The sequence below is a fragment of the Schistocerca piceifrons genome, chromosome 2 (assembly GCF_021461385.2).
Source record: "Schistocerca piceifrons isolate TAMUIC-IGC-003096 chromosome 2, iqSchPice1.1, whole genome shotgun sequence".
Lineage (NCBI taxonomy): Eukaryota > Metazoa > Arthropoda > Insecta > Orthoptera > Acrididae > Schistocerca > Schistocerca piceifrons.
Window position 1 is genome coordinate 275,932,476 of NC_060139.1, and position 144,179 is coordinate 276,076,654.

Here is a 144,179-nt window from a genome sequence, read left to right on the forward strand (position 1 = left end):
CCACAGACGCACCTCCCAGACATCCACACACAGTGCAACCACCTATTAGTACACCACCAGCGCCCACGTTCAGAGATCGGAGGCAACTACAACCACAGCCGCAGCTGCAGTCGTGGACGCGCTTGTGTGCCAGAGTGCACCACTCTCGTCCATGGAGGGCATCCGGGGAGGATTGGAGTGGTAGGAATTCGGATGTTATCTCCCAGCGCAGACATCCACCATTTTGAATCTTCTCTCATGCTACACACACACATCCACCTCTGTCATTCTCACCCAGCACACTGGTCACATCGCCAGCCCTTGCTGCCGTGAGCAAGATCAGATAAGTCAGTGCATTCTTTTTATCTGGTCCAGGCTGAGCTAATCCGTTACTTCTGGTTACTAACTCCTCGTGACCTCCGCTGCATCCAGCCATGGTGCACTGCAAAACAAGCAGCTGCAGCTTGGATGGATATAGTAGTTCTAAACAATTCTATCCTGATATAGAGCCACCAGTTTAAAAAATCTGCTATACCCAATCTGAGGCAGCGACTGTCTCACGCGAAATGTAGATTTCTCCATTTTAGATGGGTTAATTTCGAAGATGGAAGAAATCTGACCACACACCCGTTTTCACATTGCTAAAGTATCGATACTTGTTGTGAACATCCTGTACAGGCCCACGGCATAGACTATACCCCCTCTAAGTATTCTCTCATTGGGTAGAAAAATATATTTTCTTATCTGTCATGTCCTGCATTACAGGTAGAATATTAACCTCATTTTTGATTCATGTTAGAGTGTCAAGTTCTACCACTGTCACAGGATGCCTCCTAACTTTCACTCTCTCTCTTAAGATAACAGCCGGCCTTTGTGGCCGACCGGTTCTAGGCGCTTCAGTCCGGAACTGCGCAGCTGCTATGGCCGCAGGTTCGAATCCTGCCTCGGGCATGGATGTGTGTGATGTCCTTGGGTTAGTTAGGTTTAAGTAGTTCTAAGTCTAGGGGACTGATGACCTCAGGTGTTAAGTCCAACAGTGCTTAGAGCCATTTGAACCATTTTTAAGATAACAGCACAGAGAAGTTGTAAATATAAGGTTCACGCTACATATTACTTCATAATCTCGGTAATTCATCTGATTTTATTACGATGGTCGTCTCTCCATGTGTAGGCGAGAGATTCAAATCCCATTAAAAGATATCGTCCCAATGAAAAACCGCCAAGTCAAGAATCATATCTGTAGTGCCCTAGATATCACCTTCAAATGCAATACTATATCATCCGACCAGAAAAATAGTGCATTTGCACTAGGTGTTGGCAACTGCACTACATTTACAAGGAATTTTAGAATATGGAACTGATACGTCCCCTTTTGTATGAAAAGAATGATTGTGTGCTGGTAAAACTTCTGCGTTACTTGATTTTCACACTCCAGAGTGAAACTGAACGTACTGAGACTCTTTTCTCTTTACTTATTCTGATCATTTCTGATCTAACACAAAATATTTCAGCGTAACGCAATCTAATTTTCAATAATCCCTACAAAAGAATAGCCCTGACTGACAATAACCTAAGCCCTTCATGAATCACTTACCTCACCAAAATCTTCGTTACTCGAACTACTGTAATACAGCGAGCGCCAATACAGCCAGCTAAATAAAAGATGGTAACTACTGGAGGACTAATTAATGATAGACATATAGTTAGCAAATGAAAGATTTTGGTAGAGAATAAACAATGCATTTACCTTAGTAATGTTCAAAAGTTATGACATCTAGTTCAACAGATTTCCTTTTTCTGACGGACACACGCCCAGATCATCCCCTCATATTAACATCTCAGGATTCTGGCATCTCTCTCTCCACATCCATCACTGCTGGCAGCTCACCTCCAACTGCCCAACCCTACAGGCTGTTCACATCCAGCTATCCAACACTACACTGATAAATAACTTCCAATAACGAGTCCAACCAGCCACAGACTGCACACAGCGCAGTCAGAGATTTTAATGCAGAGCGTTACGTGGCGTTACCATCACAAAAACCTAAACAGCCTGCTTACAGAACGAGAAGTGGTGTCATGATCGCATTGGTAGAAGTGACATAAAAATCGAAAAAATTACGAAAAATACGTATAAATTGAGGGAAACGACGCCAAAATGTGTGCATATTGAGGGAGTACTTGCATGTCTTCGGCTTGGTGCATGATGATTCTTGTGTATGGGAATCAGTATGTGACAGCAAGAGGTATACGAGAAAACCTTGACGTAGAATCACCGGGAACCAGGGAAACAGTCATTCTTCATCGACAGCGATAAGATGGTTGGAACAGAATTCTTAACGTGGGGGCAGCCAAATGTAAAGCAATAAATTTAGATACGTCAGATCACAAGCACAGGTGTGATCCCAAAGTTATCTGCAATCGCCTTATTAATTTTTGTAAACGGGTCCTTAGCTAAAGAGTGTTGTATTACTCGCTGGGGTGCCGTATACAGCTACAGAATGGATCACATGTTTGACCCTGTGCATGTCTATTTAGGCCTTTTAAAACCTGACAAATAGTATTTATAATGTGCTTCTCTGTATTCTCTGCCAAGCACAACCTTGCGGCGTCAGCTTATCTATTTTATCATTATACTGTATGTCTATTGTGGTAATAGTGAGACATGCAAGATGATTCCTGACTTTGATGCTCTCCTGCCGCTAAACTTACATGGATCTTCGTTAAGGGAAGTTAGCAAGTAGATGGTATGATCGGTTAAGAGGGAGATGTTGCTGCTGGTCATTTATCCCACACTTAACCTGTTTTTTACGTTGTTCTCTCGGGGTGCATCAGTTGTGTGGTATAAACTGCAGTTGATTCGTATACAATTGTGTGTTGTGTATGCGACTTGGAGCGCTGTCTACCTGCGATAGTTAACAGCAAACCTCTCTGAACCACAGTCATCAGAGGACTTCCAACTCATGTGTGATGAAACATGTCCATCGATGGAAAACCTGTTTTAGTACCTTCCACTAGACGAACGAAGATGTATGTGAAGTAGTGCATTTCTCTGCCACATCTTGGGTGTAAATCGAAACGACTGTTACTACACTTTTCTTATTCGTTCTATCCTAAAGTGGATCATCAGGGAGAGGGCAAGTCATGCACCTCTGGAAACCTATATAGTGTTTGTGTTACAAAGAATCGATGTTTTCTTTGGCGTGCAAGGTAGTAGTTTTATCACTTCACAGTTTGCCGCCATAGTTTATACATGGATAACATATGTCATTCGCTGGGGGTATATTTCTTACATTGAAGTACTAACAGCATTGCATTCTGCATGACTAATAGGTCGGAAGCCACATCGCTCTAGCGTTGTAGCATAAGTTCAAATGTGTGTGAATTTCTAAGGGATCAAACTGCTGAGGCCACCGGTCCCTAGGCTTACACACTACTTAAACTAACTTACGCTAAGAACAACACACACACACACACACACACACACACACACACACACACACACACACACACATGCCCGTGGGAGGACCTGAACCTCCAGCAGGAGGGGCCACCCCCTCCGTGACATGGTGCTGCTAACCGCATGGCCGCTCGGTACAGGCATGTTTTAAGTGCAGAAGCATTTAGCCTTAGGTATGCATGTATTTATGTTCTCTCTTGCCAATACCTTCCCGGTACTGACATTTTTGGTACTGACTTCAGACACAAGAACAATATTTCTGAATTGATAGTGCACTAGATTCACATAAAATGGTTCAAACTACTTCCATCTGGAGCTCCATCACGCACAAACCACATATTTCTTGTTCATAACCACCTGTATATCATCACAACACTTTCATACCTACTACTTGCTAATCAGGGTTGCTAACCTCCTCGACATGCATGCATCTGGAGAAATATTGTACACTTGGATGGGTGCTATGAATAAGATTGGTGCGGAGAACTAGTTACAGAATTCGGCTTGCTCTGCTCCTTTACAGGACATGGAACATAGCGGCCTACTTCTGGTCAACTACAAATTAAATTGGCGATTATGCTAAGAATGCGAGAATGTACCATAACTCCCATTCGCATAGGGAAAGATGGGCAATCGTAGTCGTAAATTATAGTCTATTATCGAGGTGCTAGAAATATGTAGAATGGTCTCTGGTATACTTTGGTGTGTGTGTGTGTGTGTGTGTGTGTGTGTGTGTGTGTGTGTGTGTGTGTGTGTGTGTGTGTGTTTTCCAGAATTAACAATTAATGGGTGTACTGCACAATCATCTGTGTACATTCACAATCTAGTATATGGTACTCGCAAAGTAATGGAGGGGTGCTTTAGTGATGATACAGAAACTGGGAAGCATGCCACTGTCTCACTGGTTGGCATTGAAAAACTGGTAACATTGTTAAAATTGATCGCACTATCAACTGTGATGCTTATTACAGTACATTGACAGTGTCATTTCCATCCCACTGGTATGCTGTTGATTACCAGATAATTATTGACTGACATCACTTGTTTGAAATGGAGAAAGAGTCTTGGCGAAGGAGCAAAACCTTCCAGGGATGGCTAGCACTGAAACAGTGATTATGTACATGACTGCAGTTTGAGCAGTCAGTCGAAATAGAATACCCCACAGTGTGTGTTGTGGGAGCAGCAGAAACTTGATTTAGACCATGCAATGTATGGCTGTGTACAGAGCTGTAGTAATACAGTGCTTGGATGTGTTACAGCAGAAAAAAACAGTGTATCAGATAACAAAAACAGGGGTTCTCTCTTGTGACTGATAATCTGTGGGATATGGTCCTCCTGCAATAAAGGCGACGAAACTTTACTCTGGTCCCTGCAAGCGACTTCAACCACTTGCCACCTGCCCCAATGGATCAATACCTGTACATTGAGCAGGAGCACTATGTATGCATGATGACACCACACAGACCGTATTTGTTTTAGATACATACATACATACATACATATATAGTGGAAGATAGGGATGAGGACAAATCTTATGGAGTTCTCTGGCGGACGACATTAGTGGAGCTTTTATAATATGTAGTTTCTCTTGGATGGTAAAAAAAAAATGACAGAATGTTTGGGTGACAGACGTGAATGCACCCTCAGGAATGTAGATCTCCTTTGGATTGCAGTACCTGTACATAGTTTGGAGATGCACAGCAATGCAGCAGCAAAACCCTCATCATTCTTCCAGTTCCCACACTGTCTTTAATACTACCTTGTGTTGCAGGAGAAAGCTTCATTTTGGCGCTGAGCTTACACATCGTACACCGTTGACAGAGCTATGGCAAAATGTCCCCATTTCCACTGAGTGGTCTGGAAAGGCGGTCCTGTCGCATTAACTCAACTCAATCTATTTCTCCATGGGATGCAGGAGGTGGCAGATAAAGTGTTCTCCAACTTCTGCTCAGTTCTGACTTAAATTGGGACGATCACATTGACTAAGCTGCAGGAAAGGAGGGTCAGAGACTAAGGAGCAGTTACAAGATACAGAGGGATTGTCTAAAGCCACATTGGAGTTTTGCTGTGGCAGACAGATTCGAAAGAGATGACTCATCTTGGGATATGACAGTGACATGAAAATGATTCACCAGTGCTTGTAATCATTAAAAGACATCTCCATAGGATCCAATGCAGCTGTGGTTGAATGGAGCAACTTGATTCCAATGGAGCAACTTGATTCCAGATTGCAGACAATTGCAATAAATGTGCAAAATGATGTCCGTCAACCTCAATGCATTTGGCAATACGTGTAATGACATTCCTTTCAACAGCAAGTAGTTCGCCTTCCGTAATGTTTGCACATGCATTGACAATGCACTGACGCATGTTGTCAGGCATTGTCGGTGGATCACAATAGCAAATATCCTTCAACTTTCCCCACAGAAGGAAATCCGGGGACGTTGGGTCTGGTGAACGACCAATCCACCTGTCATGAAATATGCTATTCAATACCGCTTCAACCGCACATGAGCTATGTGCCGGACATCCATCATGTTGGAAGTATATCGCCATTCTGTCACACAGTGAAACATCTTGTAGTAACATCAGTAGAACATCACATAGGAAATCAGCATACATTGCACCATTTAGATAGCCTTCGATAAAATGGGGGCCAATTATCCTTCCTTTCATAATGCTGCACCATACATTAACCCGCCAAGGTCGCTGATGTTCCACTTGTCGCAGCCACCGTGGATTTTCCGTTGCCCAGTAGTGCATATTATGCCTGTTTACGTTACCGCTGTTGGTGAGTGACGCTTTGTCACTAAATAGAACGCATGCAAAAAAATCTGTCATTGTCCCGTAATTTCTCTTGTGCCCAGTGGCAGAACTGTACACGACATTCAAAGTCGTCGCCATGGAATTCCAGGTGCATAGAAATATGGTACAGGTGCAATCAATGTTGATGTAGCATTCTTATCACTGACATTTTTGATATTCCCGATTCTCGCGCAATTTGTCTGCTACTGATGTGCGGATTAGCCACGACAACAGCTAAAACACCTACTTGGCCATCACCATTTGTTGCAGGTTGTGGTTGACGTTTCACATGTAGCTGAACACAACGCAACTATCCGGCGAACAGTCTGGACACTTGGATGATGTCGTGCAGGATACCCAGCAGCATACATAGCATACACCCATTCGGAAGAATTTTGATCACAATAGCCATACATCAACACGATATCGACCTTTTCCGCAATTGGTAAACATTCCATTTTAACACAGGTAATGTGTCACGAAGCAAATACCGTCCGCAGTGGCAGACCGTTAGCTCATACCACGTACTTATACGAATGTGACTATTACAGCGCCATCTATCACAAAGCGAAAAAAGTGGTCCAACTAAAACATTCATATTTCTTTACGTACTACACGAATATGTAATAAAAAATGGGAGTTCCTATTTAAAGAAACGCAGTTGACATCCGTTTGACCTATGGCAGCGCCATCTAGCGGTCCAACCGTAGCGCCATCTGGTTTCCCCCTTCAAGCTGGACGAGTTTCGTTCTTTGCAGTTATTTCGTTTGATGCTTATTTCATGAGATATTTGGCTCTGTCACTATCAATGGACCACCCTGTATAGCACTACCATCTATTTGTGACCCAAATTTCGCTACTTTATTTCCTTAATGTTTGCATGTGACAGTCAAATGTTGAAAATATGTTTTATTATGAAGAAGAATCATCGTAAAATGGAAGTGAGTGTTTTAAGCGACCTATCTGACTCCTGTAAATTGTTAAATAATGAAATTGACAGGGTAGTGCAAAATGATTATTTCACTCTATTTTTGATACCGTAATTGCGTCAGCTTTCGCTTTGTCAGAATTAGCCAATAGGAATACAGTAGTCTAAGGAAAGACAGAGACAGGAAGGAAGTCTGGAATTTTCCGACCAGCAGAATGGCTTTGTCTGGAGGTCATGAGGTCAAAGGAGGCCGTTATCTGGTCCATGATCATTGATCTTTAGTAATGTGTTCTGTAATTAGAACATTGGGTTGTTTTGACCTTCATTATGGTGCCTTGACGATGGACACACATACGGGAGACTCCAAACAGTGACTACTATGCCGCACTCCATTCCATAACCTGGTGATTACAGTTATTATGTCACTAGGAGCAAGGATGGGAGGTGTAGTCATGATGTCCACCCAAATGGGGGAACCCTGTCTCCCACAAACTGAGTGAATAAAGAATATGAATAAATAGATTATTGACTTTGATTTGAATTTCGTGTCATGGAGTCATTCCTCTCCAGTACAGAGTGAGTCTTTTCCTACTACCGTTTTCTGGGATGGGTAGGGGGTTGGGACATCCCGTGGTGGTGGCACTGTGTACGAGCTCAGTCAGTCCCTGCATGTCAAGGCGAGTGCACACGTAGTATATTCCAATAAGATGACACCTCTAATCTGCAACAGTTAGTTACATAATTAGGACATGTAGTTGTGGATAAATAATGACTCAAAAGTGAGATCCAACCCTAGTGAATTGAATTTTATAAATAAACAGTATATCCTATGCTACAGAGCTGAATTTCCTGTCGTGAGATCCTTCCTCTCCAGCACAGATGGCAGCTTAGCGTCTATGATGGAATCCATTCTCAGCCAGGTATTTACATTGTAAGGAGTTCTCACATCAGTTGGTGCTCTGCAGGGGTTTATCAGGTAAATGCTGCCTTGTTTGCAGCTCAGTCTAATGTGAACGATGGCGCCTCTAGGCCTGGCAGTGGCATGCTACAAGAGGGTAGGGGGAGGGGGGGGGGGCGAGAGAGAGAGAGAGAGAGGCATGCGTTCTGAAGGGGAATTTCTGAGGTAGCAAGTATCAAAGGGTTACCACCAAATGAGGCTTTTGTTTGGGGATTAGCGGATTAGTGTGACATTCCGTCTGTCAGTCTCAGTGCCCAAGTGGACACACTTGGAACCGGTGCAAAGTGTGATATTCCTGGCTGTGGCCGCCAGTATTTTATTTTGTTAGAAGCTCGCCTTGATGCAGCTTGATATGCGTGAAGTAGCATATGGTAGAAAAGTGGCGTGAGGTACAAGGGACAGATGGTACAATATGTACCAATTGTACTGAACTTGCTTCTGATTGGTTGACACATGCGGGTGCTAGGTGCCAAAATGCCTAAGTTCTCTTATTTATTGTTTATATACAGGTCATTGTATTTAATACAGTTCCATTATGACAATCTATCATGGTTACCTTACAAGTCTACTGTTGTTGTTTATTAAATTTCACTAGTTTTGAGAAACATGAGAGTAACTATATTGCAACCGAAGTGCTTCAGACACCTCTGGGTCACTTTGGTGCATCTGGGAGATAAGTACTTCGACTGCACTAGTCAGACTGTTTCGGGCGTTCTGAAGGTCCGGTCATCCAACTCTGTTTCACTCGTTCGGAGGGCCGAACGTGTAAGACTGTTCCGACCATTCTTCAGAGCTGGACATGTATCACGGTTTCAGGGCGGACATGTCATACTCTACATCGGAACCTGAATGGGAGACTTACCATACAACTAAGAAAGCTATGTCAAGTGTTCTAAAAGACAGTGTAAAAAGTGTGATTATTTAAGTATAACAAAACAGAATATGTAATGAGAAGTGTCGCCTACGATCATTGTCAGTATTACAGATCTTGCCCTCTGGAGATACAGAGTCTAACCCAGGCAAGTGCATTCCATAAAAAAGCACAATCACAGGTTCGAGATGACGGCATAGCAGCCACCACTAAAGAAGATCCCACGACTGACGAGCTGTCTTCTTTGCTGGGGACTCAACTTTATAAGACGACAGGTTGGTGGAAAGAACGGTTAGTGACTCTTATTCAGTCTCCTCAGCTTCAAGATATGACTTCCAAACAATACGCATAATTTATAATGGTGCGGCCACTGATGTAGACTTTCACTTTGCAAGTCCCTGAGCAATCCTGCATGTGTAGTATCGCGAGCTGGCACTGGATGTGGGATGATGGACAGTTTGTGCTTCGCGATTTTTAAGGGTGTGATGCATGTTTCATGAGGGTATTCCTTGTGCAATAAGAATGAAAAAGCATCGCAATTCTTTAAATATTCCATATATCACCTTCTATCCCCATAAATTGTTTAAATAAACAATATTCCACACATTGTCTAAATTGTTTAAACAATACTCCATACAGTGCACCAAATTCTTTAAGAGAATAAATAAAATTTATTGTCTAAATAGTTTAAATAATATTCCATATGCTTCAATCAATTTCCCTGCAAATGAACAATCAACTGAGTCTTTTTCCCGCCAATTTCCAGGTGGAGGAGGGAAGTGTGAGGGCTGGTAGCATTCCCAGAGCAGGAGTGGTTAATTAATTGATTGATTTAGTTAATTAGTCAATCAAATTGATATCAGTGCTTGTATTGGTGAGGAAAGTTCCAGAGGGATGGGGGAAGTGGGGGAGGGAGAGGAGGAGAGGGATGGGGATGGGGTGGAACAATAGGTTAACGACCTGTCAATTGAAAGGAAGGATTATCACTAGTGGATCATAATCTTAGCAGAACAATAGGTTAAGGATCTACCAACCAAAAGAAGACAATAGTTTTGCCCTTGAATGTGTGCTTCCCTCTTGCAATGAGGGGTGATGGAAGATAATGTCAAAAATTTTGCAAAATGAAGGAGCCCATAAGGAGGCAGTATTCCCTATGAATCTTATTAAATCTTCTGGTCAGTTGTTAAAAAGGAATTCATGGAAGTAGCGAGATAGAAACAAGAATACAGACACCTATATACCAAAAAAGAATAAAAATCTCATACTCATTCCTAAGTATCAGATCCCTCAAAGAATAATGGATTTCAGGCCAATAATGTTGTTGTGCACAGACTCGAAGACAGTTTCTCATGCTATAGCGGCAAGATTAAAGCAAACCCTTCCAGACAGTACTGGACGAAAACAAACATGTAGCATACCTAATGAACGTATTGTAGATAGAATCTACTCCTGGAAAGATATGACCTTCTACTCATGGGAGCATCAGGAACTAACACTATGGCTATTGAACATGGATTTAGAGAAAGCCTTCGATAAAGTCAGTCATCAGAAATGTTTACCAAGGTGCAAATCAATGGATATTTCATGAAGGCATTCCCAGTCCAATATTCTGTCTGGCACGTTTGTCCCGTATCAGTGACACTGTTTGTCACCATTAACCCATACAATCACCATTTCAATAAAAGGTGCACAGTGATTCACTGTAAATGCCTGTGCTGATGATGTTACCATTATAATTATAGAACCCCAAGACACCACAAAAGTGGGCCAATGACGAATATAGCCGTGAAGCCACACCACACACTGACACTTTCACCATACAGAGGAACATCGTGCACAGTGACTGGACATAAAGAAGCCCACACTCGGCAATTCTGTGTGTTCACCTCACCCGTCTAGAGACAAATGAGCTTTGTCTGTCCATAGGATGGTCCAGGGCCAGCCCTCGTCAACTTCAATCCCTGCGAGAAAGTGGAGAGTTAAATCAACACGTCATTGTGCATATTGTGGTGCAAGCTGCTGTATAGATACCATTTGAGAATAGTTTTAGACATCTTCCATACAGTGGACCACAGGATGTTCAACTGTCGTGACACAGCATACGCACTGCTTGATGATCGGAAATTGCACGGAGCGTTGTCTGCCATAGCAACAACAATTTAATCAACTGCTTGTGGTGCAACCAGTCGTCGCTTCTTCCCAGAGCAATGCCCTGTTCTCCAGTTGATTCGGACTTCCATAATCCTTTCAGCTGGCGATATTCTCGAAGTGCAGATGCAGCATTACTGTTGTTTTGATAACAGAGCTTCACTGATAATGTCCTGCTCCTTCTGTCCAAGCTCTTGCTGACACATCAACAAGTGCACTGCGACTGTTCAGGTGTTATGAATCAACAATAACTGATAACTGCACCTGGTGGCCATAGTTGGAACTGGATGGTGGCACTGTGACACATGGAAATCATTCACCCTGTACTCTGAATATTAATGCTACCACGTTTGGTTCTTGTACAGTAATTATTTTCCATGTTACGACATGTTATAACGTGTTAAATAGGGAAAGTTAAATTATAACCACCCAGTACTATGAAGCCCTCTATAGAGTTCAGAATGGAATTTTATATTCTGGTGAAAAAGTTGCCATAGACTTCAGGCAGGGAACTGAAAATCTCGACTCAGACACAAACTGAACTATATAGCTCACTGGCCATGTATATAACTTCTAAGAATATACTATGCCTCAAACACATTTAAAACTGTAAAAATATGGCCTGTAACTTGTCAGAATCGAGGCACAGTATTTTAATTGCCTTCATGAAATCATCCTTCAGGACAGCTTAAATAGCTCATGCGTGTTGGTTATGATTTCACTCAATACTTGTTTTGAAATTGCAATAACAAATTCTAGATTCTTGTAGCTCCAGTTGACAGGAATCTTAAGTTAGTTAGTTACGTGTTCCATTGATCAGTCTCATGGAAACCGTTATGATGTGGAACGTGTCAAGTGCATAAGAAACGCACACTTGACTCAAGGGCTTTTTTTTTTTAACTTAAAATTTTTTTAGTTATGCCATCCTCTTAAATGACACAAAATGCATGTATTATACCTATAGATTTATTTATTCCTATTCAAGAATTCATCTATGGTATAGAAGGACTTGTCAAGGAGACATGATTTCAATTTATTTTTGAAACTATTACTGCTGTCTGTCAGACATTTTATTTCATCTGGTAATTTATCGAAAATCTTTACAGCAGCCCATTTTACTCTATTCTCTGCCAAAGATAGTTAAGCAGAGGATAGTGCAAGTCTTTTTTTCTTCTGGCATTATAATCGCGAATGTCATTGTTGTTTTTAAACTGGTCCATGCCTTGTTGAGAACAAATTTCATTAATGAGTGAAGGTACTGTGAGGCTTCTGTAAGAATTCCTAGCCTTTTAAACAGATGCCTACAAGATGTGCAACTATGAGCTCCACACATTATTTTAACCACTTTCTTTTAAGCAGTGAATACTTTTTTCCTAAGTGTTGAGCTACCCCAACATATTATTCCATATGACATCAGAGAATCAAAGTATACAAAGTATGATAGCTTGCTAATTTCTATATCCTCAGAATTAGCAGTTATTCTGATTGCAAAAGTTGTGAACCTAGTCACTTTAGGAGATCTAAAATATGAATTTTCCAATTAAGATTGTCATCTATATGTACACCCAGAAACTTAGTATGCTCAAACACAGCTACTGACTTCTGTTGATGTGTTATATGTAATGAAGGAACTGTACTCCTTGCAGCAGAAAATTGGGTGTACTGTGTTTTTCAAAGTTCAGAGCAAGCCCATTTCCAGAAAACCAATCAATAACTTTCCAAAGACATTTTTTGTATCATTTTCTATTGGAGTGTCTTTTACTGGATTAATAATGAAGCTTGTGTCATGAGCAAACAGTGTCAATTTAGTTTCTTGTTTCCGATAAGAAAGGAGGTGAGAAAGTAGGTCATTCACATATATCAAGATCAGAAGGGGACCCATGATCGAGCTGTGTGGAACATATAATGTAATTTCACCCCAGTTGGATGAAGTAGGAAACTTCCTTAAATCACTTAATCCATATAAAGAAACTTTTTGCTTCCTGTTCTGTAGATATGACTTAAACCACTCATATTCTGTTCCATCTATACTCTAGAATTGTAATTTCTGTAACAATGTCTTGGTTCAAACAAATGCTTTGGATAAGTCACAGAAAAATCCTATTGGTGACATTCTACTATTTAAAGACTATTACGTGGGCAGTGAAATTGTTTCAGTACAACTGCATTTTTGAAATCCAAACTGTGATTTACTAAGTATCCCATTACTTGAGATTTTTGAAAATGCTGTAAGCAAAGATACTGGCTGGTAATTATTGACATATGGGGTGTCCCCCTTTCTGTAGAGAGGCTTGACAATGATATATTTGAACCTATCCCAGAAAATACCTTGAGTTAGGGCAATGCATTACAGATGTGATTCAGAACATTGGTTGTAACTGCTCCACATTGTTTTAATATCTAAATATCAGAGGTATTAGGAATGCTTTTTTTAGAGTAAATAGTAGCATAGACCAACAGCCAAGCACCCCTGAACAAGAAAAAACTGGCTTAACAGCTATGGTCTTATGCAAATTAATTTATGTAATGTAGCTGATACTTCTAGTAGCTTAAGCTTAAGCAATGCATTAGTGTCTAGTGGTAACCATTCAGTGTATCAAAAACAAAGTGCAGCAGCTTGAAATAAAGCTGCAAACCCTAAATAGCTCTGTTATATGCATAACTGAGCACTGGTGCAAGGAAAGTGAAATTACCTATGTAACTTTACCCTCATATACAGGGTGTCGCATTTATTTTGACCACCCTAAATAACTCTTTGTCCAGATGCAAATTACAAAATATCTCAAGCAAATGTTTTTTAGCCGTCAGGTGGACATCCATCAGCATGATTGCCTTTGTTGTAGCTTTGTTTTTAACAAAGATATGAATAGCGGTATGACTTTTTTAAATGGCACCCTGTATTTTTTATTTGGTAGTTCATTTCCTCTCCTAAAGACCTATTCGAAAATGTATCACAGTATACCATTCACTGAAACACAACATTATTAATTACATAACACAACATTGATGTTGACGGTCCCAGCACTTATTGCAGGTACTCGGCATAATGGAATACATCCACATGCTGACATTGACATAGGACAAATGTAAACATAAGTAGAATGCACACCTGTCATTCCATCAACCATCGTCAGTTGAAGAATTGTGTAAGTAGAATGTACACCAATGAAGAGAAGGTAGAAATGCTGCTCATCTGTGGGGAATGTAAGTTAGTAGAACAGTAATTGCAACACTGTTTTCTTATGTATGGGTACATTTAGCACAGTAGCTTAGTCGTTTTTAATATTTGTGTGTAGAGTAGGCATACAGTAAAGGCTGTCCTTCCTACAAACTGCATCGACATAACATTTCTTTTATTGTTGTTGTTGAAGGTAGGCGAAATGCTACACAGGTAGCGGAACTGTACAGAGACCAATATCCTGACAAGAACCACCTTCCTGACAGATGTTTCTTGTCTTCTTGTGATGCTTCAGGAAATGGGAAGTTTCAACCCACGACAATGCAATCGCAATAGCACTCGCACAGATGAAGCTGCCGAAGTTACTGTGCTCGCTTCCGTTGCTATGAATCCTCATATGAGCACATGACAAAAGCTTGAACACAAGATTGGCATTTCTAAAACCAGTGTACATCATATTCTTACATGTCACCGGTTCCATCCTTACCATGCACACCTACATCAAGAATTGTATGGAAATGATTTCCAGAATCGTGTACAGTTCTGTCAGTGGGCACAGCAGCGAATCCTCGCCAACCCGAATTTCTTCTCCAATGTTCAATTTACCAATGAGTGTTCCTTCTCAAACAAAGGACAGATAGATAACAAGGAACAAGCATTATTGGTCCAGCAACAACCCACGATGGCTTAGACAGGTGGAACATCAACGTCAATGGAGAGTTAATGTCTGGTGTTGGATGCTTGGTACTACAATTATTAGCCCTTATTTCATCAGTGGTAGTCTAAATGGTACAGTGTATACCAACTTCCTGAGATGAATTCTTCCTTCTCTTCTGGATGAAGTGCCGCTAAGAACCAGAATGCTTATGTGGTTTCAACACAATGGATGTCCAGCACATAATGCCTTGTGTGCTCATCGTGTTCTGAACTGAAGGTATCCTGCCAGATGGATTGGTCGAGGAGTTGCAGTTACTTGCCCTGCTAGGTCTCCTGATTTAGATCCTCTGGATTTTTTTCTTTGGTGATGCATTAAAGATGTTGTCTATCACAATATTCCAACTACTCCAGAGGACATGCAGGAATGTATCGTGCTTGCTTGTAATTCTCTTCAGCAGGCAACACTGGAAGCAGTAAATAATTTTTTCATTCAACGAGTGCACCAGTGAATCGGTGTCCAGGGTCACCACTTTGCATATATCTACATCTACATCCACACTCCGCAAGCCACCTGACGGTGTGTGGCGGAGTTGTTCTACTCCTGGGCAATGGTACACGAGAGTCAAAGTCAATTTTTTGTTATGTTTTTACTTGGTTTTCATTTGTTTTCTGACAACTCCAGCAAGTGGATGAGTTTGCGATCCCAGGCTCAAAGTCAATGTTGTGTTATGTAATTAATAACGTGGTGTTTCAGTGAATGGTACACTGTGATACATGAAATGAATAACCAAACAAAAAATACAGGGTGCTATTTAAAAGAGTCATACTGCTGCTCCTATCTTTGTAAAAACCAAAGCCACAATGAAGGCAATCATACTGATTGATGTCCCCCTGACAGCTAAAAAACATTTGCTTGAAACAATTTGTAATTTGCATCTGGACAAACAGATATTTAGGGTGGTCAAGATAAATGGGAGGCACTGTGTACTAGCATCTTCTTACTGTAGAGTTTCAATTAAAGGAGGAGGGTCATGTATTTATATTAAGAATGAACTCCAATATAAGGTAAGAAGTGAAATTGTCCCTCTTGGTAAAGAAAAACACTTTCAAGTGTCAGCAATAGAGCTATCATCTCAAAAGGTTTGTCATATTATGTGTATATCATTCTCCTAGTGGTGATTTTGACATATTCTGTGCAAAACTAATACAGAGTCTAGAACAGGCTTCAAACACTGAAAGTAGCATACTGCTATGTGGAGATCTTAACATTAACACAGCAAAAATAGACAGTGTTACTAATGCTTTTCTGAACATTGACAGCCAACTAAAATGGAATGAACATGTCGTGATTATCGCTAAGAGGGTCTCCACAGCATGCTGAGCACTTAGAGTTCTTGCATCAGTAATCAGTGAAATCTGTGTAAGGTCAGTTTACTTTGGACATGTGCATACCATCCTTAGCTATGGAGTAATCTTTTGGGGAAATAGTACCCAGAATCTACAAACAGTTTTCAGATTCCAAAGGAGAGATGTAAGAATAATGACAAAATGTAATAAATGGGCTCACTGCAAAAAATTATTTAAAAACCTGGGCATTTTGACAGTTCCTTGTGAGTTTATTTTTCAGACCATAATGTAGATCAGAAAAAATCTTGACAATTATAGCTTGAATAACATTATCCATGATGATAACACAAGGCTGAGTCATTGCCTCCAAATGAAAACCAAAGAATTGTTGGTAACACCTAGCTTAAGTTGCACCTGACATCATTTTTCTTCATTCATGTGTTATGTATTTATGCCTATGTATTTATGTCTGCTAGTTCCATATCAACACACCTAGTATATTTATTTAAACAATATAAATTATGTTTTTTTCATTTATGTAATATGTATGCAGGGCTTTGTATGTATGTATTTTAGTTCTACATCAATAAACAATGTAAATGGCATTTGTTAAGAAAATATTTAGACTTCATACCATAATTTGTACATTCACTGATGACATACATACAATGTATATTGTTTAAGGATGGATCAATAAATAAATACATTTATTTTAAAAATAAATCTTGTTAGAGGTGTCATCTACTCCAACAGAAAATTTATATTTCAAAGATTTAATGATTTCCCATATTTCACAAGAGGTTGTTAGATGAAAATTAATCTGACAAAGATTTCTCAAAACTGACTCTTTCATGTACTGCTTGGCTTTTTCTTTTGAACTGTTCTCACCAGTTTCTTCACCTATGCTTAAGAAATGGCTGTTAAATACATTAGCTACTTGTATACTGTTTGTTAATATAGTCTCATTCTCTTTAATAGTAACACTACCTACCCCAGTGGTTACTTTTCCTATTTCTCTTCTAACAACATTCCATATTGATTTTATTTTATTGACAAGTTGTTAATTTCATCTCTAATATACATAAGCATCATCAGCAACCCTTATGGAGAAATTGCTCTTCTCATACAAGGTTCCCCCGCCCCCCCCCCCCCCCCCCCCCCACATTGTGCTAGGAGTTACGAGTGTCAAAAGATAAATACATGTTTCTAAGTCCAACCTCAAATAATTACACCCATCATCGAGTTCGCACTACAACTCACAAAGTAAATTTTTGTGCAAAAACTACCTTGGCTTAAGAAGGCAGCACGTAAACCATTTTTATTTGTCTTTCTGTTGCTGATGCTTTGTTTGCTTAGCATTTTTTCCATTTCTGAATAAATAACAAAAGCTTTGAGATTACTGTACAAGAGTGTAGTCACTTGCCACTGAAATTCCTTTTCTGCACTGACAGGGCCAAATGGAATTCCTGTCAGACACTGTACTGAATTTGCAGCTGACTTAGCCCCCCTTCTAACTATAATCTAGCATAGATCCCTTGAATGAAAAACTGTGCCCAATTCTTGGGAAAAAGCCCAAGTCACATCTGACTACAAGAAGTGTAGAATAAGTTATCCACAAAACTACCATCCGATAACATTGATTTGTTATATAGAAGGTATTCTGAGCTCAAACGTAGTGAGATATCCAGAATGAGTTGGGTTGGGTTGTTTAGGAAGAGACCAAACAGCAAGGTCATCGGTCTCTTCGGATTGGGGATGGATGGGGAAGGAAGTCGGCCATGCTCTTTCAAAGGAACCATCCCAGCATTTGCCTGGAGTGATTTAGGGAAATCACGGAAAACCTAAATCAGGATGGCCGGACATGGAATTGAACCGTCATACTCCTGAATGCGAGTCCAGTGTGCTAACCACTGTGCCACCTCACTCGGTCTATCCAGAATGAAATTTTCATTCTGCAGTGGAGTGTTCACTGATCTGAAACTTTCCTGACAGATTAAAACTGTGTGCTGGACCAAGATTCGAACTTGTGACCTTTGCTCTACCAACTGAGCTACCCAAGTATGACTCGCGACCCATTCTCAGCTTTAATTCCGCCAATGGCTAACCCATGTCTCCCCAATATCCTTTCTTTCAGAAGTGCTAGTGCTCCAAGGTTTGCAGGAGAGCTTCTGTGAAGTCTGGAAGCTAGGAAGCAAGGTACTGGTGGAATTAAAGCTGTCAGGATGTGTCGCGAGTCATGTTTGGGTAGCTCAGTTAGTACAGCACTTGCCTGCAGAAGGCAAATGTCCCGAGTTCAAGTCTTGGTCCAGGACACAGTTTTACTCTGCCAGGAAAGTTTCATATCAGCGAACACTCCACATACACCAGTCTGACATCCTCAACTCAATGCCACCAGCACAGATTCCTAAAACATTGATCATGTGAATCCTGCCTCGCACTTTTCTCACATGACATACTGAAAGCTTTTAATCAAGGTAGGCATGTAGATGTAAGTAAGTATTGATTTCCAAAAAGGATTTGACTTTGTACCACACCTATGCTTGCTGTCAAAAGTATGATCATATGGGGTATCAAGTGAAATTTCTGACCGAATTACTGTCTTTGTAGATGATATCTTAATAACCAAAAAAACATGGGATGGCCATTTTGAATTATTGAGGGAAGTTTTTCTTACATTAAGGAAGAGGAGAATGACACTGAAATTGGTAAAATGCAAATTTGGAGTAAGTAAATTAAAATTTTGGACAAATTATTATGAAAACATAATTTTACCAGATAGAGACCAAATTGAAGCTACTGTAAAATTTCCAGTTCCAAATAATAATACCCAATTAAAATAATGTTTTAGATTAACAGGATTCTATACAAAATTCAACAGTAACCAAGCTTTATATGCCCCTTGTCTTTGTAACTTATAGAAGAAAAATATGTTTGGGATTGGAATCAAGAATGTCAGGATGCATTTGATCAAATAAAAAAGCAACTGCATCAAAGTCAAATCTTATCTATACCAGATATATGTCTTTCTTTTTGTATTATGACAGACAGCGGTGATACTGGGGTAGCTGCACATTTATTTAAGGAAAACAAAATACAGGGATAAATAGAATATATGTCCATAGTGTCTATAAGCAGGGTATTGCAAAAACATGAAGAATCTTATACAGCAACTGAAAAGGATGTCCTGTCAATACATTGGGCATTTAATAATTTTAAAAAATAGCTTTTTTGTTATAAAGTAATTGCTTATTCTGATTGCAAAGCATTATGTTACTTAGAGAAATATGTTACCACAGTCTAATAGGCCTTATTTCTGCGAAAGTTGATTACAATATTTAATACATTCAAGGGAAGAATAGCGTTAACGCTGATGCTCTTTCAGGATTACCAGAGAAAGGGGAAGGTGGATAGCAGGGAAGGTGAAAGGGACTTCAAAATTATGTATTTAAAAGGAGCAAAAGACGAAGAAATTTTGGGTATTTTCTATGGTATTAAGAGAAACCAAAATCATTATGAGAAATGGAAATTAGTTAATGAGTTATTTAGGGAAAAAGGGGAAAGAAAAGGTTGAGCAATATTACAAGGTACATAAAGGAATTTTGCTTAGAAGACCTAGATCAGATTTGGATGACTGGAAATTATGCTAGTCTGAATAAAACATTGGCAATTTAATTAAATATGTACATTAAAAATTTGAATGTCATGGTACAACAAAGTGTATCCAAGACATACAAAAAAACATATTTTTATAACATCAGTAGAAGAGTAAAAAAGAAACTTCTTACTTCTGATAGATGCCAAAGAGTAAAATCTAGCAATCTGTCTTGCAGAGGGTTAAAGCAGAATATTTTGCCAAATAAAAAAAAAAATACATCTTTCAGCAGTCAGGGTTATTACCAAATACAAAGGGTGAATTTTGTCATATCTTTGCGATAGTTGACATATTTTAAGAATTTATAAAACTACTTCCACTTAAGCAAACAGTTTGTTTATAAAATTACAGGTAATTATTTCACTAATATTGGTATTCCAGAAGTAGTACTTCCTGACAATGGGTCTCAGTTTACATCTGAACTATGTAAAGACTTTATCACCCTTCAAGCAATCCAGCTCAAAGATGTATGGGGACCATGTTAACTGGATAGAGTAAGTTCATAGGCTTCCATAGCCATTATCATTTTGGATAAAATAATTTTGGATGTTGGATCTCATCATTGTAAGTAAGAAAACAGCTAAATTGCTGACATTTTGACAAACTTGCTGTGGTCCTCTTCAGGGCAGTTGACAGTAAACCACCCTGAAGAGGACCACAGCAAATCAGTTGAAATGTCACCTGTTTAGCTGTCTTAGTAGTTACAATGACATAAACATAGTATGTCTACTATTTTGAAAATATAATGAACAGCTTACAACATACCTACCTCTACAGGATTTTCACCATTTGAAATTAAGTAAAAAATAGTTACAATTAAACTTTCATAACTTGAGCTGGTACTAGTACAGTGACATAGGTTTGAAACACAAGCATCACAGTACATTACAGTTACAGACTGTCGGCATGTATCTGGACGAAGTGAACGTGCTTGACCCCTAAAGGTGTTTTATGAAAAGAAAAGTATCTATGCTGCTGTTCTTCATGAATACTGGTGCATAAAGAAATAGAGAAAGGTTCTCTTTCCACACAGGGGTCGAAGAAAATAATTCAGAATTTCAAATTAAATGGAAATTTGGGAACTGCTCCTCAGAGATGCTGGCTGCTAATTGTGCCACAAATTGTAGAAGAAATTACTGTTCCCATGGCTGAGAATGCTGGATGCAATCTGTGATCTTCAAGCACTGCATGAGCTGTGTAATGACAGTTGAACATTCTACCATTCGAAAAGTGTCGCAAATTGGTATCTCCAGTGCAGTTGCAGGCTGTCATGGATGCAGATGATCTTTACATTGAGCAACATTTGTAACCTGGAAAGTAGACAATGGTATGCAGTTAATAATTATTACCCTCTCATGTGGAAATCAAAATGTGTTTCTTTTAATGACTCATTCATTATTTCTCTTCCACATGTTCTTACAAATGTTTCCACAGTTTCACTGTCCTAAGTTCATTTGTTTTTCATTGGTGCCTTCTCAAGCAGTGAAAGTTTTAAAGACCTGCCAATCTCATTTCTGAAAATACAGAATAGCCAGTTTGCACATAGGAATAAGAGGAAATTGTTAGAAATCATGAAAAACAAGCTGAATAAAGAAAAAAAAAAGAGTTTGTGAAAAACATAGAATAACACAGTTTGTTGTGGGAAATTTAGTCTTAGTTAAGACTCACAAAAAATCTAAATTAATGACTTCTGAAATAAATTTTGTGGTATTTACATGGATTCCTTTTAAGTAAAGAAAAATCCGCACCAAAGTGCATACAGACTGATTCACCCTAAATCTAAAAACTATTTGGATTACATAAAGTTACTGAACTAGAGCTCTGTAAACACACTCTTGAATTAAATCATTTGCCATTTGGCCAATCTGGATCCTCACCTCCCCACCAGATTTTCTGAACTGTGCAGTTTTGAGTTATCCTTACAGCACCTTCTCCACTCCCGAAATTATTCCAGTCCCAGGGAATGACAACCTACTGTACCACATCCTCCACCCAAAAGTTTCCACCCTCTCTGTCCTGTAATCTCCATCCATCACCCTCAATGTCGACCACTCCCTGCCAATGCACGGAACAGTCTTTTCCCCTCACCCCCCCCCCTCCCAATTTTCCGCACCGACCCTTCCCCTCCCCACCATGTAGCATTGTCCTCCTACCACCTTCTAGTCCCTGTGCATGCTCCAACAGACAGCACTCTTCTCTTCCCCCACACATACTTTGCTAACCCTCCCCCTTTGCTGCCCCACTTGCAATTGCTGCTTTTGTTCAATGTAAAAGTTGCAGTCTGGTCAGAGATAGTGGTCGTTTGTGTGTGAGATGTACTTGCTTGTGTGAATGTGTGTGTGTGTGTGTGTGTGTGCGCGTGTGTGTGTTTTCTTTTCTGAAGTAGGCACCGCCTGAAAGCTTAATGTGGACTAGTCCTTTTGTTGTGCTTGTCCGCAACTCAATGTGTTATCTTTACAGTGAGCAGCGATCTGTCCTTTTCATAATTACAAATTAACTTCAGATTGCCGAAGTATTTTGGAAGACTTGCTCACTGTGATCAAATACTTTTTACTATGGGCAGGCGTTCTTCTCAGTAGTTTAGAATCACATACAAAAGTGCAAACCACTAAGTGAGCGTTCAGAACTGTGAGTCTGTTCCTCAGGAGGGAAAGAGGTCTTGATTGGGGAAATTTAGAAAGGGAGAGTAGACGTTCACTCAAATCTAACGGTCCTCACTTCAGATCGGTTTCCCTTACCCATATATAATCTCTGTTTCATCTCCGTAAGTAGAACTAATAGCTCCAAAAGATAGAACAGCCATTCTAATTTCAATGAGTCTGTTGGCGGTACTAATAACTTCATTTCCTGAAGGTAAGTACTGATGAGTCATTCTGTCACATAATGTTATATTTTCCCAAAGTGAATTATCCTTTTTATGTGCCTCATGAATATAAGCTGCAAGGACTCACCTTCCTTCTTCCTTTTATATGAGGTTGTGACTTTTGAAAAGGAAACCCGAAGACAAGAAAAGAAAGCTTCTCAATGTATAATTCTCTTTTAGGTGCCTCCAAGATGACCCCTTCTGCCTCAAAGCAGTAAACATCAGGACTCAACAGAACATCAAGTTTTCATATTCTGAGAAAGAGAACGGAAAATTAAGCATATCTCTAGATTGTATTAAATTTAAGAAGGAACATTACATGGCAAGTGGGTGGGTATTAGCATGGGAAAATATGGCATTCCTAAGAAACAACAAAATCTCATAAAGAATTTGATTGATGGTGTAAAGCACTGGAACTGGCCAATCTAAAGTAAGAACATGCCTAGGATGGAATTTATCAAAACACAAGAAGAAATAAGACAAATATGTCCGGTAGATGAATAAAGTACAAATAGTGAGTCACTGAACAGTTCAGTGAAATGATTATTCTCATCAACATCAACATAAAATTGGAACCAACAACAATATTTCATATATACAAGCTGACAACACATGCAGAACATGGAGACTGAGTATATGAAAGCTCTGGAGGGGTAACTCAGTATGTAAAAGGCTGTAAAAATCTAATAAACATAGGGGACTGGAATGCTATACTAGGAGCAGGAATAAAAGGCACAGTTACAGGAGAATACAGGCTCAGTACTAAGGATCAGAGAAGAGGAACATTCTTAGTTGTACAAGAATATCAGCTAGTCATAGCAAATACATTGTCAAGAATCAGAAGAGGAGGAAATGGCCTAGAACATAACAGCCGGCCGTGGTGGTCTAGCGGTTCTAGGTGTTCAGTCCGGAACCGCGTGACTGCTACGGTCGCAGGTTCGAATCCTGCCTCAGGCATGGATGTGTGTGATGTCCTTGGGTTAGTTAGGTTTAAGTAGTTCTAAGTTCTAGGGGACTGATGACCACAGATGTTAAGTCCCATAGTGTTCAGAGCCATTTGAACCATATTTTTAGAACATAACACTAAACCAGCAGGATTACAGGTGGTGAGAGAGATTCTGAAATCAAATATTGTACTGCAAAGCATAGCCAGGTGCACATTTAGACCAAGATCAAAATTACATAATGAAGAAGGATTGGCTGACGTTTAAGAGAATCATTAGGAAGAATCAATGAGTAAAAAAAGTATGATACTAAAGGGCTGAAAAATGATGATGTGCATTTGAAGTTCTTCAAAGCAGTAAATACTATGATATCTAATACCACAGTAAGCAGTTCGGGTGAAGAGGAATAGATATCCCCTAAAGTCCATTTGGAGTAGTTGGAAAACAAATATGAAGGTAACTGAAGAAACCTTGAACAACAGAAAAAAAAAATTCAATTTATTGATGAAAGAAGAAAATACAGAAGTGTTAATGAAAAGAAAGGAAAACAGAAATTAAGCCATGCACGAATCAAATTTCTAAGAATACAAATCTGGAGCACAGCAGTATATGGAAAAGACTTACGCACAGTACAAAAACCCAAAAAGAAGAGAATCAAAGTATTTCAGATGTGTCATACAAGATTGTGAAATTTAGGTCAACTGATAAGGTAACAGAACATATTATGTGCAGAATCAGTGAGTAATAGGTGGAAAACAGTGAATGGAAGAAGGGACACAATGATAGGACACATGTTAAGACATCAGAGAATCTACATCTATACTCTGCAAACATCTGTAAAGTGCATGGCAGAGGATATGTCCCATTGTACCAGTTATTATGGTTTCTTCCCATTCCATACACATATGGAGCTCTGGAAGAATGACTGTTTGAATGCCTTTTTGTGCACTGTAATTATTCTAATCTTATTCTCACAATTTTTATGCGAGTGATACGTAGGGGCATTGCAGTATATTCCTAGGCTCATCATTTAAAGCTGGTTCTTGAAGCTTCATTAATAGACTTTCTCAGGATAGTTTACATCTACGTTCAAAAGTCTGCCAGTTCAGTATCTCTGACACTTTCCTAAAGACACAAACCTGTGACCATTTGTGCTGCCCTTCTTTGTATATGTACAATATCCCCTGTAAGTCCTATTTGGTACAGGTCCCAAACACTTGAGCAATATTCTAGACCCAGCCACACAAGTGATTTGTAAGCAACCTCCTTCATAGACTGAGTGCACTTCCCCAGTATTCTACCAATAAAATAATGACAAGTCTCCTTTTTGATCTCAATGCCTCAATTGTGAGAAAGAAATAAAGATTTATGTACTTCAATGCGTAATTTACAGCCAATACATTGCTGTGACCTGAATTCACCATGTACAGAAGTCGACTGACATTACATACTCCCTCACAATACCTTGAAATGTCATTCTTCATGGCAGCAGAGGGAGCTTTAGAGGGTAAAAAATAAAGGAGAAATCTGTTACTAGAAAATATCCAACAAATAATCAAGGCTTTTGATTAAGTGCTACTCTATTATGAAGAGGTTAACGCAGAAGACAAGATCTTGGTATGCCACAACAAATCAGACACAAGAGGGAGGGGGGAGGGGGGGGGGATCAGATTGTTGGGGTGAAAATGAGATACCATTGTTGTTGTTGTGGTCTTCAGTCCAGAGACTGGTTTGATGCAGCTCTCCATGCTACACTATCCGGTGCAAGCTTCTTCATCTCCCAGTACCTACTGCAACCTACACCCTTCTGAATCAGCTTAGTGTATTCTCTCCCTCTACGATTTTTACCCTCCATACTGCCCTCTAATACTAAATTGGTGATCCCTTGATGCCTCAGAACATGTCCTTCCAACCAATACCTTCTTCTAGTCAAGTAGTGCCACAAATTTCTCTTCTCCCCAATTCTATTCAATACCTCGTCATTAGTTATGTGATCTAGTCTTCAGCATTCTTTTGTAGTACCACATCATAAAAGCTTCTATTCTCTTCTTGTCCAAACTACTTATCGCCCATGTTTCACTTTCATACATGGCTACACTCCATACAAATACTTTCAGAAATGACTTCCTGACACTTAAATCTATACTCAATGTTAACAAATTTCTCTTCTTCAGAAACACGTTCCTTCCCATTGCCATTCTACATTTTATATCCTCTCTACTTCGACCATGATCAGTTATTTTGTTCCCCAAATAGCAAACCTCATCTACTTTAAGTGTCTCATTTCCTAATCTAATTCCCTCAGCATCACTCGACTTAATTCCAACTACATTCCATTATACTCGTTTTGCTTTTGTTGTTGTTCATCTTATATCCTCCTTTCAAGACACTGTCCATTCTGTTCAACTGTTCTTCCAAGTCCTTTGCTGTCTCTGACAGAATTACAATGTCATCGGTGAACCTCAAAGTTTTTATTTCTTCTCCATGGGTTTTAATTCCTACTTCGAATTTTTCTTTTGTTTCCTTTACTGCTTGCCCAATATACAGATTGAATAACATTGGGGATAAGCTACAACCCTGTATCACTCCCTTCCCTTTCATGCCCCTCGACTCTTATAACTGCCATCAGCTTTCTGTACAATTTGTAAATAGCCTTTCGCTCCCTGTATTTTACTCCTGCCACCTTCAGAATTTTAAAGAGAGTGTTCCAGTCAACAAGTTCAAAAGCTTCCTCTAAGTCTGCAAATGATAGAAACGTAGGTTCGCCTTTCCTTAATCTATCTTCTAAGAGTCATAGGGTCAGTATTACCTCACATGTTCCAACATTTCTACGGAATCCAAAGATCTTCTGTGAGGTCGGCTTCTACCAGTTTTTCCATTCGTCTGTAAAGAATTTGCGTTAGTATTTTGCAGCCGTGATTTATTAAACTGATAGTTTTGTAATTTTCACATCTGTCAACACCTGCTTTCTTTGTATTTGAATTATTATACTCTTCTTGAAGTGTATCATATCTCCCATTTCATCCTCATCTGCATCCTCTTCCATTTCCATAATATTGTCCTCAAGTACATCGCCCTTATATTGCCCCTCTATATACTCCTTCCACCTTTCTGCTTTCCCTTCTTTGCTTAAAACTGGGTTTCCATCTGAGCTCTTGATATTCATACAAGTGGTTCTCTTTTCTCCAAAGGTCTCTTTAATTTTCCTGTAGGCAGTATCTATCTTACCCCTAGCGAGATCATCCTAATTGGAACACTACTTGCCACGCCTGATGTTAGATGCCCATGTCTTCTAGGAGTTCCACCAGTTCTCATCCAGCCAGGCAGCAGCCATGTGGACAACTGCCGCCACCTCCCATCTCTCACACAATGTGAAAGCAACAAACTGAAGGACACCAACACTTTGGAGATGTAACACAAGGTAATCAAAATGTGATAAAGTACCTCAGTATTTTGTTCACCTCAAAATAACTAACATCCTGAAACACAACTCAGAGATTAACATTAATACAAGGGGCAGTCAAATGAAAGCAAGACAGATGAAAATGTAAGTAAACTGTTTATTATTTCAAGAGTATCCCCACAACTATCAATACAATTATCCCACTGTGAGACAGGGTGGTCATGCCTTCATGGAAAAATGTTTGCAGTTACCTTTGGAACCATGACAGTACCCACGCATTTACATCTTCATCTGAGCAAATCAGCACCTGCAGATGTCTTTCTTCAAGGCTCCAAAAATACGGAAATCACGTGAGGAGAAATCAGGACTGTATGGAAGGTGTCTAATGGCTTCCCAGCAAAACTTCTGCACCACATCTGAAACTATGCTGACAACATGTGGATGGACACTGCACAAGTTTTGCTCAAAAGTCATTACACATCCTGCATATAGACCCAGCCTCTCCCCAAGCTATTTCCATGTTTTTAGAGTCCTGAACTAAGTCATTCATGGCTGTCAATTTTCTGGGTACAATTGTAACTCCTTATGCAACCAAAAACATTTTTCCATGAAAGCATTGACTGTTTTGTCTCACAGTGCAATAAATGCATTCAGTTGGTGCGTAAATTCATAGCATTTTTGTTTTGTACATTGGTATTCCAATGGCTATGGGTTTATTTATTGATTGTCATTTTTTAAATTTGTAGTTCACTGTTGCCATTTGAGTATACATTTTGTTATTTGGAAATGGTGAATGGAGCTGTGGATGCTTGAAAATTGAATGCCAAGTGGAGAAACTGGAACATTTCTGACATATTCTTCTGTTTGAGTTCAATAGAGGGGCGATAGCAGCGGAGGTAGCCAGAAACATTTGCACCATGTATGGCAATAATACTGTTGAACAGAGCATGGCAATAAATTGGTTCTCTGATTTAAATGAAGCTCCTTTTTACATTAGCAATTCTCCATGTTCACGAAGACATTCGGTGTTTGATGCAAGATTGTCTAAACACATTAAATCAGAAAGATCCACGTCAATGTAATTGCGAACTGACAAATGTGATGAACTGTGATCATTCCTCCATTGTGTGACATTTGCATGCAATGGGGAGGGTTCAAAAGTGAGGTGTATGGGTACCACACACTCTAAGCCAAAGTTACAAAAATCAGCAGGTGGTCATAGGTGCAACTTTGCTTGCTGATTATCAATTGGCTCATGAACAACACTGATGATTCCTATCCTGTATTATTACTGGTGACAGTACATAGTGTATTTATGGTGCCATAAGGAAGCAAGAGCAATGGTTGAGGCCAAACAAAGGAGCAACTCCACATACAAAGATCTGAGCAATGCCACAAAAGATAATGTTATCCACCTGTTGGAACAGCGATGGTGTGGTGTACTACAAATTGCTTCCCCGAGGTGTAACCATCACTGCTGACATTTGCTGTCAACAACTGAGATGTCTTGCAGATGCAAACCAAGAACACCGACCAGCAAAACTGCTGAATTGATGCTACTCCACGATAATGCTTGCCAGCTTTCTGCTAGTGACAAAAAACTCTATACAAGAGTTGGGTTGGAAAGTCATTCCTCACCCACTTGATTCATCTGATCTTGCACCCCCAGATTTTGACCCTTGCCACTCTTTTCGAATAACCTTCAAGGAACTTCCTCTCTGGATAAAAATGTGCTCCAAGCATGGCTCAACAAGTTCTTCACACGATTTCTGTCATCATGAAATTGAAAAATTATCCCAGCTTGGCAAACTGTTTTACATAGTGAAGAAGAATACATTATTGATGACTAAAGTCTCTGTTATGCATATCTTTTTGTGCTTATTAAACTTACCAAAAAACGCTACAAATTTATGTACCAACCCAATATTAACAGTTCTGGCAATTTCTTTTGAAATAATAAACAGTTTACTTAGATTTTTTCCCATCTCTCTTGTTTTGATTTGATTCGTCCTTATACAATGAGCACATTACTGATTCTAGAAGTTACTTTTTAGTGGAAAGATGTTACTTTCTTGCTTCATACAGTTCAAAAAGAAGTTTAAGTCCTTTTGTAAAGACTAAATCGCTATCATTATACACTGATCAGCCAGAACATTATGACCACCTTCCTAATAGGCAGTGTGTCCACCTTTGGCACAGATAACAGCATCAACACATCATAACATGGAAGCATGGAGCCTTGATGGGTCACTGGAGGGAGATGGTACCACATCTGCACACACAAGTCACCTAATTCCCATAAACTCTGGGGAGGGGGAAGATGAGCTCTGATGCCATGTTTAATCACATCCTAGGTGTGTTCAGTCAGGTTCAGATCTGGCACGCTGGGGGAGAGGGGGGGGGGGCAGCACATGAATTGGAACTCACCACTGTGTTCCTCAAACCACTCCATCATACTCCTGGCCTTGTGGCATGGTGTGTTATCTTGTTGAAAAATGCCACTGCTATTGGGAAACTTGATTGTCATGAAGGGGTATGTGGAATCTGCAACCAGTGCACAATACTCCTTGCCTTGCACAAGCTCCACTGGACCCATGGTTGCCCATGTGAACATTCCAAAAGCATAATGAAGCTGCCACCAGCTTGTCTCTGTCTTGCAGTACATGAGTCAAGGAGCTGTTCCCCTGGAAGATGACGGACAGATCATGTCATTCCTCAACAGGTGACACTGCTATCACCTGGACACTCTTATACTGATAGTAGGTCAGTGGTCATAACGTTCTGGCTGATCAGTGCAGTTATGGCCCAAAATGGATACTTTATGTGGCACAAAGCTAGTATGACGTACTTTCACAATGACTCCTTTGAAAATGATACACACTGTTTTCTTCCCAACCCAAGTTTGTGCTTCCTTTATACTGAGTACCTTGTTGAACGAGAAACTGAACTTTAATCTTCCTGTTTTATATTTTAATTTTACTGATTGCAAATCCTGCAATTGAAGACATTACTTTAATTAGTCAGTCTGGCTGTAATATGCCAAATTCATATGCACTAGTGTAAGCAACAAATGTAACTAATGCCCGTTAGCTCCCACACTAGATAACATAGTAAAATCTGCCATGTAAAACACATGCTTAATGTGCACTTGATAAAAGGACATTACACAAAACAGCTTGCCTCTGTGGAGCTAAAATACTGGTCACAGAACCTATTTTTTGTCATAAAATTCCTCTCGTGTCAACTTCCTCATCTCAGAGAAGCACTTGCATTCTACATTCTCAATTATTCATAAATGTATTCCAATCTCTGTCTTCCCCTTCAGTTTTTGCCATCTACAGTTCCATCTAATACCATGGAGGTTATCCTCTCATGCTGTAACACTTAGTTCCTTCTTCTTGTCAGTGTTTTTCACTTATACCTTTCTTCGCTGATTCTGCAAGGAACATCCTTATTCCTTATCAGTCCAACAAATTTTAGTACCAAATTTCAAACACTTCAGTTCTCTTCTTTTCATTGTACCCACAGTCCATGATTCACTACCATATAATTCTGTGATCCAGATGTACATTCTCAGAAGTTTCTTCCTCCAATCGACCCCTATGTTCTGTATTAATACACTTTTTGGCCATGAATGCCATTGTAGGCTCCCTTATATAATTTTCCTTGTTTTGACTTCCAAGAATTATTTTGCTCTTACAGTAGCAGAATTCCTTATCTTTGCCTACTTCATGGTCATCAATTTTGGTTATTAAACTATTGTTAATCTCATTTCTGTTACTCCACATTACTTGCCTCTTTCTTCCATTTATTCTCAATCCATATTTGGTACTCACTAGAACGTCCATTCCATTCAACAGATCCTATAATAGGTCTTCCCCATCACTGAAGACAGCAATGTCATGAGCAAATCCTATCAACAATATCCTTTCATCTCAAATTTTTATCCTACTCTTGGACTTTCTTTTTATTTCCTTCATTGCTTCTTTGACATATGGATTGAACAGTAGGGGTGAAAGACTGCATTTCTGTCTTACATCCTTTTCAATGCGGGCACTACATTTGTCTTCCTTCTAATTATTCTGTCTTGGTCCCTGCACACATTGTATTTTACCTGTTTTCCCGTAGCTCACTCATGTTTTTCTCAAAATTTCCAACATTTTGCATCATTTAACATTGGCAAATGCTTTCTCTAGACAAACAAATCCTATGAACATGTCACAAAATTGTTTTGAAAAAATTGCTAGGACATCCTCTACCAAATACAGAATTTCACAATGGCTGAACGCTGTAATTGTGTGAATCTTTTTGTTGTACCTATCATGACTCAGCATCTCCGCTAAATGGTGAGTAGCAAATTTCCTTCTCTAATATTATTACATTCCATCCTGGAGTTTCCATTGTTTGAATTTTACAATATTATGAGCAGGAAAGTCACTACTCACCATATAGCGGAGATAATGAGTCCCAGATAGACACAACAAAGAGATTATCACAATTAAATCTTTCAGCCATTAAGACCTTCGTCAACACACACACACACACACACACACACACACACACACCTCATGGAAATGCAACTCACAAACAACCACACATGACTGCAGTCTTAGGCAACTGAATCCGCACTGCCTTGACGAAGGCCTTATTAGCAGAAAGCTTTACTTGTGAGAGTCTTTCTGTTGTACCTAACTGCGACTCAGCACCTCCACTATATGGTGAGTAGCAACTTTCCTTCTCATAGTATTGTTACATTCCATCCTGGAATTTCCATTGTCTGAAATACAGAATTCAAACTATTAACATGCTTCAACCCTTCCCACCTGTCACCTGCCAGTCTTTTCTTGACAAGACATCACTGCTGATTAGCAAATTCTTTTGAAGAGTTTTTATTATTATTATTTTTCTTATTATTTCAATTTGTTATGTAATTATTCTACATATAAAGACCAATGGACTCAGAAATGTCGCAGCTGTCCATGAATAAATTTGTTGTTCATTCCTTCCTATAAGGGTCTCCCTTTTTTCTTCGTTATCTTTATGCACCCACCCCCAATTTAATAAGTGCCCTATATCAGTTTAACTGATATTTACTAAATACCTGTTATAAATTTTATACTGAAGGAAAAAGTATACTGGGTTTTTCTTTCAATTGACCCTGTGGCGAGAGTGTGGTAGCATACAATATTGCCAATTTAGTTTTCTTCCAATAATTAAATTACTGCAACATCAATGATGCTATATATGCTTTGATGGTTTAGTCAGGAGCCAAATTTCACTTGTCACACTATCACACCCTGGCTGTGATTGATCTGTGAAGTGGACAACTATGCAGATGGCATTGCATACCAAAGAAATGGTAGTATAAGTCAATGTTGCAAGAGGACACACAAATGTATTAGACCTTTGGGTGTCAAATGGAGCAAGAATGTTTATTATAAGGGCAGCATTTAGCTACATGCTCTTTCTATTCTTGCTCACATTTTATAACAATTCAGCAAGAAAAGAATTACTTGCAATTATCAAACTTGATGCCATCTGCAACCACCACTCTGCATTTTTGAACAACCGCAGAAGTAACTACAGCCCAGAGCACTTTAGAATCACATACAAAAAGCTTGTTCCATTTTGCAGATGTTTTAGTTCCATGCGATACGTACCCAATAAGCCTGTCAAGTACGGCTTGAAGCTGTATGCACTGTCTGATAGTAAGACATTTTACACTTATAGTTCTGAAGTGCACTCTGCAAGAGAGAAACCTGGAAAATATCTTGCATCGAACTAGGAAATTGTGAAGGTATTATCTGAACCCATCAAGGGCACTAACAGATATATAAGTACAGGTATCTGTTATAGTAGTTATTCCTTTAACAAGGCATCTTCTGGGAAACAGGCTAATCTTCATTAGGACACTGGACATAAAAAGACACATGCACAAACAAGAACGAAATATTTGCCGAACAGGTCACAAGAAACTGGAAACTGTCTTTTTGGATTTCATTATGACTACTGTCTTGTTTCATTCCAAACAAAAGGAAACAATGTTGTGTGTTTCTTACCATCAATGCATGAAACTGATGGAATAAACATGACTACATGTAAGTCTGTTAAAAATTTGGACTACAGTGCAATCAAAGGTGAAGTAGACACTGTTAATTACATGTGTACATCCTACTCTGCACAAAGGACAATAAGAAGATGGCTACTGGCCTTGTTTTTCCATTATCTGGGTATTGCTGGTATAAGTTCCCAAGCATTATTCTTTGCAAACAATCCAGAAAAAAACTCAGATGAAGAACATACCTTACAAGCATGGCCTCAGCTCCAATAGAGCGCCTTTTGAAAGAAAAGGCTCAACACACTATTCTACCAAGGGTTATATCAAAGGATTTCTGTCACCTTACAGAGCCGCTCCCAAAAGTAATTAAGAGGTTGTTGAAAGGTGCGAGTGGTGCCATCTTTGTGGCGGTAAATAATAATAATAATAATAATGTAAGTACTACGACCTGCAATGGTTTCAAGAGATTAGTTTGCAAACAACATTGTTACACGTAATGATTTTAAAAAAAGGGGGGGGGGGGGCTAATCTTGTTCTTGATAATGACTATATTGTATTTCTGTTTCAATTGATTATGTATTTTTATAAAACTTGCTTTAATAAAGGCCGATGAGAGCACTATAATCTATGGTTAAAATTTATTTATTATTTGTCATTAGAGTAACATTGAGAAAACTTCCTGGAAATTTCACTGTCAGATCTATGGAAATAATTTTAATTTGTCACTGTACATTTTCATTTATTTTACCATGTGTATTTGTGTTCAGATCCTGTTAAATGCTGACACTACAAACAATCTTTCTTATTGCTTATAACCCCGTCTACTAATTTTACCAGAAAATTACAAAATTTTCTTGGTTCAAATGGCTCTGAGCACTATGCGACTTAACTTCTGAGGTCATGAGTCGCCTAGAACTTAGAACTACTTAAACCTAACTAACCTAAGGACATCATACACATCCATGCCCGAGGCAGGATTCGAACCTGCGACCGTAGCAGTCACCCGGTTCCAGACTGTAGCGGCTAGAACCGCATGGCCACTCCGGCCGGCCAAAATTTTCTTGTTAAATGGTATTTAAAGTTAGCAGAACTGAGTGTTGCATGTGCCCACACTCTTAACTGTCTTCAGCAATGTTCAACAACCATTACTTACCTGTAAACTTACACTTTTCAAATCCTTGTGCATTCATACGACACATCTCAAGGATGAGCCAACTGGGATGGACTGGCAACTAGTGGCTACAGTAGCCACGCAGAAATGCTCTGTACATAGGTAGCAGCTGAATTGCGGTTGCAAGTTACAACTGTTTAATTGACAGGTGACAATGCTCAAGGGATATAGTATTCACACTTGACACAAAACATATTTTTTTAGGACATTAACACATGGAAAAATTTCTATTTCAAATTTTCTCTTTGCTTATTTGCTGTGGTCAACTTTTATCACTGATTTCAACATAAAGATACTAGAAAGAACCATGGTAAACTTTGGAATTAAATCAGTAATGAGTGCTTGAAAATTTATGCATTTATTACATTACAATGTGTTTACACAAAAACTATTTTAATGAAGTTTCTCAGTCATCATAAAATATTTTGGCACAAATTGCCTGAAAAGAAAAATTCCAATATTTATTGCAGCTGTCCAACTTTTAGTAAAAATCAACAGCATCTATTAAAACTTTTTTTTATGTCACCTGAACTGTGACCAAATATTTGCCATTATATTGGAGTAACCCATGGACTCTAAAAAGTTACACATGCAACGCAAGTAATGTAAGTGGAAGAGATTATCACAGCAGTTCTACATACTGTCAAGAGTCTTGTTCATCCAGCATTGGGACCAATAATCATTTAGGAACATTCACAGAGACCATAACAAAACATGTCACATGTCTGCTTCTGATGTCATCTTTTCAAAGTCCCATTTTCTCCCTCAAGCATAGATCATCTCTTCATCCATCCAAATCCCACTGGCCAGCAATGTCTGCAGTTCATACACACTAAACAAAAATATCACCCAATAATATAGCAACATTTAGGAACATGTTACCATCAAACAAAATATTTATAAAATTACTAAACTGGTAATGACAAATGTAAAGCTATGCTCACTTTGAATGTCTTTTACTGCTGTATTATTATATCTTTGTTCTTCCACATTGAAATACGTGTACCATACACGAAAGTACTGGTACCTTCACCAACCGTAAATCAAGAATGCTTATTCATGCTCTGTCTATACATCAGTCACATTAAATAAATCACAATCAGTTTTTGAACTGGCTTCCTGGATGAAATTTTACATAACCTACTATCAATGCCCCTTCCATTTGTAAGACATATGAGCAATGGACATGTGGCACACCAATGAGACCTAACCTCTTCTTAGCTGTGACCAAGCTCTGTGCACTGAATTTTGAAAAGCAGTCAATAAGATGGGCTTTGCCAAGCCATATTATTGTCATACATAAAATTTTGATATATCTGCACAGCTATTGGGAGCCATGTCGCCATCATCACTTCTCAAAGCTGTTGATGTGGGTGTGGGAGAGGAAACTCACACTGGAAACAACCAACATGGCTGCACACACATTCAAGTACACTATGTGATCAACAGTATTCGGATACCCCCAAAAACATATGTTTTTCATATTAGGTGCACTGTGCTGCCATCTATGGCCAGGTACTCCATATCAGTGACCTCAGAAGTCATTATACATTGTGAGAGAGCAGAATGGGGCGCTTCGCGGAACTCACCGACTTCGAACGTGGTCAGGTGATTGGGAGCCACTTGTGTCATATACCTGTAAGCAAAATTTCCACACTCCTAAACATCTCTAGCTCCATTGTTTCTAACGTGATAGTGAAGTGGAAAAGTGAAGAGACACATACAGCACAAAAGCGTAAAGGCCGACCTTGTCTGTTGACTGACAGAGACCACCGACAGTTGTAGAGGGTCATAATATGTAATAGGCAGACATCTATGCAGACCGGCACACAGGAATTCCAAACTGCATCAGGATCCACTACAAGTACTATGACAGTTAGGCGGGAGGTGAGAAAACTTGAATTTCATGGTCGAGCGGCTGCTCACAAGCCACACATCACACTGGTAAATGCTAAACAATGCCTCACTTGGTTACAGAGCGTAAACATTGGAAGACTGAACAGTGGAAAAATGTTGTGTGGAGTGATGAATCATGGTACACAATGCGGTGATCCGATGGCAGGGTGTGGGCATGGCAAATGGCCAGTGAACGTCATCTGCCAGCGTGTGTAGTGCAAACAGTAAAATTCAGAGGTGGTGGTGTTACGGTGTGGTCGTGTTATTCATGGAGGGGGCTTGCACCCCTTGTTGTTTTGTGTGGCACTATCACAGCACAAGCCTACATTGATGTTTTAAGCACCTTCTTGCTTCCCATTGTTGAAGAGCAATTCGGGGATGGTGACTGCATTTTTCAACACGATCGAGCAACTGTTCATAATGCACGGCCTGTGGTGGAGTGGCTACATGACAATAACACCCCTGTAATGGACTGGTCTGAACAGAGTCCTAACCGGAATCCTATAGAACTTCTTTGAGATGGTTTGGAGTGCCAACTTCATGCCAGGCCTCACCAACCGACATTGATACCTCTCCTCAGCGCAGTACTCCATCAAGAACGGGGTGCCATTCCCCAAGAAATCTTCCAGCACCTGATTGAACGTATCCCTGTGAGAGTGGAAGCTGTCATCAAGGTTAAGACTCAGCCAACACAATAATGAATTCCAGAATTACCCACGTAGGACGCCATGAACTTTTAAGTCATTTTCAGCTAGATGTCCTGGTACTTCTGATCACATAGTGTATAATACCTTCCAATACTTGTGTATTATCCTACGTAAATTGAAATTTTATGGGATTGATGGCATTGTCAACCAGTGGTACAAACAGAAACAGAAGAAATGATAAACACAGAATTGTTATAAGGGCAGCATTTAACTACTTGCACTTCCTCCTCTTGCTCCGGCCACTGATGTTTGATGATAAATCAATGAGGAAAGAATGACTTGCAATTATCAAACTTGCTACCAACTGTAACCTCCACTATATATTTTTGAACAACTGAAGAAATAACTGCAGCCCAGGCCAATTTACAACCACAAACATAAAGCTTGTTCCATTTTGCAGATGTTGTGGTTTTGAGCAGTACATTCCCAACAAGTGTACCAAGTATGGTTTGAAGTTGTGTGCATTGTGCAATAGCAAGACATTTTACACTTGTAATTTTGAAGTATACTGTAGGAGAGAGAATCCTGTAATATATCTTGCATCTAACCAGCCAACAGATATTAGGAAGGTATCAGCTGAACCAATCAAGGGCACTCACAGTAATATAACTATTATAGTAGTTATCCTTTAGCAGTGTATCTTCTAGAAAATGGGCTAACCTTCATAGGGACACCGAAAAAGAACATAAAAGAAATTTTTGCTAAATGGATCGCAGGAAAACGGAAACTGTTTTTCAGATTGCAAGATGACTTCTGTCTTCCCTCATGCGAGATGAAAAGAAACAAGGCTGTGCTTTTCCTGCCATCAGTGCAGGAAACTGATGGCACAGATACAACTAAAAACAAGTCTGTTGTAAATATGGACTACAATGCACAACCATAGGTGGAATAAATAGATACCAGTGAAAACAGGCATAGTAATAGCACTTAATTTGTGGTTATAATTTATTTATAATTTGTTACTCAAGTTGTGCTGAGGAAACTTTCTGGAAACTTATCTGTCAGATATTCTGTAACAGTTTAATCAGCTCATGTGCATTTTCATTTATTTCATCTTGTATATTTGTATGCAGATTCTATAAAATAATTAAGAATAATCTTCCTTATAGTGCCATCTAATAATTCTACCATATTTCTGTTAAATGATATTTAAAGTTAGGCACCACTGAATGCTGGACAAACCCACTGATGTAACATCTTCAATGCATTTTTGCAGGGTTAAATGTTCAATGACCATTACTCACCTGTAAAATAAGACTGACATTATATGGATGTGTGGTGCCTGTCCTTTTGGACATGGTCAAAAGAACACGCAGCACGCATTCATATAATTTGACAGATCCAGCTGGGCAGTGGATGCACCATCTTCAGTGCGGGTGCACAAATACATCTGACCTCCTGTGGGAATCTCAGATCGAACATGGAGGAAATAGGCAGGGATTGTGGATAGGAGGTGCTCGATGGGAGTGTGGATCAGGAGTGACATGTGCTGAGACAGTCTATGCAGTTGCGATAACACTGTGTCATGGATGGTGCAGTGGTTACCATACCTGAGTAGTAAGTATGAGATCCCACGTTCTAATCCCGACCCAGTACACATTTTCACTCATCCCCACTGATTCTGCATAATGTCCCAATGCAGCTGACAGCAGTGATCCTCTCCATTTCCTTTCCTTTTTTCTCCTCTCCACCTTCAATTTACATATAAGATTGACAAACAAGGTGCATCTGAAAAGTTCAGTGAATGGTCTCAGAAAATGAAGCAAACAAGAGTTACAAACAAAATACATTTACTGGCGCTTAAAACTACTCACTGCCAGAGACAACACACCTCTAACATTGACTGTGAAGCTTTTGAAACTTTTAGCCAATGCTTCTAGTGCAATCACTCAACCCACTGTCATCACGTGCTGTTGGACATCCACATCATTATAGGAGATGAAACATGGTGCAACCAATAGAATCCATGGACCAAGCAATAGTTAGTGGCATCATTTTCATCCTCTTCCCTGCCTCCCTTGGGTTGAAATTAATGATACAGCAAGTCCTTGCAGTTGAAAAAGTCGATCAACAATGGTTTAATCTTGGATTTTGTCAGCTGACTTTCCTTGGGAAGCAGGTACGATGATGAGCACCATGCCATTGACTGTCATTTGGTCTCTGCATCATATTGGTAGCACCAGGTCTCATCTCCTCTGATGATGATGTCCAACAATGCACAACCATGGTGCTTCTAGTGCTTCCCCAAAAAGGGTTTGCCGACAGTTTGCAACAGCTTTACAACCGATGTTACAAGTGTGTTGTAGCTGATTGTGATTAATTTGAAGGTGAGTAAAGATGTTTTGTTTGTATCTCTTGTTTCGTTTATTTTCTGAGATCATTCACCAAACTTTTCAGATGCACCTTGTATTTCAATTCCTTTTGCATTTCCACAATTTTTGTATGATGACACATCTCAATGATGAGTCAGCTGGGGTGGACAGACTACTGGTTAAGCCACAGTAGCCATGCAGAAATGTTCTGTCCATAAGTAGTAGCTGAATGGCAATCTACCATGATATGTTACCAATGTTTAGTTGACAGGTGACAATGCTCAATGCATGTAATACCCACAGTTTTGACAAAATGTATCTTTTAAAAGACATTGATAAGGAAAACATTTCTATTTTAAATTTTCTCTTTGCTGATTTCTTGTGGGCAAGCATTATCACTGGTTTCAACATGATGATGCTGTAAAAAACTGGGGAAAACTTTGGAATTAAATTTTATTCACAAGTCCTTGAAAATTAATGCATTTACTACACTAAAAAGCATTTATACAAAAACTGTTTAAATGAAGTTCTTCAGTCATTGTAATAATTTTGGCACAACTTAAGTGAAAAGAAAATTTTTCAGCTCCATGTAATCCTATATTTGTCTCAGTAATTTAACTTTTAATAAAGCTGAACAGCAACTAGTTGAACTTAATTTTTATGCCTCTTGAATTGCAATTAATTTTTTGTCTCTGTGTTCTAGTAAAACATGAAATCTTTACATTACACCGTAAGTGTTTAAGAACATGCAATGTTAGTGGAAAAGAGATTATTATGATACTTCTATATACCATCAAGATCCTTGTTTGTTCAATAGTGGGGCCAACAATTGTTTAGGCTACACTCACATAAACCATGACAAAACACATGTGCTTCTGTTGACATATTTACAAAGTCACATTTCCTCCTCTCAAGCAGAAATCTTCTCCTTGTCCACTTGAATCCCATAGCCCATCCACGTCCTCATTTCCTCCATAGAACTGAAAAAAAAATCACATACCACCCATTAGAAACATGTTACCATTAAACAACATATTTATAAAAATTACTAAACTGATACTGTGACAGGTAAACAGCTACTATCATTTTGAAGGGTTCTCACATCTATATTTTTAACTACATTTTATATGTTCAGCATAATGTCCAGCATGCCTCAAAACTGCTTAGTCCCTGGGCAAGTGTGTATTTTAGTCAGGACACTTCCACTAATTAGTAACCCCTTTAAAGTTTGAAAAAATTGTATCAGAACTCAATTTATTGGATCATTCTTTTATTCTGAAATGTGTGTACCATACAAATAAAACTTTTGTGTGTGAGGCTGGCATCTTAAGCAACTGTGAATCAAGAATGTAGTTATGCTCTGTCTATATGTCAGTCGCATTAAATAAATCATTATCAGTTTCTAAACTGGCTTCCTAGATGCATTGTGACAAGCCTCACACAGATGAGAATATTAAGATCCTAGTGGTTAACTGCCAAATTATTCCAACAGAGTGGCAGAGTCTGAAATGCTCCTGAAAAGCAGTGAATCTTGCACAGTACTAGGTACAGAATGCTGGTTGAAACCATAAATTGATAGTAGTGAATTTTTTTGAAAAAATTTTGAATGTTTGTCGAAATAATAGGTTAATGGGAAATGAAGGTGGTGTATTTGTCGCAGTAGACAAGAAACTCAAATCCACTGACACAGAAGTTGAAGCTGCAAGTGAGACTGCTTGGGCAAAACCCAGTATCAGGAGTTGGCATAAAATGATAATTTGATCCTTCTATCATCTGCCAGATGCATCTCCTGATGTAACTGAAAACTTCCGTACACTTGTAGGTAAGTTCCCCAGTCATACTGAAATCAACAGCAGAGACTTTAATCATCAAATAGTTAATTAGGAAAATTACAGTTACGTCAGTGATCGGTGTGATAAGACATTCTGTGAACCTTTACTAAATGCCTTCTGTAAAAACTACCCAGAACAGATAGTTATGAACTCCACTGATGACAAAACTATATTGGATCTAATGGCAACAAATAGACCTGACCTCTTTGACGATGTCCCATCAAACCGGTTTCAGTGACCATGACACAGTTGTCGTAACAATGATTACCAAAGTACAAAAGACAACTAAAGTGAACAGAAAGGTATCTGTGTTCAGTAAACTGGATAAAAAAATCAGTAGTGTTGTACCTCAATGGGGAATTTGAAACTTTCTGCACAGGGCAAAACATTGTAGAGGAACTATGGCTCAAGTTTAAAAGAATAGCTGAGCATCCGCTGGATAGATATTTACCCATTATAAGAGTTCATAATGGGAAGGACCTTCCATGGAATAGTCACTGTAAGGAAACTTCTAAAGAAACAGAGACTACATCATAATAGGTGGTCAAACAAAGCATAGGACTGAAGATAGAGAGAAGCTGAATGAAACATGTTTGGCTGTCAAGAGGGCAATGCGTAAAGCCTTCAGTGACCGTCACAGCATAAGATTGTCAAATGATCTTTCACAAAACCCAAAGAAATTCAGGTCATGTGTTAAGGCTGTTAGTGTCACTGAAGTCCTTACCCAATGAGACAGGAACTGAAATTGATGGTAGCAAAGAAAAAGCTGAAATCCTTAACTCATGTTTCAAATGTCCCTTTTTACAAAGGAAAATTTAGGAGAATTACCCCCATTTTAATCCTCGTACCACTGAAAGATGAATGAAATCAGCATTAGTGTCAGTAATGTCGAGAAACTGAAATTGTTAAAACTGAACAAAGCTTCAGGGTCTGATGGAATCCGTATCAGATTCTATATTGAATTTGTGGCTGAGTTAGCACCTCCTTGAACTATAATCTATTGTAGATCCATTGAAAAAAACAGGACATTCCCAGTAGTTGAAAGAAAGCACAGGCAACAAACATCTATAAGAAGGGTAATATAAGTGATCCAGAAAACTACTGTCCAATATCATTGACATAGATTTGTTATAGAATCTTAGAACATATTCTGGGCTTATACTGAAAACTTTGGATCAAGGTAGTCAGGTAGACACAGTATTTCTTGATCTCCTAAAAGCATTTGACTCAGTACCAAACCTACTCTTACTGTCAAAATTTTGATCAAATGAGGTATCAAGTGAAATTTGTGACTAGATTGAGGACTTTTTGGTACGTAGGATGCAGCATGTTATCTTGGATGGAGAGTCATAAGAGATAGAGGTAATTTCAGGTCTGCCCAGGGAAGTGTGTTGGGACACTTGTTGTTCATGTTGTATATTAATAACCTTGCAGACAATATCAGTAGTAACCTCATACTTTTTGCAGATGATGCAGTTATCTATAATCGTGTACTGTGTGAAAGAAGCTAAATACTCAGCCATAACCTGATAAGATTTCAAAGTGATACAAAGACTGGCAACTAGTATTACATGTTCATAAATGTAAAATTGTGCACTCAGCAAAACAAAACAAAAAATAGTAACCTATGACTTTAACATCAGTGTGTCACAGTTTGATTCAGCCAACTCATACAAACACCTCAGTTTAACAACTGAAAATCGAGGATGGAATGTAACAATATTATGAAAAGGAAAGTTGCTACTCACTATATAGCAGAGATGCCGAGTCGCAGATAGCCACAACAAGACAACTATCACAACTAAGCTTTCACCCAGCAAGGCCTTCACCAAAAATATGGCAAACACACACACAGACACACACACACAAGCATCTCACACACACATGACTGCAATCTCTGCTAACTGAAGCCACACTGCGAGCAGCAGCAGTGTATGATGGGTGATTGGGGTAATGAGGCTCGGGCAAAGAAGGAGAGGGATAGTAGGGCAGGGATGGGGGACAGTGAAGTGCTGCTGTGGAGCGTACAAGAACGAGGTGGAGAGAGGCTAGGGCAGCTAGGCTAAGTGCAGTTGGGAGGTTAGACTGAGGGGGGGGGGGGGGGGGGTGTAGTGTGGAACAGGAGAAAAGTAAAAGGGTGCCACTTGATTTTGTATCTCATCCTACAAACCCCTCCCCACCCGCCACTCTGTCTACTCTGTCTTCATTATATCCCAGTTCTCACCCACTAATTCCACCTCATCCAGTCACATCTGCCGTCCCCCTTCTTCACACTTATCCACCCTCAGACCTGCTGTCCACAGCAATATATTTTTTTTAATTATTGATATCTTTTCCTTGAGCTCATTGTGACTTCACACCAATTTTAGTGAGTTTTTGTCTTTCACTATTGTCGACACCCTCAGATTTCTTCTTGTTTCCAACTTTTAAATCCTTTGCATCTGTCTCATGATTTTTCCCATGTACTTGGGTGTATTTTTGTGAAGTTTCTCAGATGTAATACTACGTTATTTACATAATTTTTCAAATATGTTCCACCACCATAGATCCTTGCTCCTTCCATCTGCATCAATAGAGAAAAGTTTCCTTATCCCCAGCCAAAACCCAGTCCCACATACTGTTCCTGCATTGTTGCCTGGCTCATGGAATCCCCCCCCCCCCCCCCCAAATGCCCTTGCCATCAAATTACCCATCTCTGGATGCCACCCCTCCTTCCAAAACAACCTCCATCTATTCAGATTCCACCAGTACTTAGCTCTCACCAACGTAGTCCCGCAAAACCACATCAACCAAGCCCAAAACTCCTTGCAGTAGCTTCTCTCTTATTCGCAAAATTCTCCTGCTATTGTTGTTGTTGTTGTTGTTGTTGTTGTTGCCTTCAGTCCAGGGATTGGTTTGATGCAGCTCTCCATGCTACTCTATCCTGTGCAAGCTTTTTCATCTCCCAGTACATACTGCAACCTACATCTTTCTGAATCTGCTTAGTGTATTCATCTCTTGGTCTCCCTCTACGATTTTTACCCTCCACACTGCATTCCAATACTAAATTGGTGATCACTTGATACCTCAGAACATGTCCTAGCAACCGATCCCTTCTTTTAGTCAAGTTGTTCCACAAATTTTGTCTTCCCCTCAATTCTATTCAATAACTCCTCGTTAGTTATGTGGTCAACCCATCTAATCTTCAGCATTCTTCTGTAGCACAACATTCTGAAAGCTTCAATTTGCTTCTTGTCTAAACTATTTATCGTCCATGTTTCACTTCCATACATGTCTACACTCCACACAAATAATTTCAGATATGACTTCCTGACATTTAAATCTATACTCAATGTTAACAAATTTCTCTTCTTCTGAAACGCTTTCCTTGCCATTGTCAGTCTACATTTTATATCCCCTCTACTTCGACCATCATCAGTTATTTTGCTCGCCACATAGCAAAACTCCTTTACTACTTTAAGTGTCTCATTTCCTAATCTAATTCCCTCAGCATCACCCAATTTAATTCAACTACATTCCATTATCCTCATTTTGGTTTTGTTGATGTTCATCTTATATCCTCCTTTCAAGACACTGTCCATTCCATTCAACTGCTCTTCCAGGTCCTTTGCTGTCTCTGACAGAATTACAATGTCATCGGCGAACCTCAAAGTTTTTATTTCTTCTCCATGGGTTTTAATTCCTAATCTGAATTTTTCTTTTGTTTCCTTTACTGCTTGCTCAGTATACAGATAGAATAACATTGAGGATAGGCTACAACCCTGTCTCACTCCCTTCCCAACCACTGCTTCCCTTTCATGCCCCTCGACTCTTATAACTGCCACCTGGTTTCTGTACAAGTTACAAATAGCCTTTCGCTCCCTGTATTTTACCCCTGCCACCTTCAGAATTTGAAAGAGAGTATTCCAGTCAACATTGTCAAAAGCTTTCTCTAGGTCTACAAATGCTAGAAATGTAGGTTTGCCTTTCATTAATCTATCTTCTAAGATAAGTCATAGAGTCAGTACTGCCACATGTGTTCCAGCATTTCTAAAGAATCAAACCTGATCTTCCCTGAGGTCGGCTTCTACCAGGTTTTCCATTTGTCTGTAAAGAAATTGTGTTAGTATTTTGCAGCTGTGACTTACTGAACTGATAGTTCGGCAATTTTCAAATCTGTCAACACCTGCTTTCTTTGGAGTTGGAATTATTGTATTACTCTTGAAGTCCGAGGGTATTTCGCCTGCCTCATACATCTTGCTCACCAGATGGAAGGCTATCAGTAATTCTGATGGAATATTGTCTATTCCCGGGGCCCTGTTTCGGCTTAGATCTTTCAGTGCTCTGTCAAACTCTTCATGCAGTATCATATCTCCCATTTCATCTTCATCTACATGCTCTTCCATTTCCATAATACTGTCCTCAAGTACATCATCCTTGTATAGATCCTCCATATACTCCTTCCAACTTTCTGCTTTCACTTCTTTGCTTAGAACTGGGTTTCCATCTGAGCTCTTGATACTCATGCAAGTGGTTCTCCTTTCTCCAAAGGTCTCTTTAATTTTCCTGTAGGCAGTACATCCTTACATTTGTCCTCTAGCCATTGCTATTTAGCCATTTTGCACTTCCCAGTGATCTCATTTTTTAGATGATTGTATTCCTTTTTGCCTTCTTAATTTACTGCCTTTTTATATTTTCTCCTTTCCTCAGTTAAATTCAATTTTTCTTCTGTTACCCAAGGATTTCTACTAAGCCTTGTCTTTTTACCTACTTCACCCTCTGCTGCCTTCACTATTTCATCTTTCAGAGCTACCCATTCTTCATCTACTGTATTTCTTTCCCCCATTCTTGTCAATTGTTCGCTAATGCTCTCTCTGAAACTCTCTACAACCTCTGGTTCTGTCAATTTATCCAGGTCCCATCTCCATAAATTCCCACCTTCTTGCAGTTTCTTCAGTTTTAATCTACAGTTCATATCCAATAGATTGTGGTCAAAGTCCACATCTACCCCTGGAAATGTCTTACAATTTAAAACCTGGAGCCTAAATCTCTGTCTGACCATTATATAATCTATCTGAAACCTTCCAGTATCTCCAGGCCTCTTCCATGTATACAACCTTCGTTCATGATTCTTGAACTGAGTGTTAGCTATGATTAAGTTATGCTCTGCACAAAATTCTACCAGGTGGCTTCCTCTTTCATTGCTTATTTCCATTCCATATTCACCTACTGTGCTTCCTTCTCTTTCTTTTCCTATTATCAAATTCCAGTCACCCATGACTATTAAATTTCCATTTCCCTTCACTATCTGAATAATTTCTTTTATTGATCATACATTTCACCAATCTCTTCATCATCTGTGGAGCTAGTTGGCATATAAACTTGTACTACTGTGGGGGGTTTGCGCTTTATGTCTATCTTGTCCACAATAATGCATTCACTATGCTGTTTGTAGTAGCTTACCTGCTCTCCTATTTTTTTGTTCATTATTAAACCTACTTCTGCATTACCCCTATTTGATTTTGTATTTATAGCCCTGTACTCACCTGACCAAAAGTCTTGTTCCTCCTGCCACCAAACTTCACTAATTCCCACTATATCTAACTTTAACCTATCCATTTCCCTTTTTAAATTTTCTAACCTACCTGCCAGATTAAGGGATCTACCATTCCATGCTCCGATCAGTAGAATGCCAGGTTTCTTCTCCTGATAATGACGTGCTCCTCAGTAGTCCCCGCCCGGAGATCCGAATGGGGGACTATTTTACCTCTGGAATATTTTACCCAAGAGGACATCATCATCATTTAACCATACAGTAAAGCTGCATGCCCTCAGGAACTACGGCTGTAGTTTCCCCTTGCTTTCAGCCGTTCGCAGTACCAGCACAGCAAGGCCGTTTTGGTTAGTGTTACAAGGCCAGATCAGCCAATCATGCACACTGTTGCCCCTGACACTACTGAAAAGGCTGCTGCCCCCTCTTCAGGAACCACACATTTGTCTGGCCTCTCAACAGATACCCCTCCGTTTTAGTTGCACCTACAGTTTGGCTATCTGTATTGCTGAGGCACGCAAGCCTCCCCACCCACGGCAAGGTCCATGGTTCATGGGGGAGGATTCTCCTGCTATGTAATCCCAAATTCCTGGAACCCATAACACACATTGAAACTCTTGCCCTCCAGGAATTAGAGCAACATGTGCAACACCACCTCAAAAAGCTCTCCACCCTACTCACTTCCTACTCCAGACTTAGTGTACCACTGTCCACCACCTCTACAACAACCGACAAACCTCCCCCACATCCCCTCATAGCTGACAACTCCTGTCTCGCAAACCTACTACATTTAATCCACCCTCCAAAACTCCCCCCCAAAAACACCACACACAATCCAGAACCTAAGCAGACCCGAAACAGTCGTAAACCTTTCCTCCAGATGTGTTAGCCCTCGCAGAAATATCAGTCCTTTTCAAATGCATCACCTTTTGCCCCACTTCCAAATTTAATCATGCAGAACTTGTTAAAGATCTTCTCTCTTCCCTACAGTGGAAACACTTTTTGGCCATCAACCCTACCAATCAGACTCAACCCAAGACAAATGTTGAACGCTGCCTGGCTTAGTTCACTCTTCCATCCAACCGTGATATACCCTCACTGACCCCAAATCACCCCCCATTAACTTTCCAGAATTTCTTAACCTTGAACCTTGCCTCACCATCATTCCCCAAATCACTCAACATGCAAACCAACCCTACATCCACAGAAAGAACCACAGTGTACCATCTAAAATCTAATCCTGACCTTACACGCCTACCTGAGAACAAAAGTTCCACCACTGTTGTTTTAAGCTCCAACGATTACCTGGCAGAAGGACTCCACCAGCTGTCAGATACATCCACTTACAAACCTTGCCACAATGACCCCATTCCAGAATCCAGCAGGATCTCCTGTCACTCTTCAAATCCTTAGGCCCATCCCGGAATCTCTTCCCATTGTCCATCTCTCTGCTCACCCCTACCACTCCCTGCACTCCTACCTTCTACATGCTTCCTGAAGTCCATGAACCCAACCACCCAGTAGGCCCCATTGTGGCTGGTTACTGTGGCCCCACTGACAGAATCTCTGCTCTCATAGGCTAAAACCTTCAACCTATTATCCAGAACCTACCCTCATATATGAAAAACATATCAGAACTTTTACGTGTGACAGTAATAAGGATCAGCAAAGCCCATCTTATTGCCTTCTTTTCAAAATGCCCTAATCAGAGCTTTGTCACATTGAGAAGAGATTAGGTCTCATTGGTGTGCCACATGTTGGTTGCTCATATGGATGGGTTATTGAGAATAGGTTTTTACAGCTCTCCACAATTCCTGTCCCTTTACCACACAGTGCCCTGCTCATCACTACTGATGCCACCTCCCTTTACACTAACATCCCTAATGCCCATGGCCTCACCACTATTGAACACTACCTTTCCCAATGCTCGATGAATTCCAAACCAACAACCTCCTTTCTAGTTGCCATGACCAACTATACCCTCACCCACAATTACTTCTCCTTTGAAGGCATTACCTACAAACAAATCTAGAGTACGGCTATGGGCACCTGCATGGCACCATCCTATGCCAACCTATTCATGGGCCATCTAGAGGAATTCTTCCTAAACACACAGAATCCTAAAGCTGGTTCAGATTCATTCATGACATCTTTGTGATCTGGATCAAGGGATCCAGAACCTCAATAGCTTCTCCGCCATTTGCTTCACCTGGTTCTACTAAAACAAATCATCTTCCTTGATATTGCCCTCCACCTCAAGGATGGCCACATCAGTACCTCTGTCCATATCAAACCTACTAACCACCAGCAATACCTCCACTTCGACAGCTGCCACCCATTCCATACTAAGAAGTTCCTTCCATATAGCCTAGCCACTGTTGGTCGTCACATCTGCAGTGATGAGCAGTCCCTTTGAAAATATACCAAGGGTCGCACTGAAGCTTTCACAGACTGTAATTATTCCCCCAACTTTGTACAAAAACAAATCTCCTGTGCCTTATCTTTCAAGTCTCCCACCACCTCCCAAAGTCTCACCGTCCAACCATAGAGGAGCATTCCCCTCATAACTCAGTACCACCCAGGACTGGAGCAACTGAATTACATTCTCCGCCATGGTTTCGATTTACCTCTCGTTGTGCCCTGAAATGAGAAATGTCCTGCCCACTACCCTTTCCGCCCCTCTCACGGTGATATTCCGACATCCACCAAACCTACACAATACACTCACCCATCTCCACACAATCCCTGGTCCCAACCCCTTACCTCATGACTCATATCCCTATAACAGACCTAGGTGCAAGACCTGTCCCATACATGCTCCCACCACCATCACCTACTCCAGTCTGGTTACAAACATCACCTACCCCATCAAAGGCTGAGCTACCTGTGAAACCAGTCATGCGATCTACAAACTAAGCTGCAACCACTGTGCATTTGGTACACCCTGTTGCTGAGCATGCTGCCCAACATAACATCCTTCATTTCAATGAGTGCTTCATAGCCTGTGCCATATGGATCCTTCCCACCAACACCAGATTTTCTGAATTGTACATGTGGGAACTTTCACTGCAATATTTCCTATGTTACTGTAACCCTCCTGGCCTCAATCTTCGTTAGTCATTGTCCTCACCCACCCAGCCCCTTTACTGCTCCCATTCCAGCACTGCACAGACCTCATTTCAGCATCACACCCAGTCTTTTTACTTCTCTCCTGTTCCACTACCCCCCACCCCACCTCTCCCATGCCCTTCTAACCTCCCGACTGCACCTAGCTGCCCTCCCTCTCTCCATCCTGCCCCAGCCTCCTCATTACCCCCACCCAGTCGCCACTCCCAACATGCACTGCTGCTGCTGCTTGAAGTGTGGCTTCAGCTGCCAGAGATGGCCATGGCCATCATGTGTGTGTGAGTTGCATTTGCATGAGTGTGTGTGTGTGTGTGTGTGTGTGTGTGTGTGTGTGTGGTGTTTATTTTTGACGAAGGCCTTGCTGGGCAAAAGCTTATTTGTGACAGTCTTCTTGTTGTGCCTATCTGCGACTCAGCATCTCCGCTATATGGTGAGTAGCAACTTTCCTGTTCATAATATTGTTAAATACCTCGGTCTAACACTTTATAGGGATATGAAATGGAATGAGTGGATATGCTCCGTTGTGGGTAAAGCACATGGAAGACTTCAGTTTATTGGTAAAATACTGGGAAGTGCTATCAGTCTACAAAGGAGATTGCTTACAAATAACTTGTGCAACCTATTCTAGAAAATTGCTCAAGTGTGTGGGACCCATCCCAAATAGGACTAACAGGGGATATTGAATGTATACAGAGAGCAGCAACACAAGTGGTCATAGGTTTGTCTGAGCTATGGGAGACTTACAATGATGCTGAAAAAACTGAGCTGGCAGACTCCTGAAGACAGACGTAAAGTCTACTAACAAAATTTCAAGAAATGTATTTCAGTGATGACTCTAGGAATACTACAACTTCCTATGTATTGCTCACAAAGGCATCATAAGTACAAGATCAGAATAATTATAGCACACACAGAGGCATTTGAACAATCACTCTTCCCACATTTCATATGTGAATGGAATGGGAAGAAATACTAATAACTGGTACAATAGAACATACCCTCAGCCAAGCACTTCACGATGATTTGCACACTATGGATGTAGATGTGGCTGTAAAAACCTACTCTCAACAACCCTTCCATTTGGTAGACTTATGAGCAACCAACATGTGGCACACCAATGAGACCTAACGTCTTATCAGTGTGACAAAGCTCTGTGTAGTGCATTTTGAAGAGAAGGCAATAAGATGGGCTTTGCTGAGCCTTATTATTGTCACACATAAAAGTTCTGATATATCTTTCATATAGGTATTGGGAGGCATGCTGACATCATAATGGGTGGTGGGAAAACTCTGAGCAATAGACTGAAGGCCACTCATTGCATACATACACAACAAAACTCTGGCAAGAAAGGACCATTTCATAAAGCAGAGGGCCCAACAGATGGTCAGCAAGTTTGCAGTAAACACCCCACATGTGGCAGGCAAGAGATGGTGTTCCATGCCAACAGAAGACATGAAGGCATATCCCACACGATTGCTAGATTTAGAGCCATCAGTGAAGAAAACAATTGCATCCTGAAACTCCTATATGAATGGGCACAACAAACAATGGAACACCACTGGAGCAATGTAGGCTTTCAAACTCTGGAAGAGATCCATTGGAATCCGGGGCTGAGGAAGTAGCCAATGGGGAGGGGGGGGGGGGGGGGTGATAAGAAGAGAATATGGGGATGAGGACAAAGAGGGGGTTGGAAATCATGGCAGAGAGAAGCAAGGTAGAGCCCAATTGGCAAACCCACCCAACGGCAGGCAGTGGGCAGGCTACATCCTAGAGCTGCAGAAGGAATAGAATAGGAGTGGTGATCAGGGAAGGAGCAGATAGTGATGGCATAGGAAACCAGGAGCCGGAGCCACTGAAAAAAAGGGGAAGGTTCACAGCGTCAACTAGAAGACTATCAATGTGGCTAGTGCAAAAGGCATTGGCTAGAAGGATACCAAAATGGTAAACTGGGTCCAGAGAAGCAGAGTGGAAGGGGCAGCTGATCCATAAACTTGACAACCATAGTCCAGATGAGACAGAACTAATGCCCAATAAACGCGGAGAAGTGTCAAATGATCCGCAGCCCAAGAGGTGGTATGCTTTGACGGCTGGAGACCCCACCTGGGAAATTTCGCTGCTGAGCTGCAAGTCTTTTCAGTTGATGCCACTTTGGGCGACATGCATGTTGATGAAGATGAAAAGACAATGAGGAAAATGCATCACTCAGTCTCTGGGCGAAGAAAATCTCAAACCGGCTGGGAATCAAACCTAGGCCCACTTCTTGGCAGTCAGACATGCTGACCACTCAGCTAAGGGGGCAGACACTCCAAGAGGTATGGGGAAAATAGCAAACGACAATGAATTTATGAAAAAAGCCAACTTTCAGAAGGCCCGTGCTGGACAAAGGAAGTGATCGGTTCAGTGACCTTCCTATTGCTTTCAGTTAAAGTGAATATATATCGCGAGGTGGTGCGTTTTGCCTGCGTGAGCGAAACATTTACTCTTTGACATCATGGTGCTCCATGGCGAGTGAAGGAAAGTAAGAAAATCGGAATGTGACTGGACTTTATTACGAGACATGATAATGAGAGGATGTGTAGGAAGGGTGTACAATGAAGAGGTCATTGTTAGCCACCATATTATATAATTTGTGTTTTTGAGATTCACAAGCAGCATATAATGTTAATGTGGAGTTTAGTAATGGCCAGAATACAGTCTGTTGCATTTCAAAGGTAATTGCGTGTATTTAATTTTTATCGAAGGATTCTGTGAGGGACTGTTATGCATTACAAGCTTGTATAGGACTTCGAACATTTGGTGATCGATGTTTGCGGTAGAACCTGCTTCTATCACATGGTCAAAGCATAGAGAAAGTTTTCTCTGATAAAAAGAACTCATTTCACTCACCAACAATCGTCAAATGACCAAAGGCGAATGGCAGCATTCCAATTTGAGAAGATCCTATAGAAGTTTTCTTTCTCTTACATTTCAAGAATTTTACAGGCGACCGTCAGAGTCAGCAGCTGCTTCTCCACCACAAAAGTAACTTGTCTACATGTACAAAATTACGTACACTGTGGTGATCATCGATGCTGATAGAGATAGTGTTCTTCACAGACATACAAACTGAGACACTTCACACACCAGTTCAGTAACAGCGAGTTTAATATTACCAGCTTAAAAACATTAACTCTTCTTTTGAGTAGTAAAATGATATAAAAATGGCTAAAATGTGTCAGGACCTACAAGGAGTGAAACACAAACACTGCCAAGCATTTCATGAACAAAAACAAATTAACAATAATTTAGTTATACGTATTTATTGTATGGATTGTGATTTATTGTGATACATATGTTTTTTATGTTATGCATATGTACTAATGTTGTGCTTTGTATAATTTCATGTATGACTGGTGGAATCATTCTATGTGAGCTACATCCAACATCAGGCAGCCACGACAACACGGGTCTATCTCATACGAACTTCATACGGCAGTAAAGACAAGCACAAGAATGACATGCTAACTCACTGCACATATTAGTCTGGTCTTGGTAGATAATGACTAGGTTATGAATATCTATAGATTTACTTATTATATGCTTTAGTATATGCGCAGTGATATCCGTTATTTTTTGATATTCTGGGGTATAGAACCTGATGTGTATTTTCGTGGGGAAAAATTGAATTGTGTCCAGAGTAAAGTAATTACAAGAATAGTGAACAATTAAATTTTTATGGATAATACCAGACCACAGTTTAAAACGCAGAGGGAACAGGAAGCGAATTTGCAGCCTAGTGGTGATGAACGAAACCCAGGGCAAACCGTAGATGCTGGCCAAAGAGAATCTAAAGATCCTATGGCTAATCTTTTAAATCAAATGAAACTGTTGATGAATACTGTGGCTAGTTTAGCTGCAAAACAGTCTCACATGTTTGCTATTCAAGTGAATATTTCAACGACAGTTGATACCTTAGCTTCGGAACAGTCTCACATATCTGCTACACAAGTGAATATTTCAACAACAGTTGAAAATTTAGCTTCGGAGCAGTCTCGCATATCTGTTAATCAAGTGGATATGTGAGCTGCACAGATGGCTATTTCTGCAAATGTAGAAACCATAGCTGTGGAACAGGCAAATTTAGTGGTTAAAGTAACAAATCTGACCACCACTCTGAGCAATTTAGTAACAGAACAGGCAGATTTAGATGAGAAGTAAAGGGTATAACAAATAACGTGAACATTCTGCCCACAAAGGAACATTTTGTTAAAGTATTAGCTGATGTGAATACTTTGACAAATGAACAGACAGAAATTAGGAAAGGAATAAATAGTATGAATCAAGCCCATGAACAATTTATGATCGAAATAAACAGAGTAAACAGTGAAATGGAAACCGTGTGGGGGAGACAACAAATGGTAGAAGTAGAGGTACGAAACCTGGCCTCAACAGTAAAGGAATTAGCGTCCGGATGTGAAGAGTGGATGGAACAAAAGTTCCAAGACAAAAACCCAGCAGTTTAAGCAACAATTAGGCAACTGGGTAGTAGATAAGGAACAGCAGGTAATATTGACTGTTAATAAAGGTATCAAGGAAGCAGTAGAGAAAATAGTGAGTGAAGGCCTACCGTTATTTTGCCAAATAGTTCAAGAGGGGAAGGAAGTTCACGAGCAGATAGGAACCGAGTTCCAATGATGGAAAGGAGAAGTTATCCAGGATTTGCAAATGTGCACTCAAAGGATAGAAGAACTGCTCTGGGGGGGGGGGGGGGGGGGGGGGGGGCTACAGAAGAAACCAAGGAAGAGATCTAAAGGTAAAAATCAGGGCTCTATGTATAATTATGGGCGTCAGAAGTAGTACCCAGATACAAGCCCAAACAAACATTTGTATGGAAATATGTCACCTGTGAGTGATTATACCAGATCTGTCATGGAAGAGAAAATGTTAAAGCATAGGCAATTCCAAATATTTTTTCCAGAAAAGAAGACATTAAATCCTATCGTATTTTATCAGACCATTCAGAGGAGTGTTAGCATGAGCTTGATCTGATCGACAGAAAATCAAATATGTATCAGGATACACCCAAGGCAATGTAGTCTGTGGGTGATTGATGTAATAGACAAGTGTCACACCTACAAAGAATCTGAGAAGGCATACCAAAATAGATATTGGTTAAGAGGCATTCAGGAGAGATTGAAGAAGGAAGTACATAAACCGGAACCATTCTCTTACCGAATAGGTAACTTAAGGAGATACTTCGAAAAATATTTGAATCAAGCAAGATATTGGGATCAACCAACAGATCACACAAGTGTGATAATGATCATCACAGCTCAGCTTCCAACAGAGATCAGGGAAAAACTGCTGCATGTTTCAGAAGATAATCTGGAAGAATTCATGTCTGCAGTAGATTCAATAGATTTGCTGCAGGAGGAACGAAGAGGAAGAAATAATTACAATAAAACCTGTCAAATGGAAAATAGGCAGATACATTATAACAGTAATAACGGAAGAATGAATAGAAGACAAATGGATAATCTGCATCGAACCAATATGAATAATGGTTACAACAATGGAGTAAACTCTATGGAACAGCAGAATAATGGAAGAAATTATGAGCCGAACAGAAACCGACAGAGGCGATTTGAAAGGAGGTACAATCCTGCGTATAATGACAGTAGAAATGAAAGAAAGAGTAATCAAACCATATATGAGGCGAGGCCAAGGCCAACAAATAATCAATCAAGCCTGGCGAGAATAACCACCGGTCATAGATGAAGCAACCAATGACAACAACGGACCAGCTAGACCACAAAATTTAAACTGAATCCGACCGGATTACACCCCAGACGTTTGGTCAATAAAAGAGTAATGTGGGACAAGCAATCACCTGTAAACTATTTTAGATACAATGATGGAATGAGGATAATTGAGGAGTTAACAGAAGACATAAATATTGGGGAACAAATTTCTAATGAAGTGCCAATATCAACGATCCATGCCAAAATATTAGACATACCTATCAGAGTAATCTTGGGTAACGGAGCCTCGATAAATGCGATCTCCAACAATTTATTTAAATGGTAAGATCATTGGAGCCTAAGGTACCTGCTCGCAACCAGTCTGGATACAAACTTTGCTAGATGTAAGAATAGGAAATACAGCAATAAGATGCGTGTTCCTAGTAATTCAAAAATTAATAGAAGATTGTATCATCGGATTAGAGACCAAAAGGGGGACGGACTTAAAAATAGACTTCTCGTCTGGTAAAATCAGTTTTTGTGATAATGGGTAAATGGCAAAAGTTGATCTGATCATGGAAGAAAGGAGCATTGTAAATTACTGTCCTGGGCATGGTATTAAGCTCGTTAGAAAAGAAGGAGATGTAACGTACAGAACAGATAAAGGAAAGCAAGAAACTTGGGATAGCAGAACAAGTGGAAGAAAAGACAAAGGATGTTGATGGATTGGAAAACGAACAAAATGATCAGTTGGTAGATCTTATGGAGAAATATATCCAGGTTTTGGAAGAAAGGCCAGGAATTATTAAGGGAGTTATGTGCCATTTGGAGGTGTTTCCTCATGAGATGTATTGTAATAAATCATATCCAATCCCATGAAGATTGAAGAAATCACTAAGTGAAGAACAGGATGATAATCTGGGACCTGATAGAACCATGGGCCAGTCCACATTGCAGTCCACTCTTAGTTGTACCTAAACCAGAGGAATTGATGTTTCAAAAGGAAGAAAGGAATGAGAGGGTGAACAGTCTATCAAAGTTGTCACAGGATAAGCCCACCTGGGAAGAAAAGATTAAATTGGTTTTAGTGAACATGACTGAAATAGCCAGAAAGAGCAAGGTAAAATACGACAACAAGTTAAAGAAAGTACAAACTTTTGCTTTAGGGAGTAGTGTGTTGTTGTGAGCTCTTCACAGGCATCTTTATTGAAGAAGAGGAATAAGAAATGGAAGTTGTTATTTGTTGGACCATTTGAAACAAAGATTCCGCATCCTAGGGCATATCTGTTGGCCTACCCAGTGATTGGAAAGGTGAAGGTACTATCCTCATCATGATATTAAAAAGTACAATGTGAAGTGAAAATTAGAATTAGTCCAGTCTCTAGTAAAGATTGTACATATTAAAGAGATTTTATTTCATCGAGTTTTTAGGTATGGGTAGGTTTAGTTAGAAAAGTAAGTGTATTGATGCTTCTTTTCAGCAGAACCACAGGAGGAGAGCTGAAGCTGATTGTATACTTTTATGTGATATGAATAATTTTTGTGTTTACTTCCAGAACGAATTTTAATTTTGTATGTGTTCATGTTCTCGATTAAGTTTAAAGAGTAATGTAGTTTATGAGTGATAGTGCCAGTACTTTCTGGAAGCAATTATTTTGACAGGAAATGATTCCAAGTAGCTCTTAGACAGTGAACTTCGTGCACTTGTCTGAGAAGTGTGCTAAGGAAGAATAATTTTTCTGGGGATACTAGACAACGAAGTCCAGAAGAGCATGGGGTGTGCATGTCATCTTGTGGCTACAATTAGGTGGACGTTTGCTATACAACCAAATTTTCAGTGTCATGTAAAAGGTAAACTAACAGTGGCTGAGCTGAGTTATGCTAGATTCAGATGCTAGTGAGAAATTACCATGTATTAGTGGTTACATGTTTGTATTACTTGAGAAAATGGATTTCCAGTGAAGCAAGCAAAGTAATGTGACATTGTAAATAAGGGAATATATGACCGATTAAATTAGGTATGAAATTATCGAACTATAAGTGCAGTGTAATTGTGCATGCCCATGGACACCTTTGACTGTTGATAGGGTACAAACAATGCACCATAATTAGGGACATTGTGAGAATTCATATCGTGTTGAGACTGATCCACGGTATAATTTGATGAAAATAGGATATAAATACAGTGACATTTAACAAAAGTGTTCTAAATGTGAGAAATGAACAAAGAAAAACTCGATCCTAATCTATTATGTCAGTGCAGAAACATGTTAGCATGCCAATCTACTAACAATTTCAGGACCAAGAAGAAATTCAGAGTAAGGGGTCAGAAGGCTCAGACTGGTCATTCTGTTTCATGTCTACCACATCCCATTCCTGATCCTGATGTAAGCCCGTAACCACCTGGTCCACCACGAGAGACAACCGGATCCCGATACATTGACTACACACCGGCAGCAGTCATGGGGGAGAGAGTCATCATTTGAGACCAGCCCGCCCTGCAGAACCCAGCTTCCCTGCGAGATCGACCAACATCACCCAGCTTCTCTGCAATACCTAATTGTGAAAAAACTGAACAAGAAGATTGTATTTTAAATTGAGAAATTTCAGTTAAAACTACTAAAATGCAAAATGGGATTCGGAAACCAAATTGGCTGACCCCATTCCTGGTTTTCCATGGTTTCCCATGGAGGCTTTGCCCAGATGTGGAGGTCTGAAATCTAAAAAGGCCATGGCCCTAACAATCATCTATTGTCAACAGTGTTTGGTAAACATAGTCCAACCTGGAGTAAAGATAGTTGCATACAGCCAGCACAGAGTGGGTTCACAAAAAGTTGCAAATACAATTTCGCTCCCACAGGTGCCATGAAATTTCCCTTGGCCCGTGCTGGCTGAAGGAACTGATCGGTTCAGTGACCTTCCTATTGTTTTCGATTAAGGCAAATATATATCACGAGGTGGTGCGTTTCGTCTGCACGAGTGAAACATTTACTATTTCACATCGTGGTGCTCCATGGTGAGCAAAGAAAAGTAAGAAAATCGGAATGTGACTGGACTTTGTTAACAGACACTATAACGAGAGGACATGTAGGAAGTGTGTACAATGAAACAGTCCTTGTTAGCTACCATATTATATAATTTGTGTTTTTGAGATTCACGAAAAGTATGTAATGTTAATGTGGAGTTTAGTAATGGCCAGAATACTGTCTGTTGCATTTTAAAGGTAATTGTGCGTATTTCATTTTTATCAAAGGATTCTGTGAGGAACTATTATGCACTATAAGCTTGTACAGGACTTCAAACATTTGGTGGTCAATGTATGCAGTAGAACGTGCTTCTATCACATGGTCAAAGCATAGAGAAAGTTTTCTCTGATAAAAAGAACTCATTTCACTAATCGTCAAATGACCAAACGCAAATGGCAGCATTCCAATTTGAGAAGATCCTATAGAAGTTTTCTTTCTCTTATATTTCAAGAATTTTACAGGTGAGCGTCTGAGTCGGCAGCTGCTTCTCCACCATGAGAGTAACTTGGCAACATGTACAAAATAATGTACACTATCGGGATCATCGATGCTGATAGACATAGTTTTCTTCACAGACATAGCAAACAGAGACACTACACACACTAGTTCAGTAAAAAGTTTAATATTACCAGCTTAAAAACATTAACTCTTCTTTTGAGCAGTAAAATGATATAAAACCCTCTTGTTTTGCCATCTGTCTCCTTAAATTCATTTTTTCAATTTTAAGGGTTGGGTTGTTTGGGGGAGGAGACCAGACAGTGAGGTCATTGGTTTTATCGGATTAGGGAAGGATGGGGAAGGATGTTGGCCACGGTCTTTCAGAGGAACCATCCCGGCATTTGCCTGGAGAAATTTAGGGAAATCACGTAAAACCTAAATCAGGATGGCCAGACGCGGGATTGAACTGTCGTCCTCCTGAATGCGAGTCCAGTGTGCTAACCACTGCGCCACCTCACTCGGTTTCAATTTTAACTAATTACCATTACCATACATGAATATAATCTGCATTTTCATAAAAGGGAATGATTGGCCCTCAGTTTTAAAGAATATAACACCAGATCTAATTTTGTCCTTAGTTTTATGTAGGTAATTGATTTTCTAATTTATTTTGACTATTCCTAGTTAATACTTTCATTATAGGGTGAAATCAGTAATTGTTTTGTAACTTAAATTCTATTGTTGATGTATAGGCAAATACAAATTCTGTACTAATTATAAACATTTGGAAGACGAAATGCTAGTAATGTTAAAGTATCTATTTGGCTCTCTTCGAAAACATCTTAGCAAAGCCAGCCCTTAATTAATCCCAAAGTAATTAACAGTTTTGATAAAAGTATTGTTTGCATAACTATATATGTTAATTTCATGACGTAAACAAATAATTTGGTTTAACCCTTGTAGCAGAAGAAACTGTTAAAAAGAACCAATTTTTCGATGTGTTCAGTTAATTTAATGAGTTTTAATTGTAATTTCTGTAAATTAAACTTTGAACAATGTTTAGTTTCAGCACCTATTATTGTGAGGATATATAAGGGCCTGATTTTCGGTCACGAGACAATCAGTCTACAGCCGAGTTTCAGATGAGGAACCTGTGTTGGTTAGAATGACAACAATGCATCAACTTAACAGTGTAATAAGTGCTACACCAAAAGGCCGTGTGTTAAAGCAATGATAGTGTCTGTGCCATATGTACCTGACCATTCCAAAAGAACTGTGAATTATGTGGTTATGGTTTTACTGCTCATAGATATTCAACAGTTAACCATTGTAGCAATATGTGGATGTTCGCCTGCAACCTATTAATGAGGCTTATGGAAAGTTAGAACAATAGTGCACTGGCCATATATAACTGTGTATTATTGGGGGGGGGGTTGTGAAAAGTGAATGTAAAGACTGTGAAATGGAACTTATAGTTCGATAATTTCATACCTAATTTAATCGGTCATATATTCCCTTATTAACAATGTCACATTACTTTGCTTACTTCACTGGAAATCCATTTTCTCAAGTAATACAAACATTTAACCACTAATACATGGTAATTTCTCACTAGCATCTGAATCTAGCATAACTCAGCTCAGCCACTGTTAGTTTACCTTTTACATGACACTGAAAATTTGGTTGTATAGCAAACGTCCACCTAATTGTAGCCACAAGATGACATGCACACCCCATGCTCTTCTGGACTTCGTTGTCTAGTATCCCCAGAAAAATTATTCTGCCTTAGCACACTTCTCAGACAAGTGCACGAAGTTCACTGTCTAAGAGCTACTTGGAATCATTTCCTGTCAAAATAATTGCTTCCAGAAAGTATTGGCACTATCACTCATAAACTACATTACTCTTTAAACTTAATCGAGAACATGAACACGTACAAAATTAAAATTCGTTCTGGAAGTAAACACAAAAATTATTCATATCACATAAAAGTATACAATCAGCTTCAGCTCTCCACCTGTGGTTCTGCTGAAAAGAAGCATCATTTACAGTAGACAGTAGTGTACATCCACCCCCTATTTTTTCAGCCAATACATTGACACCAAGGACAACAAAAGAAGAAAGAAAGCAGGCTGAGCACCATCACAAGCCAACAAACCACCATCTGTTCAAATAACTTGCAGGGGACATTGGTCAAACTCATTGGTCGGTAACTATCAAGGGATAATGGATCCTTGTCGGGCTTAAAGAGAGGAACCACAATACTGCCTCTTCATTGAGAGGGGAAAATGTCTTGGAGCCAAATACAGTTAAACACTCTGGAGGAGATATTGTTGTCATGGAGGATAGAGGAGTTGAAGCAATTGGTTATGGATGGATCCAGGGCCAGGGTCTGAATTGTGGGAAGAAGAGAAGGCCAGAAGTAGCTTCCATTCAGTAAAAGGTTAATTGTAGGATTCTGCCTGACAAGGAGCAAAACATAAATGGGAAGTTTCAGTCCGCTGTTTCCAGAGGAGGTAGGTGGCTGGATAGGAAGCCATTGCTGATGCTATTTCAAAACGGGTTGAGAGGAGATCCATGAGAAATGATGCATCAGCACAAAGGCCATCTGGAAGGGCAAGTCCCAGAATGGATGACTGCCACTGACAACCTTGGAGGGTGTAGAGCATAGCACACCCCTGTGATGAAGGGACAGAAGAATCTAGGGAGGAGACAAAGCATTCCCAACACACCCATTTGCTCTGTCTGGTTAAGTAACAGGCTATGGCGCGAAGACATTTAAAGGTATTACGTCCAGTGAAAGACAGGTGATGCTTAAGATGTTGCAAGGCACAACAGGGATCAGGGATGGTGGTGACAATGGCTGTGCTCCACCAAGGAACTCGAATCCCCACATGAACATCATCCATACAAACCAACAGGCAAGCTCCACCGGAAGCCCTAAAAAGACTGACCCAGTCCAACTGAATGCTTGGGACCCAACAAGGGACAGTGAGTGAGCGTCAATAAAATGAAATTCCTGGAGAACGACACAAGCTGCTGAATAAAAGGAAATAAGGGATTGCAACTCTGGTAAGTGGTGGTAGCATCCATTACAGTTTCACTGAATAAGAACAGACCAAGGATCCAAATGGGGGGGGGGGGGGGGGGGGGGATGAGTTGGAGCCAATCAAGTCACCATCCATGTCACCAGTGAGGATTGGGTGAAATCCCTGAATAAGAGGTCAGATTCAGTGGGGTGAGATGGCACCTCTGTGGCACCTGAGGAGCCTTGTCCTGGGACTGCCTCTGGTCTGGAAGGTGCCAAGAGGGGGGGGGGGAGGGTTTCCAGGAGGGAGCTGCACCCTGGTGGGTGCCAAAGAAGGGAGACACTTCTCAGGCTGGGGTGGGGGAACCGCACTTGGAGGAGAGGGTGAGGGAATTGCAGGGAAGGAGGAGAGAGGAGGTGGGTGGGACTGGGATAAGGAGGAGGAAGGAGGGGAAAGGACATAACAGAGGCAAAGTTAGATGTCATCAACACAGGGTGAAGATGACATGACCCTCAGTGTAGGATAAATGATCAGGGGTCTTATACTCCTGTATCTCCCTTTCTTTCTTATAAGCCGGGCAATATGGCAAGTGTGGAGAGTGACTGTCATGATAATAAACACACTAGGGCAGTTGAACACAGAGACTCCCCTCAGGGAGTGGGTATCCACATTCACCACATAGAAGGTCCTTCATACAGCAGGAAGACATGTGCCTGAAATGCAAACACCAAAATCACCTTATGGGTGGCAGGATTTATGGCTTCATCTCAAACCAAAAACACACAACCTTGACCTTCTCTGGGAGGGCATCTCCCATGAATGCCAGAATAAAGATGCCAGTATCAGTGCAATTGTCCTTTCAACCTTGCTGAACATGCCGAACAAAATAAATGTCCCCTCTTTCCAGATTGGCCCGGAGTACATCATTTTAAAAGATGGGGTCTCTATGAAAAATGACTCCCTGAACCATATTGAAAGACTGGTGATGAGGAACAGACTCTGAGATGTTGCCAAGATGGTCACAAGCCAAAGGGCTGCACATTTGTCAGCAGAAGTAGTTCTGATCAGCAACAAACGTGACCAGTCTTAATGAGAGACTCCACTTCAAACTTTTCTTTGATATTTTCCATAACAAATGATGACTTCATGGTGGTGAAAGTGCCCCCATCAATCTAGTGCAGACCAGGAAGCAGGAGAAGTGTTTAACTCCAAGCAATCAAGCCTGGCCCTCCTTCCAGGGTGTAGTCAGGGAAGGGAAAGCTGCAGGATCATAGGTCATAAGAAGCAGTATTAAAAGATCCATTGTCAACTGAAGAGATGGCTGTACAAGGACAGCCAGTTTTTGGAGCTTTATGTGTTTCATACACAAAGCATCCATCCTGACACCGCCCACTCCAATCACAGGCTATCCCCATGGGCACCACCCAGCGATAGCAAGGGCCTTCTGGCAAGATGACCATTGCTAGGAGTTCCGATGCTCCAGAATGATAAGCAATCACTCCTGTGCATGCACAGGGAGGCAACATCTATGTTATCAGAAGTGTGACCCCTGTGTTTTCAAGGGGGCTCAACCAGATGGGTACATAACAGTCCCACCACATGGACTGGTTACACATGCTGGTGATCTAGCAGGGCAATGGGAGGATTACAGCAGTGAGGGAAGAGGGGAAGGAGGGGGGAAGAGGAATCCACACCATAGATGCTAGGTGGGGAGTTCATGCCCAAATGGCTCACTTTACAGAGAGAAAACTTGAAGTTGGAAGTCAAAACCCAAAGGTGGGTGAAACATGCCAAAATGGAAAGGCAAAAAAGAAAAGACAAGATGAACAAAAGCCAGAATGAATACAAGAAACCAGATGGATAGCCATGTTGACATATGTAAGAACACAGAGAGGAAGGAGGGGGCAGAGGAGGAGGAGGAGGACAGGGAGGGAGGAGCACATGGAAGGAAATACTGCCCAGGAAGGGAAAATGGGTCGCAATAGCTTGGGGCCCCATATGCGCCATGCATGAACTCATGAAAGGGCCATCAGCCGCCTGCGAGGTGCAATTATATTGATGATGAAACTTCCTGGCAGATTAAAACTGTGTGCCCGACCGAGACTCGAACTCGGGACCTTTGCCTTTCGCGGGCAAGTGCTCTACCATCTGAGCTACCGAAGCACGACTCACGACCGGTACTCACAGCTTTACTTCTGCCAGTATCCGTCTCCTACCTTCCAAACTTTACAGAAGCTCTCCTGCGAACCTTGCAGAACTAGCACTCCTGAAAGAAAGGATACTGCGGAGACATGGCTTAGCCACAGCCTGGGGGATGTTTCCAGAATGAGATTTTCACTCTGCAGCGGAGTGTGCGCTGATATGAAACTTCCTGGCAGATTAAAACTGTGTGCCCGACCGAGACTCGAACTCGGGAGCTTTGCCTTTCGCGGGCAAGTGCTCTACCATCTGAGCTACCGAAGCACGACTCACGACCGGTACTCACAGCTTTACTTCTGCCAGTATCCGTCTCCTACCTTCCAAACTTTACAGAAGCTCTCCTGCGAACCTTGCAGAACTAGCACTCCTGAAAGAAAGGATACTGCGGAGACATGGCTTAGCCACAGCCTGGGGGATGTTACCAGAATGAGATTTTCACTCTGCAGCGGAGTGTGCGCTGATATGAAACTTCCTGGCAGATTAAAACTGTGTGCCCGACCGAGACTCGAACTCGGGACCTTTGCCTTTCGCGGGCAAGTGCTCTACCATCTGAGCTACCGAAGCACGACTCACGACCGGTACTCACAGCTTTACTTCTGCCAGTATCCGTCTCCTACCTTCCAAACTTTACAGAAGCTCTCCTGCGAACCTTGCAGAACTAGCACTCCTGAAAGAAAGGATACTGCGGAGACATGGCTTAGCCACAGCCTGGGGGATGTTTCCAGAATGAGATTTTCACTCTGCAGCGGAGTGTGCGCTGATATGAAACTTCCTGGCAGATTAAAACTGTGTGCCCGACCGAGACTCGAACTCGGGACCTTTGCCTTTCGCGGGCAAGTGCTCTACCATCTGAGCTACCGAAGCACGACTCACGACCGGTACTCACAGCTTTACTTCTGCCAGTATCCGTCTCCTACCTTCCAAACTTTACAGAAGCTCTCCTGCGAACCTTGCAGAACTAGCACTCCTGAAAGAAAGGATACTGCGGAGACATGGCTTAGCCACAGCCTGGGGGATGTTTCCAGAATGAGATTTTCACTCTGCAGCGGAGTGTGCGCTGATATGAAACTTCCTGGCAGATTAAAACTGTGTGCCCGACCGAGACTCGAACTCGGGACCTTTGCCTTTCGCGGGCAAGTGCTCTACCATCTGAGCTACCGAAGCACGACTCACGACCGGTACTCACAGCTTTACTTCTGCCAGTATCCGTCTCCTACCTTCCAAACTTTACAGAAGCTCTCCTGCGAACCTTGCAGAACTAGCACTCCTGAAAGAAAGGATACTGCAGAGACATGGCTTAGCCACAGCCTGGGGGATGTTTCCAGAATGAGATTTTCACTCTGCAGCGGAGTGTGCGCTGATATGAAACTTCCTGGCAGATTAAAACTGTGTGCCCGACAGAGACTCGAACTCGGGACCTTTGCCTTTCGCGGGCAAGTGCTCTACCATCTGAGCTACCGAAGCACGACTCACGACCGGTACTCACAGCTTTACTTCTGCCAGTATCCGTCTCCTACCTTCCAAACTTTACAGAAGCTCTCCTGCGAACCTTGCAGAACTAGCACTCCTGAAAGAAAGGATACTGCGGAGACATGGCTTAGCCACAGCCTGGGGGATGTTTCCAGAATGAGATTTTCACTCTGCAGCGGAGTGTGCGCTGATATGAAACTTCCTGGCAGATTAAAACTGTGTGCCCGACCGAGACTCGAACTCGGGACCTTTGCCTTTCGCGGGCAAGTGCTCTACCATCTGAGCTACCGAAGCACGACTCACGACCGGTACTCACAGCTTTACTTCTGCCAGTATCCGTCTCCTACCTTCCAAACTTTACAGAAGCTCTCCTGCGAACCTTGCAGAACTAGCACTCCTGAAAGAAAGGATACTGCGGAGACATGGCTTAGCCACAGCCTGGGGGATGTTTCCAGAATGAGATTTTCACTCTGCAGCGGAGTGTGCGCTGATATGAAACTTCCTGGCAGATTAAAACTGTGTGCCCGACCGAGACTCGAACTCGGGACCTTTGCCTTTCGCGGGCAAGTGCTCTACCATCTGAGCTACCGAAGCACGACTCACGACCGGTACTCACAGCTTTACTTCTCCCAGTATCCGTCTCCTACCTTCCAAACTTTACAGAAGCTCTCCTGCGAACCTTGCAGAACTAGCACTCCTGAAAGAAAGGATACTGCGGAGACATGGCTTAGCCACAGCCTGGGGGATGTTTCCAGAATGAGATTTTCACTCTGCAGCGGAGTGTGCGCTGATATGAAACTTCCTGGCAGATTAAAACTGTGTGCCCGACCGAGACTCGAACTCGGGACCTTTGCCTTTCGCGGGCAAGTGCTCTACCATCTGAGCTACCGAAGCACGACTCACGACCGGTACTCACAGCTTTACTTCTGCCAGTATCCGTCTCCTACCTTCCAAACTTTACAGAAGCTCTCCTGCGAACCTTGCAGAACTAGCACTCCTGAAAGAAAGGATACTGCGGAGACATGGCTTAGCCACAGCCTGGGGGATGTTTCCAGAATGAGATTTTCACTCTGCAGCGGAGTGTGCGCTGATATGAAACTTCCTGGCAGATTAAAACTGTGTGCCCGACCGAGACTCGAACTCGGGACCTTTGCCTTTCGCGGGCAAGTGCTCTACCATCTGAGCTACCGAAGCACGACTCACGACCGGTACTCACACCTTTACTTCTGCCAGTATCCGTCTCCTACCTTCCAAACTTTACAGAAGCTCTCCTGCGAACCTTGCAGAACTAGCACTCCTGAAAGAAAGGATACTGCGGAGACATGGCTTAGCCACAGCCTTTCTTTCAGGAGTGCTAGTTCTGCAAGGTTCGCAGGAGAGCTTCTGTAAAGTTTGGAAGGTAGGAGACGGATACTGGCAGAAGTAAAGCTGTGAGTACCGGTCGTGAGTCGTGCTTCGGTAGCTCAGATGGTAGAGCACTTGCCCGCGAAAGGCAAAGGTCCCGAGTTCGAGTCTCGGTCGGGCACACAGTTTTAATCTGCCAGGAAGTTTCATATCAGCGCACACTCCGCTGCAGAGTGAAAATCTCATTCTGGAAACATCCCCCAGGCTGTGGCTAAGCCATGTCTCCGCAGTATCCTTTCTTTCAGGAGTGCTAGTTCTGCAAGGTTCGCAGGAGAGCTTCTGTAAAGTTTGGAAGGTAGGAGACGGATACTGGCAGAAGTAAAGCTGTGAGTACCGGTCGTGAGTCGTGCTTCGGTAGCTCAGATGGTAGAGCACTTGCCCGCGAAAGGCAAAGGTCCCGAGTTCGAGTCTCGGTCGGGCACACAGTTTTAATCTGCCAGGAAGTTTCATATCAGCGCACACTCCGCTGCAGAGTGAAAATCTCATTCTGGAAACATCCCCCAGGCTGTGGCTAAGCCATGTCTCCGCAGTATCCTTTCTTTCAGGAGTGCTAGTTCTGCAAGGTTCGCAGGAGAGCTTCTGTAAAGTTTGGAAGGTAGGAGACGGATACTGGCAGAAGTAAAGCTGTGAGTACCGGTCGTGAGTCGTGCTTCGGTAGCTCAGATGGTAGAGCACTTGCCCGCGAAAGGCAAAGGTCCCGAGTTCGAGTCTCGGTTGGGCACACAGTTTTAATCTGCCAGGAAGTTTCATATCAGCGCACACTCCGCTGCAGAGTGAAAATCTCATTCTGGAAACATCCCCCAGGCTGTGGCTAAGCCATGTCTCCGCAGTATCCTTTCTTTCAGGAGTGCTAGTTCTGCAAGGTTCGCAGGAGAGCTTCTGTAAAGTTTGGAAGGTAGGAGACGGATACTGGCAGAAGTAAAGCTGTGAGTACCGGTCGTGAGTCGTGCTTCGGTAGCTCAGATGGTAGAGCACTTGCCCGCGAAAGGCAAAGGTCCCGAGTTCGAGTCTCGGTCGGGCACACAGTTTTAATCTGCCAGGAAGTTTCATATCAGCGCACACTCCGCTGCAGAGTGAAAATCTCATTCTGGAAACATCCCCCAGGCTGTGGCTAAGCCATGTCTCCGCAGTATCCTTTCTTTCAGGAGTGCTAGTTCTGCAAGGTTCGCAGGAGAGCTTCTGTAAAGTTTGGAAGGTAGGAGACGGATACTGGCAGAAGTAAAGCTGTGAGTACCGGTCGTGAGTCGTGCTTCGGTAGCTCAGATGGTAGAGCACTTGCCCGCGAAAGGCAAAGGTCCCGAGTTCGAGTCTCGGTCGGGCACACAGTTTTAATCTGCCAGGAAGTTTCATATCAGTGCACACTCCGCTGCAGAGTGAAAATCTCATTCTGGAAACATCCCCCAGGCTGTGGCTAAGCCATGTCTCCGCAGTATCCTTTCTTTCAGGAGTGCTAGTTCTGCAAGGTTCGCAGGAGAGCTTCTGTAAAGTTTGGAAGGTAGGAGACGGATACTGGCAGAAGTAAAGCTGTGAGTACCGGTCGTGAGTCGTGCTTCGGTAGCTCAGATGGTAGAGCACTTGCCCGCGAAAGGCAAAGGTCCCGAGTTCGAGTCTCGGTCGGGCACACAGTTTTAATCTGCCAGGAAGTTTCATATCAGCGCACACTCCGCTGCAGAGTGAAAATCTCATTCTGGAAACATCCCCCAGGCTGTGGCTAAGCCATGTCTCCGCAGTATCCTTTCTTTCAGGAGTGCTAGTTCTGCAAGGTTCGCAGGAGAGCTTCTGTAAAGTTTGGAAGGTAGGAGACGGATACTGGCAGAAGTAAAGCTGTGAGTACCGGTCGTGAGTCGTGCTTCGGTAGCTCAGATGGTAGAGCACTTGCCCGCGAAAGGCAAAGGTCCCGAGTTCGAGTCTCGGTCGGGCACACAGTTTTAATCTGCCAGGAAGTTTCATATCAGCGCACACTCCGCTGCAGAGTGAAAATCTCATTCTGGATATTGATGATGGGTACCTTCCACATTGTTAATGGCCCTATAAAATGTCATGATAACATTTCCTGGTATGATAACATTGCCCTGGTTGCTTTGTGTACCTCCTGCAATGTTTATTAGTTGTATCAGCAGTGTTCCTATTTTCGTTTTGAGGAAAGTGAAGTCCATTTTGTCCCTCTGCCATCATCAGTATGTGTGGAGGGACCATACTTCCACTTCAGAGCCTACATGCAGCAAGATTCTCTGATTTGTTGTTTTGTGGTAGTCATTGGTTTCCTTTCACAGGGCAACATATCACTCCTGCATGACATTTGCCTTCATTGCAACTCAATATCAAACAGTGATGATTAACTATGATGCCATAGAGTCACACTGACTTCGCAAAGATATTTACGTATGTTTCCCAAAACTGAGTTCTCATCCTTCTCTACCACTGGGCTAGACCACATGCTTTTACCCATGCAGAAGGGCATGGACTGCATATAGACAGCCTCTCAGTGCATCCATGTATCAACTTCACAAGTGCACATCATGCAACACATCATAAGAATGCAATGCAGATCTCACACCTAGCAGGTGGAACAATGTAAGTTTAACACTAACTTTCTTCTTCTTGAAGTACCCTTTACTATCATGGCACAAGTCAACAATGGGACTCTAACTTTCTGATTGTTTTATCCTACTTATGAAGTGTTTACTTTCCTGTACATAATTCTTGACCAAAGTCATGATTTTTTAGAACTTTTATGTACAGTCTTAGACATAAAACCCAGCTGGCCACTGCAGAGACAGTGTTGGAGTCGTTCACTTAAGGTGGCCAATATAACTGGCCACCCTCAGAATTCCAAGTCCAGCCATATGCACAATCTGGCAACACTGCAGAACGCAGAATTGAAAAGAGGAAATGCTGTCATTCTTCATGAGCCATTACAGAGCTCTATCCATTCATGATCTGGTGGTAAGCATTATGCAACATAGATAGGAATCACAAGTTCAAGATCCCTCAATGCCTTATTTTTTCAAATCACATTTCTCCTGTCTACCACAGTTCTATCTGCTGGTTCCTCAAATATAATTTCTTCACTGTCTAACACACCAGCAACAGCCTTCTAGAAACAATTCCACTGACGAACTCATGGCTACATCTAGATCAGAATAGTTAATGTTTGAGAGTTTCTTTGCCCTACAACAACCATAGGCTGTTGGCTATATGCCATCCACCACCTGATGCAAGAAGCTGTCCAACAAGGCAAATACAGCACAGTGCTATATGTGTTTTATCAACCATCATCTTCTTCTTTGCAGCTCTAATATTTATCCTGCAGTTAAATATTGGATTGTTCAAGAGTTGTAAAATAGAATCACAAGTGCAAAAAGATCTACATCAGACACATCCCAGCTAGCACTCAAGCTAATTTCAAGGTGGATATTGAGTTTAGGTTCAGTTGAAAATTCAAGATTGAAAAATCAACCTGTTACACAGCTTATTTCAGGGTGGATATTGAGTTTAGGTTCAGTTGAAAATTCAAGATTGAAAAATCAACCTGTTACACAGTTTACATTAAGCTGTAAAAATTTAGCTTGAATTAAAATAATTTTCCCAAGCTTGAAATAAACTGTAATTTCCCTGGAAGGCTGTACAGCAGATGCGCATGCAGCATAGCTTCCATAGATGTCCACGGGAAACGCCACAAGTGTTTATAAGCCTTGCACTGACTCTGCTAGGTTTACAGCCATTTTACCTTTGTGACACGCGTTAATGATTGTTGACTGTTGTGAAGTTTGTTTTATACTGGAAAATAGTTCAGTAAGTGTGTGGCGTCTTGTGCCTTACTGCTACACCAGGTCTGAAGAGGATATATAGTGTATTACAGGTATGTTGGTGCATTTTTCTCTAGTGGTACGTTAATATTACAAATGTTAAATACTATTACGTAACATACAGAAATGTCATATTCTTTTACGTAGAAAAATTGAGCCTGGATGAAAGTGAAATGGATTACCAGCTAAGAATACATATTACAAGTTGTTCAGCAAAAAGAGATCATTTTAAAATAGCTCTCTAGTACGTGGCACCAATAAATTAAAACTTATTGTTATTTTTAAAATCTCGCCTTTTTATATATATCGCCCTAGTACATTTGTTTACTTGTAAGTACTCGCGTGTGTCACACCATGAATGAATAATCGTGAAGTGCGAAAAGTTTCTTTGTGAATACAAATAGTAATGACATGGTGAACGGGAAAAAGTACATCAAGAACCAGTCACTACATAGGTGTCAGTCTTTTATATTTACATAGCTTTGACTGCTCTTCAATTGCAGTAATATGAAATTTCTTCCTGTTAGTATGACACTCTTGCACAAAGTAAACATGCTCAAAAAATTCAAGTCAAAGAAGTCTTAAAGTTGGGGCAACAGTAAAATCAGAGTTGCAGTCTGTTATTATGCCATCAGTCTTGAGAGATTTTGTTGAAGCTGTTAATTCTTTCTGTGGTGGTGGACACAAAATTTCTTGTGACTCATGCTTGGCAAAAGTTAAGCATATTCATAATAAGCATAACATTACTTTTCATATTTAGGTTGATCAGTTTCAACTTTTTACATTTGTTATGTTTAGGTGTGGCTAACATTTTCTTTTACCTGTTACAGGATCATTATACCAGCAGAAGTCAGCGAAATTTGATCCTGCTCTGGTCTGTGTGCTGGGGCCGGAGGGGCGTCAGAATAATTAAATTTTGAAATAAAACAATTTTAAACACTTTGAAAATAAAAATTTTTAAACATAAATGTCTTGATAATTTTTTCACACCATTTCCATTCTGATATTTATTTAATTAATTAGGTTCAATAAATTCAGATTAATAATTATATAGCTTAAAACAAGCTGTAAATACCAGGCTGTATTCCACGTGTGTAGATACAGCTGTAGCCAAACTTGATAAGTCAAGCTTGAAATATAGCTTGAACTCTGCCAACTTTGATGTTTGTTTCAAGCTTGAATCCAACTAACAGACCTGAATATTCCAGCTTTGATCAAGCTTATATACTTGAACTTTACATCTGGAAACAAGTATTGTTACTATTATGATGCCTTGATGTTAGCTTCTGAAGAAGAAAATAATGTCTAAACCCTAACAAAAGATGTATCCCTGGGATATTATTTGTTAAGGATTTAATGGAGGGATGACTGCAACAAGGTAGCTTGGAACCTTTGTGTTGCATGTGGGGTGAATGCATTTGGGAAATATGTAAGCTAAGGGTTTTCTTGTTTCAAGAAAGATCATTCTGGCATGAATGATTTTCCACCTTCAGGCAGTCTCAATAACAGATATATGTGGTGACCTGTGACCATTTAAATGTTATGTGACATTTGCATTTAATAGGCAAGGTTCAGGAGTCTGGAGTAGCAGTACTGGATGCTCTAACTCAAAGCAACATGAGTCAAAGGGATGACTATTGCTGCATTTTTGTTTGAATGTCATCAGTTTGCTCATTGAAAATCCCTATTGAGTATTGTTACTGTTATGATGCCTTGATGTTAGCTTCTGAAGAAGAAAATAATGTCTAAACCCTAACAAAAGATGTATATTCGAGCAAAGGGCATTCTGAACATAATATTTTGCTTCCGGTGGCTCTAAAAGGATGTTGTGCACTAACACACCTTTTGGCCGCAGTATAATAAAATAACCTACAAAACTGCAACACATGTTGTTACTATAAGATAACGTACTCTGTGATTTCACAAACAAAACCATCCACGAGTTTGTTTTAAAAGTCATCTCCCACTTATTCTTCTGATCTTTTACCCTCAGATTTTTACCATTCTTCCTCCTTATCAATAAACCATCAGGAAAACACCTTTCTGGACAAAAATTCATTTCAAGCCTGGTGTGACAACATCTTTAACTCAGATCCAGTAGAATTCTACAGTCATGGAATCAGTAAACTATCTGAGCACTGTCAGACTGTTTTAGATAATGTGAGAGAATAGTCTGTTGATGATTAATTTCTGTCTGATTTAAATTAAGGGAAAACACTATTAGATCATGCACTGTACTAATACAAAGGAAATGCTGCTTACCACGAAAACCATACACCAATAGTAATAATACGTAAGGTATCTATAACACAAATGAGCCTACATGAATTAGCAAGGTATTACTCATAATGGACTTCTAAATGGTCTATGTTTACTTGCTGTCCCATGTCATGGAAGAATGGAACCAAAAACTCCTAACATATGAAAGGAAATACCAGTCAATCTGCTTAACCTAATAAAAAAAAGAACCTGTCTCATTGGCACTCTATAGGGAAAGTTGGGCTGCAACAGTGGAGTGTGGGTGGGTGTTATCCTGTTGGTAAACATCCACTGCAATGCTGTTTATGAACGGCAGCACAATAGGTTGATGATGATGATGTATGGTTTGTGGGGCACTCAACTGCGTGGTTATCAGTGCCTGTTCAAATTCCCAACCTTTACCCAGTTCAAACTTGCCACTGTCATGAATGATGATGAAATGATGAGGACAACACAAACACCCAGTCATCTCGAGGCAGGTGAAAATCCCGGACCCTGCCGGGAATCGAACCCGGGACACCGTGCTCAGGACAATAGGTTGAATCATGAGACTGATGTACAAATTAGCAGTCAAGGTGCATGGGATAATGAAGAAGAGTGCTCCTGCTGTCATATGAAATTGCATCCCAAACCACAACTCCACGTGTGTGTAGCATGCAGACAGGTTGCTTGCAGGCCCTCATCTGGTGCAGCTATCATCAGTGCTTTATAAATAGTCATGTAGGCTGAACATAATTATAACGACACACATTCCACTCTAACACAGGCATGTACAAGTATTAGTCTAAGCATTAGATGATCTTATGACCTTTCTTGACCTCCTTTTTGTCCAGATTACATCACTGTCATGGGGCAAAATCAATCCCATAGAATCAAACATGAGCAAAATATTACATTCAAACTCCCTTTGCTCAAGCATATGTCTTTTGTTACCACTCAGCCATTAATTTCATCTTAAGAAGTTGACATAAAGGCACCACCATAACACTTCACCAATAACAATAATGCAGAGGAATTTTCAATCAGGAAACTGATGATGTTCAAGCAAAATTGCAGCAATACTCATCCCTTTGACTTTTGTTGCTTTGAGTTAGAGCATCCAGTACTTCTATTCCAGACTTCTGAACTTTGTCTATTGAAAGCAAATGCTGCACATTTAAATGGTTGCAGTTCACCACATGCCCCTGTTATTGAGACTGCCTGAATGTAGAAAATAATCCATGCCAGAACGATCTTTTCCAAAGCAAGAAAACCCTTTACAGACATGTTTTTCAAAAGCAGTCACCCCATACACAATACAAAGGTTCTGGGCTGCCTCTGTTGCCTTCATCCCTCTATTAAACCCATATTGAATAATTGTCACAAATGTAGATCTTTTGCACTTGTGACTATTTTATAACTCTTGAACAACTGCAAGATAAATACTCGAACTGCAAATAAGAGAATGATGGTTGATGAAACATTTGTAGTATGTGCCACATTCACCTCATCACCTGGCGTCAAGCAGCAGGTGGCATATGACAAGTAGCGTTTGGTGGTTGCTGTAGGGTAACGAAACTCTCGAGTGTGAACTGTTCTGATCTTGATCAGCAATGGGCTATTTGGCAGAACTGTTTCTAGAAGTTTTTACTATTACTGGTGTGCTAGACAGCGAAGAAAATTATCTTTGAGGATTTATCAGGCAGAATTTCAGCAGATACAAGAAATACGATTTAAAAAAATAAGACACTGGAGGGAGTCTCCAACTCGCAACTTTATATCTATACTGTGCAATGTTTACTACTAGACAATGAGCATATGGAGCTCTGAAATGCCTTGCAAAGAATGGCAGCACTTCCTCCATACACTTCTGCATCCTGCAGTGTTGTCATATTGGGCATATGGCTGGACTTAGTTTACTGAGAGACAGCTGGTTTTATTGGTCACCTTAAGTGAACAACTCCCACTTAGTCTCTGCAGTGGCCACGTTTTATGCCTAAGACTGTACACTTAAGAATATTATGAGAAGGGAAGTTGCTACTCATCATATAGTGGAGACGCTGAGTTGCAGATAGGCATCTACATCTACATCTACATACATACTCCGCAATCAACCATACGGTGCATGGGGAGGGTACCTCGTACCACAACTAGCATCTTCTCTCCCTGTTCCACTCCCAAACAGAACGAGGGAAAAATGACTGCCTATATGCCTCTGTATGAGCCCTAATCTCTCTCATCTTATCTTTGTGGTCTTTCCGCAAAATATAAGTTGGCGGCAGTAAAATTGTACTGCAGTCAGCCTCAAATGCTGGTTCTCTAAATTTCCTCAGTAGTGATTCACGAAAAGAACGCCTCCTTTCCTCTAGAGACTCCCACCCGAGTTCCTGAAGCATTTCCATAACGCTCGTGTGATGATCAAACCTACCAGTAACAAATCTAGCAGCCCACCTCTGAATTGCTTCTATGTCCTCCCTCAATCCGACCTGATAGGGATCCCAAACGCTCGAGCAATACTCAAGACTAGGCCTATTAGTGTTTTATAAATGGTCTCCTTTACAGATGAACCACATCTTCCCAAAATTCTACCAATGAACCAAAGACGACTATCCACCTTCCCCACAACTGCCATTACATGCCTGTCCCACTTCATATCCCCCTGCAATGTTACGCCCAAATATTTAATCGACGTGATGGTGTCAAGCGCTGCACTACAAATGGAGTATTCAAATATTACAGGATTCTTTTTCCTATTCATCTGCATTAATTTACATTTATCTATATTTAGAGTTAGCTGCCACTCTTTACACCAATCACAAATCCTGTCCAAGTCATCTTGTATCCTCCTACAGTCACTCAACGACAACACCTTCCCGTATACCACAGCATCATCAGCAAACAGCCACACATTGCTACCCACCCTATCCAAAAGATCATTTATGTAGATAGAAAACAACGACGGACCTACCACACTTCCCTGGGGCACTCCAGATGATACCCTCACCTCCGATGAACATTCACCATCGAGGACAACGTACTCAGTTCTATTACTTAAGAAGTCTTCAAGCCACTCACACATTTGGGAACCAATCCCATATGCTCGTACCTTAGTTAGGAGTCTGCAGTGGGGCACCGAGTCAAACGCTTTCTGGAAGTCAAGGAATATGGCATCCGTCTGATACCCTTCATCCATGGTTCGCAAGATATCATGTGAAAAAAGGGCGAGTTGCGTTTCGCAGGAGCGATGCTTTATAAAGCTGTGCTGATGCATGGACAGCAACTTCTCTGTCTCAAGGAAATTAATATATTGGAACTGAGAATATGTTTGAGAATCCTGCAATAAACCGATGTTAAGAATATTGGTCTGCAATTCTGAGGATCCATCCTTCTACCCTTCTTATATACAGGCATCACCTGCACTTTTCTCCAGTCGCTCGGGACTTTATGTTGGGCAAGAGATTCGTGATATATGCAAGCTACGTAAGGAGCCAATGCACTAGAGTACTCTCTGTAAAACTGAATTGGAATCCCATCAGGACCTGGCGATTTATTTATTTTCAACCCATTCAGCTGCTTCACAACCCCAAGGATGTCAATCACTATGTCCTCCATACAGGAATCTGTACGAGACTCAAACAATGGTATGTTTGTACAATGCTCCTGCGTGAAAGATTTCTCAAATGCTAAATTTAAAATTTCAGCTTTCGTTTTGCTGTCTTCCATCGCCAGGCCAGACTGATCAGTGAGTGACTGGATGGAGGCCTTCAACCCGCTTACCGATTTTACGTAAGACCAGAATTTTCTTGGGTTTTCAGTAAGATCTTTTGCTAAGGTATGATGGTGGTAGTGGTTGTATGCTTCGCGCATCGCTCTTTTTACAGCAGCATGAATCTCTACTAACTTTTGCCTGTCCTCATTCTCCCGATCTTTCTTGTACCGCGAGTGCAACTGTCTTTGCTTCCAGAGCATTCTCCGAATTGCTCTGCTAAACCGCGGTGGGTCTTTTACATCCGTAACCTACTTTTTTGGCACATACTTGTCCAATGCCTGATTTACAATGTGTTTAAAATGTGCCCATAATTCTTCCACGTCCATCGTACCGGAAGTAAATGAAGTCGATTCATTTACTAAGTGGGATGCTAACAACTGCTTATCTGCTCTTTCTAGTAAGAATACCCTCCTAGCCTTCTTGACCAACTTTTTAACTTTCATAACCATAGTCGCAATGACAACATCATGATCACTAATCCCTGTCTCAGCACTGACAACGTCGGTGAGATCTGGTCTGTTTGTGGCTGCCAGATCTAAAATATTTCCATTACGCGTTGGCTGTCAACTTAGCTGCTCAAGACAGTTTTCAGATAATGTGTTCAAAAGTAATTCACACAATGGCTTGTCTGTACCACCTGTAATGAATCCATAGACATCCCAGTCTATACTAGGTAAGCTGAAGTTGCCCCCGACTAATATAGCATGATCCGGGTACTTCTGCAATACAGAGTGTAGACTCCCTTTGAATGAGTATAGAACTGTCACGGTGGAACCTGTTGGCCGGTAATAACACCCAACAATTAACTTTATTTCTTCTAGCCCTGTTAAATGTGCCCAGATAACTTCACACTCACACCCTACTTCAACCTCAGTAGACACAATATTTTTGTCAACTGCAATGAAGACACCACCTCCTACGGTGTCTAATCTGTCTTTCTGATACACGTTCAAACCCTCACTAAATATTTCAGAACTTCCCATCTCAGGGTTCAGCCAGTTCTCAGTCCCGAGAATAATTTGTGGGCCACACGCTTCCTGGAGGGCAGTAAATTCAGGAACTTTGTTCCGAACAATCTGAAAATTTACTGCTAATATCTTGATAGCTGATGTGTCTTTACACTGAGCGTGTCCTGATTGCCCTGCCTGCACATCGACTGGTGAGTGTTCATCGGGACGCTTCGCACTACTGCCTACCCTAAAAAGAACCCATGTGCACGCCACAAGTACTCTGCTACCCGAGTAGCCACTTCCTTTGTGTAGTGAACCCCTGACCTATCTAGGGGCGTCCTACAATTCCCCACCCAATAGCGCAAGTCTAGAAATCTGCAGCCAAGACCGTCACAAAGTCAATGAAGCCTCTGTTTGAGACCCTCCACTCGGCTCCAAACCAAATGACCCTGATCCACTATGGAAACGATGCTGCAAATAGAAAGCTCTGCTTGCACCCCGTGTGCCAGGCCAGCGGTCTTCACCAAAAAAGATTTTCACACTTAAAGCTTTCGGCCAACAATAGACAAAGGCCATTGGCCGAAAGCTTTAAGTGTGAAAATCTTTTTGTTGTGCCTCTCTGCGACACAGCATCTCCACTATATGGTGAGTAGCAACTTTCCTTCTCATAATATTGTTACATTCCATCATGGATTTTCCATTGTTTGACTGTACACTTAAGGATGTTGATGAAAATAAGGAAATTATCATAATTTACACTAGAGAAAATGTGGATTAAGTTAAATAAAAGCCATACCACTATGTAACGGAGATCAAATAGTCAAACAAAAGGTCATAAAAGAATTATTAAATTCAAAACACTGACTCACAGCAAAATATCAGAAAACTCATAAAATGTAGTTACAAGGCAAGATGTCTTTTTGGAGGCAGTAAACACAACAGTCATGAACATAGCACACAATGTTCCTCACATCCCACCAGTGGTGCTGGTTGTCAAATGAGAATGTGCACAGCGCACCCTATATATTGCACTAAAATTATGCCATTTCACTTGGAATGTGACCCACAAATGGCACTAAAATTACAGTTTCTCTTCAAATGCATGCTGATATACAAATAAAATGTGTTTTGCAGCGCCCTCTTTGCAAAAGCTAGAAACCAAAGCTGAATGCTGAAACGACAGTCAGTCCTGCTATGATCAACTCAGGGAAGCGATACAACTGCCTGTTTCCTACTGCACAGGTTCTGGTGTCACATCATCCCTTCCGGCACTGAGTGTTATGTTGCTCACAACGCCAGCTCAGTATTTTTATTTGAAATTGCATGTAGTGTATTATGCAAGTGTAGAGTATGAGGGGTTTTTAAAGCCCCATTGTAATGAATACACTGTGGTCAAGTGGTCGAAAGTGTGGACTGATAATTAGCAGACCTAGGTCCGATTCCTATCGATAAAAAGCTTCTTTTCCATTTTCATTTTCTTTTCTTCCTCTCAGTGTTAAATTATTAATTATGAAATTTGAAAACAACAGTTCAGTTTATACATGTAAAAATAATATATTCGGTTTAGTTATGATTACTACCCGTTTCAGTCAAAAGGCTATAGGCTAGAAGCTGGTAAAACAAGTGAGTGCGCAAGGAAACAGTATGAAAGTGTTTTCTGTAAATGATCTGCTAAAGAGGCCCTTCCAGTAGATGTTTGAAGGCGAACATGAGATTAAAAAGAGTTAGGTAAATGTTCTTCAAATGTAAATCTAACAACATAGGGGCATTGGTCAAGGCTCACCAATTTGCCTTACATAGCACTAAACATTTCAAAATATTTGCAAAATATTTTGATCAGCTCCTTAATTGTCCAGAACCAATCCATAAGCTCAACTACTCAAACACCCATGAAAACCTAGATGAAGATTTATCCCCAACTATCACCGGAATTGAAGAAGTTTTTAAAATGTTATAAAGCTAATGAAGGAGCCTATTACAGCAGAACTTTTGAAATGGTTTCCACCAAAAATAGAAAAATGAGCTAAAAAAAAAAAAAAAAAACAAAGCAAGCTTCCAGGAGAGTAGATATATCAACTACACAAGAAATGTTAACAACAACACAGGAATTTCTTTGCAACCAGTTGCGTATAACATATTTTCCCAGACTGTGCTAAACAGAAAAGAAACACCACTGGAGAGTAATTTAGTTGAATATCAAGATGGTTTTGGGAAGGGCAGTTCATGTTCTGAACAAACCATAAAAACTGACAACAATTTTTAGGGGGACCATTCAAGTGGAGGGGGCACCATATACCCAACAAGCAGAAATAGCTCTGTTTCATAATTATACAACTATTATAAGAGATCCCAATGGAAAAAATTAAATGTTTCTCTCTCTCTCTCTCTCTCTCTCTCTCTCTCTCTCTCTCTCTCTCTCTGTCATGCTATTACAGTGCCTTGTTTCAAGTACACACAAACTTAAAAGAACTATACATTAGGTGTAACAGACTGAGGCAGTGCATTTGTTAGGACACTGATGTCAGATTTAGGAGAATGGAGGTTTGTGATGTATCCAGAAATCTTCATTTATGTTTTCTATGGTTTTCCTAAATCACTTCGGGCAAATGTCTATTTACTTCTTCACTGTGACCAATGCCATCCTTGTCCACCCTGTCCTATCCCCTCCTCAGTTAATGCATGTGTATATTCACATGTCTGTATACATAGAGAATCACCTAAAACCTGCACTGCAAATATTGAGGAAATGAAAAGTGATACTGATATGCAGTTTTCATGAATGGTAGTCAGAGGCTCATATTGTTAGGCAGTTAACAGATTGTAGTAATACTTAGAAAGTGTATTTTTTGTGCAAGCACACACTTTTTTAAATGGAACAATGCCTACTGATATTAACAGACTAAAAGTAGGGTAAACTAGAATGTCAGTCGTGTTTGTTGATGGATTCTAGTGAGAGTTGTTTATAAGATACGTATTTTGAGAAGTTCCCACACTGACACTGGTATAATACACACTAAAGAACAGCAGAATGACTGCTGCACACATGCCAGCATTTCAGTGGAGATGTCTGAGCAGGATGTAGTAATACGTTGTTGCATATCATTGGGTGTAATTGGTTTGTCCTTGTAGACAGTGTCTTTCAGCTTTCAGGACAGCCAAGGTACAGGTTCTCTGCATCCAATCCAACGATTTGGAAACAATTGCTGAAGACAAGCTATAGTACTTCATGCACTATGGGTTAGACAGCCATCATGTTGGTACCACAGGCTCCTCCTAGTCTGCACAGCAATGTCTTCTCACATCTGTGGAAGGAGGTCTGTTAGGAGGCATCCCACAGCATACATTTACACTACATGGATGCTGGTGTTCTGGATGACGTCAATAGGAACTGTCAACAGACTAACAGTGCTTGTTTTGGTGGTTTACCTCTCCTTGATTGTTAAATGTGGCTTCATCAGTAAACAAGATACATGATACATCTGGAGTATCCTGTTGTAATACCCACATACAGAAGTTAACATGATTCCATAATCGTTTCCATGCAGTTCTTGATGGAGAGAGATGTGATACGGATGGAATCTGTGTCGATGGAGAAAGCACAGGGCACTTGCCTGACTCGTGCCACTTCCTCGTGTGATTACGTGGGTGCTAATGTGCAGATTAACTGCAACAGCAGAAAGAACATTAACCCTTGAGTGTGTGGGCTGTTGTAAAATGTACAACAGCAGCAATTTTTATGCCTAAACGATGCCTTAATGTTGAGCTATTGCGCCACACTGCCATGTATTCCATTCTCAACATTTTCTTGGCAGTGTTAAGGTGGCTTCAGTTCCTTTGGATAGCTTTCTCAGTTTGTTTTCTGAATTGTAAGCAATGAGGTGTTGAATGTTGTAAAAAGTACAATATGTGCCTGCTGGCATGACAGCTACTAGGTTTGTTCCAGCAGTCAGTATGCAAAGGTAAGAGTAATAAAAAGTTAACTATAGTTATTCAGTTTTTAAAATTTTGTATAGCTGCACATTAAACATTAATTTGGTTATATGAACATCTGAATTGATTTATTCACTTCCCTTATTTTAATGTTTTATTTCAGTTAAAAGAATGTATCAGATAAGGAAATTCGTGAACTACTCGAAGAAAGTGATGATGAATTCTATCCAGACTTTTCAGACCTGGAGAAAAGTGAAGTGGATTTGAAGCATAATGAATACAGCCCTTTATTAGAAAAGACAAAGTTATGTGTTGGTGTAAAAGCAACTGTATTAAAATGTCAAAAACCAAGAGAAAAAAACAAAAACATCAAAGATGAAGAGAAAAAACATTATGGAAATTTTATCAGGTCCAAAGAGAAATGTGATGAATTTGATTGATGAGGTTGTGCTTTTCTGAAAATAACTGACCTTGACATTATTGATGAAATTATAAACTATACAAATACATACATAAATAGACAGTGAGACACACATTAATTCTCACACAAAAGAGATAGTAATGTGACACCAAGACACGAAATAATGGCTGTGTTTGGGATTCTTTTCTTTTGACTGGTACAAGAAAAGACCACCATGCCATGTCTCTGGGTGACAGATGGAGCAGGAATGTAACTGATAGGACTGTTATGAGTTACAAAAGGTTTCTGTTTCTTCCTTGCTGTATGTGGTTTGATGACACTGAAAATCTGATAATTTGGCTGCATTCCATACAGTATTGGTTGCTTTTGTTGCTAACTGTCAAAGTTATTACAGTCTGAGTGAATCCACCACGAAAGATGAATTGCTGCATGCTTCTGAGGATGTTGTGGATGGATTCAGTACATATGCAACAAACCAACTAAATATGGGATAAAAATGTTTGCACTATGTGAAGTTTACTGTGGCATGCAACCGGAAGGTCCATATCGGTTATCTAGTGCTCCTAAAGACATGCTGAAAATAACTGTGGTGCCCAAACAAAAGTCTAACAGGAACCTGACAACTGACAATTGGTACACAAACTATATGTTCTAAATATTTGCTGCAGAAGAAAATCACTTGCATCGATACAACAACGAAGAATAGACATGAAATTCCTGCAGAATTTCTCCCAAAAGAAACATAAAAATTGGAAGTGCAATGTTTAGATTTCAGCAGGATAACACCTTAGTTTCATAGGTTCCTCATAAATACCACGCTGTCATACTTTTATCCACTACGCATGACACAGCCACAGTTGATGATGAAACACACAAACGTGAATCATAACTGACTACAATGTGACAAAAGGTGTAGTTGATGTTGTGGATAAAATGTTTGCCTGTTACTCAGTTTATTTTATTTCTTTATTTTAGTTCTTTCTAATTCTACATGTATAGAATATATACAAGGATACTGGATACAGTTGAGTCTTTACAACATAAAATACAGTTTGTATTGCTTTCCTATGGACTAGATATTTAAGTAATTTAGCAAAGAATCATATAAACAATAAACACTGGAGACAACATACTAAGTAGAATATTCATAATGCATGTTTATTTTTGTTGTTTGCTTTTTAGATACTCTGTCAGACTGTAAAAGTAATGATCAATTAAATATGCCTTTAGTTCAGCCTTAAAACTATGGAGCCGAATTACTGATTTAATATGGTTACGCAGATTATTGTAAATTTTTATCCCAATATGCAGAGTGCCATTTTGGCACAATGATGTTCTCACCTGCTCCATATGAAGATCAGATTTTTCTCTTGTATTGTATGAATGTATATCTTCATTTTTAATAAGGTATCTGGGTGTCTATCAATATATTGTTTTAAGAAAACTGACATTTCATAAACAAAAATACAAGGAAGAGGAAGAATAGACTTTTTTGAAAATGAGTCTGCATTATTTCCTATTTTTTACCCCTTCAATAATTCTTAATATTCTCTTTTGCATCCTGAAAAGTTTAATAATTCTTCTTGCATTGCCCCAGAAGTTTATGCCATTTTTAATTACAGAATGCACATAGGAGTAGTATACATTTAACACGCTGGCATTTCTGCAACAACTCTTTAAGATCCTGATCATGTAGCAGGTTTTGCTTAGTTTTCTTTGCAGGTATTCAATGTGTACCTCCCATTTTGTGCTGTTCTGGAGGTAGAGTCCCAGAAATTTTGTGCTGTCAACACTTTCAAGAACTCTATCCCTTAGTTCTATTTGTATATCTTGGTGGTGCCTTCCTTTTAGATTGCAGAAGTTCAGTGATACTGTCTTTTCTTTCTTTATAATTAGGTTGTTATAGCTGAATCACTGTTCTATGCTGTTCATTGTTTGGATAGCAGTCTTTTAGTTTTTCTTCTGTTTTCCCACTAATAAGGAGGCTTTTATCACCTGCAAACTGGAGCGTAGTTTGGCAATACTTGTTGCAATACTTTGCAAATACTTGGCAATACTCATTGACATAGAGGAGAAACAGAATGTGTCCTCATACTGATCCTTGAGGGACCCTGTATTTCACATTTTCATATCCTGAATAGCAGTAGCTGATTTTGTTATGGTCAGAATATTGCACTTCAACCACCAGTTTGCATCTACATATGTATGTCCTGACCCACTAGCTGGGTATACCTCTAATTCCTAATTGGTCCAGCTTCTGCAGTAGGGCATTATGGTCAATGATGTCAAAAGCTTTGGATAAATCAAGACATCTGTCTGTCACAGTTTCACCAATTACAAGGAGATAGCCACTATGGCTATGTTTTTCTTTCATTTTTTTGAAATTTCTGGAATTAATTCACAAATACTGTTTTCCTTCACAAAGCCAGAGATAAAATCACAAAGACATTTTTATCTCAAGAAGTTAGCAGGTCTAATGAAAGAACAACTCATATCTAGAACTCAACTCAAATTGTTGCCAGCCCACCTTACCATATTTCATGCTGAAACATCAACTTCTGAAGATCAGTACTGTGAACCTCAATGGGAAAATGCAGGGTGTGTATGTATCTTTTGTGGACATCAAAAAAATTCATGCACATCAATTAAATGTGATAGATGTAATAAGTCCACTTGTAAACAGCACACTAAGAAGCAAACTGTCTGCGAAACCTGTTATGAAAATGAACATATGTCAGAATAACTGGCTAAATTGTTATTCAAGAAACGAAAAGAGCAAAAGATCTTGTTATTAATGCTGAAGACAGTAAATATGAACTGCTTTCTTCAATAAATATAATAGTTTGTTCAACACAGGCTTCTTTTTATTGACATATGTCCATGTTGTAAATTTTACAACAGACACCTGCTCATGTGGCAACAATAGGTGTGCCTGCCAGAAGGTTAATTTTAACCCTCTTCTGTTATCACATGTTTCCTTGTGTTATGTTGTCTAAGAGTTGCACTACCACTTTCACATAACTGGCTGAAGAGGTGACGGTTGACATCTGTTGGGGTACTCTTGTACAGTGTATGTGGCTAGATACCCCAATAGATGTCAACCATCACCTCTTCAGCCAGTTATATGAAAGTGGTAGTGCAATTATTAGACAACATAACACAAGGAAACATGTGATGACAGAAGAGGGTTAAAATTAACACCTATTGTTGTCACATGAGCAGTGTCTGTTGTAAAATTTACAACATGTACATATGCTTGGACTATCACACACTGACTAACAAGTCATAATTCACTCAAGGAACAAACAAGTACACTGTAAGCGAACATAACAAATTTGTACCTAGGAACTACAAAGGTTTGCAGCAACACTGACGTGCCATAACATCTCTGGCATGCAAAAAACTCTTTGGGCCAAGGCGGCCATTATTTTCTGTTTATGTGATACTTTCGATGTGTAATGACGTATATCTGACATGTGACAATAAATGTGCTCATTGTTTTAACAAGTGGATCAACGCGTTGTTATTTATAATGATAAGGACCCAAACTCCTACATTGGTGACCCTGACGACAGTTTGTTAAGCTCTTCCCGTGTTCTACTCGAGTTCAATAACAATAACAATCGTGTGTGTACGAGTGAACCGCCTGTATCGTCATGTGGCCTACGCAACGAGGTGTACCGCCATATGATTTCTACGGTCAGAATCCGACCATGCCACCCACCTGCACTACGCGTGGACTCTATACATCGAACATTTCGAGGCCCTCCGACCTGCGAGTGGATTGCAGTACCACAACACTTACAGACAACACGTACGTACCACCCGCCATCTTGCCTCATGATCGTTCTTTTGAACATACAGGACAAAGTGTGAAAAGAGATCCGGACTTTCCACCGCTAACGTTGCACGCTCAGGGGTGCACAACCCCCCTCAGAACTTTGCACCAACTTTCGAAGCAGTGCCACTACACGGCTGCTACGTCATCCACGCTGCGAATCAGTTCCACACCAGGCTACACACAGCCTCAATTTTCTGATCGAACTGAACTGTGTATAGTGAATGTGACCTCTCCTAGTACCTCACCCACTTTGCTAGACATCAGACAGCAATAACGACCGATCCGAGGGGTTTAACAGTTTACAGGCCCCTGGGCCTCCACCCCCCCCCCCTCCTCCTGCCCCAGCAGATGCCATGCCATATTGACTGCTCCCACACCTGTGGCTCTTACACACCCAGTGGTCGTAGATTCCAAACCAACTAAGTTACCTAAACTGCCGACTTTTGCAAAAACGCAGCCCAACTCATGGTTCGAGTTAATCGACTCTATATTCACCGCCACAGGCATTGACTCAGAAGAATCACACTTCGTGTGTTTGGTGGGACATTTGCATGACCATTTGGATTTGATTAGTGACATCATGATCAACCCGCTGCCTTCACCGAAATATACGAACGCGAAAAGACTCATTTGTGAAAGACTTTCTCGAGCTCAGGACAAGATTATTCTTCACATCATTCATGAGGAACACCTGCACGACCTCACCCCATTGGGACTATGGTGACGACTCCACGCCCTCGTACCTGTGGATTTGCTACCCGATACAGCATTATGGTTGATGTGGCTCGTCAAAATGTCGGAAGCAATAAACTACAGCTCCTGCCGCTCACCAACAGCACCTTGGATGAGAAGCTTTCAGTCGCGGATCGAGCTTTCAGGTTTATTAACAGGCGAGCGCACAGCATGAAGAGTGGGGGTAGCAATCTCAACAGCATGTCAACCCTTCTTCCCCCTCCAGGATTCGGGCGAGCTCGCTTCCTCAGCGCTCATGCTACGACAGTGGTGATATCTGCCTGCCATCACGGGGAACCAGATACAGCCTCCACGACATAAGCCATGGCTGCTGTGTTGGTTCCACGCCAAATTCGGCGACGCGGCCAGGAAATGTTGCAGCCCTTGCGTGGCGGGAAATGCAGCTCATGAGGCGCCATAGGCACAGCATCTCACGCACAGGAAAAAAGACGCCTTACAGCAGCAACAGCATCTAACACGGTAAGCGCCGACTGTTGTCTATTCGCTCTTAACCTTGTCTCAGGAACTAAATTCCACATTGACAGTGGTGCTGATATGAGTGTAATACCCCCAGCTCTCGTACCTACCACGTTCACTTCTTTGCCCAGACTGTTCTGCGTGGCTAATAACTCTCATATCAAAGTGTTAGGTACAGCGCGCCTTTAACGCTCAAACTGTCAAAAGATTTGAAGTTTTCATGGACTTTTCATATGGCACAGGTGACTTGTCTGGTCTTAGGTATTGACTTTCTGCGACACCACAAATTTTCGCTAGACATTACGCGAAGTACATTAGTCCACCAACCTTCACTATAGACTATTGCCCTCACAGCCACTGTGTCTGTATCACCCATTCAGTCAACAAACATTGACATTTCACTATTGCAGATTGAATGTGCTCTTCTTGCGGGCAAGTTAACTAGTAAACGTTGCAACATGCTACTACAATGGCAAGAAATCAGTGAACTCAAGCAAACGCAGGCCAAGCTCACCTCCCTTATCGAACGTACAGAACAGACATTACAGAGCATGAAATCCGAACTGGCCTCACTTCGAGGTATTCGCTCTTCGCACAAACCAGCATGCACTCAAACCATTGACTCATTGCACGAGTGTTCGAATGCCGCAACCCGCGCACGTTGCATGTTATCAATCACGAGCGACGCATGTCACAAACTCAATATGACTGAGGGCCCTCCGGTCAGACAGCGACCACAACGCCTGAATCCACACAAACTCAAAGCGGCGAAAGCAATCATCTTGGACCTATTGAAAGCAAGCATTGTACGCCCACCCTCCAGTGACTGGTCGATGACATTGTGATTCTGTCAGAGACAGCAAAGGACTTGGAAGAGCAGTTGAACGAAATGGACAGTGTCTTGAAAGGAGGGTATCATATGAACATCAACAAAAGCAAAACAAAGATAATGGAATGTAGTTCGAATTAAGTCAGGTGATGCTGAGGGAATTAGATTAGGAAATGAGACACTTAAAGTAGTAAAGGAGTTTTGCTATTTGGGGAGCAAAATAACTGATGATGGTCGAAGTAGAGAGGATATAAAATGTAGACTGGCAATAGCAAGGAAAGCGTTTCTGAAGAAGAAAAATTTGTTAACATCGAGTATAGATTTAAATGTCAGGAAGTCGTTTCTGAAAGTATTTGTATGGAGTGTAGCCATGTATGAAAGTGAAACATGGGCGATAAATAGTTTGGACAAGAGGAGAATAGAAGCTTTTGAAATGTGGTGCTACAGAAGAATGCTGAAGATTGGTGGGTAGATCACATAACTAATGAGGAGGTATGAATAGAATTGGGGAGAAGAGGAGCTTATGGCACAACTTGATTAGAAGAAGGGATCGGTTGGTAGGACATGTTCTGAGACATCGAGGGATCACCAATTTAGTATTGGAGGGCAGTGTGGAGGGTAAAAATCGTAGAGGGAGACCAAGAGATGAATACACTAAGCAGATTCCAAAGGATGTTGGATGCAGTAAGTACTGGGAGATGAAGAAGCTTGCACAGGATAGAGTAGCATGGAGAGCTGCATCAAACCAGTCTCAGAACTGAAGACCACAACAACACAACAGACTGTGACAAAGCATATCACCAAATACCAATGTATGAACAAGATATCCCTAAAACCGCCATCACCACACCCTTCGGCCTCTTCGAATACGTTTACATCCCTTACGGATTGAAAAACTTTGCCCAAACCTGGCAGAGGTTCGTAGATACAGTGTTACGACCCCTACCATTCTGCTACGCGTACCTGGATGACATTTTGATCTTTTCTTCCTCTCCGGAGGAACACGAGCTTCACATCCGGATGCTGTTTGACACATTACAATCCCACGGTGTGATTGTCAACAAAGACAAATGCAAACTGAGACAGGATTCTGTTGGTTTTCTGGGACACACAGTTTCAGCCGATGGTATCCGGCCCACGCAAGAGAAAATAGACATTATCAAACAGCTGCCAATACCAGAAACATACCATGAACTCCACCGGTTCTTAGAAATGATCAGTTTTTTCCACCGCCACATTCCAAGAGCCGCCGGATTACAGGTCCCCCTCACAGACGCACTGTGCGGGCAACAAGCATCAAGCAACAGGCACTTGCCGTGGACAGAGGTCATGCATGTGTCTTTCAAAAAACTCAAAACCGCACTCACGGAAGCCATCACGCTTGCCCATCTACACCCGGATGCAATACTTTTACTCACCATGGACACTAGCGAAATATCTTTCTCTCTCTCAGTGCAAAATGTCCGCTTTCGACAGAGAGCTCTTAGCGTCTACGAAGCCATTAGATATTTCCGCAAAGATGTCGAGGGATGCTCCCTCACGATCTTAAGAGACCACAAACCTCTCACCCAAGCACTCAAATTCTACAGCCGACCCACCTCCTAGGAGGTTCCGTTATTTCGACCTCATTTCACAATACACAAGTAATGTACAATACGTTCGGGGATCTGACAACATAGCCCCTGATTATTTCTCCCGGATCTCGGGCATATCTTGCTCGAACGCAAACAAATGATGACTCCTTGATGAGCCTATTATCTGACAATAATCACTCTCTGCGCCTGGCGCGCAAGACGATCCCTGGCACATGCTTGGAGCTATGGTGTGACAGTTCCACTGGCATGCCACGTCCCCTCCTCTTTGTGTCACTCGGTGTTTGACGCACTCCACAGTCTTGCCCACCCGAGCATTCGCACAACTAAGCACATCATCGCTGAGCGTTTCGTATGGCCTTCACTTTGCAAAGACCGTCGCAACTGGTGTCGCACTTTTATTTCGTGCCAGCGGTCCAAAGTCGGACACAGCTCCACGCCCTCCTCAGGCGTCTTCCACTCTCCTTCTGGCAGACTCCACTACATTGTCGGCCCCCTTCCCCAGGTGGATGGTTACCAATACTTCAGAACAACTAGATGGGTCAGGGCAACCCCTCTAGCCGATATTTTGGCCGAAACAGTCGCCAACGCTGTCCTCTCCACACGGGTCGCACATTTCGGCTGCCCCGAAACCATTACTACAGACCAAGGCCGTCAGTTTGAGGCTGTCCTCTTCACAAAAATGTGTGAGCTCTTTGGCATCAGCCGCATTCACACAACAGCCTACCACCCCCAATCAAATGGCTTAGTGGAACGATGGAACTGCACATTAAAGACAGTGCTAATGTGCCCCAGGGAACGGTGGTTACACACCCTCCCGTGGGTACTGCTAGGCCTCCGTTCTGTATATAAAGTTGACCTGCAGTGCTTGGTGGCCGAACTGCTCTATGGCGAGCCATTGACCCTACCAGCTGAGCTTGTCGAGCCTTCACCGCTCCAAGATACCATCAAATACCCCGTGCTAATCGAGAACATACGACAGACAATACGGTTGCAGAGAGCACCCGCTCCAAAAGTACACACTCCGCCTAAAACATTCGTGCACCAGTGGTTAGCCACGTGTGAAGCTGTGATGCTTAGGGATGACAGCATGGGTCACTGCAGACGACAACACCTCCAGTGATCCGACACCACCAACCACGACGGACGACGACCTCCACACTGCCGCCCCCTCAAGGGACGACACGCTGGTCACGTCCCCTTCCCCAACGCCAGGAACCTCACTGGGCAGAGTCCGGGTCCACACCTTTCACCCTACCCTCTCCTCCTACGCCCATCACACACTTCTCACCCGACATTCAACAACCCACTACCATCTCCATCGACGTCTCACTTTTTACCATTTGACATCTGTATAACTACCACAAATGATTCTCTCTTAGTCATCCCCCACTCCGCTGACGACACCTTCCAACTTTCCGTTCTCCACTCCTCACCGATCCCCAAGATCCCCAATTCCTTAGATCCTTCCCTCATTCAATCTTTCATTGACGCCACGGGGACACTGTAACTGTTGTACCTTGTGTCTCCATCTATTCCCCCACCCCCTCTGTCACCTCACGAACCGGTCGCCGCATACTCCCACTGGTGTGGCACCGTGATTACATTTTTCCATCCAAAAGGGCTCAAACCCTGGCCCCGCCCCGCCGAGTTCCCCCTCCGGACGAGGACGGCGCGACACCTGCACCCTCTCCCCACAACAACCAGAGCCTCGTGCTCCGCACTGTGGGGGGGCTCTGTGGCAACACTGATGTGCCATAACATCTCTGGCACGCAAAAAACTCATTGGACCTAGGCGGCCATTATGTTCTGTCTATGGGGTACTTTCAATGTGTAATGACGTATATCTGAAGTGTGACAATAAATGTGCTCATTGTTTTAACAAGTGGATCAACGGGTTGTTATTTATAATGGTAAGGACCCAAACTCCCACAGGTTGAATGGTACAAACAAGTGTTGGCATGGAAACTTTTTAAAACACAATCTCTCATAAATGGCTTGCACTAGAATCCAAAAACAAAAACCACTGACATTCTAATTTACCCTACTTTTAGTCGGTTGATTTCAATAAGCATTGCTACACTAACACATAGTTTAAGCCAGGAATCATGGGAATCAGTTATAACTACCATTGGGGTCAACAATAAATGGAACTTGTCCACAGAAATTCTGACTGAGCACTTAAATAGAGCAATGCCAACAAAAAAAGTGAGTATCCAGAAAAATCAACCTTCAAAATCAAAGAAATCCTGGACCATTACAACAATGCTGACATATTAACTGGATTCCAGCATGGTTCAGAAGAGGTCGAAGTACCATGTCAGCAGCAGTAAAACTTGTCCATCATGTAATTGAAAAAATAAATGAAAAATCCCAAGCAGCAGGAGTAATCCTGGACCTCTCAAGGGCTTCTGATAGAGTACATCATGACATGCTCTTATCAAAAACTGAGAAGAGTGGTGTCACTGGAAAACTCACACAATTGCTAGAAACATACTTAAAAGGTATACAGCAGTGCATGGAGATGATATACTCTAATGGAGAAATACTGGAGAGGGGAAGGTTAACTATAAGAGATATAAATTTTGGTGTTCCTCAGGGCTCCATTTCAGGTCCAGTCCTATTCATATGCTATGTAAGTGATTTCCCAAGTTCTCTTGACGATAAGAAATTGATCACTATGTATGCAGACAACACATCTGGTGTCTGCTATGCAGACAGTGAGGCCCACCTAGTTAAAGAGATACATAACTTTACTGAAAAGGCAAGAGCTCACATTGAAAGAGAAAACCTAAAAGTAAACTCATAAAAACCAATATTATTCATTTTAAACCAAGTGGTCCAAACAGGCAAAATACTGTGGCTGATCAGACTCTATTAAAAACCTGTATAGATTGTAAATTCTTAGGCTTATGCATACATGATCAACTTTCATGGAAGCAGCAAGCCAATTATGTTTGGAAAAAAAAAACAGTCCATATGTATTAAGAAGATTATCACCATATTCTGAGACCCCTACAGACTGTATTAGTGTTCCCTTTCTTGCTTAATAACAATGAAAACAATCAATTACTTATAAAAATATTTAATTGGATACTCATCAAGTAGCAGCAGAACACACACATAAAAGACTGTTGCGATTGGCAAGCTTTTGGAGCCAGTGGCTCCTTCTTCAGGCAGAAGGGTGGAATGGGAAGGAACAAGGCTGAAGGAAAAGGACTGGAGAGGTCTAGGAAAAGGGGTACATTTTGGGAAAGCCACCCAGAACTGCGGGTCAGGGGAGACTTACCGTAGGGATGAGAAGGAAAGACTGATTGTTGGGAACTGCATTGGTCGAGATTTGAAAACCTGAGAGCTTAAAGGTGGAAGACAGGGTAATATGGAAGACAGAGATTACTACTAAAACATCATGCATGAGTTAATAAGAGTGAAAAGCTAAGTGCATTGTACTGAACAGAGGTGGGAGGGGGGTGATGAAAAATACATGGGAAAGACAATGAGAGATGTAGAAAACTGAAATAGAGTGAAGCAGTTTTGTCCATTGCATCTGTACGGACAAGCAGCCACTCAAAATACACTACGGGTCTCACTGAGGCCTTCACAGACCGTAATTGCCCTCCCAACCTTGTACAGAAACTGATCTCCCATGCCTTGTCTCTCTAGTCACCCACCATCTATATAAGTCCCATTGTCCAGCCACAGAGGGGAATTTCTCTCATGACTCATTACCATCCAGGACTGAAGCACATGAATCACATTGTCTGCCAGGGTTTTGACTTATCTCTTGACATGCCTTGAAATGATGTGAAACCAGTCATGTGTGCTGAAACCACTGTGCTTCATTCCATTCTATGTGTGCATAACAGCTCACAAACTGTCTGTCCACAGGAATGTCCACCAACAAACTGTGGCCAAGAAATAGCTGGACCAGCTAGTTGCTGGGCATGCTGACCAATACAACTTTCTTCATTTCAATGACTGCTTCACAGCCTGTGCAATATGGGTCCTTCCTACAAACATCAGATTCTCTGACATGTGCAGGTGGGAACTCTCCATGGAACATATCCTACGTTCCTGTAACCCTCCTGGCGTCAGCCTTCCTTAGTCACCCTGTCCTTCACCTACCTATACCGTTCCCTTTTGCCACTCCACAGCCTTCTATTCCACAAACACACCCACAGTCTTTTTAATTTTCTCCTTTTATGCCCCCCTCACCCCCCCCCCTTTCCCCACAATCTCCTAACCTCTCTACTGCACCTAGCTGCCCTACCCTCTCTCCACCTCATCCCTGCATACACCACATTATCATATCACACACATACATGCTGTCCCTCCCATTCCCCCTCCCCGCCCCAGCATTCTTACCCACAACCACCCAGATTGCTTCTATCATCATGTGCCACAGCTCAAAGTCTGCCCTCAGCAGCCAGAGACTGTGGTCATGTGTGTGTGTGTGTGTGTGTGTGTGTGCGTGTGTGTGTGAGCTGGGTTGGCATGTGTGTGTGTGTGTGTGTGTGTGTGTGTGTGTGTGTGTGTGAGCTGGGTTGGCATGTGTGTGTGTGTGTGTGTGTGTGTGTGTGTGTGTTTAGGGGGTGGCCGTCTGGCAAAAAGCTTGCGTGTTTACTACTGTTTTTGTTGTGCCTGCCTGTGACTCAACATCTCTGCTACATGGTGAGTCCTTTTCATAACATTGTCATAATTCCATCCTGGACTTTCCACTGTTTGACTCTGCACATGGGCAATTGTTAAGTACACAAAATATAATTCAGTAAAATAAGTTCGAGTGTGTCAGTATACAGTCGGACATATCGGGGATATCAGACTTACATGGGACATATACGCAGGCTGTCCCATGAGGAATCTGGGACACAGAATGGTCATTTGCAGCAGATGCGTTCATATGAACAAATGCTGTCTTTTGAATGTTTTTCTCACTTCTATTATTTACTGATCAAGACACATTCACATGGCTTGCAATCAGTAATATAGCCTATGTAACAACGATCATCAAACCGCATGGTGCACTGGAAACAAATTTACAAGTTTCTCTTTCACTGTGTGGTGCTGCATGACTGTTGACACCCTCATAGACCATGTGATTTTGGAGGAACAAATGACAAGTGAGAAGTATTTGCGCTGATTTGGAAAATGTATTGATTTGGTTACAAGGGAACATTTTGTTGGTGGCACAAGATTGCAATGAACATTCTCTATTTATTTCTTTATTTATTTACACATCAAGTTCCCTAGTACCAAACTGAGGAGCAAATCTCCAAGGTCATGGAATGTGTCAGTACATGAAATTACAGCATAAAAGTAATAACAGATAAAAAAATGTTTATGAATCCAAAAAAGTCGATCCATAAGTTTGAGTAAGTGCAATCAACAATACAACAAGAATCAGCTTAATTTTTCAAGGAACTTCTCAACAGAATAGAAGGAGTGACCCATGAGGGAACTCTCCAGTTTCGATTTGAAAGCGCGTGGATTACTGCTAAGATTTTTGAATTCGAGTGGTAGCTTATTGAAAAACAAAGATGATGGGACTTACCAAACGAAAGCACTGGTAGGTCAATAGACACACAAACAAACACAAACATACACACAAAATTCAAGCTTTCGCAACCAACGGTTGCTTCATCAGGAAAGAGGGAAGGAGAGGCAAAGACCAAAGGATGTAGGTTTTAAGGGAGAGGGTAAGGAGTCATCCCAATCCCGGGAGCGGAAAGACTTACCTTAGGGGGAAAAAAGGACAGGTATACACTCGCACACACACCCATATCCAACCGCACATACACAGACACAAGCAGGCATTTGTAAAGGCAAAGAGTTTGGGCAGAGATGTCAGTCGAGGCAGAAGTACAGATGCAAAGATGTTGTTGAAAGACAGATGAGGTATGAGTGGTGACAACTTGAAACTAGCGGAGTTTGAGGCCTGGCGGATAATGAGAAGAGAGGATATACTGAAGGGCAAGTTCCCATCTCCGGAGTTCTGACAGGTTGGTGTTAGTGGGGAGTATCCAGATAACCCGGACGGTGTAACACTGTGCCAAGATGTGCTGGCCATGCACCAAAGCATAGTAGATTACGATAAAAAGGAGAAGGTGAATAAAAAGTGAAACTAGTGGCAAAAACAGAGAGACAGACGACAGAAAAGATTTCTAAATGCAACAGTGACAATAACAAACGTAATTGTTGGGTGCATGCCTTGGTGCATGGCCAGCACATCTTGGCACAGTGTTACACCGTCCGGGTTATCTGGATACTTCCCACTAACACCAACCTGTCAGAACTCCGGAGATGGGAACTTGCCCTTCAGTATATCCTCTCTTCTCATTATCTGCCAGGCCTCAACCTCCGCTAATTTCAAGTTGCCGCTGCTCATACCTCACCTGTCTTTCAACAACATCTTTGCATCTGAACTTCTCCTTGACTGACATCTCTGCCCAAACTCTTTGCCTTTACAAATGTCTGCTTGTGTCTGTGTGTGTGGGGTTGGATATGGGTGTGTGTGCAAGTGTATACCTGTCCTTTTTCCCCCCTAAGGTAAGTCTTTCTGCTCCCGGGATTGGAATGACTCCTTACCCTCTCCCTTAAAACCCACATCCTTTCGTCTTTCCCTCTCCTTCCCTCTGTCCTTTTTCCCCCCTAAGGTAAGTCTTTCTGCTCCCGGGATTGGAATGACTCCTTACCCTCTCCCTTAAAACCCACATCCTTTCGTCTTTCCCTCTCCTTCCCTCTTTCCTGATGAAGCAACCGTTGGTTGCGAAAGCTTGAATTTTGTGTGTATGTTTGTGTTTGTTTGTGTGTCTATCGACCTGCCAGCGCTTTCATTTGGTAAGTCACATCATCTTTGGCGAAGAGTTCTCGGGCTTCCAGCCGGGTGGCGGTGTCTTCAAACAGCGACGTTTCGACGAGTGACATACTCATCATCTTCTGGCGAAGTGCCGAGACTTTGCGGATGCCGGTCCCTTTATACCTGCGGTGTGCCCCCCACCACCTGGCCGCGGGAGGCTGGGTCCAGAGGAGCCGGCGGGCGAGGTGGAGGGGGAAGCGGGTGCGCCGTTCGTGTCTCCGTCAGAGCATTCTGATTGCGTCTCGTGAGCTGGACGGTTCTTGTTGCGTTCCTGGCGTATTGCGGCTAATGCTGGATTCCAGGCCGCGCTCAGTTGATAGCCTTCGTCCCTGTTCACAAGATTCTCGTGGACCCGTATTTCAATTGATTCTTTAATGACGCTATCCCAATAGCTCCCGGCTCGGCATAGCACCCTGGTGTTTTCGAAGTCAAAGGTGTGGTTTTCTTTGATGCTATGTTCAGCTATAGCAGATTTCTCTATCTGTCCAAGTCGAACATGCCTGATGTGTTCCTCGCACCTTTTTGAGATGCAGCGCTGCGTTTGACCAATGTACTGCACACCACATTCGCAGGCAATGTTGTATATACCAGGTGTGTTTAGTTTGAGTGGGTCTTTAGCTTAGCCCAGCAGCTCTTTCGTCTTCGGCGGTGGTCGGAAGACGGTATTTATGTTAGATTTTCTTAATAGCCTCCCGATTTTGGCTGATGTGGGCCCCAAATATGGAAGAAAGGCGAGTCTCTTGTTAACTTCCTCTTCCTCTTCCTGAACTTTGTCAGCCTGTCTCCTCTTGAAGGCCCTGCCAATCTGTGTTTCACTGTACCCGTTTTTCCGAAAAACCTCTCTTAGGTGGTGTAATTCGTCTGAGAGGCTTTCTTTGTCACAAATGACGTGCGCCCTATGCACCAAGGTGGTCAGTACTGACTGGCGTTGCGCCGGATGGTGGCAGCTGGTTGCATGGAGGTACAGGTCTGTGTGTGTCTTTTTTCTATATACTGAATGGCCCAGCGTGCCATCCGCTTTCTTCCTGATCAGTATGTCCAGGAATGGAATACAGCCATTCTCTTCTACTTCCATCGTGAAGGTTATATTCTCATGTATGCCATTTAGGTGGTCCATAAACTCCTCCAGTGCCTGCCTGCCATGCTGCCAAATCACGAAAGTGTCGTCCACATAGCGGAAGAAGTGCCTGGGTTTACGGTGAGCAGTTTGTAGTGCCACTTCCTCAAAGTGTTCCATGTAAAGATTCGTGATCCCTGGAGCAAGGGGAGATCCCATGGCCACTCCATCCACTTGTTCATAATGCTCTCCATTGCACTTGAAGTAGGTGGTCGTAAGTGCATATTCAAAGAGCTTCACTGTTTCAGGCTCGAAGTGCCGATTAAGGAGCGCCAAGGCGTCTTGTAGCGGTACTTTTGTGAACAAGGAGGTGACGTCGAAGCTCACGAGTAGGTCATCACTCTGTATTCGGATGTCCTTCAGTATTCTAACGAAATCCGCGGAGTTTTTCACGTGATGACTGCAGTGTCCCACCAGTGGTTTCAATAGTGTCGCCAGGTATTTGGCCAGTCCATAACTGTGCGAGTTGATAGTGTCCAGAATCGGCCGTAGAGGCACCCCATCTTTGTGAATCTTGGGCAACCCATACAGGCGCGGTGTCGTTGGCGCTCTGGGATACAGCCGTTTCTGCACTGCCTCTGGTAGATCTGAGTCCTTCAGTAGCGCCAGGTTTTTCCTGGTCATCGTCGATGTAGGGTCCTTGTTGAGCTTCCTGTAGGCTGGGTCTTGCAGCAGAGAGCAGATTTTCTGTTGGTAGTCGACTGTGCGAATCAGCACCGTCGCATTTCCCTTGTCTGCTGGGAGGACCATGATGTCAGCATCATCCCTCAGTGCGCGGATAGCCTCTCGCTCCTGCGCAGTAATGTTAGCTTTAGGGAGTCGTGACTTGTCGATGATCCTGCAGGTCTCCCTTCGGATCTGCTCAGCTTCCTCCTTGGGTAGGCCCCGGATTGCTTCCTCTACGCTGCTGATGATGTCCCGTTTCGGTATGGTCCTTGGTACAGGTGCAAAGTTCAACCCTTTCGTGAGGACAGAAGTTGTGGCTGCATCTAGCACCTTATCTGTCAAATTTACAATAGCTCTGGTGCTATTTGTCACCTTCTGGGTCGACTGAGCTCCAGAGAGTCTGCCGAATTTGTTGATCTGTTTTGCGGCAACATGTCGTTTCTGCACCTCACTGTCGGCGTGAGAGCTGCAGTCAACCCACTCCCAAGTGTGTGCCGGTAATGCTTCTGCCATTTTCAGGTGACATGCGATCAGGATGCGTGCATTCTTGTCCAGTTCTTGCCGTGTGTAGTGAATGCGTTCCCTGACAATGCCCATCCCTGCTCGCCGTAAAATACGTTCGGTTTTCTTCGTTTTCACAGGATGTCTTAATTCCGCAAATCGTGGCAAGATGTTCTTGTCTCGGCAACGTTGGAGGAAAGCCAGTGAGCTGAGCAATTTGGCTCTCCTGTTGCGTTCTTTCTGCAGCAGCTTGAAGCTACAGAGCATCTCCTCCCCGTAGAGGTGTCGTAAATGTGAGTGTATGCTTTCCCGGCGTATACAGCTAGCGAAGAGTTCTCGGGCTTCCAGCCGGGTGGCGGTGTCTTCAAACAGCGACGTTTCGACGAGTGACATACTCATCATCTTCTGGCGAAGTGCCGAGACTTTGCGGATGCCGGTCCCTTTATACCTGCGGTGTGCCCCCCACCACCTGGCTGCGGGAGGCTGGGTCCAGAGGAGCCGGCGGGCGAGGTGGAGGGGGAAACGGGAGCAGGGCCTTCAAGAGGAGACAGGCTGACAAAGTTCAGGAAGAGGAAGAGGAAGTTAACAAGAGACTCGCCTTTCTTCCATATTTGGGGCCCACATCAGCCAAAATCGGGAGGCTATTAAGAAAATCTAACATAAATACCGTCTTCCGACTACCGCCGAAGACGAAAGAGCTGCTGGGCTCAGCTAAAGACCCACTCAAACTAAACACACCTGGTATATACAACATTGCCTGCGAATGTGGTGTGCAGTACATTGGTCAAACGCAGCGCTGCATCTCAAAAAGGTGCGAGGAACACATCAGGCATGTTCGACTTGGACAGATAGAGAAATCTGCTATAGCTGAACATAGCATCAAAGAAAACCACACCTTTGACTTCGAAAACACCAGGGTGCTATGCCGAGCCGGGAGCTATTGGGATAGCGTCATTAAAGAATCAATTGAAATACGGGTCCACGAGAACCTTGTGAACAGGGACGAAGGCTATCAACTGAGCGCGGCCTGGAATCCAGCATTAGCCGCAATACGCCAGGAATGCAACAAGAACCGTCCAGCTCACGAGACGCAATCAGAATGTTCTGACGGAGACACGAACGGCGCACCCGCTTCCCCCTCCACCTCGCCCGCCGGCTCCTCTGGACCCAGCCTCCCGCGGCCAGGTGGTGGGGGGCACACCGCAGGTATAAAGGGACCGGCATCCGCAAAGTCGCGGCACTTCGCCAGAAGATGATGAGTATGTCACTCGTCGAAACGTCGCTGTTTGAAGACACCGCCACCCGGCTGGAAGACCGAGAACTCTTCGCCAGCTGTATACGCCGGGAAAACATACACTCACACATCATCTTTGTTTTTAGATATATTTTTCCCACGTGGAATGTTTCCCTCTAACCAATCTCAAAATATCCAGACTCATGAACAGGGATTGACAAGAGTTTCATGAACTTACACCACTTATTGCCCAAACCGCCCATTTGAACCAAAAACATCCTTTTAGAATGGGAAGAGTTACCCCAAAATATAATACCATACAATACAAGCTAATGAAAATAAGCAAAGTAGACTAATTTTCATGTTGAATGATCACTCACTTCAGATACCTTTCGAACAGTAAAAATGGCATAATTAAGTCTCTGAACAAGATCCTGTATGTAGGCTTTCAATGACAGTTTGCTATCTATCTGAACACCTAGGAATCTGAACTGTTCAGTTTCACTAATTATATGCCCATTCTGTGAAATTAAAACTTCAGGTTTTGTTGAATTGTGTGTCAGAAACTTTAAAAACAGAGTCTTACTGTGATTTAGTGTTAGTTTATTCTCTACAAGCCATGAACTTAGGTCATGAGCAGCACTTTTTTAAACCAAGCCAATGTTGCACACAACATCCATTACTACCAAGCTAGTGCCATCAGCAAACAGAAATATTTTAGTTACCCATAATACTAGAGGGCATATCCTTTGTATAAATAAGGAAGAGGAGTGGCCCCAACACTGATCCCTGGGGCACCCCCACTTGACCATACCCCATTTAGACTCCACTCCACAGCCATTCTCAGCATTGTGAATAATGACCTTTTGCTGTCTGTTGCTAAAGTAAGAGGTGAACCAATCGTGAGCTACTCTCCGTATTCCGTAATGGTCCAACTTCTGGAGCAGTATTTTATGATCAACACAATTAAACACCTTAGTTAAATCAAAAAATATGCCTAGTGTTTGAAACCTTTTCTTTAACCCATCTTAGATGACTTCTAAAGCCGAACTGTACATTTGATAGCAAATCGTGCAGTATAAAATGATCAATTATCCTTACGTACGCCGCCTTTCAAATAACTTTAGCAAACAATGATAGCATAGAAATAGGTCTAAAATCGTCTACATTATTCCCTTCTCCATTTTTATAAAGCGGCTTTACTACTGAGTACTTTAATCATTCAGGAAATTGACCATGCCTAAAGGAAAATTTACAAATATGGCTAAATACAGGGCTAAATGTGCAGCATATTCTGCTATGCCCTCCATCATATCCATGAGAATCCTTAGTCTTCAGTGATTTAATTATTGAGTCAATCTCCCCCTTGTTTGTATCACAGAGGAGTATTTCAGAGGTCAATCTCGGAAAGGCATTTGGCAAGGAAGTTATATGATTCCCTGTAGAAACTAATTATTTATTTAATTCACCAACAATGCTCAGAAAATTATTGTTAAATACTGTACATATATCTGATTTATCAGTTACAGAAATATTTTTACTATGAACTGACTTTATATCTAGTAATGAAGAATAAATAAAAATAATATCTATAGCTGTGCTACTGTTCCCCTGCACCCTACTTTACAAAAACACAGTCTGCCTCCGATCATGCACAATCATATACAAAATTTATATTGAAGCCACCACATATAACTAATTTCCAGTACTTCCTACAAAGTGAATAAAGAACCATCTCTAGCTTGAGCAAAAATTCTCTGAAGTCAGAGTTAGAGGACCTGTAAACAAGAACAATTAGAAGTTTAGTTTCACTAAATTGAACTGACTCTGCACATCAGTCAAATACCTGTTCAGTGCAGTGCCGTGATATGTCTATGGACGCAAATGTAATACTGTTTTTTACGTACATAGCCACTTCCCCACCATGCAGGGAAATCCTTGAAAAACAGCCAGCTAATCTGTATCCTGCCATATTCTAACATGTATTTCGTTCTCCTTGAAGTACATAAGTGCACTGAGGTTGATGCTTGTTTGCCATTTACAAATTTTACTGGATCTGAGCACTATGGGACTTAACATCTGTGTTCATCAGTCCCCTAGAACTTAGAACTACTTAAACCTAACTAACCTAAGGACATCACATACATCCATACCCGAGGCAGGATTCGAACCTGTGACCGCAGCGGTCACACGGTTCCAGACTGAAGTGCACAGAACCGCACAGCCACACCGGCCGGCTACAAATTTTACTGTGAGCAGTTTAAAATGGAATGCAAACTGTTGTAAATTTAATGTGGACTGCTGAATATGTTTCTTCCCAATCCTCAGTAAACTGAAATATAACTACACAATTAATAACCTTGCGTTTGATGGCAATATGAGAGCTGTTACATAAAAACAAGATAGGACAGTATAGAAACTGCTATTGGGTTTAATGAGTGGATCAGCTGATTCAGGGGTGTGAGACCTACAAAAACTAATCCAAATTAACAGATAGCAGGGGAAGTACAGTGTCTTGCGAGATGAGTCATAAATATACGAAATTACTCTTGCACCTAACTCAAACCTAATGTGTACCTTACAGTTGTTAAAACATGAGCGCAGTTGTTACAATATCTACATTAAAAATGAAGACCAGCAACATTTTTGCTTTGCGCCTCGTATTGAAAAGAAGATTAACATCTGCATCACCCATACAAACTGCAAGTAATTTTCATGCAGCAGGTTCACAACAGCCTTCAGGGCATTAATTAGAACCAGGCACAAACACAGTGGGCAGAAGCCTAAGTCACACAAACCTGGCTATCGAAACAGCGTGGTTGGCCACTAGGTGGGGTATCTCTGCCAGCAGCTTAGGGTCCTTCCTCAGCTCCTCAATCCATCCCTGTGAGCACACCACTTGATGAGCGTGCCTCGCAAAGTAATCGATGGCTGCACTATGGAGCAGCGGACATGAGTGCCGCCGGGCGAGCACGCAGTACAGTGGCGTGTTCTCCACACGTAAGTTCTCAATCAGATGTTGCTCGCACTTCTCCTTCAGCACTGGCAGCTCGAATCTGTCCGCAAGTGCCAGCAGCTGGGGTGCTACACTCTGCAGCTGTGGCACCTCATCCGTGTACATGAAGGTCAGTAGTTGCCGCACCACATCCACAGGCATGTCGCGGATCGAGACCATCTGCTTCATCCGGCGGAGTAACGCACTGAACACTGGGCTGCGAGCCACCAGTATCGAGCTGTGGGCAGCCAGGTGGCCATCCGCAGCCACCACCAAGACGTCAGCACCCAGTCCCGACTCCAACAAAGATCTCAGGTTGTTTGGTAGGCTTCCCTGTGGCTGTTGCATATTAAGCAAGGCTGCTGACCTGAAATTGCCAAAACACAACTTTAAAATTCTTTACTAGTTACTCTTAAAGCTCAGTGTCATGTATTAATCTTCTGCTACAACAGAGTATGACATGTAAAAACAGCATAAATTATTTTGAGGAGAATATAAAGTTCACAGAATTTCTCACTTCAAGATCCCAAACAATTTTTTTTTTTTTTTTAACGTGTTGTGTCTTCAGGTTTTCAGTCAAGTTGCTGATACAATTTTTGTACCCAATTGGCTTCTTCAAGTGTTGTGACCTGTGTTGTTATGCATACTCACTGCTTAGACCCAAATTAGTTTGAAGTATTATTGGTGTCTCACTGCTATTTCAATCAGAGTTCAAAGATCTGTAAAATGCCAAGGGAATGTGCATTTCACAGAATAACAATGATGACTCCAACATACAAATGAGCATCAAAGAGAGCAAGGGCCAGTATGAGTTGCACTCAGTTATAGATGGCAGCTGAAAGCACTATTAATCAAGCACACCAAGAAAACCTGAAAATTCAAGTTTCTTTTCTTTGCAAATCATGACTTGTGTAGTTGCTGAATGTACGCTTGTGTGAAGAGTGAACGGAGAAAGAGGTGTATTGTTTATATCATCAGTAAATAAAAAAAAACTGGAAGGTCCTTGTTCTTCATCTTTTACTTTCATCACCCACTGTACAGCTTAATGTCAAAACAAGCATGTGAATGGTCAGCATGTTCCCTTTTTCAACATACCAAGTATTATGTATGTAAACTGATTTACACTATACAACACTGCAACAGATTATGAGTCACAACCCCTAGAACATGCAAATAGCTAATGAACTCCACAAATCATTCATTCAGGAATCAATAACACCTTTTTTCCATAGATGCTATACAAGACACAGAGAAAATAATAAAGCAGTTCAATAAAATGAACCATTCCTGATACTCATTAATCATTTTTGTCAGTGATAAACAGCAGCCAAAAATGCAAATACATATACTGACCATTACTATGTCATAAAATGTGTGACAAATCAGTGCATAGTATGACATAATCTAAAAAATATTGGAAGAGTAATTCACATTGGTGAATCACACTTTGCTTCTAGCTGTTATTAACAGTCACATTAATGTCCGTCTGCTGAATGAAATCTTCACTGTGTACTATACTGGAACTATCCGACGCACAAAAACTGTGAGCTGGCCTATGACTGAAAACTGGTCGTCTGTCTTTTGTGGGGACCATTCTTGCTAACTGAACCATTCACGATGGACCCAAGATGAGAGGATCAGTGTTGAACCTCTGTCTGCTACCCGCAACAGACAAACCCAAGTCATCAGAAACAGAGTACTTCAACAGCCTCTAAGCAGTGCCACTTGATGAGCTTAGAAGGCATCCAACACAGTTGTCTTAGGTGTGTCACTTGGGCTTGCCCATTGGTTGGGAGGGGGGTTGGGTTTAAATAACTGGTTGTTTACATGTGCTTCTGTCTGATCTCTTCTAGTACTGAGAGCTAGATATACTTACTGTCTAGGCTGTTTGGATTTCTCTTTGAATTTTCTATGTTTTGGTGTTGAAAACTTCATGCAGTGGGCTTGGTTTCATATGGTATGCTAGCAGAAAGGAAAGCCCTGGTTTAGATGGCCTCCTTGTGTGGAGCCCTGCAGGTGTGTTTCTTTAATTTTAACAGTCAGGATGTCTCAAATGGGAAGACTCTATTTAAAAAAAGACAAAGCCAAATTCTGTCACGCACAAAGTTTCGTGATGCCTGTATGTCAAACATACATCACTTACTTGGTGTGGAATACTCCTCTGACCTGTTAATTTGGAGCTCTCACTCCCTGAATCAGCTGAACCACTCATAAAACCCAATAGCAGTTTCTGTACTTTCCTTTCTTGTTTGTATGTAACTGCTATATATTCTACATCTCTCCACATTACTTACGTAACGGACTACTGAAGTCTTTCCATTTTTGTCGAGTACAACCAGATAAGAATATCACCTCTCCGGTATTAAGTCTCATCATACAAGCCCATGCAATCACTATTACACAAACACAAGACATATGTTTCCCACAATGTCATAATGTGTCCTGGCCTCAATAGAAGTGTCAACTTATAGCAGTTCAAAGCAGATCACCAAACAAAGGCAAGAGGAATGGAAGCAGCAACATTGTTTGTCCACAAGCATTACAGGTTTCATAAAATTGTGCCTTGGTGCAACTCTATCCAACACAAAAAGGTGTCAGAATAATCAAAATTTATTGCAATTCATTGTGACACGATGGTACAGCAACCTCATATTGTGATTAATATTGAAAACAGTCCTCAGTTGCACAATGTTCTTTATTGTTTAAGAAATGATGCATTTCACCTGGGTAGGGCATCATGAGGTTATCTCTTGTGATGTGGATCACCAATCATCACTCATAATTAGTAAAGCATTACTGTGTATACATTGTGTGAGTGTGGATTGGCCCATGACACTTTGATTAGGGGTCAGGCTTACAGTTTATGAGCGTGGTCTTATTCTATGCTGCTACGACTGATGACAGACATCGTGCAGGTTAACCTGATGATGACTTACCCAGGTGAAAAGCGTTACATTTGAACTAATAAAGAACATTGTGCAACCTATGGCTGTTTTTAATATTAACCAGAATGGTTATTTCCTTTCCATACTACAGTCTTCCTGCACATTACATTTTGTTCTCTCTTGCTTTGTTTCCTGAGCCAGCATATTCCACTGCTGCCCACCAAATAACACACACAGTCCTCAATAAAGTACACATTTGTCTATCATTCTGATCTTTCCAATCCACTGCTCTCTTTAGTGTGATATTACAGTCCCTTTACACCCATCACTCTTCACACAGTTCATATAATATATACCTATATACACCTTCAAGCAACATTCCGTACACGCAGTTTCCTCCTGATGGATGAACAATAAACTTTATGGCAAAACTCGTTTCCTATGTTCACTAAACTTTCATTCTTCATTAATTACACAGTGCACAAACTATCCTAAATAACATACAGCTGGAGTGAAATGTTTAAAAATATCAGTTAGTCTTTGTACAAAACCTAATAACTTCAATTACAAAAATATCGAAGAGTACATGTGACACTAGCAGTGTCAATGCCGTTTTGTTATCCGAGCCACAATTCCAAAGGGGCATATGAGGCACTAATGATAAGCAACTGTCAAGTTTCGAAATTGGATCAGTAGATTGGAAGAGTCCATGGAAAACTGTTCAACAGGGGAGAGTAACAGAAAAGAAGAAAGAATAGTGTTTAATATATATCAGTGATGAGTTCAATAATTATTATTATCACCACAATTGCTATGTTCATTTGACTATGCACAAAAAATATAGTAAGTTTACACAAATGGTACCATAATCTGACAAAATAAAAATACACAGTAATAAGAAAAACCATGTGGCGCTCTGGTGTGAAGTACCATGTCTTTGGACCCGATGATCTGTGACTTGACTTTGTCTATCTCTTTGCGTGCTATGTTCATACAGCCATATTGTATTCACCTCGCTCAGTGTGTAAACAAATGTTCATTTGGCTGCAAAAGTATGTTATTACCAATCTACAAATCGTAATACCCACAGTGTTGACTCCAACATCGTTGTTGTGTGTTCGGGAATGATTTTGTGCTTCTTATCATCATTAACGGACTTCGTGTGCCGGTCCACATTGTCTTCAGAACAATGGATCTACTGGTGTCGATTTGTGCCAGTGCCTCGCACCCTAATTAACTGTGCTTGCATTTTTTCTAGTATTCCTAGTGTACATTTGGTTAAAAGTCATGCCGGCGGCCATTTAACTGTAACTGGCCCAACATATACACCGTCGAATGCTACGAAACAGCAACGGCTGCTACATGGACAGTGCAGGTCGCTTAGTGACATTATGAACAATAACCGAGTGAAGGACATTGTGTTTCACCCCTCAGCTAACCAGTCGCCTTCAGTTTGGCCTGATGTGCCAATGACGTTCAAGAACTGCAATTCGAATGTCCATGCGCACGGGGTTGCACATACTTATATGCCCGACATCATTGCACCCCCTCCCCGCATGCCGTCTCAGTGACTCCGATCACTGCAACCACGCCAGTTTCCACGACCACCGCTAGCAGCTGCCCACCCACGCAGACCTCGAGCAACGCATCGTCCACCACTACTGCACTCCCGGCGTCAGGGGCTTCCTACACTGCTCACGCACATCTTCGCCTCCCAGTGCTGCATCAACATGTGTTACCCGGCATGTGTCCTAAGCTGCCTGTGTTGCAAAAGGACAACCCTAAGACTTGGTTTGCATTGGGGGATTATCTACTGGCTATCCACGGGATTTCAGATGACGACACATGTTTTGTCTGCATGGTGAGTCACCTCCACGTTCATCCAGACCTCATCAGTGATCTGCTCCTCTCACAGCCCACCTCGCCCAAGTATTTATCGGCGAAAAAATTGCTCATTGAACGCCTTTCTCGCCCACCAGCAGAGGCTATCCACCACATCATCCATGACTAGCACCTCGACAACTGCACACCTTCGCAGCTCTGGCAGCACCTTCATGCATTAATTGATGATCAAACACTACCAGACGCCACAATTTGGACTATGTGTATGGTCAAACTGCCATCAGACCTACAACTGCACCTGCTATCTCACGTCGCCAACCCTATGCGAGGCCAATCGGGCATACACAATCATATGTCACCAACACCGACTGTCACAGACAACATCACCTTCAGTTGGCACACCTGCACCTTCGGCTCTGCGCCCTGCCAGTAGGGGCCAGCGCACGCTCCTCAGCGGCCTACAAGAGGTACTGCCTGCGGCCTCCCTACAGCAGCCAACCTCACCCGAACAGCAGCCCGAGCAGTCTTGGGCCCACTCCGCACCACCTTGCCTCCGAGCTTACCTGCTATGCTGCCTGTGTTGGGAACTTCGCTCAGAACTTGTGCATACCCAAACGATTCCAGCGGGCACATTTAGGCGCCACTTCCTACCACAATCGTCCACGGCACCTACCTTCCGATCCCGCACCGCTTGCTTCAGCGGCGTGACACCTCCATGTCACGGACTTTCTCATCAACACCAGCGCTGACGTCAGTGGTACCCCCAGCCAAGCAAGTGGGCAACATGCTTTCTCCTGCTAACCTTGTTTTGGTCGACTCTAATCTCTCCCCTATCGCGGTCCTCGGCTCTATAAAGATGTCGCTTCGCCTATCACCGGTCGCGACTTTTCCTTGGACCTTCCACATCGCCGATGTGGATGAACCTGTGATCAGGTTGGACTTTCGACACCATTACGAACTTTCGCCTGACCTGCGGGCCGCAACGCTCCACAACACATCTGATTCTACCATTCTCAGCTCAAACGAGTTTGGCACAACTCCAATATCTGCCTCCTTGGCTATGCTTTCCGCATTTTCATCTCTGCTCGAAGGTATTTCTGCAAGTCTCTCTGATTTATCAGGCGTCCGCACACAGATCGATGGGCTCCACACACATAACAAGGAGTTTCGTTCCCACATTACTGCTGCCTCTGCTGAATTGGCTCATGCATGGAGTACTGTACACAGCCTGTCTGCAGAGTCACTTCTTTTGGAACTGTCATCTGCTTCTGCTGTGTCTTCACTCTGCATCACTCGTATGTCAAGCTTCTCTTCCCCTGCTGCCAGTTCCATGCCATTGCAGTTGAATCTGCAGGATGCTCATGTTCTCGCCTCTGTGGGATCCCTCACATTGCACGGCTGCCAAGCCACACCTTCTGTTGTCGTCTGTCGCCGCCGCCCCGCCCACGTCACTCCGGCCCAGCAAGGATGCACATGTTCCCACTTTGCAGGATCCTTCGCATTGCGTGTGGCTGCCACACCATGCCCTCAGTTGTCATCTTCTGGCGATGCACCGCCCATGCCATTCCAGCCCAGCAAGGTCAGTGACATAGTTTTGCCCCACTGTGCTCCCCACTGCTGGGGGGGGGGGGGGGGGGGCAGGGGCTCCTTGGCGTGAAGCATCATTTCTTTGGACCTGATGATTTTTGACTTTACTTTTGTCTATCTCTCTGCATGCTATGTTTGTACAGCCATATTGTATTCGCCTTGTTCAGTGTGTAAATAAATGTTCATTTGACTGCAAAAGTGTGTTATTAGCGATCTATGACTCATAATATCTGCAACCACATAACATAAACAATAAACACAAGCAATAAAGGCAGCATCCAATGAACGCTAGGTAATAACAGAAGTACTAGTACGAAAAACCAAAAAACAAATTTACAGATAACACGTGTCAAAACTTTTAAAAGTACTCTTTTTGGTGTGATCTAGTCAGTAAATGAACTAAAATCTATTCAGTAGCTCAGTGATAATACTAGTACTGATACTTAAAGGCGAAATACTAATTTCCCTAATTTGTAAACCAATTAACTTAATAGGGCAGTACTTCGGTTCCTCCTTTCAGTTTATGACCATCTCATCTCAAGAAATGACAGAAACTGAGAAAAGAAAAACTACCATTGACTAGGTGCACAGGAAGCACTTTAAAAGTTCTGAAAGCTAACAGAAAATTTTATAGTTGTTCACGAAATGAACTACTACTTTCACCTATATTCCAGTTGCTCAAAGTACTGCTGACTGACATTAAAGAACTGCTATTTTGAACTCCAGAACTGAGTAAAATAAATTTTTGATGCTGTCCCATGTTAACCCCCTCCCCCCTCACAGTGAGTATACCTAAGACAGGACGCAACAAATCACAATTTTGTTGTTCAGTCTTTTAATGTTTCGAGTAAATAACAATATTCACAATATTTGGGACACAATAATGTATTTTACTGAGTGTTTTGATGGTAATTTTATTAAAATATTTTAAAATAACATCTGGGTCATTCCATGTCAAATCAACCAATTTGAGAAAATGTTCCAGCTGATAGTCTCAGATTTGGCTGAAATTTAGCACAGCAATACTACCAAGTGTGGAACACTCATGTACAAACTTTAAGTTCCCCTGCCAATTAGTTCCAGAATTATGGCTTGTGAAAGAAGGTGGCGTGACCCGGAAATTGCAACCCGCATTTGGCAATCTATCTTCAGACCCAACTTCAGGTCTTAATAACTTTGGAACTATTCCACACAGTCCAGTGAAATTTTTACAACCCAGTAACATCCACTTAGAGAACACACTCTATGAATCAAAACACCAACAACATATTTCTGAGAGAAAATAAAAAATTCCAAAATGTGATTAAAAAATGTAATATGTTAAAAGGTACATATTGTAGGTGCCCTCTATGCCAAATACAATTCACTCAAAAAAGGTATAAATTTTTTTGTGGTAAGCTTTATGTGGCCTAAATACACACAGAACTTATCTTGCCCATATCAGTCACACAAACAGAGTTACATGCACACGAAAATACAAAAATTTGAAAAATTACCTGAAAAACAAGGATTTTCTAAGTGTGGTAGCACAAAAGGGTCAAGTAATATCCAAGCCAAATTTCAAACACTGCATAAGTAGGACATAATATAATATATGGCAAAATTTCAACTTGTTATTGAAAGGCATTTGTACACAATAAAAGTTGACAGATGTATTTGGTTACGTTTCTTTTAACACGATTTAGAAAGTAATAGTAATGATGCAGACAGCTCGTTTCAGATAAAGCTGCAGCAATTGTTGGGAACCAATAGGCAACAGAAAGTTAAACAATGGTAGTTTTCAGGGACAGAATGAGTCATTCTTAGGCAGTAACAACAAAGGAAACAAGCAACAATTACAGGTTACTCATGTTTTTTAAGATTCTAGATCAGACTGGTCAGTACTGTTGTGGAAAAGTCAGTATGGAGGCAGAAGAGTGTACTAGTGGTGCTTTTGTTCACAAAAGTTGCAGTATTGGTAGAGCACAAGCATCTGAATGTCATAAAACAACATATGGAACAAAATGTGGCAATTGCTTTGTACTGTATGATCTGGATGAATCGGACCAAGATTTGTTGCTATGGAGATCCGAGATACACCCTGTGGGCACAAGAAGTACAGTTCTAGGAAACTTTAGTGTTTGTTATCATCATATGAAAGTGTTTCTGGATAAGTATTCCTTCCTACAAAGAAGTTGTTTTGATCCATTTCGGATTCATAAGAAGACAGTGAAGTGTAGCCACAGAGAAACTGATGTAAAATCAGTATTGAAAGTGAATCAGTGAATGGGACTTTACATGAAACCAGGACAAAAGTTATGTTCCAGGTGTGTTACACTGCTAAAAAATGAAGAATATTCTGATAATTTACATGCCAGTGACGAAGAGTGTCAGCCACCTACAACCACAGTGGGTGAGCAATTAAATACTTCAGTGACTGCTCTTGGTTTGTGTCCCATGAAGACACACAAAGTTGGGAAAAGAGACAGGCCCAGCTATGGTAGAAGAAAGCTACAAGAAACTCAAATGGAATTAAAACACAAAATAGCTGACACACTAATGATGGAATAGGAAGAACTATCTGCTCCAAAGGAACAAAAATCATGCCAGAAATGCTCTGTTTTGGACCAAATTGTGCATGATTTGAAAGAAAAACATGCCATATCCACACGCCAGAAAAAAGTAGCTGTTCTTACCCTTGACTACAGCCAAATAATGCCTGGAAAAAAAGACTATGTAATGGTGAAAATGGGAAATGTACGTGTACAGATGCAAAAAAGACTGTTGCTATGCAACATATCAGAACTATATGTAGAATTCAAGGAAAAGTATCCCAATATCAAAGTAGGTTTATTACCTTTTTTCAATATTCAGCCAAAATGGGTTGTGCCTGTAGGTGAAAGGGGCACACACAATGTTTGTGTATGTGAAACCCATCAAAATCCTAAGCTGATGTTTGCTGCTATAAAGGGTTCTGGTCTGGATTACAAAGGTGCAATGAAGCTGCTAGTGTGTGACATCAGTTCCTACCAGTGCATGATACACAGTTGTGAAAAGTGTCCTGTTAAGGCAAAACTTGCAGAACACAGGAATAACAGACTGTATGGTGAACTCCTTGTGGATGACGACGAACTTGTTTCTTATAAACAATGGACACACATGGATCGCACAAGTCTTGAAGCAAAGCAAAGTACAGTGGAAGATTTTGTTGAAATGTGTTGTCAAAAAATGAACAAACTGACCACACACAGCTTCACAGCAACAGCACAATCGGCTTATCTTCAGTGTTGTAAGGATGATTTGAAACAAGATGAAATTATAGTAATACTAGACTTTTCTGAAAATTATGCATTTATAGTTCAAGATGTCATCCAAGGATATCATTGGGACAACAGTCAAGCAACTCTCCAGCCATTTGTGATTTACTATAGAGGTGAATCAGGTGATGTGTCTGTCATGAACCTGTGCGTTTTTAGTGACTGTTTAATTCATGATGCCATTGCAGTTCATGCCCACATTCGCACTGTCATGGCATATGCGAAAAACAAGCTGACTCACATACATTTTCCGAAATACTTCAGTGATGGGGCAGCTAGTCAGTACAAAAACTGTAAAAATCTCAAAAATTTATACATGCATTACCTGGATTTTCAGATTCATGCAGAATGAAATTTTTTTGCAACAAGTTCATGGTTAAAATGTATGTGATGTTATTGGTGCTACCATTAAGTGCATGGCATCACGAGCTAGTCTGCAGCACCCTACAGAAGGTCACATTCTAACACCTCTTCAGTTATTTATATGGGTAAAGAAAAATATCTCTGGCATACAATCATTCTATGTTTCGAAAGATGAGGTGAAATCAGTCGAAGAGTTGCTAAAAAGCAGACTAGAACACATTAAAAATGTTGCAGGCACAAGGAGCCATCATCACTTCTCTCCAGTGGACTCTGACAATGTGCAGATGAGCAGACTGTCCGGTTATAACTATAGGTTCATGCACAACATGTGTCTTCACAGTGTGTCTGACTCAGGATTCAGAAGCAAAAGCAGCAACATACAACCAGGTTGCTATGTTAATGCTGTTTATGATGACAAATGGTACTTACTATGTGTTGCAGAGTGCTGTGAAGCAGAAGGTGATGTATTTGTGAACTTCATAGCACCAGCAGGACCAGCAAGATCATTTCATTGGCCACATTTGGCAGACAGGTGTTGGATTCCTTATGAATATATTCTTATGAGTTCCAGTTCCTACCACAGTGTCAGGAAGACAGTACAATTTGCCACTCAATGTACAGAGTACAGTAGCTGAATTGTGGGAGAACTTTTGTTCGAAGCACAATCAACTGGTTTTTAGCAGTTAAGGTGCAGTAAACATTAATTATAGGTTGTGTTAATCTGTCTATATGTTGTTGCTTAGTGATTAAACAGTTGTGGGAGAGGATAAGAAGAGGCAGAATAGTTTACGATATGTTTTTACAAAATTGTGTTGTGGAACAATGACCACATCACCAAATACATATCTGTCAACTTCCACTGTACACAAATGTCTTGCAATAACATGCTGAAATTTTGAGATATATATCATTATGGTCTACTTATGCAGTGTGTGAAATTTGACTTGGATACTACATGTCCCTTTTGTACTACCACACTTTGAAAATGCATGTTTTTGAGGTAATTTTTCGAATTTTTGTATTTTCGTGAGCATATAACTCTGTTTTTGTGACTAATATGGGCATGATGAGTTATGTGTGTGTTTAGGCCACATTAAGCTTAACACAAAAAAATTTATACCCTTTTTGAGTGAATTGTATTTGGCATACAGGGCATCTACAATATGTACCTTTTAACGTATTAAATCTTTTTAATCACATTTTGAAATTTTTTATTTTCCCTCAGAAATATGTTGCTGGTGTTTGGATTCAAGGAGTGTGTTCTCTAAATGGATGTTACTGGGTTGTAAAAATTTCACTGGACTGTGTAGAATAGTTCCTAAGTTATTAAGACCTGAAGTTGGGTCTGATGCGGGTTGCAATTTCCGGGTCACGCCACCTTCTTTCAAAAGTCATAATTCTGGAACTAATTGGCAGGGGAAACTAATACTTTGTACACGAGTGTTCCACACATGGTAGAATTACTGTACCGAATTTCAGTCAAATCTGAGGCTATGAGCTGGAGCCCGTGGTTGAACTGATATGGAATGACCCATCTGTATGCCACATGTAGAATTAGGTTTGATGGAGGCCCCATTTTGCCGCTGCTTGGTTTTCCACAAAACAATGTTCCTCTGTAGAGCTTAGAGCAGGTCGGCCATAATTGCCATCTTTGTTAGTATTTTCTGGAGCTCTATATCTTTCCACAGTTTTTCAAAGTTGCTTATTTCTAACCTTCAAGTGCAAGTGCAATTAGTATTTTCTGGAGCTCCATATCTTTCTACAGTTTTTCAAAGTTGCTTATTTCTAACTGTCAAGTGCAATTTTACCCCCGAAAAATCATGGTATTTCTTTAGTCCCTGATCTTTTTCATGTCTCCTCCTCATATTTCGATGCTCATCCCGATGTATCACCTATGGCGAGCACCATGCTTGACAAGCACGCTTGCGCAAGAAAGCTTGCCCAAGTTTGCTTGAGAGTGTGAAGCATAAATCTGTGCACGATTCACGACAGTGCAAGCACATTGATGCTTGATCCGATTTCGATTACATATGCTTGTGCAACCTTTCAAGCGTGTATGCTTGACCGTGTGTACTGGGAATAGACAGGCTTGTGCGAGCACGTGTCAGTGATCTGGTTTGATTGAATTTTTATTAGATCTTGTTAAATTACATTCTGTACAAACGCTGTACTGCATTGTAGATCAACTCAAAGAATACAGTATTACATGGAGAAAAAAGAGAAGAAAATCAACAATACTATGAGGCAGTTTCCATAGTGTGTCTACAACGAATAGTTAATATGGAAATAATATTTTCGTTTCTTTAGCCACTCTTTGCTTCACATTCACGTTTTAGCTTTTGTAGTTTTCCTAACACAAGCAGAAAAGGTTGCCAAGGCAAGCGCATCCTCGTCTGAATGACATTTTCTGATAAAATAATGAGTGTACAAGCTTGCGCATGTATCCCTAGAAGCTACGTGCGCAGCCGCCTTCGAGTTGGGCGGGATAGTACTGCAGTGCTACATTTCCATTTTATACAGTTTCTTCTGTCCAGGATCATCTAAATATGGGATGGAGATATGCAAACGAACATGAAGCAAGGAAATACCACGATTTTTCAAGGGAAAAGTTGCACTTGACGGTAGGAAATAAGTAACTTCGGAAAGCTGTAAAAAGGTAATACTAAGTGGCCTTATTGAACTTGACTGTAGCTATATATCACAAATGAGTTTCGAATAGGATATGGACACTAAACTTCTAACTCTAATAATGCACTAGTGAGCATTATGATTACCTATTTCACGTACTTTATGCAAAAACACTGACCTTTAAATATTGTTGAATTAATACTTCGCAGTTACCACAATCGAAATATGTAGCAAACACTATTTTCGTTTACAAAACACTTTAATAAAATCAGAGATACAACGACGTTTTCAAACTCCTTTTCCCAGAGTTGCCAATATTGACTTGGGCCCGGGATTAGAAAATCTTGGTGCCGATCGGTTGCACTCGGCTGGCTTCGTGTCTGCAACTCGTGGCGCTTGTTGGTGGCAGACGGTGAAAGCACATATCGATTACATTCGCCCTTAGGACAAGGAGCTGACTGATTTAGTCCGCGCAAAATTTAAAATTGTTTGTAAACTACCTTGACCGCTTTTGCTGTTTTGGGATCTACAGTTGACGGTAATGAAATAATTTACAAAACAAATTCCTCCAAAATATATCCCACAACTCCTAAAAATTTAGGTAACTTCTCCCGAAACTGCGAGTAATTTTTCACAGGTAAAGTGTTACAATTCTTATTATCTTAAATGCCTAACACTACACGTTTCTGACTGCAGGGAACTATGCAGGCAGATTGGTCAGAATCCAGTGTTTATTGCCGATGGCTGCACAAACTTAGTGGCCACCAGTTTTCTTCATTAACCTAAGAGTTGAATTTTAACTTGTAGCACAACTTCATATAATTCTCTCGAGACATTCCTATCCAACTACAGAAGCTTACGTGTAGCTCTATATTTTTATGTAATATTCATTTCAACGGACTGACTCTGCAAATAACACAAAGACTGTCGTAATTATATTTCACAACCTGGAGGTGCAGAGGCATTTACTAATGTATTGCAGTGGAGTGGAGAATCAGAAACAGCTGACAGACTTTGTGATATAATCTAATTAGCTTCATGAGTCTATTATTAGAGCAAGTTCTACACTATACCAGTGTTTATGTAGTTTTTGTCTGAGTATGAAATATTTTGTATGCTTGCATGTCTGAAAGGACATTGTAATGTGCAGATACAGACGCTGTATAGCACAGACATTGTAACTAGTATCAATGGTGTGTTCATGCCCCTACGACATAAAATGACAATCATAAGGGATGGGGACCCTTTGGCATGTGGAAATATGGTCCTGGAGACATGCACGGATAAAAAAAGTTGTTGAGGTGACTGCTCGCGGTAAGCGGGAAACTGACATCAATCCGGATTCGTAAAACGCGAATCAATTTTACTTTCAAAATCGGGCACACTGTTTTAGTGACCTACGAAACTTCCTTTCTAAAGCTGCCTCGGATAAGAAATCGCCAGTAAGGTTTAAACTGTGTTGCAGGAATTCAGGATTATTAAGACTACTTTAGTACCGCACAACAATGTGAGTTTAGAATAAAAACTGCATGTGCTGTCTGATTGTCATTAGTCTCTTTACTGATAAAAATGCAAATGAAAATTGTCGCTGTTAATGGCAGGCGTTAACAAAAGCCAGCAAATTGTCAAAGCACTTTTTTATGGTAAGAATCATAACATAGTAGGTGACTACGTTTCTTTGATACGCTTTTTAAAGTTACAAGTTTCTCAGAAATGAGATAGATACTTGAATTGCACATACGCGCGGTGCGTGGCAGCCGCTACTATCGATGCCAATTGTGGCGGAACCGGTTTATAGTATTTCGTGACTTTAATTACTTATAAAAGATATTTCAGGTAAATCGAAAACAATATCAGTCCGGTTACCTATTGTCAGCGTAACAATTCGTTTGCTCTGAAAAATGATTATCCCGGCTAATTGTCACTCTGCTAAAGTAATCTGCACTTGACGTTGTGTAGAAATGTTGTCTGTAAAGTCGAGTGAGTGGCATTAAATTGCATATAATTTATCAGATTTTACACAACTGTTACTTAAGATAGAAGCACTTTTCTCTAGCAAAAGGAACAATTAGTCACAAAATCAGTGGTGGTTCGTGACCAAGGAAGATGGTGGTGCACTTTGCTCACGAAGGAAAACATCAACAAAAGAGAGAAAATCAGTACACTGCCCATGTTTTTGTACGCCTGATATAAACAGACCGCTCACTCGTGTCACTCCTGCATCTACTCATAATAAAACCAAAAGGTGTACAAAGGAAAAAGTATTACTTTCGCAGAATGAAAGGAATTAAAATCAACTGTAGCTCTGTGCACTCAAAAAGTGGTAGGCATGCCTTACTAACCTTTTTCAGCAGGACTGATGCTAACGCCGCTCGATTTTATCTCTGAATTTGGATGTGGTGGTGATCACTTGTACAGGAACTCTATTCTTCTTTCCTTCATTTGCAAATCGTTCAATTACTCTTTGATTAAAGTCTACAATTCCTAAAACGAGGTCTCGCTCAATAGAGAACACCGCGAGTGCTGATTGTCTTTCTTGGTCCATAGTATTCCGCAAGAAGGTTTTGATGCGTTTCAGCGAAGAAAAACAACGTTCTGCTTCTGATGTGGTCATTGGAATTGGAATTGTCGCTTTCAGGAGCTTCACAGATTCGCTCAGGGTATCACAAAGATTATTGTCTGTTATGTAATCCAGAAAGGTCAAGGTTCCACACATGCTCTTGAATTCCTCTCTTCCATAAATAACAGAGTTCTGTTCGAAGTTTCTTTGCTTCCAAAAAAGAGTAGAATTCAATAGCAGCTCTGAAAGAAGTTTCTGGAAAACTGGAAGAGTAAGTAGCGAATTTCTCTGGTAGAAAGAGAGAGGCTGCAACTAGGTGTCCAGTGAACCTGAATCTTTCTTTTTGCCTCGTAACTTATGACATCACATACTTCTTTTGCCGCCCGTAGGAGATTACACATCACTGCGCCATGTTCAGTTCTCCCTCTTTTATGGTATTCGTGTAAACCTGTTGAATTTTCACTCACTCCTTCCCTAATATCGCAATTTCACGCTCAAAAGCTGTCAGCTGATTTAGTGCGTATGTTGGGTCAATATCTCTTTTTTGTAGCTGGTTATACAAAATATCCATATGGATCATGATTTTATGAAAAAAGGAAAGCCAAAAAATGAACTTTTCATCCTTCAAAATTGTTACTAAGCCACAGGCTTGCAGGATCATGTACTCATTACACAGTTTTTACCCCTGGCTCATATTATTCATGCAAGTGATAATATCTTCCCCATATTCGAAAACATTGACACTCCTTGACTGAAAATTCCAACGGTTAGGCACTGAACGTGGCAGTCGTTTTCGTACTATTTCGTCGAGAACTGCTGTTCTTTGAAGAAATGCTGAAAAGAAGCTGCAAAGTCCCTGAAGTTTAGTGAAGAATATTCGCACATTTTTATTAATACTTTAAGCATAATGAGATTCAACTGGTGGGCATAACAATGATGTATGAAGCATTGGGAAACTTTTCGTTAACAAGAGTCTGCACGCCACGTGACGAATCACTCATGACTGCTGCACCATCATATGTTTGCGCTATTAACTTATGTGGACAATTCCCCAAATGATTATTTATCTGTTCGATGACGGACGTTGCCAAAGACTGGGCATCATGCTTTTCTGGTGCTATGAAGTCCCAAAATCTTTCAGCTGGTTTTCCGTTAATGATTTACCTATATATTGTAACCATCTGGAACACACAGGTTACGTCACTACGTCAGATATTATGGCCAAATTTCAGCACCCTTAATTTCCTTTCTAATTTCCTCTTGGTAGACTTTAAGCATGCACTGGAGGAGTTCATTCTGGGTGGTTTTTGAGGTTCCTTTGAAAACTGTAGCTTTCTCTAAATGCGATTTTAATACAGAGTCTAATTCTGCCCTAAAATTAATCCAGGAACGAAAAACATCAGCATTGGAAGATGACTCAGTCTTATCATGTCCTCTAAGGGCAAGTTCCAACGCACCACAGAAACAAATACAGTTAATAATTAGATTAAATATGTACCTATTATCGGTAACTTTTTGGTTGTGTAGTGCCACGGACCTTCTGTACCCACTGTCTAAATGGTTAGCTATATTTACATTGCCCAGACTTGCCATATTCAAAACGTTATTTACATGGACTGAAGAAAGTTCGTGTTTTCTAATTTTGTCATAGAGGTGTTGAATGTCACAGACTCCGTATTTAGACCATGAAAGATCTCCTCCAAATAATAAACAACGAAAACAAAATAAGGCATTTTTCGTGTCACAGCCACACAGCCATTCATGCTTGTTGTACAATTCAGACTTTTCGTTTTAACGGTTTGCGGAATTGTTAAAGCAGGAGTCGGCCTAACTAGCCTCTTGATTTCTAATTTTTCTTCAAACTTCCGTGAACTGGAGGGTTCAGAGAGCAATGAAATTACCCGATTCATTATTTCATGTATTCACTTGTCACTTGAGCCTCAAAATTTACTGTAGCACGCGCTAAAATAACCAAAACAACGCACAGGAAATAGTTCGCTCGCGAACTGGTAAGGTGGCGCGAGAATCCCTCTTTGTTCGAAGATCCGATACTTCCGTTTCCCTTCGAAAGAGTTCGGGCCCTCTTCCTGTATCTGGCAAGATGGCCCGGGTGAGGTGTTTATACACACAAGGCCCGCATACGAGTACAGTTTTGCCAAGCATTGCCCCCACACCACGCACCCTCTCTGAGACACGTAAGTCCACGTTTGCAGTCACAGTGCAACCCCCTGTCGCCGTCGACACATTCCGTCCAACTCCACTGCGTTCGGCGTTTGGAGCCCGGGCATTTCAAAAGAGATAAACGGAGCGCTACTTCTCCACCAGTATAGAACGCTCAGAAGGCAAAGCCAGTTGAAAAAAATTATTCCTTGGGGGTAGCGCAAACCTGCAAACCTATACAGGAGCCGCCCCTGCACAAAATACTACCCACACGCAACACTGACTATGTCTCCTATTAAAATATTTCATATAAATCGTCCGAAATAATTAGGCTTCGTCCATCAGCAAATAAGAAATTTATACACTCCTGGAAATTGAAATAAGAACACCGTGAATTCATTGTCCCAGGAAGGGGAAACTTTATTGACACATTCCTGGGGTCAGATACATCATATGATCACACTGACAGAACCACAGGCACATAGACACAGGCAACAGAGCATGCACAATGTCGGCACTAGTACAGTGTATATCCACCTTTCGCAGCAATGCAGGTTGCTATTCTCCCATGGAGACGATCGTAGAGATGCTGGATGTAGTCCTGTGGAACGGCTTGCCATGCCATTTCCACCTGGCGCCTCAGTTGGACCAGCGTTCGTGCTGGACGTGCAGACCGCGTGAGACGACGCTTCATCCAGTCCCAAACATGCTCAATGGGGGACAGATCCGGAGATCTTGCTGGCCAGGGTAGTTGACTTACACCTTCTAGAGCGCGTTGGGTGGCACGGGATACATGCAGACGTGCATTGTCCTGTTGGAACAGCAAGTTCCCTTGCCGGTCTAGGAATGGTAGAACGATGGGTTCGATGACGGTTTGGATGTACCGTGCACTATTCAGTGTCCCCTCGACGATCACCAGTGGTGTACGGTCAGTGTAGGAGATCGCTCCCCACACCATGATGCCGGGTGTTGGCCCTGTGTGCCTCGGTCGTATGCAGTCCTGATTGTGGCGCTCACCTGCACGGCGCCAAACACGCATACGACCATCATTGGCACCAAGGCAGAAGCGACTCTCATCGCTGAAGACGACACGTCTCCATTCGTCCCTCCATTCACGCCTGTCGCGACACCACTGGAGGCGGGCTGCACGATGTTGGGGCGTGAGCGGAAGACGGCCTAACGGTGTGCGGGACCGTAGCCCAGCTTCATGGAGACGGTTGCGAATGGTCCTCGCCGATACCCCAGGAGCAACAGTGTCCCTAATTTGCTGGGAAGTGGCGGTGCGGTCCCCTACGGCACTGCGTAGGATCCTACGGTCTTGGCGTGCATCCGTGCGTCGCTGCGGTCCGGTCCCAGGTCGACGGGCACGTGCACCTCCCGCCGACCACTGGCGACAACATCGATGTACTGTGGAGACCTCACGCTCCACGTGTTGAGCAATTCGGCGGTACGTCCACCCGGCCTCCTGCATGCCCACTATACGCCCTCGCTCAAAGTCCGTCAACTGCACATACGGTTCACGTCCACGCTGTCGCGGCATGCTACCAGTGTTAAAGACTGCGATGGAGCTCCGTATGCCACGGCAAACTGGCTGACACTGACGGCGGCGGTGCACAAATGCTGCGCAGCTAGCGCCATTCGACGGCCAACACCGCGGTTCCTGGTGTGTCCGCTGTGCCGTGCGTGTGATCATTGCTTGTACAGCCCTCTCGCAGTGTCCGGAGCAAGTATGGTGGGTCTGACACACCGGTGTCAATGTGTTCTTTTTTCCATTTACAGGAGTGTATTACGTAATGTGCTGTGAGCACTATTTTTGAAGATTCAATCTGAGTTGAATTCTGTCTTTTAAAGTAGTTTCGGGACCACTAGTGCACATTTACTTCCATTCATTTATGTCCAACAACATTTTTGTTTGTTAAAATTCTCGATTCAAAACTGCCACGGAGATATTTTTGCTAAGATGGCGGCAGACAGACGATAGTCAATTTGTCTATTGTTATTCTCGATTCCTTTTATATCAAGTTAATATATTTAGATAAAAGTCTTTAAGCCTTTTGCTTTCTATTCTTTAGCATTTAAAATTATTCTCAATGAAAAATACTTCATATTTTTTTATATCAGCTACTAGTAAACTCCGCTGTAAGTTACTAGCTCTATTGGCTGCGCTCCTAATTGCAGAGCAGAAAATTAACACTTAAAAACATTAATTAGATTGGATTACAACTGAAATAAATACAAATCCACATATAGACAATAGCAACTGTTTTACAAATAATAATTAACAATATATAAATGGTTCAAATGGCTCTGAGCACTATGGGACTTAACTGCTGAGGTCATCAGTCCCCTAGAACTTAGATCTACTGAAACCTAACTAACCTAAGGACATCACACACATCCATGCCCAAGGCAGGATTCGAACCTGCGACTGCAGCAGTCGTGCGGTTCCAGACTGTAGCGCCTAGAACCGCTCAGCATCAATATATAGTTACAGGTTTTCTCTTTACAGACCTCACACGTTTGACGTCCGAACAGTTCATTGGTTAGCACAGGAAGAACAACAGAACCACAATTACCACAGATAACAAAAAAGATTATGATTGTCATTGTCTATGAAAGTAGTTCTCTGTTAATAGTTTTAATTCATACAGAAATTCAATTATTACAGAAATAATAAAATAATTATCGTCATTTGTACACGATACAGTCTTTTTTATATGTAGTATAGATAATATTTGTTGAAGTTTGTACACTTAGTTCATTTTAACATCTTGTGGCTATAACATAGTGTCGTGGATATTGGACAGTGGAGTGCACCGCCAACGCGCCGACCGAAGCCGAGTTGCATCTTTGCCTACAGAACAGTATCAGAGTATTCAAATAAATAAATTTATAATTACATGTGTTTCGATTTTGATGAAATGTGGCATAAACTCCAGGCGTATGTTAGTAGAAGATCGTTTTGGCATTATCGTTCTTTCCATTTCGAGCAGCAGACTGGAACTTAACGTCGTGTGAACACAATCATATTTGCAGGGACTTATTGCACGCACAAACATCTGTACAGATATATTGCACTGACAGATTTTGGCGTGGATGGGCCTTAAGCCTCTCGTTGCGCATTCTGATATTTCTGAAGGATAAAAAGTTTCACTCACTCACACCAAAAAGAATGTTTACGAAATTTTTGGTGCAGAATCCGGGAGTGATTTAGATAAGGAAGTCAACAATAAAAATGTGCAAAACGTATTTCCTGCGATATTGCGTGGTATTTCGTTGTCAATCATGGATAAGAGATTAAACTGCTGTTTTCTGCCTCCCAAATGTTATTACATTGAGTGATCTACAGACTAGTATGTCGTCCTAATGAAACTCCACAAACGGCTTATCAGAGCAGAGCAAACAACTATTCTTTGCCGTCGTGGCCTACATGAAAATAAACTAGTTGAATAACTGCTGAACGTTTTTCCTACGCTCCTCAATGAAAGAAAGGAAATAATTAAAATACCTCTACAACAGATTTTAAAGTGCGTTTGCTATAATATGAGGACAAATCAGAAAGTCTTAGCCCCTACTCTTTTTTAGGCAAATTACAGCTGTAAATGCGAAGTCAATATATCCATTCTCGGTGTTGGACCTTTCCCGGTTCGTGCCGGCGTTATCTGCTGGTAGCTCCGCCGCATGGCACTGCTGTCAGTTGTTAAAGATGGCGGTTGTGCTGTACACGTCCACAGCGCTAAAGCAACGTAGTGTGATTCGTTTTCTATGAAGCGGGTTGAAGGTATATCGAGATCTACAGGTAGATGGACCCCACATATGGGGAAAACTGTCTTGCTTTGAGAACTGTGAGATGGTGGTGTTGTGAGTTCGACAAAGGCTGTTAAGTCTTGCACGACAATGAGCAGTCGGGGAGGCCACGTTCGTCGCTGACTGATGACAACATTTCTCGTGTAATGCACATAATGTCCATTTTCCAGGAGCTTGGCAGATCGTATGGGAGTACTTTACGACATTGTTCACGGGTCTTTAGGGTACCGGAAGGTTTCATGTAGTGGGTGCCTAAGCAGTTGGATGACATGATGAAAGGCAAACGTATGATGTCTTCACAGAATCGTATGGAACGAGACTCCTAGGAAGGTGAAGGTTTCTTGAACTGCATTGTTGGTGACAACGAAACATGAATACTGCATTTCTCGACAGAATACAAGCAGCAGAGCATGGTGTGAAAACATCTGGGTGCAGCTGCGACAAAAAATTCCGTTCAGCACCGTCTGTTGGGAAAGTGATAACAGTCTTCTAGGATAGCTGTGGACTGCTCCTGCTGGATTTCGTGCCACAAGGTGCAACCATCAATGCAGACAGTTATTGTTCCACACTGTCACGCCTGAGGGCTGCCATCAGGCGAAGGCACCGAGGGATTATCGATGTGAACAACGTGACTCTGCTTCACGACAATGCGAGACTACATGTGGCAATCAGAACTGTCGGAAAGATCTGGGCATTTCGCTGGGAGATTCTGGACCACCTGCCATACGGTCCAGGTCTCGCTCCTAGTGATTTCCACGTTTTCGGACTGCTGAAGAAGTTCCTGGCAGGACAACGATTCACAAGTAACGATGAAGCCAAGATAAGCAGTCCGATGGTGGTTCCATAGTCAGCCAGACGAATTCTATTGAAGGCGCATCTCGAATTTAGTGCTGCGATGGGACAAATATGTGAATCTGTGTGTGAACAATGTGGAAAAACAGTAAGATACGTAGAATAGGATACATATTTGTTCAAATGGCTATGAGCACTATGGGACTTAACATCTGAGGTCATCAGTCCCTTAGAACTTAGAACTACTTAAACCTAACCAACCTAAGGACATCACACACATCCATGCCCGAGGCAGGATTCGAACCTGCGACCGTAGCGGTCGCGCGGTTCCAGACTGAAGCGCCTAGAACCGCTCGGCCACACTGTCCGGCTATATATTTGTCATTACCTGTATGTATCTTACTTTTGCTAATAAAAAATAGGGGCAAACACATATTGATTCGCCTTCATATTTGGACTGAATGAATGGTTAAAGCTACCTACATGTGTTGTCTGGTTACGATATATCAGGTGTGTACGCCAAGGAATTGGCATCTGTTTTTGGCGGTACGAAGTATTTCTCTACAGTATATTTAACTGTTACGATATGTTAGTTTGCTATATACTTCCCGATTGCACACAAGAGGCAAAACTACGCATGCCTGCACTCCAATAGGTACCATCGGTTATCTTACCACAGCAACAAATTCGCTGACACTCAACGTTATTAAACTTACACTCTGTGGGGAATGAGGACTGTAGCGAATCACATGTGCAGATTGGTCAATTCGAGTTACCAAACCGGCTTAACTCGGTTGGAGGGGAATTCAAGTCTGCCCGATTTAGGTCGTTACTAATGCGAGTTGTGTTCGCGCGGTGCGTGGCGGCTGCAACTGTCGATGCCAGTGGAGTGTAACGCCACCACGGCGACCGAACCCGAGTTTATCTATGCCTAAGAACAGGACACCATTCACTGTGATCTTAAAAAGTTCTTATAGCTTATTATGGTTTACTTTGCTTCATCGAAATTCGTGAAGCGTTTCATACGTTTTATTTACAAGTGGGTTTATACAGAATGTCAACGTCAAGGCGACTCGGAAATACTGTATATGTGTATTACAATGTTGAATACAAAGTAACTGAAGGAAACAATGACGAAATGGTAGCGTTACACCATTCATGCCGGAGCCGCGGTGTTTGGCTACCTTAAGATAGTCTGATCGTCGGCTAAATCCATACAGTAAACTCCATGTGTCTCATGAGAGTATTTTCGAATTGAGGCCTATAGCAACCATTCATACACATGACGAGGCATTTGGCTACCTTGAGATCGTATAACCACCGTCCAAATCTTACAGCAAATTCAAAGTGTATCACACGTGTAGTTTCAAATTTCAACCTGCGGTGTGGTACGCATTAATGCTCGTGACAAGGCAATCGTCTACCTTAAGATGGTCAGATCGCCGACACACCATTGCAGTAAATTCTGGTGTATTACCTACTTCAAAATGTCATGTGAAAAGACTCGAAATTGGGCCCTATAGCGCTGTAGCCATTCTTGCTCGTCGAGAGGCTTTTGGTTACTAGATCGCAGATTATGAACCGCCCTCAAGAAAAAAATTGACTGATATGTTGGAAGGTTTTGTACAATATTGAGGACATAACCAGAAAGGCAAAAAATTGCAGTAGGTGTAACATATTGGTTTGAGATCAGTTATTGGATGAAGATAGTAAAAAAGATTTTTTTTTCAGTTTGTGTGCCCATTCAATATCAAAACAAAATCGTGATTTTTCGTGTGTACGAAAAATCATAAGCATGTCTGGAGTGTGCGTCGTTGTCCGTAAATTAGCCGAGACACACGCTCCCCAGCGAATCTGCTATCGTTGCACCTCTTGTGTGGCGCCAGCAAAATTCAATCATAACTATTATTCTTAAAATTTTTAATTAATCAGTAGAACTGGCGTCCTTTCCTTCCCTGGACGGTGCCAAACAAATTAGACAGGTGCAATCATTAAATGATATAAAACATTTTGTTTAACATTCCATCGTATTAATTTTTTTATTTACTTTGTTTCATACAGAAACAACACTGCCAACAGAAAACCAAGTGCAAACACCACGTGGTATGCATAAATTACAAATGGTTAACCGGAGGAATTGTACCAACAACATTTAAGAAGATCATCTATAAGATAGGATGGAACTCCAACTTACAGCTCGCATTACTGTGCATGGTAACGCCTCGATCAAGTGTAGTATCAGTACCTCACGCTATCCAGTCATAAATATGAAGCATTTTGTTTAAAGCAAGAGACATTTGAGTTAACATTAAAATAATGTTTTGGAATGCGGATACATAAACTGCAAATGCAAGGTGCAATACTGACGTGGATTACATCATGTACTGATCGGGAAAATCCTCACAGTCAGTTTTAAAATTAAAATTCAACTTTACATCTACATCTACATCTACATCTATACTCCGCGAGCCACCTTACGGTGTGTGGCGGAGGGTACTTATTGTACCACTATCTGATCCCCCCTTCCCTGTTCCATTCACGAATTGTGCGTGGGAAGAACGACTGCTTGTATGTCTCCGTATTTGCTCTAATTTCTCGGATCTTTTCGTTGTGATCATTACGCGAGATATATGTGGGCGGTAGTAATATGTTGCCCATCTCTTCCCGGAATGTGCTCTCTCGTAATTTCGATAATAAACCTCTCCGTATTGCGTAACGCCTTTCTTGAAGTGTCCGCCACTGGAGCTTGTTCAGCATCTCCGTAACGCTCTCGCGCTGACTAAATGTCCCCATGACGAATCGCGCTGCTTTTCGCTGGATCATGTCTATCTCTTCTATTAATCCAACCTGGTAAGGGTCCCATACTGATGAGCAATACTCAAGAATCGGACGAACAAGCGTTTTGTAAGCTACTTCTTTCGTCGATGAGTCACATTTTCTTAGAATTCTTCCTATGAATCTCAACCTGGCGCCTGCTTTTCCCACTATTTGTTTTATGTGATCATTCCACTTCAGATCGCTCCGGATAGTAACTCCTAAGTATTTTACGGTCGTTACCGCTTCCAATGATTTACCACCTATGGCATAATCGTACTGGAATGGATTTCTGCCCCTATGTATGCGCATTATATTACATTTATCTACGTTTAGGGAAAGCTGCCAGCTGTCGCACCATGCATTAATCCTCTGCAGGTCCTCCTGGAGTACGTACGAGTCTTCTGATGTTGCTACTTTCTTGTAGACAACCGTGTCATCTGCAAATAGCCTCACGGAGCTACCGATGTTGTCAACTAAGTCATTTATGTATATTGTAAACAATAAAGGTCCTATCACGCTTCCCTGCGGTACTCCCGAAATTACCTCTACATCTGCAGATTTTGAACCGTTAAGAATGACATGTTGTGTTCTTTCTTCTAGGAAATCCTGAATCCAATCACAAACCTGGTCCGATATTCCGTAAGCTCGTATTTTTTTCACTAAACGTAAGTGCGGAACCGTATCAAATGCCTTCCTGAAGTCCAGGAATACGGCATCAATCTGCTCGCCAGTGTCTACGGCACTGTGAATTTCTTGGGCAAATAGGGCGAGCTGAGTTTCACATGATCTCTGTTTGCGGAATCCATGTTGGTTATGATGAAGGAGCTTTGTATTATCTAAGAACGTCATAATACGAGAACACAAAACATGTTCCATTATTCTACAACAGATTGACGTAAGCGAAATAGGCCTATAATTATTCGCATCTGATTTATGACCCTTCTTGAAAATGGGAACGACCTGCGCTTTCTTCCAGTCGCTAGGTACTTTACGTTCTTCCAGCGATCTACGATAAATTGCTGATAGAAAGGGGGCAAGTTCTTTAGCATAATCACTGTAGAATGTTAAGGGTATCTCGTCTGGTCCGGATGCTTTTCCGCTACTAAGTGATAGCAGTTGTTTTTCAATTCCGATATCGTTTATTTCAATATTTTCCATTTTGGCGTCCGTGCGACGGCTGAAGTCAGGGACCGTGTTACGATTTTCCGCAGTGAAACAGTTTCGGAACACTGAATTCAGTATTTCTGCCTTTCTTCAGTCGTCCTCTGTTTCGGTGCCATCGTGGTCAACGAGTGACTGAATAGGGGATTTAGATCCGCTTACCGATTTTACATATGACCAAAACTTTTTAGGGTTCTTGTTTAGATTGTTTGCCAATGTTTTATGTTCGAATTCGTTGAATGCTTCTCTCATTGTTCTCTTTACGCTCTTTTTCGCTTCGTTCAGCTTTTCCTTATCAGCTATGATTCGACTACTCTTAAACCTATGATGAAGCTTTCTTTGTTTCCGTAGTACCTTTCGTACATGATTGTTATACCACGGTGGATCTTTCCCCTCGCTTTGGACCTTAGTCGGTACGAACTTATCTAAGGCGTACTGGACGATGTTTCTGAATTTTTTCCATTTTTGTTCCACATCCTCTTCCTCAGAAATGAACGTTTGATGGTGGTCACTCAGATATTCTGCGATTTGTGCCCTATCACTCTTGTTAAGCAAATATATTTTCCTTCCTTTCTTGGCATTTCTTATTACACTTGTAGTCATTGATGCAACCACTGACTTATGATCACTGATACCCTCTTCTACATTCACGGAGTCGAAAAGTTCCGGTCTATTTGTTGCTATGAGGTCTAAAACGTTAGCTTCACGAGTTGGTTCTCTAACTATCTGCTCGAAGTAATTCTCGGACAAGGCAGTCAGGATAATGTCACAAGAGTCTCTGTCCCTGGCTCCAGTCCTGATTGTGTGACTATCCCATTCTATACCTGGTAGATTGAAGTCTCCCCCTATTACAATAGTATGATCACGAAACTTCTTCACGACGTTCTGCAGGTTCTCTCTGAGGCGCTCAACTACTACGGTTGCTGATGCAGGTGGTCTATAGAAGCATCCGACTATCATATCTGACCCACCTTTGATACTTAACTTAACCCAGATTATTTCACATTCGCATTCGCTAGTAACTTCACTGGATATTATTGAATTCTTTACTGCTATAAATACTCCTCCACCATTGGCGTTTATCCTATCCTTGCGGTATATATTCCATTCTGTGTCTAGGATTTCGTTACTGTTCACTTCCGGCTTTAACCAACTTTCCGTTCCTAATACTATATGCGCACTATTTCCTTCAATAAGAGATACTAATTCAGGAACCTTGCCCTGGATACTCCTGCAGTTTACCAATATTACGTTAACTTTTCCTGTTTTTGGTCTCTGAGGACGGACGTTCTTTATCAACGATGATAATGTCCTCTCTGGTAAGCCATCAGGTATTTTATCGTTTCGCCCAAGCGGGGGTCCCTCTAACCTAAAAAACCCCCGTGTGCACGCCACACGTACTCTGCTACCCTAGTAGCTGCTTCCGGTGTGTAGTGCACGCCTGACCTGTCTAGGGGGGCCCTACAGTTCTCCACCCAATAACGGAGGTCGATGAATTTGCAACCATTATAGTCGCAGAGTCGTCTGAGCCTCTGGTTTAGACCCTCCACACGGCTCCAAACCAGAGGACCGCAATCGACTCTGGGCACTATGCTGCAGATATTAAGCTCAGCTTGCACTCCGCGTGCGATGCTGGTTGTCTTCACCAAATCAGCCAGCCGCCGGAAGGAACCAAGGATGGCCTCAGAACCCAAGCGGCAGGCGTCATTCGTTCCGACATGTGCTACTATATGCAGCCGGTCACACCTAGTGCGTTCAATAGCTGCCGGAAGGGCCTCCTCCACATTACGGACGAGACCCCCCGGCAAGCACACCGAGTGCACACTGGCATTCTTCCCCGACCTACCCGCTATTTTCCTGAGGGGCTCCATAACCCGCCTAACGTTGGAGCTCCCTATAACTAATAGGCCCGCCCTCTGTGACTGTCGGGACCTTGCCGGAGAATCGGCCACTGGCCCAACAGGCGAGGCATCCTGTGGTGGCTCGGAAACGATGTCATCACCACTAGGAAGCACCCCGTACCTGTTGGAAAGGGGTAAGGCAGCTGCCACGCGGCCAGATCCCACCTTTGCCTTTCGGCCAGGCACGCGCGAGCCCACCACTGTCCGCCATTCACCCTGGAGTGATGGCTGACCGGTAAGATGCTCACTGCCGGAAGACGCAGCGACATCAGGGGTTCCATGTGATTCCAAGGCCACCGAAGTAGGCATAGGTCTCACCACAGTTGCCCCAACGCCACTACGAGCCGACGCCTGCGCCTCGAGCTCGATGAGCCTAACAGACAAAGCCTCCACCTGCCCCCGAAGAGTGGCCAATTCTCCTTGCGTCCGCTCACAACAACCACAGTCCCTACACATGACTATGTTTACCCTACTCTATACGGTGACAAATTCCCAAGATAATCTTCTGATGAGCTACTCTGATAATCAAGAAACACTCACTGAAATACGAGACGCGAAAACTACGCTAGGTTTTCCCAGAAAAACTAGTATTTAAAAGCTAAGCGCAGCAAATAAGTACAAAAACGCTTTATACAAACAGTACTCGCTGCTGCTGGTGCTCTCGCTCTGGCTGTCACAAGACAACTGCTGATTCAAGTGACTAGTGGCTAACGGCCGCGAAACAAACAAAAGACGGTTTTAGGGCGCTTTCTGTTCTAAACGATCAAGAAAACACTAAGAAATCTAACACGAAAACTACGTAAAGTTTTATCAAGAACTGTTAGTTACTATGCAGAGCAGATAAAGACAAATAGAATCCCTTCCTTAGTGGAAGGTCGTAAACAAAATGCAAAATAAACGCTTTATACAAACAGTACTCGCTGCTGCTGGTGCTCTCGCTCTCGCTCTCGCTCTCGCGCTTTAAAAAAGATTTACAAAATGGATCCAGAGTAAAAAGTTTGTGCCAGCTACTGAAAATAGTGTAGAGATACAAAATCTCGCCGCAATGGGTACAACGACAAATGATAGTGACACCGAAAATGTCGATTATATCGACGAGAGACGGGAATAAGAGGTGTGATTGGGAAGTTTTAAGAGTGGATCCGCTACTGCTTACTGCTTTGGTGGGCAGGTACACGGAGGGTGGGGAGTGAGTCATTGTCTTGCCCTTGAACGCCCTCTGCCAGGATACTGAGTTTCCTTTATTGCGTTCATTATGACAGCTGGTTGACTGTGGGTCTGTTAGGGCTTGTTGCCGGATTCTGTCTGCGTAAAACGGATGTAAAAACGGATCAACAAGTTTGTGTGAAATTTTGTTTTAAAACCGGAAAATCAGCTTCTGAGACTATTAAAAACAGCTTTTGGAGATACTTGTATGAGCTAGTCAAATGTTCTTGTCTGGTTCAACAGATTTAAAAAATGACCGCAAATCATTTGAAGATGGACCACGGTCCAGCCGCCCTTCCACCTCAAAAACGAATGAAAATGTTGTGAAAGTTCGCAACTTAGTGCGCTCTGATCGTAGACATACAATTAGGGAGATGGCTGATGAGTTTCTATGCAGTTCAGTCAATTTTAACTGAAGATCTGAACATGCGTCGAGTGTCGCTAAGTTCATTCCAAAATTGTTGTCAAGTGCCCAGAGACAATACCGACTTGAAGTGTGCCAAGAACTGATTAATTGGACTAAAAGTGACCCAGATTTGTTACATAGGGTAATTATAGGTGACGAATCATGGGTATATGGATATGATCCTGAAATCAAAGTGCAGTTTCGCAGTGGAAGACTCCAGGTTCACCAAGACCGAAAAAAGCACGGCAAAATCTGTCGAGGGTGAAGACAATGTTGGTGATTATTTTCGATTCTACTGGTATTGTGCATCAAGAATTTACCCCTTGAGGACAGACAATTGACCAGGAATACTATAAATATGTCCTTGAGTGTTTGCGCGAACAGGTGCAGAAGAAAACGCCTACATTGTGGAAAGACAGGAGTTGGATGCTACACCATGACAATGCTCCAGCTAATCGTACTTTCTCTATCGTTGAATTTTTTACCAAATACAAAATTCCTGTGCTTCCACAACCGTCATAATCCCCTGATTTGGCCCCTGTGATCTGTTTCCTAAATTGAAATTTTCACTGAAAGGGAAGCGATTTGACTCGATTGAAGACATCCAGGCAAATACTGATAACGTCCTTAACACACTACAGGAAAAAAAATTTTCAGAAATATTTCCAAAAGTAGAAACACAGTTGGAGCCGGTGTGTTCAGTGAGAAGGGGACTATTTTGAAGGAGATGCATCACAGTAGCATGTAAGTGCCAGTATTGAACAGTTACAAGCCCATTCTTAAAACTTTCCAATCACACCTTGTATCACACACATTCAGTTTATGGTGATGACAATGATATCTTACCTCATGACAATGCCATGCTGACGGTAGATGTGACTAATTCCTAAATCTCACCGAGAAATACACTACTGGCCATTAAAATTGCTACACCACGAAGATGACGTGCTACAGACGCGAAATTTAGCTGACGGGACGAAGATGCGGTGATATGCAAATGATTAGCTTTTCAGAGAATTCACACCAGGTTGGCGCCGGTGGCGACACCTACAACGTGCTGATATGAGGAAAGTTTCCAACCGATTTCTCATACACAAACAGCAGTTGACCGGCGTTGCCTGGTGAAACGTTGTTGTGATGCCTCGTGTAAGGAGAAATGCGTACCATCACGTTTCCGACTTTGATAAGGGTCGGATTGTAGCCTATCGCGATTGCGGTTTATCGTATCGCGACATTGCTGCTCGTGTTGGTCGAGATCCAATGACAGTTAGCAGAATATGGAATCGGTGGGTTCAGGAGCGTAATATGGAACGCCGTGCTGGATCCCAACGGCCTCGTATCACTAACAGTCGAGATGACAGCCGTCTTACCCACATGGCTGTAACGGATCGTGCAGCCACGTCTCGATCCCTGAGTCAACAGATGGGGACGTTTGCAAGACAACAACCATCTGCACGAACAGTTCGACGGCGTTTGCAGCAGCAGCATGGACTATCACTTCGGAGACCATGGCTGCGATTACCCTTGACGCTGCATCACAAACAGGAGCGCCTGCGATGGTGTACTCAACAACGAACCTGGTTGCACGAATGGCAAAACGTCATTTTTTTCGGAGGCATCCAGGTTCTGTTTACAGCATCATGATGGTCGCATCCATGTTTGGCGACATTGCGGTGAACGCACTGCACTTTGGAAGCATGTATTCGTCATCGCCATACTGGCGTATCACCCAGCGTGATGGTATGGGGTGCCATTGGTTACACGTCTCGGTCACCTCTTGTTCGCATTGACCGCACTTTGAACAGTGGACATTACATTTCAGATGTGTTACGACCCGTGGCTCTACCCTTCATTCGATCCATGCGAAACCCTGCATTTCAGCAGGATAATGCACGACCGCACGTTGCAGGTCCTGTTCGGATCTTTCTCGATACAGAAGATGTTCGACTGCTGCCCTGGCCAGCACATTCTCCAGATCTCTCACCAATTGGAAACGTCTGATCAATGGTGGCCGTGCAACTGGCTCGTCACAATACGCCAGTCACTACTCTTGATGAACTGTGGTATCATGTTGAAGCTGCATGGGTAGCTGTACATGTACACACCAAGTTCTGTTTGACTCAATGCCCAGGCGTACCAAGGCCGTTATTACGGCCAGAGGTGGTTGTTCTGGGTACTGATTTCTCAGGATCTATGCACCCAAATTGCGTGAAAATGTAATCACATGTCATAATATATTTGTCCAATGAATACCCGTTTATCATCTGCATTTCTTCTTGGTTTAGCAATTTTAATGGCCAGTAGTGTAATAATTCCAATTCCAAAGAAAGGTGTTGCCAGATGTGAAAATTACCGAATTATCAGTTTAATAAGTCACGGCTGCAAAATACTGACACAAATTTTGTTTACAGACGAATGGAGACCTGGTAGAAACCGACCTCGGGGAAGATCAATTTGGATTCCATAGAAATGCTGGGACACGTGAGGCAATACTGATCCTACGACTTATCTTAGAAGATAGGTTAAGGAAAGGCAAACCTACGTTTCTAGCATTTGTAGACTTAGAGAAAGCTTTTGACAATGTTGACTGGAATACTCTCTTTCACATTCTGAAGGTGGCAGGGGTAAAATAAGAGCGAAAGGCTATTTACAATTTGGACAGAAAATGAAGGCAGTTATAAGAGTCGAGGGCCATGAAAGGGAGTGAGACAGGGTTGTAGCCTATCCCTGATGTTATTCAATCTGTATATTGAGCAAGCAGTAAAGGAAAGAAAAGAAAAGAAAAATTTGGAGCAGAAATAAAAACCAAGGGGAAGAAATAAAAACTGCGATTTGCCGACGACATCTTAATTTTGTCAGGGACAGCAAAGGACCTTGAAGAACAGCTGAACGGTATGGACAGTCTCTTAAAAGGAGGATATGAAATGAACATCAACAAAACCGAAACGACGATAATGCAATGTAGTCGAATTAAATCAGGTGATGCTGAGGGAATTAGATTAGGAAATGAGACACACAAAGTAGTAGATGAGTTCTGCTATTTGGATAGCAAAATGACTGATGTTGATTGTGGCTATGGCGAGGAATGCGCTTCTGATGAAGAGAAATTTGTTAATATCGAGTATAAATTCATGTGTCAGGAAGTCCTTTCTGAAAGTATTTGTGTGGAATGTAGCCATATATGGAAGTGAAACAGACGATAAACAGTTTAGACAAGAAGAAAAGAGATGCTTTTGAAATGCGATGCAACAGAAGAATGCTAGGGATTAGATAGGTCGATCACATAATTACTGAGGGGGTACTAAATAGAATTGGAAAGAAGAGGAATTTGTGGCACTACTTGACTAGAAGGGATCAGTTGGTAGGACACATGGTGAGGCATCAAGGGATCACCAATATAGTATTGTAGGGAAGTGTGGGGAATAAAAATTGTAGAGGGAGACCAAGAGATGAATGTACTGAGCAGATTCAGAAGGATGTAGGTTGCAGTAGTTATTCAGAGATGAAGCGGCTTGCGCAGGATAGAGTAGCATGGAGAGCTGCATCAAACCAGTCTCTGGACCGAAGACAACAACAACAACAACAACGAGAACATTATACAGGGTGTTTATAAACGAATTACAGGTTTAACGCTTCATAATATTTATTATATTAAACTTACAGTTATAAATGATATTTCAAATGAAAGAGAAGCTCAAACAGTTTTACTAAGAACCTTATTAATGTTCAATGTGAGCACCATTTGTCACATGGCACACATCAAGCCTATAGCAGAGTTCTTCCAAAATGTTGATAAGTGTGTCTTCAGTGATTGTAGCAACAGCTGCTTCAGTCCAATTTCTTAATTCAGGGAGATCTGCTGGTAGTGGAGGCACGTACACACGATTCGTGATGAAGCCCCAAAGGAAAAAATCGCATGGCGTTAGTTTGGGTGAACGTGGAGCCCATGCAAAGCAAGCCCTGCCATTGGACCCCATGTGGCCTATCCAGCGCTTAGGTACAGTGAAGTTCAACCAATCACATACTTCGCTATGCCAGTGAGGTGGCGCACCATCTTGCTGGAAAATGAAGTTCTCTGATTCATCTTCTTCCAACTGAGGGAAGAGCCATTGCTCTAGTTTATCAAGGTAAGAAGTGCCAGTTACAGTAGGTTCACCAAAAAAGAAAGGCCCATGGAACATTTACAAGGTTCATGGTAAAACTGTTTCAGTTGCTCTTTCATTTGTTATAACTGTAAGTTTAATGTAATAAATATTATTAAGCGTTAAAACCCCGATATTCATTTCTAAACACCATATATAGTGAGTGAGTGTGTGTGTGCGTGTGTGTGTGTGTTTTCTGTTTTCCCATTAACATATAAGTTTGGCTTAGTATACTTTTCTATTATAGAATAATTCTACTTCATTAACACATTTGTCGATTAGGAAGTTCTCTACATATGACACAAAGGAAAAGTGAAATAGGTCTCTTACTGATGAGGTAGTTTATTACACAGCTCTGTCAGAAAGTTTGAAAATATTTTAGAAGTTACTTAATCTAATACAGTCTTAGTCTGTATTAATTCTGTTCCTTGTACCAAATAGAACTTCTGTTAAACTGAAGTCTCTGCCCTTTTTTTGAGGGGGGGGGGGGGGGGGGGGAGAGTGGCTTTAATACAGATGGAAGGTGCAGTTAATTTTTTAAATTCTTTTAAATGTGCTCGTCACAACTCTCTGCTTGAGGTGCCTGGAATTCTTTCCATTTTTTTAACCACCTGGACACTGGCTTCACCCCAGAAGACATGTCGCATAGGATACTCCCATAACTCAAGTGAGATAAGAAGAAAGTGTAATATAAAGACTGAAGCTGTTCCTTACTGAGACAGGATTTTCGTATTCATAGTAAGTAAATCACAATTGGTCTGTGTGTGTATCCCATTTCAGTTGTTGGTCCAAATGAATTCCTAGTAGTCTCACAGATTCTCACTGTCTTACTTTTTCACTCATTTTGTGGAGATACAAGTATATATTTCAATTTTGTTTTCATTTAGCATTTGTTGATTTTTGGTAGCCATGTATAGACATCAACCATTGTCAGGGTTTTCCTTTTTACATCATCTATATTAGGGTCAGACTTTATGATGTTTGTAACATCAGCATATATTGCTGTTTTTAGGACAAAGAACCAGGCAGATCATTCATATATACAAGGAAAAGAAAAGGCCCAGGACAGAAACTTGTGGCAATCTTGTAGTAACAGGTAGGGCATTTTACTTACAATTATTTACAGGGAGGACTTGGTTCCTGTCTAAGAGATGATTTGGTTGATGATAGTTCATAATGTTCTGTAACAAACCAAGATGATGGGATTCCTAAGTCACCAACAGTTTCCGATACCATGTCTGCCACTATAGCCGAGTGGTCAGAGTAACGGACTGCCGTCCTATGGGCCTCGGTTCGATTCCCAGCTGGGTCGGGGATTTTCTCCATTCAGGGACTGGGTGTTGTGCTGTCTTCATCATTTCATCCCCATCTGGCATGCAGGTCGCCCAATGTGGTGTCAAATGTAATAAGACCTGCACCAAGGCAGCCGGACCTCCCTTGCAATGGGCCTCCCAGCCAGACGCCAAATGCTCTTTTCCATTTTCTGATATGATCCTTTAACGAAAACTGTGACCTTATCTTTTTTTCAGCAATGTTATTTTCTCTGATTACAATTATAAAGTGCAGGATTCATGTCTATTGGATTAAACAATTATACTGAAGTGTATACAAATATTCTATAATTTTCCAAAAAACTATACAACATATTGAAATTTGTTTTTATAATTCAGTATAAAGGTTTTTGTTTATACAACATAATTATCCTACAGGTTTCAACTCATATGAACCATAATAAATGGCACTTATATATGATTATTTTTCAGATTTAATTTATGTAATGCCTTGCAAAATGTTATTGCTTGCTAAACAAAGACTTATTTTTGTATTAATTGTATAAGCACATTTTGTTTCTATTGTATTTCTGAGAATTTTGCAGTAAAAAAATGAAATTACACTTAAGCTTGTAGCTGTTCCACAAAGCAAAATTTGTGTAACTTACTAACTTAACACATTGATGTTTCTATATGCTTTTGAAAGTAACACTTTTTTTTTTTACATACCATGAGATACACACCAAAATGCACACTTTATTTTCGTACTTCAGTTCAAAAACTTCTTTATGCACTCAGTGTGTATTGCACATATAGGCCGCATTTTCTTACTATGGAAAATTCCGCACGTAAATTTTTTTGGTCCATGTTAAATTTGTTTCTTTTGTGATGTGACCTATGATGCTTCGTGACAAACTTGAGATGAGAAAACAAAAATAAAATATGTTAAAATCAAAAGTCAATATTGTGTTTAAGTCTTAATCAACTAAAAAAGCTAAATGATATGCAACCTAATTGAGATTTTTTATTCGAAATAAACCACTAGATGCTGATGCCATAAACAAGTTAAATACTTGTCTAACCTGTCATCCTGGAGCATTAAAATGCATGTTGCAAAAATGATGATGTTCACTAGAAATGCATGATTGAAATCTTAATAGTACATCCAAGGGTATATTCTAAGTGTGATTTCTAGCTGGGAAACAAGAAACAATAGATTGGACTACTTATGTTGACTTTCAGAAGTAAATTATCCTGTAAAAATAATTTTTTTTGAGGGCCATGGAAGAAAATAAGGTATTGGACATAATTTTGGAGGAGAATATACTTTGTGGATTGAATTGTCTGAGAAATACTGCTGGTAAATGAAAGTGAAAAAACAACATCAAGCACAAGTCTACTATGAAAACAGAAAAGGACAATAACTATAAAATCCCTTTATTTTGCAGTCATTGGGTAACTAAATCAGTAAAAATGACGAAAATTGAATGTTCATTTAGTGAAGCAGACAATATATATATAAGATGAGGTGAAGAATCCAAACTGGGAAAGTTTATTGGAAAAGATTTCATTCAAACAGGTAAACAGCTGAAAGCTAGTAATGATCTCTCTGAACTGATGTCTCTGAACTGAAATCAAATAAAAAAGAATAGTGAACTGGTAGAAATTAAATTAGCGATAAACAGTAATCAACTAAAAATTTTTAAAGATGAAATCAGTCAGCAACTTAACAGATACCTGTCAGAAATAAAAATTCAGTTTTAGGCTGGCTTAAACGGTATGGATTTCAGATAGAGTTATTGTCTTTGAGAATGAATTTATTAAAGAAAGTTGTAAGCAAGGGAAAAATTTTGATAAATTGCCAAATGTAAACAAAGTGCAGAAGAAAAAGTAATACAAGTACCGAAACAGAGGGAAAAGTTATTCAATTAAACATAAAACTGAAGGTGGTAGAAAGGACTGTAGCTAATGATGTGTTAGATAAAAAATTTAACAAATTCAGGAAAACATTGTGTCTAAAAATTCATGTGTGAACAGTGGTACTATGTGGTCCAAGTTACCAGTTAAAAGTTTTCCCTGTTATAACTTACATACTGTTGATTTTTTGCAACATTGTAAAGATAACTTTGCCTGCACTATGATAGAAAGTTTAACAAATTTGTCGAAAAGTTTCTTGAAGTAGAAGCACTGCCATAGACAAACCTAAACTTTGGCCAATGGGTAACATTTGATCACTATGAGAATGGTTTTTGAATGATTCCACAGATCAGTTTTTGAAGTATGTTATACCTCACAGGGTTTTGGAAGAGCAAATAGTCAACATTTCAGTGGGGGAAGTTTTCAGCATTGGAAATGGAATTCAGGTTTTAAGAAGGTAAATTCTGGTAGAAGATAATATAGAAATCATGGAAATGATTATCAGAATGGTGAAATAAGAAGATATTTCAATGGAAATGGAAGATAAAGATATTAGGAAAGAGGTATTGATAATAGATATAGAGGATGGAATGAGAAAATAAGATGGCAATAAATGAAAGACAGGATAATAGGGGAAACCAGTTGGGGACTTCAGTGGGCTCCACTGTGGGTCCACACATCTGGGGCACATAAATTAAATAACGAAAGGGCCAATGCCTTTTCCTAGAATATAGAAAGGAGTTACAACCATAGGTATCAGGTACAAAACACCATATGAAAAGATTGAATTGTTGTGAAATGTTTTGTAATGCAATGATGGCTAGTGATACATTAAATATAATAACAAAAGATTGTAGAAATTCTGATTTGGCTATTGATGGTATTCAAAATTTTTGTAATTGGGATGAGAGTGAAGTATAAAATAACAAAAACGAAAATAAACAATATCTTAGTTCTGAAATGGGGGAAGGGGACTGTTTGATGAAATAAGATTCAATTTAGCGGTTGGAAATAATGAAATACATGATCCTGAACATCAGATATAAAGGGAGGAACGAAATAAAAGTAATGAGGAACCGGATATTTATAATTAAGCTTTTGTTGAGATAAATGAAGATGAATTAATGAAGTTAACTATTTATGATTGTAGTGATGAGGTTAGGGAAATGAAGATTATTGGGGAAATCATATCTGAAAATCAGTTATGTACCAGTGTTGGCCAATCACTACTTAATAAAGGATATTGAAATGAGAATTATACAGATTTGAGAGAAGTCAAAGTATATGTAGATATGGGATGCATGAGCTACAAATATTGAGTTGTGTTTCCCATTTATCCTTTACACTTTATTTTAATGTTTTTGACAGTTTTCTGTTTATATATTAAGTGGGTATTTTCAAGCGATCAATAAAATAAACAATTACAAAGGGCATTCAAACAGTTTTGCACAGTCATCTCTAATTTTTTTATTTTTGGCAGGAGGAGAATGAAATTTTATATGAACATACTTTGAACATTTAGCTGTACATTGAGCCTACTCAACGTAGCCTCCATCAGCTGTGACACATCTTGACCAACGTTCTTTCCATGATGTAACTGCACTTTGGTAAAATTCTGGCGATTGACTTTTACACCATAGCTTGACACAGGAAATAAGGTCTTTCTCACTATCAAATGGTGTACCGCACCCATGGGCCTTCAGACGACCATAGAGGTAAAAATCAGACAAATCCAAGTCCGGACTGTAGGATGGATGAGGAACAATTTTCCAGCCCATTTTCCTGATTTTCTCCTGCATCATAAGGGCTGTATGGGGTTTTGCATTGTCATGGTGTAGTCTGATGAGCTGACCCTGAAGCAGTGGTCTGTGGGCCTTGATGGCATGTCGCAGCTTGTCCAATGACAAATAGTAACGGTCCCAATTAATTGTTGAGCAAGGTTCCAAAAAGTCAATGGAAATGACACCACATTGATCCCAGAAGGTGGATGCCATCAGATTTAGGCCTGCTGTTCATGAAAGTCTTAGTTTCTTCTTCCAAGGGGAACCTAGATGACGCCATTCCATGGATTGGGTTTGCCCTCAAGTTCAGAAAAAAAAAACAACTATGTTTCATCCTGGGTAATGACGCTGTCAAAACACTGTATCCACTTTTCAGTAAAGGTCTTCATGAGACCCTCGCACACATTCTTCCTCATCATCTTCATTTCTCTTGTCAATAATCTAGGCACCCAAAGTACACAAATTTTTCTGCACCCTAGTTGCTGTACCAGTGATACTACACTGCCCAATGACAAACGAGTCATTTCAGCAAGCTGTCGTGTCGTCTCACATCTGTCATTTTGAATGATTTGATGAGTGGTCTCATTGACATCACCCACTGCCGTCGATGGTCTACTGCATCGTGGGCTGTGCAGTAGCGAGAAATCGCCTTCTTTAAACATCTGCAAGCACCGCTGGATACGGCTGCGATCCACTGTGGCCTCCCCATAAACAGGGAGCGAATCCTGTGAATCGATGTGCAGAATGATCGCCGGCCTTGAAGAAGAACTCTATCAACGACCGTTGTCGCAACCTGACATCTGTTATTGCTCACCTGTAAATCAAATACTTTTATATACAAACTTACAGTTAAATGTTCCAAGTGTGTTCACAAAAAATTTCATTCTCCTCCTGCAAAAAATAAAAAGTTAGAGACGACTATGTAAAACTTTTTGAACGCCTTTTGTATTACCCGGTATTCAGAGTTTCTTTATCTGTAGACTACATTATGAGCAGTGCCCATATAGGCTTAGAAGCCACAGGACACAGATTTTTACAGAGTATTGTAGATTTGCAATGGGAATGATGTTTGGGAAGAGTTCTGAAAAAACTTGGAAGAATCAGTAAAGCATTATATCTAAACCGACAGGAAAAAATTAGAAATGTACTAAACAAAAATGTGTAACTAATTGTTTTTAACCAACATATGTTAAAGGTCTGGAATGTGTATTAATTTGTTAAAAACTGAGAAAGAAAAAATAGGAGAAAAAGACAAAAGAAATGAATTTCAAGGAAATCAAAAATGATTTGTTACATGAAGATTCTGAAGAAAAAGAAGAACGTAATGAGCTAAGTCACCCATACGTTACAGTTAAAACTAATGTAGGGAGGGGAAAAGTAAGTGATATGGGAAACTCAATTTCAGGAACAACTGAAAAATTTAGAGACAAAATTGTGAATGGAGAAGATTCTGCTGAACGCCAGTAATAGGGGTGAAAGCAAAGGTTGCTATAGGAAGACCCAATAAGGTGGCAAAAAAATCACGCATTATTAACTTCAGGAGATTCACTGACAGTCTCCCGTCGATGACAAGGACAAAGAGACCACACCAGGAAACTACCTTCCCAGTGAGAAAAATGCATAGCTTTCCTCCTAGAGAATGTGCCCAGTACACTAAGTAAAATTAGCCACAAAATGGTGACAAAAATTAATCAATATCTCGTAGCGTCATGCGACAGCAACGTCATAACATATACAGTGGGAAAATATTTGTTGGGTACTGTTTCATTGTCAATACTGGACGTAATAGAATACGGTACGAAACTGATTTTGTTGTGTCAGGCACAGTCATAATAATACACAAGTAAACACACTTGCACTAGATGAACACCAAAAAAAACAAGTAATAAAAACAAAACCTTACAAAACGTTCCACTGCAAAGTTTTATTTCACCACCATTTTGCATAAGACATTTTTGTTGAACCAATTGGCCACCCTCATAATTGGAAACACTTTTAAATGTGGTTATGCATACTCCTTATCAAATTGTACAGCTAAGCCTTTTAATATTTTCGCATTCTTCCACAGTGGTCTCTATGATGTCCTGTAAGGTCTCACTGTGACAGGGTAATTGCAAACCACTCAATGCAGTTGAGGTCTGGAGATATTTTACCTCTTAAAAAAAATAATGAAACTATTTATTTAGAAGAAACACTCTCCTAGTAAATTTGTTTGTCATTTGATTTATCGTGATCTGTTACTGATTTTTAGTGGAGTTAGTTTTTACTTTTAGCTTTCAAAAAAATACAAGAGAGATATAATAAGCAAAATAATTAATTTCGTAGGTTGCCAATTACGTATTATATCTGGTTTTATCGAGCGCTAGGCTCCCTACAAATTACTGTAAATGCAATAGCGTAGTATTACTCAGCTCCAGTTCACTATCATAGAATATAGACAAGTTTTAATAAAATTATTTCACTGGATTACTTCAATTAATCTCACTGAATATTTTTACATAATTTCTTCCGCTCCGGCTATCAGACATGGTGCTGTGAAAAAATATTTTTAAATGTACCGCGTAATGGCGGCTAATTGTTAACAGTCTG

At 41.3% G+C, this 144,179-nt stretch overlaps 1 protein-coding gene across 2 annotated transcripts; it reads right to left on the reverse strand.

Moving 5' to 3' along the window:
• Positions 1 to 34,958: 34,958 nt before the first annotated feature.
• Positions 34,959 to 116,042, reverse strand: LOC124776901 (speckle-type POZ protein B-like). 2 transcript variants are annotated; one of them, XR_007015664.1, is made up of 4 exons: positions 115,848 to 116,042; positions 102,872 to 103,435; positions 40,129 to 40,317; positions 34,959 to 35,254 (listed from the first exon to the last, which is right to left on the reverse strand). XR_007015664.1 is itself a non-coding variant. In XM_047252101.1 (3 exons), the coding sequence occupies exons 2-3, from the start codon at positions 103,414 to 103,416 to the stop codon at positions 40,248 to 40,250; spliced, it is 615 nt and encodes a 204-aa protein (XP_047108057.1). In that variant the 5' UTR covers positions 103,417 to 103,435; positions 115,848 to 116,042; the 3' UTR covers positions 39,898 to 40,247. The 2 variants fall into 2 exon arrangements, 1 of the variants encoding a protein (XP_047108057.1); XM_047252101.1 differs by lacking the exon at positions 34,959 to 35,254 and having other exon boundaries at positions 39,898 to 40,317.
• Between the last annotated feature and the right edge of the window lie 28,137 nt (positions 116,043 to 144,179).

Coding starts and splice junctions, on each gene's coding strand:
- LOC124776901 (XM_047252101.1), bottom strand. CDS start 103,416: ATGCAACAGCCACAGGGAAGCCTACCAAACAACCTGAGATCTTTGTTG. Junction 40,318..102,871: donor CACGCTGTTTCGATAGCCAG/GTTTGTGTGACT, acceptor TTTTTTTTTCAG/TTCTATGGAGGAAATGAGGA.